Source organism: Heterodontus francisci, chromosome 43 (assembly GCF_036365525.1).
Source record: "Heterodontus francisci isolate sHetFra1 chromosome 43, sHetFra1.hap1, whole genome shotgun sequence".
Taxonomy (NCBI): domain Eukaryota; kingdom Metazoa; phylum Chordata; class Chondrichthyes; order Heterodontiformes; family Heterodontidae; genus Heterodontus; species Heterodontus francisci.
In genome coordinates this window covers 26002243-26146421 of record NC_090413.1, presented here as the reverse complement: position 1 = coordinate 26146421, position 144179 = coordinate 26002243, and the positions used below count along the sequence as shown (strand labels likewise).

At 44.6% G+C, this 144179-nt stretch overlaps 3 protein-coding genes across 6 annotated transcripts in view; 2 read left to right on the top strand and 1 right to left on the bottom strand.

Moving 5' to 3' along the window:
• The window catches only part of LOC137355737 (C-type lectin domain family 10 member A-like), a 29850-nt gene extending 12723 nt beyond the window's left edge, over positions 1–17127 (top strand). For both annotated transcript variants that reach the window (XM_068021212.1, XM_068021211.1), the window contains 7 exons: positions 895–954; positions 1118–1192; positions 3927–3989; positions 5004–5054; positions 7961–8112; positions 9221–9294; positions 13155–17127. In XM_068021212.1, coding sequence (XP_067877313.1) covers positions 895–954; positions 1118–1192; positions 3927–3989; positions 5004–5054; positions 7961–8112; positions 9221–9294; positions 13155–13329 — 650 coding nt within the window. In that variant the 3' untranslated portion in view covers positions 13330–17127. The remainder of the gene's footprint in view (positions 1–894; positions 955–1117; positions 1193–3926; positions 3990–5003; positions 5055–7960; positions 8113–9220; positions 9295–13154) is intronic.
• LOC137355738 (glutamate--cysteine ligase regulatory subunit-like) lies at positions 16151–33151 on the bottom strand. Of its 2 annotated transcripts, XM_068021213.1 has the most exons (7): positions 32867–33151; positions 30584–30655; positions 29794–29878; positions 28241–28297; positions 25890–26092; positions 22005–22119; positions 16159–20973 (listed from the first exon to the last, which is right to left on the bottom strand). In XM_068021213.1, exons 1-7 carry the CDS (start codon positions 32987–32989, stop codon positions 20804–20806), a joined length of 825 nt encoding a protein of 274 aa, XP_067877314.1. In that variant the 5' UTR covers positions 32990–33151; the 3' UTR covers positions 16159–20803. The 2 variants fall into 2 exon arrangements, with proteins under 2 accessions (XP_067877316.1, XP_067877314.1); XM_068021215.1 differs by lacking the exon at positions 22005–22119 and having other exon boundaries at positions 16151–20973.
• Positions 33152–38672: 5521 nt separating this feature from the next.
• LOC137355735 (proto-oncogene vav-like) lies at positions 38673–135236 on the top strand. Of its 2 annotated transcripts, none has more exons than XM_068021208.1 (27): positions 38673–39066; positions 65190–65306; positions 97013–97071; positions 98969–99034; positions 99953–100061; positions 100928–101026; positions 101205–101273; positions 102557–102660; positions 105031–105130; positions 106018–106113; positions 106911–106979; positions 107078–107164; positions 108157–108242; positions 111081–111213; positions 112122–112231; positions 113443–113544; positions 114850–114941; positions 115543–115568; positions 116040–116082; positions 123578–123714; positions 124506–124571; positions 128480–128511; positions 128745–128861; positions 130368–130455; positions 131389–131503; positions 134095–134246; positions 134934–135236. In XM_068021208.1, the coding sequence occupies exons 1-27, from the start codon at positions 38863–38865 to the stop codon at positions 134988–134990; spliced, it is 2535 nt and encodes an 844-aa protein (XP_067877309.1). In that variant the 5' UTR covers positions 38673–38862; the 3' UTR covers positions 134991–135236. The 2 variants fall into 2 exon arrangements, with proteins under 2 accessions (XP_067877309.1, XP_067877310.1); XM_068021209.1 differs by lacking the exon at positions 38673–39066 and adding an exon at positions 41889–41949.
• Positions 135237–144179: the final 8943 nt, after the last annotated feature.

Genomic DNA, 144179 nt, shown 5'->3' with positions numbered 1-144179 from the left:
GACAAAAACTGACCCATCTAAAGTACTCGAACTATAGTATTTCCAGTCAATATTTGGAAAGTTAAAGTCCCCCATCACAACTACCCTGTTACTCTCACCCCTGTCAAGAATCATCTTCGCTATCCTTTCCTCTACATCTCTGGAACTATTCGGAGGTCTAAAAAAGACTCCCAACAGGGTGACCTCACCTCTCCTGTTTCTAACCTCGGCCCATACTACCTCAGTAGACGAGTCCTCAAACGTCCTTTCTGTCGCTGTAATACTCTCCTTGATTAACAATGCCACACCCCCCCCTATTTTACCATCTTCTCTGTTCTTACTGAAACATCTAAATCCCGGAACCTGCAACATCCATTCCTGTCCCTGCTCTACCCATGTCTCCGAAATGGCCACTACATCGAGATCCCAGGTACCAACCCATGCTGCAAGCTCACCCACCTTATTCCGGATGCTCCTGGCGTTGAAGTAGACACACTTTAAACCAGGTTCTTGCTTGCCAGTGCCCTCTTGCGTCCTTGTAACCTTATCCCTGACCTCACTACTCTCAACATCCTGCCGCTTGTCTTCAAAATAGTGCCATAGGATCTTTTATTCCACCTGAGAGGGCAGACGGGGCCTCGGTTTAATTTCTCATACAAAAGACGGCAGCTCTGACAGTGTAGCACTCCTTCAGTCCTGGAATAGAGTGTCAGCTTTGATTTTTTTTTGCGCTCGAGTCCAGGAGTGGGACTTCTCACTCAGAGGCAAGGATACTACCAACTGAGCCTTGGTTTAGCATCCTACCTGAAACACAGCACCTCTGGCAGTGTAGCACTCCCTCATTCCCATACTAAGATGCAAATCCATGTAGTACATTCACAAAGGATAACAACGTAATCTGATGTCATCTTTCAGCATCACAAATCACACATCAAGAGGGAGAAGAAACTAACACCAACAGTACTGTTTATGCCGGTGAGTCATAACCTCTTTCAATATACAATGTACACTTCATGATTAATCTGCTTAATATGACACAGAATTATAGATGGTAATGTTCAATTGTCTGACAGAGTCTTTAAATTTTGATGTTCAGCTGCTACTTACATGTTGACGGAGGCTAATTTCTGTCTTTCAGTCTCAGCACTTCGTACAGAAATGAAAGAGGGGCTGCATAAATTAATGACCAAACTGAACGAGACTCAAACTAGAAGTAAGTTCTTGAAATCATTCTTGCAAGTTGTGCGTCTTGCCGAGCTTTGCACCACTCTCTGGTCAAGGAGAGGAGGCTGTGCAGCAGGGTGCACTGGGTGGTAGGGGAGTGTTAGGATGGGGTGATGGGGTTTCACTCCATAAGCCTCTGCTTCCTCTATTTCTGGGTCTGCCTCACTAAGGATGTTTCTGGGCTGAATTTCTGTTCTGGGGTTGGGACCCCGACCCCGGGTGCATTTCCGAGTCCCGACGCTGCTTTGCGTCGGCACCTGATGCCCAACGTGATTTTTGAAGTGCAGGTCGTGCAACGGCCAGGGTCGCCCTCACCATCTAACGTGGGCTCCTGTGACTGGAGGGCCAATAGGAGGCTAGATGGAGAGCTAGTCCCCTAAGTCTGTCACTGGGAGGCCACTGCTATTTTCAGCTGGGCTTTCAGCCTCAACGGGATGTCTGACTGTCGACTGAATAATTCCAGTCAGTGTCTGCACACTGCCCTTAATAAGTCAGTTAAGTTTTTTAATTAACTTCTTGCCACTTGTGGGCAGGGAGCTGTCACTCCTCGCCCCCGAACTGGTATGTATAAAAATGACCCGGAGGCTGGGAAACCCAGTGGCAGGAAACTGTGGGCCTTTCCGCCTCCAGTCCCGCCTCCAGATCCGCCTCCATGGCCAATTGAAAGTTTAATCCTCTAACTCTGTGTCACAGTGACTCCCTCCCAATGGATTGGCTCCAGCTTCGAATTCATCATTTAGAAATTGGGAGCAAAACACCTTCTTTATAAATTCCCTGAGACATATCTCTCCCACAAAGTTTATACAAGTTACGCCTGTTGCCAAGTTGATCTCTTGAAGAGATGATATGACGGAAACCAGTTTTGAGCACCGGGGTTTCAGTTCACTTTGGGACAGAATTAATTGGCACTTGGAAAAGTCTGGGCTAATAAATGAAAGTCAGTATGGATTTGTTAAAGGCAAATCATGTTTGCCTAAATTGTTTGAGTTCTTTGATGAAGTAATAGAGAGGATTCGTGTTGTGTATTTGGACTTGCAAAAGGTGTTTGACAAAGTACCATATAATAAACTTATCAAAATTAAAGTCCATGAGATTGAAGGGACAGTGACAGTGTGCATACAAAATTGACTCAGGGATGGGAAACAGAAAGGAGTAGCAAAATGTTATCTTTCAGACTACTGGTAAGAATACGGTGATGTTCCCCACTACTCTTTTTGACATATATTAATGACCTGAACTTGGGTATCATTTCAAAGTTTGCAGATGATAAATGATATGAAGCTTGGAAAATACTAAACAATGAGGAGGATAGTAACAGACGACAGACAGTCTGGTGAAATGGGCAGACACAAAGCAAATGGAATGCAACATAGGGAAGTGTGAAGTCATACTTTTCAGTGGGAAGAATGAAGAGAGGCAATATAAATTAAAGGCACAATTTTAAAAGGAACACAGTGACCTGGGGAGTATATTTACATAAATCTTTGAAGCTGACAGGAGAATTTGAGAAGGTTGTTAAAAAAATCATAGGCGCCCCTTGGTTTTATTCGTAGAGCAAAACAGTACAAAAGCAAGGAAGGCCTCAGCTAGAATAATGTGTTTAATTCTGGGCACCACACTTTAGGAAGCCTAGTCAAAGCCTTGGAGAGTGATTTTAACTCATTCAAAACCCATCCACTTATGCAGAGTTAAAATCAGGCCCTACAATGTCATGAAAGTCATATTTATAAGAACACCACACGGAATGGGTGTGGTGAACAGCATAGATACAATTAAAGGGAAGCTAGATGAACACGTGGGGGTGAATGGAATAGAAGGATGTGCTGATAGGGTGAGATGAAGTAGGGTGAGGTGAGGTTCGTGTGGATCATAAACATCAGTATCGGCCAGTTGGGCCGAATGGCCTATTTCTGTGCCGTAAAATTCTATTCAATTGTTTTTTTTTGAAATAGCACTTTGTTTAGATTTTTGACATTTTTTTTATTGTTTGAGGAATTCCATTTCACTTTGTGGATGATTGGATGACCTTCATATGCTGTCAACCTATTTCATTCGTGATATTTATTGTCTTGTGTTTCCTTCTGCACCTAATTTGGAACAAAGTGATTCTTGGCAACGATGCCGGCGGGCACGTCATGCGACTGCGCCAATCTGTGCACATGCGCAAACGGGCTCCTGCTCTCTGCGCGTGCGCTGCGTTCCACATTGCCAGGACCGGTTGGCACATGCGCGGATGACGTCATCAGGTAAATTGCCAGGACTGGTACACGCATGCCCAGATGACGTCATCGCATAACGCGGGAGAGAGAGCAAGCGGAGAAGTGGGGAGAGACCGTGGTGTGGGCGAGAGAGCGGAGTGTGGGGGGGAAGCGGGGAGGGAGCGGCCGAAGACCTTGTTGATGGCGGGTGTGCTCTCCACCTGCGCCCCCCCGACTGCTCTCTCCGACCAATCCCCACCCCCCCCCCCCCCCCACCGCCCACTCTCTCCGGCCATTCCCTAGACAGCCGATCTCTCCGACCATTGTGTGCTGCCATGTGTTTATGTTGCCTTTGTGTGATTATTTGATCAGCGCCATCTTTAGTCCTGGCAGCTGCCTAAACGTCGCTGACTGTGATGTTTTAGTTGAACAGGCTGCATTTGTGCATGTGCCAGTGCAGCGCCACCTAGTGGCTGCGTTGTCAGCAAACGCACCCAATTTGAAATCATCTTTTCCTTTGAACAGCATCAGATGTTAAAACAAACATACCAGAACCAATAATGGCACCTTTTGGACTCAAGCAAAGTGGTAAGTTACTCAACATTTTTCCTGGGCTTATAGTCCCACTCTCTAACCTATCATTTCCACTTGCTCAGTGGGTAGCAATCTCACCTCTGAGTCCAAAGGTTTCAGGTTTAAGTCCTACAGCAGAAACCTGAGGTATCTAGGCTATTGCTCTGAGTGCAGCACTGTCAGAGATGCTATCTTTTGGATGAATTCTTAAACCAAGGAACTGTCTCTCAGGAAGATCTTACAGCACTATTTCAAAGAAGAGCAGGGGATGTTCAACCCGGGATCCTTGCCAATTTTCATCCCTCAATGAAGAGTACAGATGATCTGATCATTATCACATTGCTGTTTGTGGGAGCTTGCTGTGCACAGATTAGTTTAGTTTAGAGATACAGCACTGAAACAGGCCCTTCGGCCCACCGAGTCTGTGCCGACCATCAACCACCCATTTATATTAATCCTACACTAATCCCATATTCCTACCACATCCCCACCAGTCCCTATATATTTCCCTACCACCTACCTATACTAGGGGCAATTTGTAATGGCCAATTAACCTATCAACCTGCAAGTCTTTGGCGTGTGGGAGGAAACCGGAGCACCCGGAGGAAACCCACGCAGACACAGGGAGAACTTGCAAACTCCGCACAGGCAGTACCCAGAATCGAACCCGGGTCCCTGGAGCTGTGAGGCTGCGGTGCTAACCACTGCGCCACTGTGCCGCCACTGTGTAGCTGCTGCATTTCCCACATTACAAGAGTGACTACACTTCATTGGCTGTAAAGCAATTTAGGCATTCTGAGGTCATGCAAGGTGCTATATAAATACAACTTATTCTTTCTTCACTTCTAACCCTACGCCTGGAGTATAAACAGGGCAAACTTGAATTGGATTCCAATGCTCCGTATGCTCCCTTACTCAGTCTGTTTTTAATTAATGTCATTATTGACTTCAACTCTATTGGGACTAAGTGAATGTTTAAGAGAATATTTGTGCATGAATAATATTCTCTAATCTCTTCCTTCCTTTCAGATTCTGAAATTTGTAAAGAAGTGAAAATGATTCTACGGATGAGTATCACTGGTGAGTGATCTAGAATTCTATCCAATAGTTGTTGTGAATGACGTTCTTTACACAATGTTCCTGGCAGGGATGTGTTAATCTTTTGCTGAGGGAATGTTGATGTATGTGAACATTACTGGCATTTTATTTCTCAAATTACTTTAATATTCTACTCTACTTAAATTTGTATGCATTCACAGGTTATCGTGCATTGCAGAGTAACATAATATACCTGTTTCTTTGAGAGTCTTACACAGATGTACAACAACAACTTATATTTATATAGCACCGTTAACATAACAAAATGTCCAAAATGTTCACAGGAGCATTTTGAAAGAAAAGTTGGCACCGAGCACATGCGGAGATATTAGGTCAGGTGACCAAAAGCTTAGTCAAAGAGGTAGGCTTTAAGGAGTGTCTTGTGTCTTAAAGGAGGAAAGTGAGAAGGAGAGGTTTGGGGGAGGGAATTCCATAGCTTGGGGCCCAGGCAACTGAAGGCACAGCCACCAATGAATGATGGAGGGATTAAAATCAGGGATGCTCAAGAGTCCAGAATTAGATGAGTGCAGAGATCTCAGAGGGTTGTGGGGCTGGAGGAGATCACGGAGCCAGGGAGGTGTGAGGCCATGAAGGGATTTGAAAACAAGGATGAGAATTTTAAAATCAAGACGTAGATAATGCAATAAAATATGTCAATAAATTCGGGGGAAGGCATAGAGTATAAGAACAGGGAGGTTATGCTAGAACTGTATAAAACATTTGTTAGGCCACAACTTGAGTACTGTGTGAGGTTCTGGTCACTGCATTACAGGAAGGATGTAACTGTACTGGAGAGGGTAGAGAGGAGATTTATGAGGATGGTGTCAGGACTGGAGAACTTTTGCAATGAGGAGAGATTGGATAGGCTGTGTTTGCTTTTTTTTGGAACAGAGGAGGCTGAGGGAAGAGTTAATTGAGATGTACAAAATTCTGAGGGGCCTAGAGAGAATGGATAGAAAGGACCTATTCCCCTTAGCAGTGAGATTAATAACAGTAATTGGTGGAAGGATTCAAGAGATGTTGAGAAATGTTTACATCCAGAGGGTGGTGGTGGTCAGGAACACGTAAAAAAACACTTGGATAAGCAATTGAAGTGTTGTACAGGGCTACAGACCAAGAGCTGGAAAGTGAGATTAGATTTGATAACTTTTTTCTGGCTGGCACAGACATAATGAGCTAAATGGCCTCCTTCAATGATGTCAATTTCTATGATTCTATGTAACGGGCACGTGACTTCACTGCATTCCCACTAGGGTGGGAGGAGCGGGTGGGGGTATAATTGGGTTAAAATTGGGGTAACACAGTTAGTTGAGGGGGCCAGTCATTGCTTACCAGGAGACCCAAGCTAGGGGAGAGGGAGAAAGAGGGATCTCACCGGGGATCGCACTGAAACAGCAATTGATACTGTGGCAGGAGAAAGGGTCAAAGAGCAGGAGCAGCCCTACAAATCCTGCCAGGTGCAATGCCATCTCTATATGGCCTGCCACCAGTGGGAAAGGGAATCCCAAGGTGGCAACAGATTCTAGTTCAGCTCAGTTGCATCAGAAGGTTGTGTGTTAATGCCCCAGATTGGGATTGAAGTGCATCATTTGGCCTGACACTCCAGTGCAGTCCTGAGAGCACGGAACTGCCTGTTGGATGAAAGAGAAAGAACTTGCATTTCTATAACGCCTTCCATGACCTCAGGGCATCCCAAAGCATTTTGAGGTGTAAACCCTGTTAGAAGATAGGGAAGCATAGCAACTAATTTACAAACAGCAAGGTCCAACAAACGGCAATAAGATAAATGAACAAATAGTCTGTTTTAGTCAGGGGCTGAGGGGTAAATGCTCAGTAGGGACTCAGAAGAACTCCTCTGATCTTCAGATACAGCCAGGGGGCTCTTTAGGTCCACCAGAGAGGGGATTGAGATCTCATCTGGAAGAGATTACTTGAAATGTTAGCCTAGATTATGTGCTCAAGTCTCTAGAGTGGAACTACAAACCACTGAGCCAAGGCTGACGTCTTTAAATTTGACCTGCACAATTTTTCCATTCTTCACGTGTGAGTCATCATCTACTTTGAATGTCACTTGGACTACTGTGCACACAAAAATTAAAAGATTGAATAGAGAGTAAAAAAAACCTACTGCCAATACTACTGAGTGTACCTTGTGTTATCACAGAACTGAGGAAAGCTTTGTCCTCTGCATTCATTCCCTTGTTCTACCATCTTCAGACATGCAGTCTCCTAATTGGTGCTGCCTAATTCACTTTATCTTCCCTTTGACTCTGTCCATCCCTGGCAATCGTCTGCACTGGAAGCTTCAGTTCCTCAACAGTAAAGACAGCAGCAATTGATGAATAGCTCAATCAGTTTGGCAGCATCTGTGGAGAGAGAAAGAGAGAGGTTAACATTGCTGATGTGACACTTTTACCCTGGCCTATAATTATCCCTCAACCAACATCACTAAAACAGAATATCCAGTCATTATCACTTTGCTGTTTGTGGGATCTTGCTGTGTGCAAACTGGTTGCTGCATTTCCTACATTACAACAGCGACTACACTTCAAAGGTACTTCATTGGCTGTAAAGCAGTTTGGGTCATCCAGAGATTATGAAAGGCGCTACGTAAATGCAAGTTCTTTTTGTTTACAGCATTTGTGACTTTTTAGTAAAAACATCCTAGAAAAGTCACAGTTGACTCATTCAATTGTACGTAAACCATTTGCATCTCTGATTATATATGAGGTGTGGAAACAAACCACTTACAGTTTTCCAGTACTATTAGCAATAAGTGATATGCAATAATTCATAATGTACAGTTTCTGAAATTATATTATCTAGTTGTACTCAGCAAACCAATCATCCTTTGAGAAAATTTTCTGACTTCTCATTTTTCTCTGCAGGAGTCTCTGCTGGAAAGTGCCCTGGAAAGGGGCAATTCTTTAATGGAAAATGCTATGACTTTTCGTCAAATCATTTGGACTGGCACAGGGCAAATGAATCCTGCCAGTCAATGGGTTATCAACTTGCAGAGATCAACAATGCGATGGAGCAGGTACAAATGAGTTACAATCTCCTGAGATGGTACACAGTTAAAATAGCAATGCAGCTCAACAGGGGCTGGGGAAGTACTTAACACCTTAGGTTAGGAAATCCAGTCACTGTAACCTTTACAACAGTTAATGCCCACCTCTTTAGGAAGGTGGGGCAGTCCATTCCCCAATTCTACTGAAGATCAGGCATGATGCCATTTTGTTGAGGGCACAGTGCAACATACTTTAGCTCCTTTTAGTCTTCTCCAACAATGGCCTCATAATTAAACCCCTTTGACCCAGGTATCATTCTGATGAATTATACAAGAACTCTGCAATAGGACATGTAGCAGAGGTTTCTGTTCCACCACTCTGCACTAGATTTCAACCCAGTCTCAAAGGTGAAAGTGCAACAAATGCCAAATCATGAGGTTTTTTTGAAGAGTATAAATTTGAATGGCAGCACCTCCTTTTATTGAGACAGCCGAATGACGCAATCTGATGCACCTTCTTCTGAAGACACAGCAAAAATCTATGGTGAGCTAACAAGGCCATTGCAAAAAGTGACAGGATTATTTTTATTGAGTAAAAGGTCAATTAAATTCAAGCAGAATTCGGTGCTCTTAGATTTCAGGATGGGAATTCTCCCACTTGTCTGCTGCGTGTATAGTGGAAATCCCAGGATAAATGAACAAGAACAAAGAACAAAGAACAGTACAGCACAGGAACAGGCCATTCGGCCCTCCAAGCCTGCACCGATCTTGATGCCTGTCTAAACTAAAACCTTCTGCACTTCCGGGGTCCCTATCCCTCTATTCCCATCCTATTCATGTATTTGTCAAGATGCCTCTTAAACGTCGCTATCGTACCTGCTTCCACCACCTCCCCCGGCAGCAAGTACCAGGCACTCACCATCCTCTGTGTAAAGAACTTGCCTCGCACATCCCCTCTAAACTTTGCCCCTCACACCTCAAGTGAAGTTCTTGTTAAGGCCTGGGGTTTCCATGGATGTTACCCTGAGATTCTGGTGTAGGAGCAGGAGAATTGCCTGACAGAAACTCAACCCCTTACCCTTCAGTGGACCAACCTTCCCTGCTCTGCATAGTAACTGTGCACTTATTCCATATACAGGCTTTCATTGAGAAGAATGTTAATAACACGATGCATTGGATTGGAGAGTTGACTAATGGTACTACCAAAGAAAGGTAACTTATCATTCTGGTTCCAGACATCATAGTCCAATCAATAAGCCCTTGCTTTGGATTGTAAGAACCTTCACTGCACACAGACTAGAGAAAATTAGGGCACATTTCCAAAAATGTATACAATGGTCTTTAGAGACAAAGTTACAATTAAACATAGAGGTAAAGAACATACGAATTAGAAGCAGGAGTAGGCCACTCGGCCCTTCGCGCCTGCTCTGCCATTGTATAAATTCATGGCTGAACTGATTACTCCACATTTACACCTACCCCCGATAACCTTCCACCCCCTTGCTTATCAAGAATCTATCTACCTCTGCCTTAAAAATATTCCAAGACTCGCTTCCACCGCCTTTTGAGGAAGAGAATTCCAAAGACTCATGACCCTCTGAGAGAAAAAATTTCTCCTCATCTCTGTCTTAAATGGGTGACCCCTTATTTTTAAACAGTGACCCCTAGTTCGAGATTTTCCCACAAGGGGAAACATCCTTTCCACATCCACCCTGTCAAGACCCCTCAGGAACTTATATGTTTCAATCAAGTTGCCTCTTCCAAATTCCAGTGGATACAAGCCTAGCCTGTCCAATCTTTCCTCATAAGACAGCCCACCCATTCCAGGTATTAGTCTAGTAAACCTTCTCTGTTCTGCCTCCAATGCATTTACATCCTTCCTGAAATAAGGACACCAGTACTGTACACAGTACTCCAGATGTGGTCTCACCAATGCCCTCTATAGCTGAAGCATAACCTCCCTACTTTTGTATTCAATTCCCCTCGCGATGAACAATAGCATTCTACTGGCTTTCCTAATTACATGCTGTACCTGCGTACTACCTTTTGCGATTCATGCACTAGGACGCCCAGATCCCTCTGCATCTCAGAGCTCTGCAATCTCTCACCGTTTAGGTAATATGCTTCTATTTTATTGTTCCTGCCAAGTGGACAATTTCTCACTTTCCCACATTATACTGCATTTGCCAGGTCTTTGCCCACTCACGTAACCTATCAATATCCCTTTGTATCCTCCTTATGTCCTTTTCACAAGTTACTTTCCAACCTATCTTTGTGTCATCAGCAAATTTAGCAACCATACCTTCAGTCCCTTCATCTAAGTCATTTATATATGCTGGATGTGAGATAATTAAAGAAAAATAAATTGCTGGAAAATTCAAAGCAGGTCAATTTGCATCTGTGATGGAACGAGAAGTTAATGTTCTGGATGGAACTTTTTTTAAAAAAGTCTGGTTGTGATAAAGTGTTACTCCCAAACCTCTCCCCTTTCTGTCTCTCAGAGGCTGATCAGTCTCTACACGTGTTTGCAGCATTTTCTGGATTTTTTAAAATATCCCTAACCCTTAGGTAATCTAAAATTGATTTATTGTGTTTTATTTAGAGATACAGCACTGAAACAGGCCCTTCGGCCCACCGAGTCTGTGCCGACCAACAACCACCCATTTATACTAATCCTACATTAACCCCATATTCTCTACCACATCCCCACCATTCTCCTACCACCTATCTACGCTAGGGGCAATTTAAAATGGCCAATTTACCTATCAACCTGCAAGTCTTTGGCTATGGAAACCGGAGCACCCGGCGGAAACACACGCAAACACAGGGAGAACTTGCAAACTCCACACAGGCAGTACCCAGAACTGAACCTGGGTCGCTGGAGCTGTGAGGCTGCGGTGCTAACCACTGCACCACTGTGCCGCCCTGTCCGATTATGCCACTGTGAAAGGCTTCATGAATGCTGTTGGTGTTGGTGTATATTGTGATCTATCTGGATCACTTAGGAGTGTATTTGAACAAAAGCATTATGATGTAACAGTGAACTGGGAAACATAGTGCATGGGATAAAAGCAAAATACTGTGGTGCTGGAAATCTGAATTAGAAACAGAAAGTGCTGGAAAAACACAGCAAGTCTGGCAGCTTCTCAGTTCAGTTTTCAGTCCATTAACACCCTATCTGTACTAATGCTTTGTCTTTCAACACACCATTAACATATTGTTTGCCTTTGCTCCATGACCGTCTGGTCAGCTATTCTGTGACCTTGTCCTATCGATACCTTCTCTTTTGTTATCTCTTGCCCCACCCCCGCTTTACTTGCTTAAAATCTTTCACATTTCTTATCTCTCAGATCTGAAGAAGGGTCACTGCCCTGAAACGTTAACTCTGCTTCTCTTTCCACAGATGCTGCTAGACCTGCTGAGTTTTTCCAGCACTTTCTGTTTTTATTACGTAGTGCATGGGGTTTGCCCATCAGTACAATCCAATTGATGGCGCAACAACACATTTAGCTGAGGGCGGCACAGTGGCGCAGTGGCCGCAGCCTCACAGCTCCAGCGACCCGGGTTCAATTCTGGATACTGCCTGTGCGGAGTTTGCAAGTTCTCCCTGTGTCTGCGTGGGTTTCCTCCCACATGCCAAAGACTTGCAGGTTGGTAGGTAAATTGGCCATTATAAATTGCCCCTAGTATAGGTAGGTGGTAGGGAAATATAGGGACAGGTGGGGATGTGGTAGGAATATAGAATTAGTGTAGGATTAGTATAAAAATGGGTGGTTGATGGTTGGCACAGACTCGGTGGGCCGAAGGGCCTGTTTCAGTGCTGTATCTCTTAAAAAAAAATAAAGTAAGCAGATTAACTTCACCAAAAAACTACAGGAATGCTAGCATCCCATCGTACCATGTTAGGGCTTGAAATTCACTGTGTTCTGAGGGATTTATTTAACACAATTTGATTCCTCAGGCCATTCCAAAGCCTCCTACAGGCAACAAATTACATTTAAATTGCTGTCTCTGTTACTCAGGCAGCTGCAAAAAAATTTTTTAGCCAAGAGAAGACTTAGAGATGACCTGATCGAGGTCTTTAAAATACTGAATGGGTTGGACAGGTGAGACATGGAGAGAGTGTTTCTGCTTGTCAGTAAATCCAAGACATGAATAGAAGACAGTTACTAATAAATCCATAGGTAAATAAGGAGAAATGCCTTTATTCCAAGAATGGATAGAGTGTGGAACTCGCTACCAAGGGAAATGGAGGCAAATAGCTTAGATGCTTTCAAAAGAAACTAGATGAGTACATGAGAGAAAAGGGAATAAGAGAGATTTTCTGAAAGGTTGAGATGGGGGAGATGGAATGGGAGAGACTGGTATGGAGTATAAACACCAGCACAGACTAGTTGGGTCAAATGGCCTGTTTCTCTGCTGTGTATTCTGTGTAATTCTATGTAATGTGTACACAGTAAGATCCCATAAGCAACAAATTAGAGTGAAAAATAGTGGCCAGCACTGCACAACAAGGTGAGAGAATGGTGTGAATGCTGCTGAGCCATATATTTAAGGTCGCGTTTGTTGACAATGCAACCAATAGATGGCACACTGCCCGCATATGTGCAAATGCCGCGTCATTGACTGAAACGTCACTGTCAGCGACGTCTAAAGATGGCGCTGCTCAATCATACACAGAAATGTGAATAAATTCCACTCGATAGTCAGAAAGTCAGTCGATAAAGTGCAACCACCCCCTCCCCCCCCCCTACCCCCAACCAATGGGGGCTTCTTCTCCTGCTCGCTCCTCCCCAGCTCGACTTGTCGCTTCTTCCCCTGCTCCCCCCCTCACTCAATCGCTACTTCTCACCCTCTTCTCGCCCCATCTCTTCCCCCTCCCCAACCCCCCACCTCCCCCTCCCCGGTGCGGGCTGACGTCGGCGCGCGCAGACGCGAGTTGATCCTTGCAAAGTTGCAGACGAGCTCTGATGACTTTGGCGATCGCGTTGCGCGGAGCTTGCACGTGCACTGGCCGGGTTGGCCAGACACACTCTGTACATTTAAAGTGGCTCCATTGATTCTGTTTCCAGGCTCTTGGCATTCCATAAACCAAACAATTCTGAGGTATCAGCGTGCGGTTACCGACTGGAGAATGGAACCTGGTTTAACATGTCGTGTACAGAAGAGCACAAGTGGATCTGCCAGATAACGTTGAAGGAATACCTAACAAGCATCTTAGAGAATATAAAGACCCACTTTTGTTAACCTATGGAACCTACTGGTTGACAGCTGGAGAAGACCCATATCGAATGCTAATCTTCCAGCTGACACTTTATTTTGGCAAAAATGTCTACCCAATGCCTTCGCTTGACCTAAACTTAGCCAAGCTCATTTAAACCCCTGTCCAATTCTATCCAATAGGTGAAGGGCAGGGTAGGAGGTCCTCAATGAACCTCTTTTATAGCCTTCCTATGTTGTAACTGGCTGCATCGAGCCCGAACCAAGAAGGGAATACTTTATTTTCACTTCGGTTGCTCATTCTTTTCCCAGGAGTCTGGAATGGAATGGTGGCCCGGGGGGGTGGGGAGGAGTCAGAGAGGAGTGTGGCAGGTCATGGGGGGGTTGGGGGTCACAGTTCAATTTGCTAAAACTCCACTGAAAAAGCTCTTGTAAGCATAGGCAGCGCGCAGGGATTTTAAAAATCTCCATATAAAGCAGTATAACTCAAGCCAAAATGTCTAATTGTCACCTATATGCCCCGGGGGAGGAAGGGAGGCATAAGATGTTGACCATTTGAATCAACTGTATTCCAAAGCAAAACTCACAACTCAACCATTTTTAAAGTGCCCCTTACAAAGTCCCCGTTTCATCGTTGGTCTGCAGATCTCAGTCTGAAGGGGGAGCGGCAGGAGAGGGGGATGGCCCGACTCTAATTGCCCTCAGTATCCCCAGCTCAGAGGTGGGGATAGAAAAATCAGCTGGGACATCTGCTCCCAGTTGCTATCCAGCTTCCTCCATCCACTGGCACACCTGCATGTGTCAGCGACTAGTGAGGACTGGGTTAGGCTATGCTGCGATGGCACCCATGGTCAAATAGCCTCCCAGCACTCACTGTTTGAGCTCACACATGGAGAATGGCCATTCTGGTCAGGGTATCAAAGCTGCGGAATCATTCTGCAGCACGAGCCTGGTACCTTCAGGGGAAGATGGGAGAAAAGGAGAAAAAAAATGGGAAAAGTAAAATCAAATCCTATTTATAGAATCATACAGAATGAAGCCCATTCGGCCCATCATGTCTGTGCTGGCTCCTTTAAAGAGCTATCCAATTAGTCCCACCTCTTGCTCTTTCCCCACAGCCCTGAAAATTTTTCCTGTTCAAGGATTTCTCCAATTCCCTTTTGAAAGTTACTATTAAATCTGCTTCCACAGCCCTTTCAGGCAGCACATTCCAGATCACAACAACTTGTAAAAAAATTCCCCTCATCTCCCCTCTGGTACTTGTGCCAATTATCTTAAATCTGTGTCCTCAGCTTACTGACCCTCCTGCCAGTTTCTCCCGATCTACTTGGTCAAAATCCTTCATGGTTTTGACAACCTTAATGACATCTCTTCATCTTCCCTGCTCTAATAAGAACAATCAGGCACAATGACAGTTTTGACCTGAGGGGTTGAATGGCCTGCTCCTATTCTAAGTAACAAGGAGTGTAGCTTAAAGCTGGTAAAAGGAAAAATTGGAATTAATTTTTGCCAAGAGCAGTCAACACTTGGAATGTCCTCCCTGCTCAATATTGGAAGTGTTACGACCGACCGCTCAAGTCAAAGCCCCCAATCAAAACATGCGATTCTGATTGTGGTGGGAGAAACGCACTGTTGATTCAGTCCCGTCCCTCCACAGATCACCTCACGTATCATTTTAAACTTTCCAAATTAAAGAAAGACCCAGCCAAATTGTACCATCTATTAACCCCCGAATGAGGCTAACCAAACCAGGTGTCTTTAGATCAACAAATTAACTGTTTAATTAGAAAAAAATAAATTTTTAAACACTACTAAGATATAAACAACATTTAAAATTTAAAAACAATTAGTGTCCTTGCAGATTTACGCTCCTGCCAAAGTGAACTCTTCCAATGTGGAACAGCGTAAGGTTGCTTGACGTTCTCACAGCCGTCCGATGGGGGAAAAAAGGTTCTTCAATAGTAGAACAGTCCGTAGTCTAGTTCAACAGTTGAATTGATGCTCTTCTTTTCTAGCGATGAATTTCAGCAATTACAGTTCAGTAGTTAAAGGAATTTGGTTATTTTCTTTTAAGAAATTAATCTGGCTTGACATCAGAAATCTGAGAGTATAATAAATAGGGTTGAAATAAACTGTGGGGGAGCTCTCTTTTCCTTCAGTATATGCTGGTTCAGCTGTCTGTCTGTGTCTGTTAACTGTGTCTCAAGAGCCAATTTTTCAGCTTCTTTCAAATGCCAATTGGCAACAATAGCTGGAATTTTACGGTGGGCGGATGGGAGCCGGTCTTCAACGTAAAGATCGCTGGCGAACCCGCTTCCCTCTCGCCTGGGGATCCGTTCCGGATTTTACGGGTCCCCGGGCTTTAATTGTTCCGAGACAGGACTTCCACCCGCTTGAAGGAAGAAGTCCCGCCTCATTGAGCTGCTGGCCAATCAGCGGGCCGGCAGCTCTTAGTCCCAGCAGCGCCACTGGGAGCAGTGGCCACTGCTGGGACTGCAGCCCAGTTGAAGATATAAGACGTGGAGCCGGGAGGGAAGGTAAGTTTTGGTTGCCTCACCGGGGGCAATCGTTCGGGCCCCGGCGAGGCAAGGATGGTCGGTTAAGGGGGGATGTATTGGGTGCTGGGTGTGGTTGGGGTAGCAGGGGCGGCCCTCCATCAGGCACCCTGGGCCCGATGAGCAGGACCCACCCGAGACGATCGGAAGCCGCCTGCTTTTCACGGGCGGCTTTTCCAGGCTCCAGGCCGCCTGCTTGCCATGCGCCAAATTCGCACAGAGGAGGGCGAAGACCCTTAAGTGGCCATTTAAGGGCCTTGATTGGCCTGGTGCGGGCGGGCTGTTTTTCGCCCCCACCCTATGTAAAGGGCGGCGGAGGCAGGAGAATGTTGGGAAAGCCTCCCGGAGCCTCTCGCTCCATTTTACACCACACCCCCCCTGCCACCATCCTGCTCATTGGGATGGCATAAAATTCTGGCCAATGTATCTCTCGATCCTCAGTCTCTGAGTGGCTGTATCCTACGGCAACGAGAAGGCACATTCTTTGACTCAGTCTTGCTGCTTTAAAGCAGTATTGATCCTGCTACACAGTATGCTTCCCGGAAAAAAAAACTACAAGATCATAACAGAAGCAAAAACTTGTGACTCCTGCAACTGCTGCCTGGGCCCCAGGCTCTGGAAATCCCTCCCTAAACCTCTCCGCCTCTCTCTCCTTTAAGATGGTCCTTAAAACCTATCTCATTGACGAAGCTTTTTAGTCACCTGTCTTAATATCTCCTTATATGGGTCAGTGTTTAATTTTGTCTGATACGCTCACGTGAAGTGCCTGGAACGCTTTACTATTAAAGGCGCTATATAAATGCAAGTTGTTGTGATGGAGAGCAGGTAAGCCTTTTCTTATTTTGGGTGGCTGAGCTAAGGTGGGTCAAATGACCTCTGTCATCTATATCTATCTTGACACACACACAACCCTGTCTACATTTCTGGTTGTTTTCTGATGTTTATCTTTGTTGTAGATTCTGTTGTTCCTCACTTACTCTCAGAAAATGAAGAATGTGTTTAAATTGATTTTTTTTTAAGCTGACCTGTTGGACTGAATGGTTGTTTTCCTGCTGTAAATACTCTAATACTTTGTAATTAATGTGGTGAAAATTGGTTCAAATTGAATGATGAGGAAGGATAACTGGTCTTTCTCTACAGAGAGATCAGTAAATTGTTGTAAGGTAATCTGATCTAAGCAGAAGAGTATTCAAATGTAATCATGAATACATTAGAAATCTCCTATTAACCTGTGTTTTAATGCTTAATTCATTAAATGATTGAAGAGAAATATCAGTTTTTATTTCAGACTCTTTGTTTACAACACAAAACCTGTCAGCACAGTCATTGCTTCCCAACCCACTCAGTGGCCGATGGTACACACACACAAACAAACATGCACAGACACACGCATGCACACAAACACGCTCAGACATACACAAGCACACGAACATGCACAGACACACGCACACGAACATGCACAGACACACGCAAACATGCACCGACATGCATGCACACAAACACGCTCAGACACGTGCACAGACACATGCATGTGCAGTCGCGCGCACACACACAAAAACACGCACAAACGCAGATACACACATGCACGCAGACACACACAGGCACACATACAGACAGACACACACACACATACACACTACAAAGACATGCACACACAAACACACATTATACAAGGCCACACTTATTGCCCATCCCTAGAAGGCTGGTAGGGCTGCCAGTTCTGGGTAGATGTATTCCTGGAGCTTTCATTGCATGATCTGCTGCCTTCGAACACCCTTCCTGGTCAAACCACCTTTTCCCCAACCAATCCCCAATGTTTTGACAAACAAACACTTCTTCTTTCAAATCACCCCTGTGATTTTTCTTTTGGGTGTTGCTCACAGCAGTGCCCTGGAGACTCCAGTGCAATCCTGGACGGTTGGTAATACTAACTGGTGGATCTCTTCTTGAACTGCTGCAGATTTGTGTGGTGATAATGCTCCAAAAATGATGTTCAGGTGGGAGAATCTGGCCCAGCAATAATGAAGGATTGTTGGCATACGTCCAAGTCACAGTGCTGTGCTATTAATAAAGCTATAGAGGATTTCAAAAATCTTCATCATCAGCAAGGCAAACCACAGAGAGCTGATTTCACAATTTAAGTGTGTCTGACTCTGACCTTCACGCAATGGGGGCCACACAGAGGGAACTCAGGCAATAATTGCACCCCTTTCCCTATTTGACATCTCACCCTCCGAAGCCTACATTAAGCCTTTACCACGCTGAAGGAGCTGGCAGAAGCAAACTACAAAAATCAGCAAGACTTGGTTACCCACTGAGTGAAGAGAGAGAGATGTAAATTATCTTTGTATCTTGCCTCTTTGCTTTGATGAGATAAGGAACGCATTGGAGATACAGCAGATGTTATCTATGCATAACTCTCACACACTGTAATTGGAAAGACCTAGAATGAGTTTATTATTGAACCACAGTGCGTTGTAAAAACAAATAGCAAAACATTTTGGGCCTATTAAAGTTTCAAGTTCTTTCAATTGTTCTGCATAAGAAGGAGATGATTTATTGGCATTTTCTCAACTTGGGACCTGAATTAAAGACATTCACACCAACTACAACTCTGAATTCAGACAGACCACACAGAATATTTAAGAGTCAAACCCTTGCTTGCAGGTTGACAGGCCACATACACTCCTTTGATTATTTATATCTCATCTGCATTTCTTGGTGGTTTCTCCAGGTACGTCGTGACTGTGATACTGTGCTGCAGGGTGTTTTGCTTCCAGTTGCCTTGATGAAAGATGCATCATGGAAGTTGTTGCATTTGGCACTCTGAAATTATGCCATACTTAAGTAACTTCTGTGGTATTGAGTGAAGCCTGGATGGCAATACCCACAGCAACTGCCAGAACACCCGAGCTGGACAAGAAGGTGTGGCAGACAAAGATAGACCAGGCTTCTTTTTACAATTCATTCATGAGATGTGGGCGTCGCTGGCCAGGCCAGCATTTATTGCCCATCCCTAATTGCCCCTGAGAAGGTGGTGGTGAGCTGCCTTCTCAACCTGCTGCTGTGTCAGGGTGTCACAAAAAGACTTGCATTTAGATAGCAACTTTTACGTCCTAAAGCGCTTTGCAGCCAATGAAGTACTTTTTGAAGCGCAGTCACCTTTGTAATGTAGGAAACACGGCAGCCAATTTGCACACAGCAAGATCCCACAAACAGTAATGTGGTAATGACCCAGATAATCTGTTTGTTCGGATGTTGGTTGAGGGATAAATCTTGGCCAGGAAACCAGGGAGAACTCCCCTGCTCTTCTTTGGAATACTGCCATGGGATCCAATAACAACGAGTAAACACCGCACACTGTTATTAATGTGCAAATCAGCATGTTCAGGGGGTTAAGGGATATGGCGCAAGATGCAAAGAAGTTGCTCGTTGATTTTGTGCTGTTTGCTCTCCACCATGTCTCGCCCTTAAGCACCATGTTATTTTTTAAGAGTTTTCTACATTTACACATTAATTCTCCATTAAACTCTCTGCAGTACGTTAGGCCTCATACTAAACTGCATAAATGTCCTTTCAATGATGTGATAATTGTTAATGCAATGCCAATCGATCTCTCTGGCCCAGAAAGGGAGCAATTTAAACAATTCAATCCCATCCCCGCAGGCAGTTAATTCCTCTTAGACATTTAAAACATTTTGAATTTTGAATATTTTAATTTTTTTCTTAACTTTTCCTTGCTGCCTTTTTCCTCTCTTAACCTAATCGCTCTTTCCCTCTTTTTATTTCTGTTTCTGTAACTGATTTGACTTTAATTCACCATAATTCCCAGTGCCCTGGTTAACTTTTATCCCTCAACCAACATTACTGAAAGACGGTTTAATTGGTCATTCATCAAACTGCCATATGTAGTTTATGTTTAGTTTAGAGATACAGCACTGAAACAGGCCCTTCGGCCCACCGAGTCTGTGCCAACCATCAACCACCCATTTATACTAATCCTACATTCCTACCACATCCCCGCCTGTCCCTATATTTCCCTACCAGCTACCTATACTGGGGGCAATTTATAATGGCCAATTTACCTATCAACCTGCAAGTCTTTTGGCTTGTGGGAGGAAACCGGAGCACCCGGAGAAAACCCACGCAGACACAGGGAGAACTTGCAAACTCCACACAGGCAGTACCCAGAATTGAACCCGGGTCCCTGGAGCTGTGAGGCTGCGGTGCTAACCACTGCGCCACTGTGCCGCCCCCAGGATCTGGCTGTGCATAAATTGGCTAGCACATTCCTTACATTGCAAATGTTACTATACCTCAAAAATACCACATTGGATGTGAAGCACTGTGGGAACATCCTGAGGTCATAAAAGGTGCTATAGAAATGCAAATCTTTTTGTAATATCCCACACCAGCCAACATCTGTTTTCTGAGTGTGAATACCAACTTGATGCCAATTAGGGTTGCAGTCGTTGTGGGACCACCTTAAGAGGGGACATCTTAAGAGGCTGTAAGTGAAGATCACCAGAGGAAGTGATGTCATGTCACACATGACCAGGAAGTTGTGGGTGTAGCCCGACAGCGAGAGATGCGTGTAGATGTGATATATATATATATATATATATATATATATTCTAGTTAAGTTATAATAAAAACCCACATATTGTTTGGACATTATTTGTAGTCCTGTGAATCTTACAATCGTTCACATACCAAAGGAACAAACAATATTACAGCAGTGATAAGCTTTATTGGTTGCTACCATGCATCCTTGTGATAAACAAGTCGCATGACACTTTTGTAACTGTATAGGGTAGTTTCAAGACTAACCCTAACCATAGTTTAAATCTCCCCATTGTAAACCTCTCTGAACTCAGGTGAGTCAGAACTAGACAGCAGAAAGAAAGCAACGGCAGTTGTTGCAGCTTGATGTAGACTCAGTAATGTCACTCTACTTGTCTCACTGCATGGAGCATGTAACCTTTCGACTTGATGACTCCTCTGTGCTTAATGATTGCTGAGTATCGAAGGAGCCACTGTGGTGCCCACTCATGGGCATGAGGGTCCTGCAGACTGGTACTGAGGGCTTCCTGGAAAGATCCCACCGGAAGGATATCTGGAAAGGGAAGACCACCTTAATAAAGCGACGGTCACGTTTCAAAATCTTTTGTTCATAGCTTTTCCTGTCCCCAAGCTTCACTATTCTGCTTTCGGGATTTTTGGTCATTTTTTTTAATGTCAACATTCAGCATGACTGTGCAATCTGTTATAATGGGAATTCTCAATGTAAACAGGTCCTGGTTATGGTTGTCAACTCTCCAGGATTGCCCTGGAGTTTCCTGGAATTAAACATTAACTTCCAGAACACTGCTGTGAGCAATCCCAGGATAAAAATCAAAGAGGCAATTAAAAAGTCGTGTTTCCAAAAAATTTCGATGAACGCTTTTGTTTTCTATTTATAAAAATATTGAACATGGGAAAGAAAAGGCACTTGACCAACAATCCTGAATCATCCAATCGGGAAACGGAGAGATTATTCGGTTTCTGATTGGCTGTGGGAAGGCGGGGCACCGCGGGGATGGGCAAGTTGGGTGATCAATGGTGGGAGTGTGGGGGTAAAATGGATGGAGGCGGGAGGTCTTGTGATTAAACCTCCAGGAATATGTTCAAACAACCCAGGTCCTGCCTTGGCACAGGGAAATCTCCAGCTGGCGAGCAGAAACGTGGGAAAACGCCAATCTCAGGTTGATGAATGGCACGGTGAATCTGTTTTTGGTGGTGTTGGCTGAGGGAGGATATTGGTTGGGACAACTCGCTGGTCTTTGAATCATGCCAGATGGTTTTGTACAGCCACTTGAAGCAGCAGTTTCGGAGTCAGTTTAACATCCCATCTCAGAGGCAGCAACCCTGATACTGCACCAATCCCTCAGCGCTGAGATAGCAGGCCTCGGCCATGTGCTGTCAAGTGTGCAATGGGATTTGAGCCCAAGACCTCTGATGCACAGTCAATCGTGCTACCCAGTGTACCAAGCTGACTGGTTATTTGTACCCCTAATGGCAAATCAGCAAACCAGAACATGTCTGACAATTTACAAGGATGCGGCCAGAGGGAATTTACAGAAAATGGGACAGTAAAGGGTAATTTACCTGGGGGGTCATTATGTGTCAGCAGTTGAATGTTGTTCTCATTAGCAAAGGCGGTGAGGTCAGGTGGTATTACACAGCAGGAGGACAGATTCACTTGGTTACTGCTCGGTGGGACCTGTGAGTAAGAGTACATTGGTTCAAACAGGCACAAGAGGCAGCCAAAATCATTTAGCTTCATGTCCTATTTGCTTTCTTTCGCACTTATTTACTCCTTCTCTCCAAATTTCTTCCCTCCTTTCCTGACGGCAAGGAGTGAAGTCAGATTCGATGCAGCTGGTGACTTCAACCCTTTGGAAACTGCTTCGGGCGGCCACTCTTCATGTGGGACTCAAGACAGTGAACATTGCTGCGCTATTCAACTGCAGGGTGCATCGCATTGAATCCCAGTCCCAATTGAACCCCACATCCACCCAAAAGCACCATTCCCAGTGTTCAGGAGCCGAAGCCCAGCTTGATTTTAACCTTGTGTTGGCAATGGAGCCAACATTACAGCTTGATCTGAAGATCAGCTAACTCAGGAATTGATTCTGGAGTACCCTGATCTGCATGGCTCAGTTCCTGATTCTGTAATCCTACTGTTTAATTTAGGAATTGCAGCAAGCTCCCAGAAACAACAAGAACAAAGAACAAAGAACAAAGAAAATTACAGCACAGGAACAGGCCCTTCGGCCCTCCAAGCCTGCGCCGATCCAGATCCTCTATCTAAACATGTCGCCTATTTTCTAAGGGTCTGTATCTCTTTGCTTCCTGCCCATTCATGTATCTGTCTAGATACATCTTAAAAGAAACTATCGTGCCCGCGTCTACCACCTCCGCTGGCAACGCGTTCCAGGCACCCACCACCCTCTGCGTAAAGAACTTTCCACGCATATCCCCCCTAAACTTTTCCCCTCTCACTTTGAACTCGTGACCCCTAGTAATTGAATCCCCCACTCTGGGAAAAAGCTTCTTGCTATCCACCCTGTCTTTTCCTCTCATGACTTTGTATACCTCAATCAGGTCCCCCCTCAACCTCCGTCTTTCTAATGAAAATAATCCTAATCTACTCAACCTCTCTTCATAGCTAGCGCCCTCCATACCAGGCAACATCCTGGTGAACCTCCTCTGCACCCTCTCCAAAGCATCCCCATCCTTTTGGTAATGTGGCGACCAGAACTGCACGCAGTATTCCAAATGTGGCCAAACCAAAGTCTTATACAACTGTAACATGACCTGCCAACTCTTGTACTCAATACCCCGTCCGATGAAGGAAAGCATGCCATATGCCTTCTTGACCACTCTATTGACCTGCGTTGCCACCTTCAGGGAACAATGGACCTGAACACCCAAATCTCTCTGTACATCAATTTTCCCCAGGACTTTTCCATTTACTGTATAGTTCACTCTTGAATTGGATCTTCCAAAATGCATCACCTCGCATTTGCCCTGATTGAACTCCATCTGCCATTTCTCTGGCCAACTCTCCAATCTATCTATATTCTGCTGTATTCTCTGACAGTCCCCTTCACTATCTGCTACTCCACCAATCTTAGTGTCGTCTGCAAACTTGCTAATCAGACCACCTATACTTTCCTCCAAATCATTTATGTATATCACAAACAACAGTGGTCCCAGCACGGAACCCTGTGGAACACCACTGGTCACACGTCTCCATTTTGAGAAACTCCCTTCCACTACTACTCTCCTGTTGCCCAGCCAGTTCTTTATCCATCTAGCTAGTACACCCTGGACCCCATGCGACTTCACTTTCTCCATCAGCCTACCATGGGGAACCTTATCAAACGTCTTACTGAAGTCCATGTATATGACATCTACAGCCCTTCCCTCATCAATCAACTTTGTCAATTCCTCAAAGAATTCTATTAAGTTGGTAAGACATGACCTTCCCTGCACAAAACCATGTTGCCTATCACTGATAAGCTCATTGTCTTCCAAATGGGAATAGATCCTATCCCTCAGTATCTTCTCCAGCAGCTTCCCTACCACTGACGTCAGGCTCACCGGTCTATAATTACCTGGATTTTTCCTGCTACCCTTCTTAAACAAGGGGACAACAAAAGCAATTCTCCAGTCCTCCGGGACCTCACCCGTGTTTAAGGATGCTGCAAAGATATCTGTTAAGGCCCCAGCTATTTCCTCTCTCGCTTCCCTCAGTAACCTGGGATAGATCCCATCCAGACCTGGGGACTTGTCCACCTTAATGCCTTTTAGAATACCCAACACTTCCTCCCTCCTTATGCCGACTTGACCTAGAGTAATCAAACATCTGTCCCTAACCTCAACATCCGTCATGCCCCTCTCCTCGGTGAATACCGATGCAAAGTATTCGTTTAAAATCTCACCCATTTTCTCTGACTCCACGCATAACTTTCCTCCTTTGTCCTTGAGTGGGCCAATCCTTTCTCTAGTTACCCTCTTGCTCCTTATATATGAATAAAAGGCTTTGGGATTTTCCTTAACCCTGTTTGCTAAAGATATTTCATGACCCCTTTTAGCCCTCTTAATTCCTCGTTTCAGATTGGTCCTACATTCCCGATATTCTTTCAAAGCTTCGTCTTTCTTCAGCCTCCTAGACCTTATGTATGCTTCCTTTTTCCTCTTAGCTAGTCTCACAATTTCACCTGTCATCCATGGTTCCCTAATCTTGCCATTTCTATCCCTCATTTTCACAGGAACATGTCTCTCCTGCACGCTAATCAACCTCTCTTTAAAAGCCTCCCACATATCAAATGTGGATTTACCTTCAAAGAGCTGCTCCCAATCTACATTCCCCAGCTCCTGCCGAATTTTGGTATAGTTGGCCTTCCCCCAATTTAGCACTCTTCCTTTAGGACCACTCTCGTCTTTGTCCATGAGTATTCTAAAACTTACGGAATTGTGATCACTATTCCCAAAGTAGTCCCCTACTGAAACTTCAACCGCCTGGCCGGGCTCATTCCCCAACACCAGGTCCAGTATGGCCCCTTCCCGAGTTGGACTATTTACATACTGCTCTAGAAAACCCTCCTGGATGCTCCTTACAAATTCTGCTCCATCTAGACCTCTAACACTAAGTGAATCCCAGTCAATGTTGGGAAAATTAAAATCTCCTATCACCACCACCCTGTTGCTCCTACATCTTTCCATAATCTGTTTACATATTTGTACCTCTATCTCACGCTCGCTGTTGGGAGGCCTGTAGTACAGCCCCAACATTGTTACCGCACCCTTCCTATTTCTGAGTTCTGCCCATATTGCCTCACTGCTCGAGTCCTCCATAGTGCCCTCCTTCAGCACAGCTGTGATATCCTCTTTGACCAGTAATGCAACTCCTCCACCCCTTTTACCTCCCTCTCTATCCCGCCTGAAGCATCGATAACCTGCGATATTTAGTTGCCAATCATGCCCTTCCCTCAACCAAGTCTCAGTAATAGCAATAACATCATACTCCCAGGTACTAATCCAAGCAATGTGATAGTAGCCAGATAATCTGTTTCAATGCTGTTGACTGAGGGATAAATATTGGCCAGGATACTGGGAAGAACTCTCCTGCTCTTCTTTTGATCGTCCCATTGGATATTTCACATCCACCTGAGAGAGCAGATGGGGTCTTGGTTTAATGTCTCATCTGAAAGACCGGACGTCCAATAGTGGAGTACTCCCTCAGTACTGCACTGGGAGTGTCAGTCTACGTTTAGTGCTTAAGTCTCTGGACTGGGACTCGAACCTGCACCCTTTTGAGTCAGAAGGAAAGGGTGCTGCCCAGTGAGCTACAGCTGACACTGTAGGGACAGGAGATACCCATGTGTGATGGAATGCATCCACCTGGGTAAGGAGCCAGATAGCTGCAATACTCAGCAAGATTTCAGGGGAAAGAGTAGCAAAGAGAAGATGGGGAAAGCACACCTGTGCGTGTTGGCAAAGAGCCTCCAGCATTTTCTGGTCCAAGTCTGAAACTCCTATTGATGCAATCTTCTGGTCTTGGACCAATATCTCCAGCTCCTTCCAATAAGGCTTCAGGTCCTCCAGAGTTGGATGTTGTCCCCCTGGCAATGGAGCAACAGCGAGGATTACAGAATCCAGCTGAGTTACCCCAAGATCCACACAGGCTGCAATTGAAAGGAGAAAACATGTCTCTTAAAGCTGTGCTTCCTGACATATGACAGAATGACAGTGGACTGGGATGTGGTTGTCCAACATAGGTACAATGGGAAAGGGATTAACTCTAGGGCAAGTACAGGACAAAGGCTCCCAGTAAAAATTGATCGTACGCAAACTCCAAGTGTCACCACGCGCTGAGGTTCTATCTGTACCCAGTGTTGCGAAGGATGGGTCTGGTCACATTGCCTCAGAACGCTCCATCCAGTTGGTCCGCGCCGTACCACCAATCCTTCGTGGAAAAGTTTCGACGGAAAAACACCTTTGACCATCAAACCATCAGGCAGTGGTCTGCAAGGCCCTACGGGAAAAGGAGATGGTGGATCTGGTCGGATGGTTCCCTGAGCAGACTGCCAAAGTCATTTGGCGGAATGCCACATCACCAGAACTTTCAAACAAGCACCAAGATATAGCTTGGCTGGTGGTGAGAAGGGCCCTCCCCGTCAGATCCTTCCTGCACGCCCGGAGTCTCACACCCTCTGCACAATGCCCTCGAGGTGGCTGTGGTGGGGAAGGGACGGTTGCCCACCTCCTTCCGGAATGTGTCTTTGCAAAGCAGGTGTGGAAAGAGATGCAGCGGTTTTTGTCGAGGTTCATCCCAAGCAGCTCTGTAACACAGGAGTCTGTGCTCTACGGGCTGTTCCCAGGGACGCACACCGAGACAAACATCAACTGCTGCTGGAGGACTATCAATTCGGTGAAAGACGCCCTTTGGTCTGCCCGAATCTTGCTGGTCTTCCAGCGCAAAGAGTTGTCCACGACAAAATGCTGCAGATTGGCACATTCCAAGGTCCAGGACTACGTGCTGAGGGACGCACTAAAGCTTGGGGCAGCCGCAGCAAAGACTCAATGGGGAAAGGCCACAGTGTAAGGTCCTCCACCAAGCTGAACTGAGGGGCTGGACCCATGGAAAACCCCTCGAACTGTATCCAGAAAATATTTGTTTGCTGTAAAATGTACATGGCATGTCAAATGAAATGGAAGGGTGGTGAGGCAACTCACTCCTGTATTGAGGGAAACTGATCTCCTTTGCACTCTTTGTATTGTTTGACTTTGTGCTTTTTGGAACTGTTTTGTAATGTATTTTTTACAGATTTTATGAATAAAGTATATTTTGGAAATTAAAAAAAAATCGTTGATGTACATGAAAAGGTCTATAGATGAGCACCATTCACTGATGGTAGATGAGGATCTCTTCGATTGAATACCTATCATTGATACAGGAGGAGGTCCATGAGTAAGTATCCACCAATGACTGCACAAGACTGAGTTACAGGAGCATCCATCGGAGATGGTGCAGGAGAAGCTTTATGGATGCCTGTCATTTAGCGAGCACACAGCATTGAAGGCACTACAAGGTCATGGGACGAGGGAAAGATTTACGAGTTGCACTCTTCGGCGAGAACCTTGAAAGCTGAGTGATGGCACCCAAAGTTAATGGTTTCAGGAAGAACTCTATAGGTTTACTATTTTGAAAGGAAGAACTTTATGTTGAACCTTTCAAACCCTCAGGCCGATCCACAGCACTTCACAGCCTAGGCAAATGCGGCAACCCATGTGCGCACAGCAAGATCCCACAAACAGCACTGCACTAAATGGCCAGTGAATCCGTTTTTTTGGCAGTTCTGAGGGATGAACACTGGCCAGGGGAACACGGGCAGCTTCTGGCTCGCCTTCAAATGCTGCCACCGGATCTCCCACAGCCACCTGAGGCTCTGGAACATGTGGAGGGGGGGCCTCGAGTTAACACCTCATTGGAAAAGGCAGCAGCCGCAGCACTGCAGCACTCCCTCAGCACTGCACTGGGGTGGCAGCCTGAATGACGTGCTCCAATCCGAAATGAAGCTGAAGAAATATTGCCCTGACCCTGTCGACTCTGTCTGCAGCACCCCAGAGCCAATTTCTGGATGAATCGCAACTGAATCCTGCAGTGTGAGGAAGCAGAATCTGTGGATGGTCTCTCAATATTTCAAGACACCTCAATCTCAAAACAAACTCTGTTGCAATTTCAATAGCATTGAGGGCCCCTGTCTATAAAGTAGTGAGAGAGAAGTTGTTTAATCCCTTGCAGTTCCACCAGTTGGGTAGTCTCTACATACCTCTCGTCACAGCCTCTTTAACGATTGCAGTGTCAAATCTACAGATGAACAGTTTGACTGTGGGAGGGAAGAAAAGGAGGTCAGGAAGAAGGAAGTATGAATTAAAACAGATCCCTATCTCTGAAATATGCTCCAGCTTGAAAACTCTCTCCAACCTCCAATTCCCACCTCTTGTGCATTCCCAATTTTAAGCGCTCCACCACTGGCAGTCGTGCCTTCAGCTGCTTAGGCCCTAAGCTCTAGAATTCTCTCCCTAACCCTCTTCCCCTTTCTCTCTCCTCCTTTAAGACCCTCCTTAAAGCTGACCTCCGTGTCCTAACATCTCCTTATGTGGCTTCGTGCCAAAGTTTGTTTGACATCGCTCCTGCGAAGTGCCTTGAGATGGTTTACTATATTAAAGGTGCTATATAAATGCAAATTATTGTTGAATTATTCCTTGCCTCGTAAACTAAAACACTATACATACAGCGGTGGTATTTTAAAAAAATTCACGGTTTAACTGTTCCCTCCCTATCCCAGTCTGTCCCTGTCTCTCTGTGAAGCTTGACAGGTCATACACACTTATTAAGGAAGCAGCTATTCTTCCCCTAGTTGTACTGATGGGAGACCAGTACCTGCCTTAGAATAGGACCAGCCGGCAGTACAGTGTTATAATAGAGTAACAAATGGGGCTGGAGTTTCCCACTGGAGGCGGGAAACAGTAATCGGAACTGTTTCTGGGTCCCGAGCTCACTCCTGGGAGGGGGGGAACAGCCACTGACCTGGGATTTTCATGGGATGCCTTCTTAATTGACGAGATCTCGAAGCTGGAGGGCCAATCAGAGGCTGTAATGGAAGGTAAGTAACAGAGAGGGTTCTTCAATGTGGAAGCACCCTTCCTCCACTTTTTTGCATCTTCAATTAAAAATAGGTACAGAGCTGGGGTCGGTAGGAGGGAGCCCCTCTACTGGGTGGCCTGTGGTTGCTCCTGCACCCAGGCAGGCAGAGAGGTCCTCCTGCCCTGCCTCCAGGCACCGAAACTGGCCCCCGTGGTGAAGGAAACTGGAGACCGACTGGAAAATCCCAGTTGGCCTCCTTTAATTGGCCTCAATTAGGCTTGGCTACCGACCGTTTGGGGCAAGGACCCAATCCCGCCTCCGCAAGAGTGGCCGGCGCTGGGAATGGTTTTGGGAAACCAGCACACTGGATGCCCCGCCCTCCTCCATTCCGGTAGGGCCCGAAAATTCAACCCTGATTGAATCTCCCAGGTCTGAATGAAGTTAACTGTAAACTGTACAGGAAAATCTGTACTGGCCTATAAATATTTACCCACTCACGCACACATCCAATTGAAAGGAGAGCAGGTTGGTGATGGGGAATGGGGAATCACCAGCTCCACTTCTTGCCTGCTAGTGTCACTCCTCCTGGGAGTACAGGATTGATGACCTTACCTTTTGCCCTCACTCAGTGATTGGCTCAGAGAATGTGGTGTCCATTTCATCCATGACAATAACAGCACTTTATTAACCAACCACTGACTGTATAAAAACATCCCTCCCTAGGAGTTCACCTACCCGATATCCTGATATCCTCTCTTTCATTAGGCCCAATCCTCTCAGTATCCTGAACAAGATTACAAACCAGATGCTGGGGTAATCCCTGGCAGGATTAGTCAGGAGAGAAAAAAAAAAAATTAGCGTTCTTAATTAAACGAATGTTAAGTGGACCAGCAGCCTAATTGGTAAAGAGATGCAAGTGTTTTAGTGGGTAAATCTTTGAATTCCCACCTTCAGCCTCCCCATTCCAACATTACTGGAGATCAGAGACACAATAAAATCCTGCGACCAAGAACAGGTACTCCCGGCTACATGGCCCCACATGCTGCATCGACCCACACTGTAGTTGTAGCTGTCCACAGCTGATGCTGATCTGGGAGTGTTTGATCCTGTGATTCCCCAAAATAGAAGGGTCCAAATTTCCCGAGGTAACGAGCACAAAACATTCAGATATTAATAAAAGAACATTCCTAGAGGGACTATACCATTCAGGGACATATTATGAGACTTCCCCAGAAGAACAGGAGAAGGATTTGGAATTCACTGGTTTTCAGATAGAGTCTGACCGAATTCAATATGTCTGCCGTGTACTTCCGGGATGGGAAGATGGTGGCATGAATTACAAGCACTCCTCCCACCTACATCACAAGCAGATTAAGTGTTTTAGATACAGTTTTTTGTGCTGGTGGATTTAGAAAAAACGTACACAAGGAAACAGTCAAGGACACGGAGGGGAAATGAGCAAGAAGAGATTGATGCTGAGTTGAGACGGATTTCAGTCATACAGCAACCGAGGATAAACACTTACATTCACTTCAGCCTGATCGGGTTGGAACCTGGAAGCCCATTCGACCAAAGCGGCTTTGATGCAATACAGAACCTTAAAACAAATCAGATGGGTTTAATTTCAATGGGCCCCTAGTGCACTGAAGTAACAGTTCATCTACCTGCTAGGGAGATGGGTCAGTAGAGTAGCAACAACAACCTGCATTTATACGGCACCTTTAATGTCCCAGGTTACTTCACAGGAGCGTTATCAGACACAACTGGACACTGAGCCACATCAGGAGTTATTAGGGCAGATGACCAAAGGCTTGGTCAAAGAGGTAGGTTTTAAGGAGAGTCTGAAAGAGAGGTAGAGACTCAGTGAGGTTTAGGGAGGGAATTCCAGAGGTGTGATTGATAACAACAAGGTGGGTAAGATAGCTGAGGAATCTGAGTCCAAGATGATATTTTGGCCATTCCACAAATCTTGGTTCCACCCAGTATATGTCAATTGGTCATTCCATAGAACTAATGGTCAAACCTATATTTCACAGTTTCAATTTATATAGATGGACTATGTAATATATTCACACAGACGTTCTGCATGAACATGTACTATATACTACATATACGCACACACATTTACACTATGGGGCAGTTTTACTGATCTCACCCCAAGTAGGGAACCTCACTCAAAGTGAGTGCAGGTCAGAGCATTGTGGCCTCAGGGGATGTCACTCTAACTCTCACCCCTGTAGTTGAACAAGTGTCGCAGATATCAGCTATCACTGCACCAAACTCCAGTCATCCCATCCTCATAACTGCCTCTTTCTTGCAAAGTTGAATCTTTTAGAAACCTCCAGCTCCATGCTGTTGTGCCTGTGGCTCCAACACATTCACCAGATTTAAGCAGCTGAACCTTTGCTCTATCTTTGGGCCTGTCTTACCCTTCTCTGACAAAAATTCATCCGGCAGCTTTGCTGCAAGTTGTGCAAGAATAGGTTGTCAGCAGCAAACCACACCTTAAGATCAGCCATCCAACATCTGGGGAACTACAAGCCCAAACCTGTGGCTGAGGAGACAAGGATACAATCTCCTTGGCAATGGTTCAGGTCCCCGCCTGTCACGCCCAGAGCTACTTCAACATCTCCCACCATCGTTCATTCACTCATTTATTCATTCCCCTGCAGTGAGTCACTGGCAAGGCTGGCATTTTTTTGTTCATCTGATACAACTGCGGCTTGCTAGGCCACTTCAGAGGGCAGTTAAGAGTCAATCACATAGGTGTGGAGTCAAGTTAAGGTTTCCTGCCCTAAAAAAAGTTGGTGAACAATTTGACTTTCTGCAACAACCTTTCAACTTCATCATCACTGAAACCAGATTTTTATTTCTAGAGTTTTTGGAAAACTAAATTCAAATTTTCAATCTGCCACAATGTGACTTGAACTCATGTTCTCTGGATGTTTAGTTCATGATTACTCATCTAGTAATTTTTTATTTATTTTTATTGGATTTAATGTATTAAAAACCTTGCGATCATTGTACCATACAATTACCCTGCACTGGTAACGACATCCTGACTAAAACATAAAGAATTTCAACATCATTCCTTTACTCTCCAACATTCCTCCACCACTTGTTAGTATCAAAACTAAAGTTTAATTAGTCTCCCGTGACATATATTCATCCAGTTATATAACCACTACACTGCAGCACAGGACAACCCAGCTCACAGCTACAGGGAGTGGTTGAGGTGACTAGCATAGATGCATTTAAGGAAAAGCTTTATCGAGTGGCGCAGTGGTTAGCACCGCAGCCTCTCAGCTCCAGTGACCCGGGTTCAGTTTTGGGTACTGCCTGTGTGGAGTTTGCGAGTTCTCCCTGTGACCGCGTGGGTTTCCACTGGATGCTCTGGTTTCCTCCTACAGCCAAAGACTTGCAGGTTGATAGGTAAATTGGCCATTGTAAATTGCCCCTAGTGCAGGTAGGTGGTAGGAGAATTGAGGCATGGTAGGGAATATGGGATTAATGTAGGATTAGTATAAATGGGTGGTTGATGGTTGGCACAGACTCGGTGGCTGAAGGTCCTGTTTCAGTGTTGTATCTCTCTCTCTCTATGACTCTAGGAAAGGAATAGAAGGGCAGGGTGAGATTGGGAGGAGGGCCAGGTAGAACATAAACACCAGTTGCTTGCACTAAATGACTGTACATTCTATTTAAAAAGGACAATTATGAAATAAAAAGACTCTTCAGCCTATCTAATCTCATCCCTCCAGAACACTAGGTCCAACAGTTTGCATTATGGTGACCACAGGTAACATACTACCTCTTGATCTGTCGACACTGGACATGTCTTCATAGAGGCACACCACTTCACCACATTACCAGTGGACACGCTGATTGTTTTTGTCATGTTGAGATCAAACATCCAGGACTTCAAATCACTCATTCTGGTCGCCAGGGTGTCCTTTTGAAAAATATTGAGCTCGACAATAAATCAAAAATGCCAAGCTCTTGGCTGAATGAGTTCAGCTTTATTTTTCACGCAGTTCTTCAAACACTAACACAGCCACAGTGTTCGTTGGCTGCTTTCAATCATTTATAAACAGGGAATTCCTGCCCTGTGATGTCACTGAGACGCACCCAAGTGAGCATAAATAAAAAGGAATCCAATCAGAAGAAAGCATTGTTTTTAAGGGCTGAACAATCAGCCAACTCGAGATGTAAGGGGTGGGACACAACATTGGGCAATCGGTGAATAAACTAGAAGTGTAAGTGATTCCCAATGTTGTCATTGTGTCAGCACCCAGAGCTGTACATTAAGCAGACACAGACAGCTGAATGCCTCACATAGGTGCTGACTCATGTTGGGCAATCAGTGGATTAATAAGGCATGACTGTGCAGAGTTCCAGCCTTTCCCCCCATGTGTGAGAGATTTACAATATTGCAGAGTTGCTGAGGTGCGGTTGTGCCATACATAAGTCAATGAACCGAGAAATTTAGACTTCGCCCCACACATTAGGACTTTGTCTTTGGCCTACCATTCGGAACTGTAGGTTAGATAATCACGGCTGATCACTCAGCAGCTTCAACAACTGAGTTACAGATTACCTGATAAAGGCCTGATAAAGTCGGACTCATGCTATTTCTGATACTGCTTTTCTTAAGACTGTGAATACTTTCTAGAAGGTTCTCGTTCTTCTGAAAGTTGCTGACCCATACCGGGGCCAGGTTGCACAGTGACCCCATTCTTCAAGCGTGAGCCTAGACATGTCTGACTGTGCCAGCCGTGGCTGGGTGGGTAGCGCTGCCTGAGTCAGAAGGTCATGGGTTCAACTCCTACTTTGTTGAGGTGACGAGGCACTGCCCGAGGTGCCGTCATTTGGCTGCGATGTTGAGCCGAGGCTTCATCTGCCCTCTCAGGTTGATGCGAAAGACCTCAGGACGCTATTTTGAAGAAAATAAACGAAGGACGTGCATTTCTGTAGCACTTTTCATGACTGCAAGATATCCCAAAGCGCTTTACAGCCCATGAAGTATCTTTAAAATGTTGTAATGTAGGAAACGTAGCAGCCAATTTGCACAGCAAGATCCCACAAGCAATAATGTGACAACCTAATTGCCTGTGTTTAGTGATGTTGGTTGAGGGATAAATATTGGCCAGGACACCAGGGCCCCAGGTTAACGTTTCATCCAAAAGACGGAACCTCCGATGGTGCAGCACTCCCTCAGTGTCAGCTTTGAGTTTTATGCTCAAGTCCTGGAGTGGAACTTGCACCTACAATCTTCTGACTTAGAGGCAAGAGTACTAACCACTGATCAACAGCTAAAACCTAAGAGTGGGAGGAGTTCTCCCAAGTGTCCTGGACAACATTTATCCCTCAACCAACCTCACTAAAACATGTTATCTATTCATTGCTGTTTGAGGGAGCTTGCTGTGCGCAAATTGACTCCTGGGTTTCCTACATTACAACAGTGGCTGAACTTTAAGCAGTACTTCACTGGCTGTAAAGCGCTTTGGGATGTCCTGAGGCTGAGAAAGGCGCTATGTAAATGCAAGTTCTTTCTTGAAAAGCTTCCTCTTTGTGACCATGCTTTCGGTCAAATCCTGCAACTCTTCCATCATTCAGTACCCAGCTCTCTTCTGTGTGGCTGTTTTGGGACACTTGCGACACAAAATCTGCCACAAATCATTGTATCTTAACCCCATTTATACTATCTGCCTCAATCACCTTGCCTCGTAACATAGTCTACAACTCTATAACCATTTGGCTGGCAGAGTTCTCGTCTGACTGCTTGCCTGTTAATTTTTAACCTTAGTTCCTGAGGCCATTGTCATAGTGAAGAATTCATCTTGCTCACACAACAACAACTTGCATTTATATAGCGCCTTTAATGTAATAATATATCGCGAAACACTTCACAGGAACATAATAATGCAAAATTTGACATGGAGCCTGGACTTCCCTTAATAAACCTCTCTCTTTCTACTCTTTTAACACTCTTTAAAACCCACTTTTCAGGCTAAGATTTTGGTCAGCTATCTCCTTCTTCAGCTCTGTGTCAATTTTTAAATCTGATACCTTTCTTGTGAAGCCCATTGGGACATCTTACTACATTAAAGAGGCTATAGAAATGCAAGTTTTTGCTAAGACTTCCTTAAATCCCACGAGGGAATTTAACGTTTCCTGTTATTAATAATTCTCTAAGCTTTGTTTTTTGACTCCTGTTGGTGAAGAAGGAACAGGATGTAGCAGGTGTGTAAAATGGTGAAGTTTTGGCTGCTGTCTTTTAGCAGAGCCCATAATACAACTGAGCCGATCGCACAACTGATACATCAGCAGACCTGCGACTGTTTCCTTCTGAATAAATCTTGCTATAAAGTGCAAACACCCCTCTAGATGGCAGTACAGAGCACACCCTTTGGTTTCCCTGCATCAGGCTTTCAGAATAATTATCCTGTGTGACAGTGACAAAGATACATTTCCCCCCCTCGTCCTTCCTAACCTGTCTGCAGCTTTTTTGACACAGTTCACCACACCATCGTCCTCCGACCCCTCTCCACCATCATCCATAACTATCTCACCGTGGCCAGTGAATCACCAGCAATGGCTTCTCTTTCTGTTTCTGCACTGTTACCTCTGATTTTCCACCAAGGATCTTGGCCCCCACTCCTATTTCTCATCCCTTGGCAACATCATCTGAAAGCACAGCGTCAGTTCGCTGATGACACCCGGCTCTACCTCACGATCACTTCTCTCTCGACCCTTCACTCAGTACTGCACTGGAGGTTTTCTGACAAAGTTTATTTCAAGATTACTTTTTGCAAAGCAATAATACCCACCATAATCGAAGACAAAAATAACAAACGTGCGATGTTTCTTTAAGAGCAGCTAAAGTTGTGAAGTACAGTGGTTGGTAACTTTTATTTTGTGTTGATGTGCCTCAATGTACCACGAGAGGGGGCTGCATAGTACACAATCGAGAGAGAGGGAGAGAGGGAGACTTTCATTTACATTTACAGAGTAGGGTAGAGCGATGGTTATGTGGCTGATCTTGTAATCCAGAGGTCTGGATTAATCATCTGATAGAATCCCACCACAGAAATTTGAGAATTTGCATTAAGTTTAAAATAAAAAGCAGGATCAGTTAAAGTGACCAGCTGGCTTTTGTAACATCATTGACTGTGATATTGCCGAAGAGCCGTGTATAGAATGAGAAAGGGGTTTGGAAGACACTCTTTGGTCGGCCCGAAACTTGCTGGTCTTCCAGTGCAAAGAGTTGACCACAGCCGTGTGTTGCAGACTGGCCCATTCCGAGGCCCGGGACGACGTGCCGAGGGACACACTAAAGCTTGGGACAGCTGCCGCAAAGGCTTAGCGGGGAAAGGGCATGGTTTGAGGCCCTCTGCCATAGTATAGCGAGGGGCTGGATCATTATAGAATCACAGAATGGTTACAGCACTGAACGAGGCCATTCGGCCCATCATGTTCATGCCTGCTCTTGGCAAGAGCAACTCAGCCAGTCCCACACTAACACCCCACCCCTGCCTTTTCCCCACAGCCCTGCAAATCTTTTCTCTTCAGATAATTATCCAATTCTCTTTTTGAAAGCCATGATTGAATCTGCCTCCACCACATTCTCAGGCAGCGCATTCAAGATCCTAACCACTCACCAAGTAAAGTTTTTCCTCATGTAGCCATTGGTTCTTTTGCCAATCACCTTAAATCAGTGTCCACTGGTTCTCAACCCTTCCGCCAATGGGAAGAGTATCTTTCCCTTGAGAAGGTGGTGGTGAGCTGCCTTCTTGAACCGCTGCAGTCCATGTGAGGTAGGTACACCCACAGTGCTGTTAGGAAGGGAGTTCCAGGATTTTGACCCAGTGACAGTGAAGTTCCAAAACAGGATGGTGTGTGACTTGGAGGGGAACTTGCAGGTGGTGATGTTCCCATGCATCTGCTGCTCTTGTCCTTCAAGTTGGTAGACATCGCGGGTTTGGAAGGTGCTGTCTAAGGAGTCTTGGTGCGTTGCTGCAGTGCATCTTGTAGATGGTACACACTGCTGCCACTGTGTGTTGGTGGTGGAGGGAGTGAATGTTTGTGGATGGTGTGCCAATCAAATGGGCTGCTATGTTCTGGATGGAGTCGAGCTTCTTGAGTGTTGTTCGGGCTGTACCCATCCAGGCAAGTGGAGAGTATTCCATCACATTCCTGACTTGTGCCTTGTAGATGGTGGACAGGCTTTGGGGAGTCAGGAGGTGAGTTACTCGCCGCAGGATTCCTAGCCTCTGACCTGCTCTTATAGCCACGGTGTTTATATGGCTACTCCAGTTCAGTTTCTGGTCAATGGTAGCCCCTAGGATGTTGATAGTGGGGGATTCAGCGATGGTAATGCCATTGAATGTCATGGGGAGATGGTTAGATTCTCTCTTGTTGGAGATGGTCATTGCCTGGCACTTGTGTGGCGCAAATGTTACTTGCCACTTATCAGCCCAAGCCTGGATATTGTCCAGGTCTTGCTGCATTTCTACACAGACTGTTTCACTGTTTGAGGAGTCGCGAATAGTGCTGAACGTTGTGCAATCAGCAAACATCCCCACTTCTGACCTTATGATTGAAGGAAGGTCATTGATGAAGCAGCTGAAGATGGTTGGGGCCTAGGACACTACCCTGAGGAACTCCTGTAGTGATGTCCTGGAGCTCAGATGATTGACCTCCAACAACCACAGCCATCTTCCTTTGCGCTAGGTATGACTCCAACCAGCGGAGAGTTTTCCCCCTGATTCCCATTGACTTCAGTTTTGCTAGGGCTCCTTGATGCCATACTCGGTCAAATGCTGCCTTGATGTCAAGGGCAGTCACTCTCACCTCACCTCTTGAGTTCAGCTCTTTTGTCCATGTTTGAACCAAGGCTGTAATGAGGTCAGGAGCTGAGTAGCCCTGGTGGAACCCAAACTGAGCATCACTGAGCAGGTTATTGCTAAGCAAGTGCTGCTTTTTGGCACTATTGATGACACCTTCCATCACTTTACTGATGATTGAGAGTAGACTGATGGGGCGGTAATTGGCCGGGTTGGACCTGTCCTGCTTTTTGTGTACAGGACATGCCTGGGCAATTTTCCACACTGCAGGGTAGATGCCAGTGTTGTATCTACAATGTCTCGCCCCCTCGTGATTCAAATACCTTTGTCAACTCTCTTCTCAACCTTCTCTTCTTTAAAGAGAACAACCCCAGCTTAAAAAAAGACATAATTTTTTTACATCGCCTATGGCTTTTTCTCCTGGGTTTGCTCGCAGCAGTGTTCTGGAGATTAATCTTTAATTCCTGGAGACTCCAGGGCAATTCTGGAGAGTTGGCAACCCAATCAGAGTCACAGAGGGTGTTATTTGTTCTTTGGTTAAGGCTGTTTCAGTTCTGTGGGAGGGAGAAGTGAATGGGATGGTTCTGGGAAACTAAATTACATAGGAAGGCTTGAAGCCAAATAGAAACAGCCTCTTGTAATATAAATAGTTAGCCCGATACTGTTTCAAATGAATCAGCCTGGTTAGCTGCAAAGTTCTCTGGGACTTGAAGTCTAGCTCGTGTTGTATGGACTACGACTCCCAGAGTGCTTTAAGCTCTGTAAGTGAGGCTTTTATTAACAGCTTGAAAGAGGAAGGAGCCAGTGGTTTAGAAACAAGCTGCTCTCTGGAGGAAACAGTCAAGACGGGAAATGCAGTGAACAGGTGGCAGGGGCTTTTGTGTTTCAACTTAATTTTGTCCTGTTCTCTTTTTTCTGAAACTCGCACACTTTGTGGCTGATTGTGGGACAGTGTTGGGAGATGGAGCATTGGAGACAATGTGCCAACTGGCTGATTGACTGTAAAGTGTTGCCCCCTAATCACAGAGTGACTTGGGACAATGCTCAGGTCTGTGACTTAGCCTGGGCTCTGCGAGATGGCGTTCTCCTCTGTCAGCTTCTCAACAATCTCCGACCACACTCTATCAACCTTAAGGAGATCAACCTGCGACCTCAGATGTCTCAGGTAAGTGCAAATGTTTCTATCACCTCTCCTGTAGCCGTGTCCAGCCTGGTGAATATTGGTTAAGTAATAGTGAACATCAGTGAAATAGGTATTGAAATATTCTGCCTCACCTCACCCACCCACCCTCCCAAATGGCTCAGAGAGTTTGTCTCAATGAGTAGTTACGATCAGCAGAGTCCCGATTTCAGTCCCTGGTTTGCACTGAGATAACTGATCATAGGAACAAGCAGGGGCCATTCAGCCCCTCCAGCCTGTTCTGCCTTTCAGTTAGATCATGACTGCCTTTGTTCCGTAACCCTTCATACCCTTGCCCAACCAAAATTTATTCATCTTATTTTAGAAATTTTCAGTTGACCGCACCCCCCCCACCGCCTCAATATCTTTATGAAGGGAGAGAGTTGCAGATTCCCACTTCCCTCTGTATGAAGAAGTGCTTCCTGACATCTCCCTTGAACAGCCTGGCTCTAATTTTAAGGTTTTGCCCCCACCAGAGTAAACAGTTTCTCTCTATCTGCCCTGTCAAATCTTTTAGCCATCTTAAACACCTCAATTAGATCACCCCTTAATCAACTTTACTCAAGGGTACGCAAGCCTAATCTAACCAACCTGTGCTCATAACTTAACCCTTTGAGTGCCTGATTACAGCTGGGGGGTTGTTAGGAGTGCTCCAATTGACCTCAGTGCCATAGGGCTAAGGATAGAAAGACCAAATCGGATCTCATTGCCTGAGCTCTGCAGGTAGTCCACAAGTGAGATAGTTCACTCATCACTGTATGGTAAAAGCTGGCGTCCGTCCCGTAGGGTAGTGTGTGACTGAGGAAACTATAGCCCAACTGGAGTCAACGTTTTAGTCTGATTGAAATGGGGAGGGTAACGGGTGATTGTCCACTGACGTGATATTTTCTGTGATGTGATTTACCCCTTTTCTTTGTATGGACGGTCTGACTGACCGTGTCTGTAGCTTCCATTTCAATTCAGATAAGGTGAGGTGGGAGTGGGCCTGTGATCTCACTTAATCAGCTGCTTTATCCATCATTATGTTTCTCCAACGTCTGTCCCCACTGAAGATTTTATTTTTGTCTGACCTTCTCCCCATTTCTTCCCCCGAATGTCCTGACTATCTCCCCAAAATGGCCATTCTTCACGCGCAAGCCCAGACAGCAGGGTATTCCACTGCAGTAGCCATCACCAACGTGCCCTGTCCTGGTCTCGCATGTGCGCTTTCTGGACAAATATCAGAAGCAGCAACTCTGGTAGATTTCTCTTTTTAATTTTCCTGGCTTGGGGCAGTTGAGACTAATTATAGTTCCCCCCCCCCCCCGCCAGCCACTCCCTGACTGAGAACACAGACAAGAACAACTTGCATTTATATAGCGCCTTTAACAGAGTAAAACATCCCAAAGAGCTTTATGAGGGCGTAATCAAACAAAATTTGACACCGAGCCACATAGGAGGTTTTAAGGAGAGACTTAAAGGAGGAGAGAAAGTTGGAGAGGTTTAAGGAGGAATTCCAGAACTTAGGACCTATGTAGCTGAAGGCACTCCAATGATGCAGCGATTAAAATCAGGGATACTCATGAGGCCAGAATCGGATTAGGGATGGAGGGGATTACAGAGATAGGGAGGGGGCGAGGCCATGGAGGGATTTGAAAACGGGGATGAGGATTTAAAATTGAGGCGTTGCCGGACCAGGATCCAATGTGGCAAGTCAACAAGCACAGGGGCAATGGGTGCACGGGACTTGGAGCGAGTTAGGATATAGGTAGCAGAGGTTTGGTTGACTGGGGATTTGAAACTTGGACCCTGTGAATTGTGTGGCTTAATCAGGATTAGAAAAGTGTCTTCATTCTCCAGGCTATTGGAGGAGTTCACAGTAAGACTTGAGAAAAAAATTGAGTTGGGGGATAGCTGGATGGGAGAATTTAGTGAATCAAACCTTAATTGTCTTCTTAATATTCATCTGATAAGGTGACTGCTGACTGGGCTAAGAGCTTGTGTTAATGATTCCCCTTCCCTCATCCTACAACAGTTACAACTTCTGAATGATCTGACTCTCAGAAAAGGAGGGTTGATTACACACTGAGGTGATGGGACAGTTTGCTGGTACAACACACATTTACAGAGCCAAATGGACTTCACCAGAATGATGCCAAAGATGGGAAGCTATCATAAGCAGCGTCTTGAGATACTGGGGCTGATTGCAATGAAGCAGAGAAGGCTAAGAGGGGATTTCGTAGCATTTTCTTTAAATTACAAAAGGGCACTGTTGGAGTAAACGGGGGAAGACTCTGGTTGAGGAGAGAGAGACATTGTGTTTAATTTAACATTGTCACTAGGAGATTCAGGGGAGGTCAAGACCTATCCTTCTTTAAAGGAAAAATTGGATGACCTTTGAAGCTGTGGAGAGAGAGAGAGTGGAATTAGGCTGGTTTGCTTTAAGGCAGGAAATTAACAAGGCATAAGAATGCTAACTGCATGTTCATCTCTGCCTCTCAGCTGCTGTTTGTTACTTTGTCTTAGTGAGGCCAAGAGGTGTCTTGGCCAGGGAGTGAACATTTTGTGTAGAAGTCTCTCGGATAGCAGAACAAATGGTCAGTGCCACTACAACACCCACTGAGCGGCAGATAGAAAGCATAAACATCTGAACCAAACTATTTTATACTTAATAAAAGCCTAATTGTTCTGCTTACAAAACAGTATACTACTTCCTCATAGTCAAAGGCATTGTGTAACAGGGCTCTGAATCTCATTAAAACACAGGCAAGGCTTAAAGTACAGGACTCTGTATCTCATCATGCACAGGGCTTTGTCCCTTTCGAAGGGACAAAAGGGACCAAACTGCAAGACAGCAACACGGTTAAAAAGAGCGAATGTTAAAATGAGGTAAATAATTAGATGATTTAAGTCTTAGAAGTTGTTGACTGTAGGGATAATTGAAGATTGAGGGATTTGAGGAGTTCCCATAGTTTGGAATGAGTTTGAGTGAGAGATGGCATGACCAGTCTTAATTTCGATGCAACGAGGATGCAGAATGCCAAAGATGATGTCACACCAAATCCAACCCTAACACAGTTGTACTGAAGGAACTGTTGCTGTGTGACAATACTGGCATGTAATTCACACCTCAGTATTATCTGGTTTTGTATTCTGTCGTTTCATGGGAGTAAATGAATAACAACAATATCATTTGAATGTGTTTCCACAAACCACAATTTATGGTAGGTGGAGGAAGTGACATAGGGTGGTTAAATTCCTTCCTGGTCATGGATGGAAGAATATTGATTTGAAGATTGTTACAGACATGGAAATAACATCTGAACGACCAATGATTCCTGTAGAGATGATGTGGAATGTCATACATAATATGCATACAATACGCAAAGTATTTCCCCACTTTGATACTATGTGGACAGTGGCACGGTGTAGTGCAAGTGTCAGCTGTAGCTTAGTGGGTACCATTTTTGCCTCAGGGTCAGACGTTCATGGGCTCAAGTTCTACTGTAGAGATTTGAGCAAAAAATCCAGGCTGGCATTCCGAGTGCTGCACTGTCATACGTACAGTGTCACAAATGAGGTAGAACATAGAACAAAATACAGCACAGAGGCTATTCAGCCCATGGTGTCTGTCCCAGCCGAATAAGCTATCCACCCAAACTAATCCCACCTTCCAGCACCTGGTCTATAATCCCGCAGGTTACAACACCTTAGGTTCATGTCCAGGTACCTTTTAAAAAGAACTGAGGGTTTCTGCCTCCACCACTGATCCTGGCAGTGAATTCCAGACAGCCACCACCCTCTGGGTGAAAAAGTTTCTCCTCATGTCCCCTCTAATCCTTCTACCAATCACCTTAAATCTATGTCCCCTGGTAACAGACCTCCCCTGTCCACTCTATCTAGGCCCCTCATAATGTTGTACACCTCAATCAAGTCACCCCTCAGCCTCCTCAATTCCAGGGAAAACAACCTCAACCTATCCAATCATTCCTCATAGCTGCAACCCTCAAGCCCCGGCAACATTCTTGTAAATCTCCTCTGTACTCTCTCCAGAGCAATTATGTCCTTCCTGTAATGTGGTGACCAGAACTGTACGCAATACTCCAGCTGTGGCCTAACCAGCGTTTTATACAGTTCCAGCATTACATCCCCACTTTTGTACTCTATACCTCGGCCAATAAAGGAAAGCATTCCATATGCCTTCTTCACCACTCTATCCACCTGTCCCGCCACCTTCAGGGACCTGTGGACATGCACTCCAAGGTCTCTCACTTCTTCTACCCCTCTCAATATCCTCCCATTTATTGTATGTTCCCTCGCTTTATTTGCCCTCCCCAAATGCAATACCCCACACTTCTCTGGATTGAATTCCATTTGCCACTTTTCCGCCCACTCAACCAAACCATTGATATCATTCTGGAGTCCACGACTCTCCCCTTCACTATTAACTACACGGCCAATTTTTGTTGTCATCAGCAAATTTCCCAATCAGGCCTCCCACATTTAAGTCCAAATCATTAATATACACCACAAACAGCAAGCGACCCAACAAACTGAGACCCCATCTGCCCTTTCAGGTTCATGCAAAGGATGGCACAGCCCTGTTCGAAGAAGATCAGGGGAGCTCTCCCTGGAATCCTGGCCAATATTTAACCCTCAGCCAACAATTAAAATAGATTATCTGGTCATTGATTTCATTAATCTTTGTGGGAGCTTGCTGTGCCCAATTTGTTTCCTACGTTACAACAGTGACTACATGTCATTGGCTGTGATGTGCTTTGGGATGTCCTGGAATTATGAAGTGTTTGAAATAAATGCAAGCCCTTCTTTTCATTTTAAAATCTAGAGGTTGACTTACCAACAATTGGGGAAATGATAGATTTTAAAGATTTAAAAGAGTGATGCAGATCACCAATCCATTTAAACACACGGATGTGCGTTGGATTTCAGGAGGGTGAGGTGTACAAAACTTACATTTTTACAATTTCTAGATGCCCCACTGCATTTATCTCCCAACACAGCTCACCCTCTTCTCCATCTACGTGGGCAGAATGGTAGCATTCCGAACGGTTGCCAGCTTCTTGTGCTTTGGGTACTCTCGGCCTTGGCTGCTAGTGAAACATTGTCCTTTAGAGATAGGAAGAAAATACCACCTTGACCATCTCCCCATCCATTAGCCTGGCTCCTGTTGATGATTTAGGGTGCAGCAATGGAGTAGCCTCAGAGTTTGGCACCTTTACTTTTGCTGGGAAGAGTACAGTGAGGAGCGGATCAATGACAATGTTATGGAGGAGGTCTCCTGGTTACCCATACACTGCCTGAAGGATACTCTGTGAAGAAGAAAAGTCCTATAAGGGGGAACAATTCTCATCCTTGTTTTCAAACCTTTCCATGCCCTCGCCCCTCCCTATCTCTGGAATCTCCTCCAACCCCACAACCCACTGAAATAGAATCATAGAAAGAGGCCACTTGGGTCATTGTGTCTGCGCCGGCCAGAAAACGAGCCACCCAGCCTAATCCCACTTTCCAGCATTTGGTCTGTAGCCCTGCAGGTTACGGCACTTGAGATGCCTATCCAGACACCTTCTGCCTCTACTACCCCTACAGGCAGTGAGTTCCAGACCCCCACCACCCTCTGGGTGAAAAAAAACCTTTCCTCATCCCCTCTCTAATCTTTCTACCAATCACTTTAAATCTATGCCCCCTTTTGTCAGTGGCCTCTCTGCTAAGGCAAATAGGACCTTCCCATCCACTCTATCCAGGCCCCTCACAATTTGGTACAAATCAATCAAATCTCCTCTCAGTCTCCTCTGTTCCAAGGAGAACAATGCCAGCCCGTCCAATCTTTTCTCATAGCTACATTTTTCTAGTTCTTGCAACATCCTCGTAAATCTCTTCTGTGCCTTCTCTCGGCTCCTCCAATTCCGGCCTCTTGATCATCCCTAATTGTAATCATTCCACCATTGGCGGCCGTGCCTTCAGCTGCCTGGGGCCCTAAGCTCTGGAATTCCCTCCCTAAACCTCTCCACCTCTCTCTACTACTTTAAGATGTTCCTTAACACCTACCTCTTTCACCCAAGCTTTTGGTCACCTGTCATAATATCTTCTGATATGGCTCAGTGTCAAATTTTATTTGATTATGCACCTATGAAGTGCCTTTGGGACATTTTCCTAAGTTAAAGGCATCCTATAAATGCAAGTTGTTATTGTTTTCGCCAGCAAAATGCAGGAAGATCTTATGCTCCAGCTCTGGAGGGTTGGTAGAGCTCTAAGCAAATTTTGCTACGATATGTTTTGAGAGAAGGAGTTTGATACAACTTAAAATGGGACCTATTTGAGGATGGGGAAGGGGTACCTCAGGGCAATATATTTTTCCTCGGGCGATGGTTACCGTGTGATTACAGAAGTTGAACCTTGAACTGAAAGTGAAACAGAGAGGAGGTACAATACAGAACAGAGAGATACATCTTATTCTGTGCCACAATTGAGGAACTTCTGTATATTCCAACAACAACAACCAGGGACCCGGGTTCGATTCCGGGTACTGCCTGTGTGGAGTTTGCAAGTTCTCCCTGTGTCTGCGTGGGTTTTCTCCGGGTGCTCCGGTTTCCTCCCACATGCCAAAAGACTTGCAGGTTGATAGGTAAATTGGCCATTATAAATTGTCACTAGTATAGGTAGGTGGTAGGGAAATATAGGGACAGGTGGGGATGTTTGGTAGGATTAGTATAAATGGGTGGTTGATGTTCGGCATAGACTCGGTGGGCCGAAGGGCCTGTTTCAGTGCTGTATCTCTAATCTAATCTAAACAGTACATTTTGCTTGCATGAAAGACCATACCATAGTAATTTTTTTTTAAACGTTCAGAAACTGACATAATCAACTGTGATCTAATTGATCAGAGGCCGGAATAGGATGAAAGGATTGCAAAGTGTCAGGAGAGAAGATAGTATGAATCAAGAAATAATGGTCAGGTTTTAGGAGCCTGTAAAAGTGCTTGGCTTTTAGTAAAACTTAGGATGGAGGAAACAGAGGTGAGAAGGCCTGGGACATATCTCCAATTCTGGCCTCTGGTACATCCCCAATTTTCTTCGCTCCACCATTGCCTTCAGCTGTCTTGGCGCATATCTCAGGAATTCGCTCCCTAAACCTCTCCACCTCTCTCTCCTCCTTTTTAAGATGCTCCTTAAAAGCCTACCTCTGTGACCAAGATCTGTCCTAATAGCTCTTGCATAGCTCAGTGTCAAATTTTGTTTGATAACCGCTCCGGCACAGTGTCTGGGGACGTTTTATTATGTTAAAGGCACCTAACAAATGCAAGTTGTTGTTGTTGTAAGCTGGAGTAGGAAATGCTGTGATGATTTCAACACAGAAAACTTGGGGCATAGGAGGAATTATAAAGGAACGTTCTGAGGAGCAGTGACTATGGCATTAGTGGTAAGTCGGTCAGGCTTGAAACCTTACCACGGAGTGTAAGATGGTGCAAGTTGGAGATGAGATTAGATGCCATCTCGTATCCTGCCTGGAAGGTCGAGAGATAAAGTAGAGGAACCGCCCAAGAAACAGCAGCAGTGATGAAGTCTTGGATGGGCCTAGTCTTTACAGAGACTTAGCAGGAATGAATGAATGAGAGTGTCACGCTCTTAATGGTAATTTTCTAGGTGCAGATTTTATTCATTCAGTTCTAATTCCTCTGAGCAACATTCAAAGCCAAACCCAAAATAGGCCCTGAAAGGGAAACCTAGGGAATGGGGAAAATTGACCAGGTTTTCTCTTCCTGCGTGTTGCTGCCACCTTATGTTATCAGCTATGGTTCAGTGGGCAGTTGTGGGTTGAAGACCCATTACAGAAATTTGAGCTCACACATCTAGGCTGACACTCCCAGTGCAGTAATACTGTTCCTACTGGAAGCCATTTAGGTTGTCATTTGCCCACACGGTCATGCTCAATTGTGACAGGTGCCAATAATGACCGTGTTTTAGGTTAGCACATGGAGACTGGCCGCCCTGAGAGGAACTGAGAACAATTCGCACAATGCGGCATGAACCATCTCCTTCAAGGGGGTGGGGGGGGGGGGGGGGGGGGCAGGGAGCCGAGGCAAAGGTGCAATCTCACCAAAGTATGGGGTTTCTTAGCACATTAGAGTCAAGAAAAAAATCTGCCCTGTAACCTTTGCTGCAAGTCCTCCATTGCACCCTTGGTGTATGTTTTATCTCTGCTGCTGAAAAGGTAATTAAGGGCACATGACTTCCTGTGTGGTCTATAAAACCCCTTTCCCCCTAGACTTAGCCTATCCCTCCCCCATGTCGTGGGAACTTACATTAAGCCTGTTAAGAGCTAGCCTAGGCTCAGCAGTCAAACCACAGCTCTTGGGTCTAACCTTTTCTGCTGGCCAGTGACTCATTTTGGGCAAGCTACTAATAATGAGCCTCCGCTGCACATTGCATTGCGACCAACATTCTCCTCATAACAACTGAAGCACAGCTGACTAGGGCTGCATTTTAATAGCACAGCCTTAACCTGCCTGTGACAACAGGAACATAGGAATTACGAGATGAGATAAAACCAAGTTCACGTTCTACCATTCTGGTAGTCATATGATACAATGATGATGGAGTTATTAACTAATTACAGCGATTAATCTCAATCAATGATAAAGGAAGAGAATTGAAAAGCAGGGAAGTTATGTTAAACTTATATAAAACCTCGGTTAGGTCCTATCAAGGGTACTGATCTCCATATTACAACAAGGAGATAGATGCACTAGAGAAGTTTTAACAAGAATTTACAAGGATGACACCAAAACTCAGGTTATACCCTATCAGAAAAGACTGAATGGGCTGGGGCTCTATTCTTGAGAAGAGAAAACAGAGAGGTGATCTGATAGAGGTCTTTAAAACTATGAAGGGGCTTGGATAGGGTAAACGTAGAGAAGATGTTTCCACTTGTGGGGGAGTCCAAAACTGTGGGTCTTAATTATAAGACAGTCACTCATAAATCTAATAAGGAATTCACAGAAGAAATATCTTTAGTCAGAGAGTGGTTAGAATGTGGAACCTGCTACCATAAGGACTGGTTAAGGCAAATCGCATAGATACGTTTAAGGGGAAGCTGCATAAACACATAAGGGAGAAAGGAATAGAAGGATATGATGATGAAATGAAGTAGCGTGGGAGAAGGCTCATGTCGAGCATAAACACTGGATGACATGTTCCTGTGCTGTAAATCCAATCTAATGCTATATGTAATTAGTCTGCAACAGAACCAGAAATGACAGAGATGAAACCTCCGGTGGTGGAGAGCTTTGGGAACCAGATGTCCAAGGTCATCTTTTCCTCTAAAGCATGCTACACTCACTCCACATCATGTCTCAAATTACTCACATCGTGGACTTGGAAATGATGGGTCTTCCAGATGCTCTGGCTGTGGAAGCCGACACACGTACTGCTCTTGCTTCTTGGCCCATTACAGTACCTCACTTCACAACAGCAACTGGCATTTAGAAAACGCCTTGAACGTGGCAATCGGGGTAGTGCAAAATTGGAGGAGCACAGAGATCTTGGAGGGTTGTAATGTCGCAGGAGGTTACAGTGATAGGGAGGGGCAAGGCAAGGTGGGCTTCCATATCCTTTAATACCCTTCCCTAACAAAAGTCACAATTTTCAATGCAGCCACAGCTTTTGAGGAGAGATTTCCAGATTTCCACTCCCATTGCTGTGAAGAAGTGCTTCCTGACATCACCCCGAATGGCCTATCTCTAATTTTAAGGTTCTGCCCCCTTGTTCTGGACTCGTCTGACCAGAGGAAATAGTTTCTCTCTATCTACCATTCTGGAGCTGCTAAGAGATCACTGGTTGATCCCTGTCCAGATCCTCCAATCACCAAGGGATCAGCTACGATCTCTTGGGGACCCAGTCTCTCTGGTCAATCTTCCTTGAGGCTGGACACATGCAACAATGGCATGGAGACAATCGATTCCCCATCTTCACACTTCCGCATCTTCAGCGGGCAATTTACACGTGCCCTCCGCCTTCCCTCATACATCGCCTGTTCCAAGTGGGAACTTCCTGCCTATGTTGCAGGATACCCAGGAAACATGGGTCCAACTTGAAGTGGTTGGCATGAGTCTCCCCTTTAACATATCCCTCATGGAGCGTATGTCAGAGCAAGGTCAGTCCCACCCATTCACTTTGAACAATTCCTGAGATAGTCCGCCTGTATTAAATAAAACATTTGTAACACCAAAGAAATTGTCAGTTCCACTGCTCTGTTTGAAAGAAAGATTTGCATTTATATAGTGCCTTTCACAACCTTTTTACTGCCCATGAAGTACTTTTTGAAGTGCAGTCACTGTTGTAATGTGGGAAACACAGCAGCAAATTTGTGCACAGCAAGATTTATTGATGTTGGTTGAGGGATAAATACTGGCCAAGACACCTTCTCCAAAATAGTGCAGTGAGATCTTTTACATCCATCTGGGAGAGCAGAAGGGGCCTTGATTTAAAATCCTTAATGAAGGATGGCACCTCCGACAGTGCAGCACTCCCTCAGTACTGCACTGGGAATATCAGCCTAGATTGTGCGTTCAAGTCTCTGAACCCACAACCTTCTGACTCAGAGACAAGAGTGCTACCCACTGAACCAGGCTGATGCAGAATGCCTGACAACACTCCAGGTCTTAGAGATAGTTTGCAAGTTCTCAGTAATTAAATAAACTCTTTACTGTAAACACTGTTCCTTTTAAATGCAGCACAAAAACTTGTTTAATTCAAAACCTTCAGCCATACAGCTAAATAATTCAGTTCCACTTCCTCCATTTCGAGGGCTTCCTCGATCAACACCAGCATGTGTAGGGTTTTGTAGAATAGTCTACAGGCTTCTGCAAGAGATAGTGAGTGAACAAGGGGGCTAAGGGTTCTGCTGCAGCCTGATGACATGTCAAAGTGGAAAACTGGCTTCAAAAGAAGTTCGTAACTCAAAGAGTGCTCTGATTCTCGGCCTGTGATGTGTGAAACACATAGTTATGCAGACGTTAAGGCTGTTAATTCTAGTGCACGTTGGAGAAAGCAAAAACATAAGTAGAAAGAAAGGCTAATGGGAGACTATCCCATAGCCAACTGGAAAGGGAACAGACTCTTTGTTCGGTTGGATTTTCAAATCAAGGTCGGGTACCCGACGCTCGGATGAATTCCCGGTTCCAAACTTGTGCTCTCGCGAAATGATCTTTGAATGCTAATGCCCTTATTGGGCAGGAGGTGAGCTTGGCGCCCAATCAGAGACACCGAGCGCCTCCAGGAGGTGGGATCTGCTCACCTGGTGGCAGTGGCAAAGGCAGGTGGAAGCCATGTTGGGGCTTCCAGCTGCCTTGCCAAAGAGGGTCAGCAGCGTCCCTGGGGGTGGAAGTGCAGGCCAGATGACAGTCGATTGCTCGAACCGGCACAGGCAGGTCCAGGAAAGGTCAGCTTAAATTACATGGAGAACAAGTTTCTGATGTCCCTGCAGCGAATCCAGCAGCTCTGCACTAACCTGCACCAGACTGTTCGGGTTCACCGAATTAAAGTTTGAAAATCCTGATCGTGACTGTACAGGCCCCTTAGAACGGGCTCCTTAAGGAACTTAAGGGGCTGTTAATTGGCAGCGAGTGCGCTTCCCGTTCTCTTGCCCCCACCCTGCCAGTCCTTTGAAAATTCAGACTGTCCCAGAGGCGTCAGGATCCTAAGACGATCTCCGGGACCGCGATTTTGAAATCCTGTCTGCTCCGGGTCAGATCCCCACAGCCCTTTGAAAGTCCAGCCCTTTTGCTTCCCAATTGCATTAATCTGAGTCAAACAGCCTTTCTCCACCTCCAACAATCTCCAATGTTTTTTATAACTAATAAATGAAAGTGTTCAAAGAAAATTAAAATGATTTTAACACCCCTATGATTTTATTCCCGGGTTTTGCTGTCTGATTGTTCTTCAACACATTCCTACAGTCCCAGAGAGTGGCTGTGATTAGAACAAGGAAGGGGCTTTATGGCAAGAGACACTATCTTGAAGGCCACAGCAGTCGTTGAATGAAAACAGCCTTCAACTGCTTGCGTTTTCACTCACTGTTCTTGCTGCAGATGTCACACAGACTGAAAACCAGTCTCATTCCAGTCGCAGCTAAACCGACCCGAGTTCAGCTTCCTCCAACATCAGTGAAGCTTGCAGTTTCTAAACCGCCGATGCTTTCTGACCAGATTTGACAAGAAGAAATAACTAGAAAGGAAGAAAGGCTTGCATTTCTGTAGTGCCTTTCTCAACCTCAGAACATCCCAAAGTGCTTTACAGCCAATGGAGTGCTTTTGAAGTGTAGTCAGGCTTGTAATGCAGGAAGCGCGGCAGCCAATTTTGTGCACAGCAAGCTCCCACAAACAGCGATGCGGCCTGGGGCAGAATTTCTAGCCCCCGATGGAGGAGGGCACAGAGGCGGGTGGCCGAATCATCTAATTAAACGCCAATTGTCAGAGGTCAACTGGGCCTCCAGGTCTCCCCGGAGGCATCGGGGAACAAGGCAGCTGGCCTCCTGGGAGCAGACTGTGGGAAGGGGGCAGGGGGTGGGAGGGGGGGTCAGTGCTCCAAGCAAACTTAGAGACCCTTCCTGCCGGTCCTGCTACAGCTGCAGGCCACCCTGTGGAGGAGCTCCCTCCTCCCCCCTCCCCAGAATGGTGGCACCTCCATCTCGGGGCACCCCTTCCTCCGCTTACCCACAAAGGCATCCTGCTGCTGTTTCCAAGCTGGAGGGTCAGTGCCTCCTATTGGCATCTCCAGCTTTGACAGCCCGCCCATCAACCTTAATTGGACAGCAAGACCGCCCTCTGGCCACTAACCGGTCAATTCAGGAAAAATCACAGATGAGTGTTTCCCACACAATGCTGGCCTCTGACCCCCATTTGAGCCTGACAGTGGGGTCCTGAAGCCCGGGAGTGGAGGGGGGGGGAGGGGGCTGGGGAGGGAATGGGAATATCCAGCCCCTGTTTCAGTGATGTCGATTGACGGATAAATATTGAGTAGGGTCACTGGGGGGGAACTCCCCTGCTCTTCCTTGAAGTAGTGCCATGGGATCTTTCATATCCACCTGAGAGGGCCTCAGTTTAACTTCTCATCTGAAAGACAGCACTTCTGACAGTGCAGCACTCCCTCAGTACTGCACTGGGGATGTCAGTGCAGTTTTTGTGCTCAAGTTTTCTGGAGTAGGCCTTGAACCCATAACCTTCTCACTCAGAGGAGAGACCAAGCTACCAAGCTGAAACTTAAGTCGGTTCGAATGCCAAGGTAGATTGAGTAATGTTTCAGCTCCAATCCCACATTGCCTAGTGCTCTAGTCACTGCTAAAATATGCCTGTAATGTGCTTAGACTTGTGACTCACGAGGGACTTTCCCCATGGAACAGGTCTGATTTTCTGTACATACTGCAAAGGTTTAAGATGTAATTATTCATCTTTCAACCTGTCACAGTTAACATCAGAGTGATTTCTCATCATATCCCTTCACCAGTGCCTCGTTCCAGCACTTTATGGCTGATATTTGCAGCCACAAGAGGTTTCAACACAAACTACTTCCGCTTTACCTCCCCATGTCCTTTCTTTGTCTTGTATAATATTTGGTAATATTTTATTTTAGAAGCAGCAGTGGAAGTTGCAATGCTGAATAAATTCGGAGGGTAGCTGCCAGAGAAATCCGAGTAATCATCTAGTTTGACTGACTCTGATAATGTGAGGAAAGACATGAGGAGTTGTTTGTTTAAAATAAAGTCCTGTACATCTCCTTAGCCACCCAAGGGTCTCAATTGTATCTCTGCTGATCATAGTTTGGCTTCTCACACATTCTCAGGCTTCTGAATTCGCTCAGGCCATTGACCTGGCAATGCTATCAACATAAGGTTGCCAACTCTGGTTGGCTGTATTCCTGGAGCTTTCATCACATGACCAACTGCCTCCAATGTCTCCACCCCCACATTCCCACCATTGGTCACCTGACACATCCATCCTCGTGGTGCCTTGCCTTCCAACGGCCAATGGGAAAGCAAAAAGACTCGTAATTATCCAATTGGATGATTCTTGACTGTCAATCAAACAGCTTTATTCTCACCTCCAATATTTTTATAACTAATAAACAAAATTGTTCAAAGAAAATGAAAAGGCACGATTTTTTCAACGCCCCTATGATTTCTCTCCTGAGTCTGCTCACAGCAGTGTCTCGGAGATTAATCTTCAATCCCAGAGGGCACAGGCTAATCCTGGAGGGTTGGCAACCCTACATCAACACTGATTTTTCAAACAATAATATCCTGCACCGAAAATTAACTTGTGACTTTTAAGAAAGGTGCAAAAAGACAGTATCTGTTGACAATGCAGTGCTCCCTCAGTACTGCACTGGGAGTGTCAGCCAGGACTACAGGCGTAAGTTCTCTCTATCTCAGAGGCAATAGTATCACCAACTGAGGCAAGCTGTACTCAGATAAGAAGGACCCTTTCTGGCCAGCCACATGTGCAGAGCACCCGTATGTGTCAGTGAAGCAGATATCCAACTATTGGGGCATGCACAGCAGATCCCTGCAATCCCTTCGTGAACTCTGCGCTCGTCCAGTTCTGGGCTCTTGCACATCCCCAATTTTCATGGCTCCACCATTGGCGGCTGTGCCTTCAGCTGCCTGGGCCCCAAGCTCTGGAATTCCCTCCCTGCCTCTTTTTTATTCTTTAAGATGCTCCTTAAAACCTACCTCTTTTGACCAAGCTTTTGGCCATGTGTTCTGATATTTCCTTATGAGGCTCAGTCTCAAATTTTTGTCTCATAATGCTACAATGAAGTGCCTTGGGACTTTTTAAACTATGTTAAAGGTGCTATATAAATGCAAATTGTTGTTGTTGTAGTAGCTGGAAAGCAGTTAATAAGACAGATCCTTTATCGCTCCGGTGCTGTGCAATACCCTCTGGTCGGCAAGTATGGCCAAAACAATGTCATCAAATGCCAGGCATGATGTTGCCAACATACTCCCCTTACTGTAAACATGCCACAGGTCCGAATGCAGTCTGCTAAAGCGAGTTAATAATAAAACCAGCTATGTGCATAACCAATCATCAGATTAATATTTGATGTGTTAACAACTGCCCTATTCATTTCCTACACGGATTTGATTCCGCATAAAGGAGACCCTCATTGTTCTCCACTTACTGCATCCAGCGAAATCCATCTGCACTTATAAGAAGTTGTCGATGTCATGGTAAAGTGTCACTGTCTTGGGGAATTTGCAGATTGCTTCAAATCCTGAGGGATATGTTATTTTTAAAAAACCCTGCTGTGATCTTCAGCTTAATTTATCTTTCGTTAATGGAAGATGTAATCACATCGTCGTTGACATCCTGGCATTCCCTGTCATTCCCTCCTGGATAGGGTATTTGGCAAGACACCGAGTGCAATACATTTGAGAATGGGATGTCTTACCAGAAACAATGGTGGAAGTAGAATCCACAGCAGCTTTTAAAAGGGAAGTGGATAAATATTTGCAGTTAATTTAAAAGGGTAATGGGACGGTGGAATGACCTTTCAGGCATGATGGACCGAATGGCCTCCTGCTTTTTTTTAAATTATTCATTCATGGGATGTGGGCGACGCTGGCCAGGCCAGCATTTATTGCCCATCCCTAATAGCCCTTGAGAAGGTGGTGGTGAGCTGCCTTCTTGAACCACTGCAGTCCATTTGGGGAAGGTATATCCGCAGTGCTGTTAGGAAGGGAGTTCCAGGATTTTGACCCAGCGACAGTGAAGGAACGGCGATATAGTTCCAAGTCAGGATGGTGTGTGACTTGGAGGGGAACTTGCAGGTGGTGGTATTCCCATGTATCTGCTACTCTTGTCCTTCTAGTTGGTAGCGGTCGCGGGTTTGGAAGGTGCTGTCTAAGGAGCCTTGGTGCATTGCTGCAGTGCATCTTGTAGATGGTACACACTGCTGCCACTGTGCGTCGGTGGTGGACGGAGTGAATGGTTGTAGATGGGGTGCCAATCAAGCAGGCTGCTTTGTCCTGGGTGGTGTCGAGCTTCTTGAGTGTTGCTGGAGCTGCACCCATCCAGGCAAGTGGAGAGTATTCCATCACACTCCTGACTTGTGCCTTGTAGATGGTGGACAGGCTTTGGGGAGTCAGGAGGTGAGTTACTTTCCTCAGGATTCCAAGCCTCTGACCTGCTCTTGTAGCCATGGTATTTATATGGTGACGGCAGTTCAGTTTCTGGTCAATAGTAACCCCTAGGATGTTGATAGTGGGGGATTCAGCGATGGTAATGCCATTGAATGTCATGGGGAGATGGTTAGATTCTCTCTTGTTGGAGATGGTCATTGCCTGGCACTTGTGGGGCACGAATGTTACTTGCCACTTATCAGCCCAAGCCTGGATATTGTCCAGGTCTTGCTGCATTTCTACACGGACTGCTTCAGTACCTGAGGAGTCACGAGTGGTGCTGAACATTGTGCAATCATCAGCGAACATCCCCACTTCTGACCTTATGATTGAAGGAAGGTCATTGATGAAGCAGCTGAAGATGGTTGGGGCCTAGGACACTACCCTGAGGAATTCCTGCAGTGATGTCCTGGAGCTCAGATGATTGACCTCCAACAACCACAACCATCTTCCTTTTCACTAGGTATGACTCCAGCCAGCGGAGGGTTTTCCCCCTGATTCCCATTGACCTCAGTTTTGCTAGGGCTCCTTGATGCCATACTCGGTCAAATGCTGCCTTGATGTCAAGGGCAGTCACTCTCACCTCACCTCTTGAGTTCAGCTCTTTTGTCCATGTTTGAACCAAGGCTGTAATGAGGTCAGGAGCTGAGTAGCCCTGGCAGAACCCAAAGTGAGCGTCACTGAGCAGGTTATTGCTAAGCAAGTGCTGCTTGATGGCACTGTTGATGACACCTTCCATCACTTTACTGATGATTGAGAGTAGACTGATGGGGCGGTAATTGGCCGGGTTGGACCTGTCCTGCTTTTTGTGTACAGGACATACCTGGGCAATTTTCCACATTGCAGGGTAGATGCCAGTGTTGTAGCTGTACTGGAACAGCTTGGCTAGGGGTGCGGCAGGTTCTGGAGCACAGGTCTTCAGTACTATTGCTGGAATATTGTCAGGGCCCATAGCTTTTGCAGTGTCCAGTGCCTTCAGTTGTTTCTTGGTAACACGCGGAGTGAATCGAATTGGCTGAAGTCTGGCATCCGTGATGATGGGGACTTCAGGAGGAGGCCGAGATGGATCATCAACTCAGCACTTCTGGCTGAAGATTGTTGCAAATGCTTCAGCCTTATCTTTCGCACTGATGTGCTGGGCTCCCCCATCATTGAGGATGGGGATATTTGTGGAGCCACCTCCTCCAGTTAGTTGTTTAATTGTCCACCACCATTCACGGCTAGATGTGACAGGACTGCAGAGCTTAGATCTGATCCGTTGGTTATGGGATCGCTTAGCTCTGTCTATCGCATGCTGCTTACGCAGTTTGGCATGCAGATAGTCCTGTGTTGTAGCTTCACCAGGTTGACACCTCATTTTGAGGTATGCCTGGTGCTGCTCCGGGCATGCCCTCCTGCACTCTTCATTGAACCAGGGTTGGTCTCCTGGCTTGATGGTAATGGTAGAGTGGGGGATATGCCGGGCCATGAAGTTACAGCTTGTGGTTGAGTACAATTCTGCTGCTGCTGATGGCCCACAGCGCCTCATGGATACCCAGTTTTGCATTGCTAGATCTGTTCGAAATCTAACCCATTTAGCACGGTGATAGTGCCACACAACATGATGGACGGTATCCTCAATGTGAAGGCGGGACTTCGTCTCCACAAGGCCTGTGCAATGGTCACTCCTACTAATACAGTCAGGGACAGAAGTATCTGCGGCAGGCGAATTGGTGAGGACGAGGTCAAGTATGTTTTTCCCTCGTGTTGGTTCCCCCACCACCTGCCGCAGACCCAGTCTAGCAGCTATGTCCTTTAGGACTCGGCCAGCTCGGTCAGTAGTGGTGCTACTGAGCCACTCTTGGTGATGGACATTGAAGTCCCCCATCCAGAGTACATTCTGTGCCCTTGCCACCCTCAGTGCTTCCTCCAAGTGGTGTTCAACATGGTGGAGTACTGAGTCATCAGCTGAGGGAGGGCAATAGGTGGTAATCAGTCGGAGGTTACCTTGCCCATGTTTGACCTGATGCCATGAGACTTCATGGGGTCCGGAGTCGATGTTGAGGACTGCCAGGGCAACTCCCTCCCTACTGTAGACCACTGTGCCACTTCCTCTGCTGGGTCTGTCCTGCCGGTGGGACAGGATATACCCAGGGATAGTGATTGCAGTATCTGGGACATTGTCTGTAAGGTTTGATTCCGTGAGTATGACTATGTCAGGCAGTTGCTTGACTAGTCTGTGGGACAGCTCTCCCAACTTTGACACAAGCCCCCAGATGTTAGTAAGGAGGACTTTGCAGGGTCAACAGGGCTGGTTTTGCCATTGTTGTTTCCGGTGCCTAGGTCGATGCCGGGTGGTCCGTCCGGTTTCATTCCTTTTTTTTATTAACTTCGTAGCGGTTCGGTACAACTGAGTGGCTTGCAAGGCCATTTCAGAGGGCATGTAAGAGTTAACCACATTGCTGTGGGTCTGGAGTCACATGTAGGCCAGACCAGGTAAGGACAGCAGATTTCCTTCCCGAAAGGGCATTAGTGAACCAGATGGGTTTTTACAACAATCGACAATGGTTTCATGGCCATCATTAGACTAGCTTTTAATTCCAGATTTATTAATTAAAATCAAATTCCACCTTCTGCTGTGGTGGGATTCGAACCCATGTCCCCAGAGAAATACCCTGGGTCTCTGGGTTACTAGTCCAGTGATAATACCAGTACACCACCGCCTACCCTTTCCTGCTGTGCTGGAAAATCCCACCCTTTTGGGTGGATGTAAAAGATCCCATGGTACTGTTTCGAAGAGCAGGGGAGTTCTCCCCGGTGTCCTGGCCAATATTTATCCCTCAACCAACATCACTAAAGCCGATTATCTGGTCGTAATTATGTTGCTGTTTGTGAGATCATGCTGTGCGCCATCTGGCTGCTGCATTTCCTGCATTACAACAGTGACTACACTTCAAAAGTGCTTCTTTGGCTGTGAAGCGCTGTGGGGCATCCTGAGATTGTGAAAGGCCGCTATATAAATGCAATTCTTTATCGACTATGGAAGCCCTAACAAAACAGGCTGAGTGGGGAGTTCGAGCCCAAAATGGCCAGGGGCACCTGTGGCAGCTATTTAGGTTGTTGCTATGTCTCCGCTGTTGCCAGTGGCAATTGTGAGAAAGACACTGGTTCCAATGCCCACCTGTTTTTCTATTGGTGCCGAGATGAGGGGTGAGGGGCAGTGATGCTCTTTGAGGCACCAATGAAAACCCAGCTCTTTCGGCAGTGAGCACGGGTTCCAGTGCAGGCAGCTAGTGGTGAAGGAACCTGTGCCTGAGTGGGATTGCATGAATGTGAAGCAACTTGCTTCGATATAGGCCGTGCAGTGAGACCAGCTCCCTGCGTAGCTGACACACACAGGAACTGGGGAGATCTTGGGGCTGCTATTGTGGTTGTGCAACCGGCTGGGATGAGCACATCCAGCAAAGCTGCACACAGGCCCTGTACACAGAACAAGGCTGTGTAAATCCAAAACCACTACGACCTTTAGCTGTGGCAAAGCTTTAGGTTCCTGAGCAGAATGCTGCAGTGTACTGTCACTGAAGCCAACACAGCTTGAACCGAGTTGTGGTTCTCCCATTTCCCCAAATCTCAATGGTCGAAGACACTCCCTGTTGGCCTTCTTTGAATTAATTCAAATAGCCCCAATTTCCAGAGACCCAATGACTACAGTGTAGCCTTTTGCTTCAAATGGGAATGTCTTTGTTTGTTTTAAATGGCGTCAGCTTCATTTCCTGTCCATTCGCTTCAGGTCTTTGAAAGTGTTCTTAACCCTAGTTAGGACTGAATTATGACTGTGTGGCCTTTGGTCCAAGATCCAATCTAAGACTGACCCAATACGGTTACTGCCCATCTGCTTTTAGACTGAATAATCTGTTCTTCGAATACTAAAACCTAACAAACCTCTGAAATCTCTACTCTCCTCCAATTCTGGCCTAATTTATATTCATTCCTGACATTTTTTTCCCTCCGCCAGTGCCTTCAGCTGCCGAAGCCCTAAATTCTGGAACTTTCTCCTTAAATCTCTCTGCCTCCCTCTCCTCCTTTTAAGATGCTTCTTAAAACCCAGCTCTTTGACCAAGCTTTTGGTCACCTGCCCTAATATCGTCTCACGTGACTCAGTGCCAAATTTTGCTTGATAACATTCCTGTGAAGAGGCTTGGGACATTTTACTGTTAGCTGACTGCTTCAAGGAAGAAAAGGAAGACTTGCATTTCTATAGCACCTTTCACAACCTCAGGACGCCCCAAAGCGCTTTGCAGCCAATGAAGTACTTTTGAAGTTTAGTCAGCTGTGGCTCAGTGGGTAGCACTCTTGCCTCTGATTCAGAAGGTCACGTGGTCAATACCCATTCTGGAGACCTGAACACAAAATCTTGGTCGACACTCCCCGTGCAGTACTGGGGGAGGTGCAGTACTGTGGGAGGTGCAACAGTGTCAGAGGCGCTGCCTTTCAGATCAGGCTTTCAGCTGAGGCATTGTCTGCCCTTTCAGATGGATGTTAAAGATCCCACTGCACTACTCCAAAGAAAATCTGCAGAGTTCTGCTCAGTGTCCTGGCCAATATCAATCCTTCAACCAATGCCACTAATAAACATTAGCTAGAATGTCATTAGTAACATTATAGTTAATCCACAAGGCTATTCAATAACAGCAACCCCTTTCAAACTTCATAGCTGGAATTTGCATAGATGTAAGGAACTGATTAACAGCAACAGGCTGGAGGGAGTTTCCCCCACAGCACTGCTACATTTTGCATTGTAGGAAGCAGCAGCTGATAGTTATATAGCACACATGCTATAAACAAGGAATGTCTGATGTTAAGAAATATCACCGGCTGTTCTGGAACCCCCATGGTTAACCATTGGCACTGCCATAGTCTTCTTCTTTGGCCTCCTTATCTCGAGAGACAATGGGTAAGCGCCTGGAGGTGGTCAGTGGTGTGTGGAGCAGCGCCTGGAGTGGCTATAAAGGCCAATTCTAGAGTGACAGGCTCTTCCACAGGTGCTGCAGAAAAATTTGTTTGTCGGGGCTGTTACACAGTTGGCTCTCTCCTTGCGCCACTTTTTTTTCCTTCTAACCTATCCGTTCCCCTTAATATCTTGAAAACTTCAGTCAAATCATTCCTTAACCTTCTAAATTTCAGGAATACAATCCTAGTTTGTGTAATCTCTCCTTGTAATTGAATTCTTGAGTTCAGATATCATTCTGGTAAATCTGCACTGCACTCCTTCCAAGAACAATATATTCTTACTAAGGTGTGGTGCCCAGAACTGCTGCCAGTAACTCCAGGTGTGGTCTAACCAGGGCTTTGTATAGCAGAAGCATAATTTCTACCTCCTGTATTCTAGTCCTGTAGATATAAATACCAGAATTCCATTAGCCTTTTTAATTATTTTCTCTACTTGTTCACAACATTTGAATGATCCACATACCTGGACCCCCAAATCACTTCGGATGACCTCACATTTACCTACATTTGCCACAGTTTTGCCCATTCACTTGATCTATCGATATGTTTGTAGTTTTACGCTTCGATCTACACTGCTTTCAATACTACCTACCTTTTAGTCATTGGCAGATTTGGATATGTGGCTTTCTATTCCGTCATCTAAGCCGTTAAATGAATACAGTGAATAGTTGAGGCCCCAACACAGATCCTTGCAGGACACTACTAGTCACATCCTAACAATTACAGTGCTTGCCCATTATCCCTGCTCTTTGTCTCTTGCCACTCAGCCAATTTCCTAACCACGTCAATAATTTGCCTTCAATTCCACGGGATTCAATTTTAACTAACTGAATCTTATAAGGAACTTTATCAAATGTCTTCTGAAAATCCATATAAATAACATTCATAGATATCCATCTGTCTGCTACTATACCTTTTCAAAAACTTCAATCAGATTCATTAGCCTGACCTACCCTTTATAAATCTATCCTGGATCTCCCTGAGCAGCTGAAAATTTTCAAGGTGTTCAGTCACTTTATCCTTAATTATAGATTCTTGTAATTTCCTGACAACAGATATTCATTTAACTGGTCAATACTTCCCTGGTTTTCCTCTCTCACCTTTCTTTAAATAATGGAGTGACACACACAACTTTCCAATCTGAAGGAACAGTTTCGAAATCGAGGGGACTTTGCAAGATTATAGTCGGAGCAGTTGCAATATTCTCACCTACTTCCTTTAAAACTCTGGGATGGAGACCATCTGGTTCTGGGGACTTGTCATTCTTTAGTGCCATTACTTTCTTCATAGCTGTTATTTTATGTTAATTTTGGTAAGTCTCTAAACCTGATTCAATATTAGTTTCCTTGGGATTTCCAGCATGCTAACCTCTTCCTCCACTGTAAATAATGACGTAATGTAATCATTCAACACGTCTGTCTTTTCCTTATTTTCATTGACAATATTACCGTTATCAGTATTCAAAGGGCCCACAATGCTCCTGACATTGCTTCCTAATACAATTGTAAATATGTGTTGATTTTGATATCCTTTGCAAGTTGCTTTTCTTACTCCTTTCAGTAGCTCTTACTATCTGTTTTGTTACACTTTGCTGTTCTTTGTATCTGTCCCATTTACCAGGATCTGTGCTTTGTTTTGCATGTTTAAATGCTTTTTCTTTTAATTTTATGTTACCTCTTACCTCTTTAGATGTCCATGGCTTTTTTGTGACAAGTAGAGTTCTTGCCCCTTAGGGGTGTAAACTGGTTCTATGTCAATTCAAATTATTTTTTAAGCACCTCCCTCTGATCTTCTGTCATTTTACCCATTACAGACTTGCCCAGTTTACTGTAGACAGTCTCTGTCTCATCACATTGAAGTTTGCCTTACCTGGATCGAGAATTTTAGTAGCTGTTTTGTATGTCTCCCTTTCAAACATTATGTTAACTTGATCGTATTATGATTGCTATTAAATAAATATTTTTGCGCCTTTAGGCTCTTACTAAATCTAGTTTATTGTGCTAGTCTGCTTGTTCTAATTTACATGACAGTTAAAATCCTGCATTAAAAATACACTGTCTGTGCTTCATGCTTGTCTAATCTTTGCATTTATGCAATCTACTACTTCAAAGCTGCTACCCGGGAGCTCATACAAAACTCCTACTGACGACAGACTTAAATCCTTTTCTATTTCTTAACTCTACCTATAAAGTCTCCAGTGCCTGCTTATCTCTCGTTATACCCTCACTTAAAATTGAAGTGATTTCATTCTTGATTACTCTTCGCCTTCTATCATTTTCCCTATCTTTCTTGTAGATCTTATAACCTGGTATGTTTAATTCCCAGTCCTGACTGTCTTGCAGCCATGTCTCAGTAATGGCTACCATGTCATACCCTCCAAGTTGAATTAGTGCCTGCTAGTCATTCAATTTATTCCTTATGTTGTGTGTCCCCCCCTCTCTCGCTCTGTGTCCCCCCTCTCTCGCTCTCCCTCACTGATTTCAGTGGGAATAAAAAAATCAAGGAGGTGTGAAATGGGTTGTTGATTTGCTATTGCTCTCTCTAAACTAATTGCACTACCATGATGCCCCATTGTGTACGTGCTGCATTTCCTCATTGTTTGGATGTCTGTTTAAAATGTTTGTTGGACACAGTTGCCAGGATAAATAACTGAGGGAAGTGTGGTGACTGGAAGGAGACAGGGGCAGTTCCCATTTCCCTATTTCAGCTAACTTTGGAATTCCCTGTGTTACCAAGGACAGAACAAGGGAGGACATCATCCATTAAGAATCCAGAAATATCTTGAAAATGAAAGTAGATAGTTAACTTTGGACAAATAAATATTGAATATATTTGAGAGCGAGTAGGAGAGTGTGGCTAGACTCAGTGACTCATGTTGAGAAACGCAATGAGGATAACTTGCTGCAGGAGAGGAAATCCCATTGGATTGGCTGGAATGTCTGTTTACAGTCTGCCCAATATGACTGTAGAGTAAAATCAGACAGGGTGTAAAGTTAGCGTTGGCCCTGATCCTATCCCTTATTCCATAGGTAATTAGGTCAAAATTGCCTCTGCTGGGTCGAGTGGCCTGATCCTGCGATGTAATAATCTACAGTGTGGCTCTTTCTCTTTATCGCTTGCATGGTCATCACAGTCTGGAGTGGGCCGAGGTAAACCTGGTGTGGAGGACTGCTTACGGGTAACAGGAACTCTGAGTCATTCCTACCATTCTATTCAACAGGAGAAAAAGTCTGCCATTGACTGCCATGCTTGGAATGGTGTGTGAACCGCCCCCTCCTCCCCCCACCATTGAGCCTGCCTCGATCGTTAGTCTGGATTGACATAGCCTCAATTTTAAAATTCTCATCCTTGTGTTCAAATCTCTCCATCGCCTCACCCCTGCCTAGCTCTCTACTCCAGTCCCAAAACCCCTCCAAGATATCTGCGCTCCTTCAATTCTGGCCTCTTGTACATCCCCGATTCGCTCCACCATTGGCAGCCTGGGCCCTAAACTCTGAAATTCCCTTCCTAAACCTATTTGCCACTCCACCTCTCTTTCCTCCTTTTAGAATGCTTCCTTAAAAGCTATCTCCTTGAACAAGATTTTAGCACCTGTTTAACATCTCCTCATGTGGCTCAGTGCCAAATTCTGTTTGCTAACACTCTTGTGAAGTATCTTAGGATGTTTAAAGGCACGATTATAAATGCAAGATGTTGTTGTTGGAAGGTCAGTCCAAAGAGTATGTTCCCCATACCCTGGAAAGATCCGGAAACTCAATCCAAACTTTTTCCCTCAATTAATGTAGGAGATTAGAGGGCAGGAAAAGACTATTTAGCCAATCTAAATGTTTTCGAAATTCGATTAATGGCCATTCATTCATTTCCTTCTCTCTGTTCTGAGCACCCAGTTTCTCATTAGTACTTGTTTGAGGATTGAATAGATTTAGTAATTCAGCTTCTCATTTCTTTAAGCTCTTCTTCCTGTTATTACTCATCCTCCTACCAACCCTTTCCTTTGACAGTGGCGTCTGGTTTGCATTTGCAATTAATGTTCTTTATCTGGTGCTTCAGAGGCTGACTCCTTAAGGGCTGATGTTGCTGTTCCAATTGCACCCAACCATCGGGCACTCTTGCCCACTTGCCACTCATGCTGATGAAGCCATTGACACTGCCTGTGAGTTCCCAATGTGACATCCGGTGGGCAAAGGTTCCCACCAATAGCAAACATGCGGAAAAATCAGGCTGCCTAGTTTCAGGGGACTGCGTGTCGAGGAAATTTTGGAAAAACACAATCTCTTTAGCCTTGAGAGGGAAGGAGTGAGAGGGACCTTTCTAGAGGTCTAAGAGCTACTAGGTGGGATCTGGAGCATTAAACCGCAAACATGGGTACGTAGTAGTAAAAGGCAAGTTTGGGACTGGTATCCCTCACACAAAAAATGAACAATTCTTAGAATTATCTTCAGGCCAAGTTCGTGTGCAACAAAAACACTCTTGCATTTACACGGCAAGTAAAAACAGAAAGTGCTGGAAATACTCAACAGGTCTGGCAGCATCTGTGGAGAGAGAAACAGAGTTAACCTTTCAGGTCGGTGACTTTTCAGTCAGAATTTTGCTTTTGCATTTACATAGCACCCTCTAACCATAGTAAACATCCCAAGGTGCTTCGCAGGAGTGTTATTAACCAATAGATTAACTAATCATTATCTCTTGGTAGTTGGCTGAAGAGTACTGAGATATCCTCAAGTTGGTAAAGGCACTATATGAATGCAAATCTTTTCTTTCTCTCTTTCTGTCTGCCTCTGACTGTCTGTCTTTCTGTCAACTCTAAAAGCATGACCAAAAGTGGTGACAACAGGCAGTAAGATTTGAAGGCAGGATTTGCACGCCCTATACAAGGTTTTTAATATTATAATAGATTTTCTGATAATTGATTCTTTTTGATTCTGTCACTTCTTGCTTTACAGTTTCTCTGCCTCAAGAACATCCGGACCTTCTTAAATGCATGCTGTGAGAAATTCAACATGAAGAAGAGTGAGCTCTTTGAAGCCTTTGATCTGTTTGATGTCCGAGATTTTGCCAAGGTACTGCATCTACATTACAAACTAGACTCTCATTCTCGGTGCCTGGTTTCTTTGGGGAATTAAAATCTGCCATGGAAGTCAAATTAATTTTTAAATCCCATTGTTATTGGTGCATTTTAATTTTCCTTTGTGAATATGTGTTTATAGAGTCAATGGAGAATTCCACTGAATTATCTGAAAGGGGTTTAAGTACTCCAGCTGTCAGTTTGATTATCTCAATCAACCGTAATAGGCATTGGACCTTCCAAATTCACTATTTGGAGGGAGCACCTGGGATTAAGAGCTTGAAGGGGTGGCATAATTTAATCGATGCTGGGAGATCCCAAATGGTACCTTCATGGCAAAACAGGGCTGCCTGGGCAATGGGGATCTCACCTGCAAACTTGTCACAGTGGAATAAAGTAAAAAAAGTAAGATTTGCATTTATATAGCCCCTTTCTTGACCTCAGGATGGCCCAAAGCGCTTTGCAGCCAATGAAATACTTCTTAAGTGTAGTCACTGTTGTAATTGATGCATATTAATGTAGGCAGCTAATTTGCACACAGCAAGCTCCTACAAACAGCAATGTGACAATGACCGGATAATCTGTTTAGTCATGCTGTTTGAAGGATAAATATTGGTCAGGACACTGGCAAGAACTCCCCTGCTCTTCTGTGAAATAGTGGCCATGGGATCTTTTACCTCCACCTAAGAGGGCATATGGGGCCTTGGTTTGCTGCCTCATCCAAAAGATGGTGCCTCCAACAGTGCAGCATTCACTCAGTACTGCGCTGGAGTATCAGCCTAGATTTGGTGCTCAGGCGTCTGAAGTGGGGCTTGAAACTCAGTGAGCCAAGGTTTAAAATGTAGTGTTAGATTAGGACCCCGTTGCCAGAAGTCCTGCCCTTGCAGAGCTGCCGGCCAATAAGAGGCCACAGGGGCTTGAAGATAGGTCAGGGTGGGAGGGGTCTCGTGGGGTGGGAATCGCAGGAGTGTCGGCAGCAAGGGCGGGAGGGGAGCGTGGCCCTTAGCAGTCCCCACTTCCCGATGCTGGGTCCCTTTTTCAGGCACTTAAGTGCCTTTGTACGAGCGACATCCACCCCCACCCCCCGCAGCCAGGAAGCCGCCCGTACGGTTTCTCACGTCGTGCTTCCCGTGCGCCAACAGGGCCACCCACCCCACGGGGAATTGCAGATGCAGTGTGAAGAGGCCCTTAATTTGGGATTAATTACCTAGTTAAAGGCCTCAATTGGCAGTGAGGTGGGAAGGCCGATCACAGGCCTTCCTGCTTGCCCCGGAGTCAATTTCAGCGGAGGTGGGATGGTGGTGAGGACCCCAACCCGCCACCCGATTTTATGCTTGCCCGCCCTCCAAACCCACCAGAGGGGACAGCATAAACTTCCACCCGTTCTCTCTGAGATGTTTTCTGGGACTAGTCACCTAGCTTCAAGAGAGGGCTAACTTGGGGCAAGTTGATGACAGAGCCCAACAAAAGGAGAAGGCTCGATGGCCCCAAGTGCTCCTTCCTCATTCCACATATTAAAAGACTGTCTGTCAAGCTCCTGTTACTGTTGTTAAACCGGTATATTAAAGCCCGGCTCGGGTATAAAATTAAAACCTGACCCAGGCCCGATCTGACAACAGCCAACCCGAACCCCAACCAGGCAGCACAGTGGCGCAGTGGTTAGCACCACAGCCTCACAGCTCCAGCGGCCCGGGTTTGGTTCTGGGTACTGCCTGTGCGGAGTTTGCAAGCTCTCCCTGTGATCGCGTGGGTTTCCGCTGGTTGCTCCGGTTTCCTCCCACAGCTAAAGACTTGCAGGTTGATAGGTAAATTGCCCATTGTAAATTGCCCCTAGCGTAGGTAGGTGGTAGGAGAAAGGTTGGGATGTGGTATGGAATATGGGATTAATGTAGGATTAGTATAAATGGGTGGTTGTTGGTCGGCACAGACTCGGTGGGCCGAAGGGCCTGTTTCAGTGCTGTATCTCGAAATAAAATTTAAAAAAAGAACCCGACCTAGGCCTGAGTCCTTTAATTTCTTTAAATCCCGACCTGACCCGAAAATAACAAACACATATTATTGAAACAGACAAAAATCGTAGATTAAAATGAAAACAATACAAAACGAAACAGTACAGTCCCACCCAGCCTAAGCACGAATGCTGGACGCAGAATACAGACCCGGCCCGACCCGAACCCGACACACGTAGTCAGGTTCGGGTCAGGTAGCCAGGGTTTAGGCTATATGTCTGAGTCAGGGAGGTATGTTACTTGGAGAAAACTTAGAGGTGATGATATTCTCATGAACATGCTGGACTTGTCTTTCCATGCGGTGCAGATTGAGGGTTTGGGAGCTGCTGCTATATAATATTGCATAATTTTTGTGAGTGTGTGTGTTAAGATGAGAAATTGTATCTGGGGGATGGAAGTTTTTTCCACTTCCTGTACAAATGTCAGCTTTTACCATCTTGAGGTAACGGATATGAGGGAATTCAGTTATGTAGAGAGGGGCACAGGAGATTAAAGGAAGCTTTAATAGAAGTGCTCAAAGTTATGAGGTTATTTATTAGAGTGGATAGGGAGAAACTGTTCCCACTGGCAGAAGGGTTGGTAACCAGAGGACCCAGCTTTTAAGACAATTGCCAAAAAAGCCAGGGCAGAGATGAGGAGAAATTCTTTTAACGCAGCGAGTTGTTGTGATCTGGAACGCGCTGCCTGAAAGGGCGCTGGAAGCAGATTCAATAGTAACTTTCAAAAGGGAATTGGATAAATATTTGAAAAGGAAAAAAAAAAAAAGCAGGGCTATGGGGAAAGAGTAGGGCAGTGGGACTAATTGGATAGCTCTTTCACAGGTCCAGCACAGGCACAATGGGCTGAACAGCCTCCTTTGGTGCTTATATTATTCTATGATTTCAGGTCAGGTGCAACACGGATGTTGTTGAGGTGGTGATTTAAAGAACATCTGGGGCAAACAAATTGCACAAGCATGCTAAGAAATGGACACAGCAGGTGCTATATTTGGAGTTAATATGCAACATAGGCCCAAACGGTAGGCCCAAAAAAGAATGCCCATTGAAAGCTATTGGAGTTTCATAAAATCCCAGCTGGTGTCCTTCAGGGAAGGGAAGCGATCCCCTTAGCCCATCCGGCCTACACCTGACTGCGGTTACAGAGATAGAATCTACAGTACAGGTAGAGGCGACTCATCGCAACTAGTCCAGAATGGTATTTATGCTCGACATGAACCTGCTCCCACCCCTCTTAATCCAATCCAATCAGCATAACCTTCTAACCCTTTCTCTCTCATGCATTTGTCTAGCTTCCCCTTAAATCTGCAGCTACTCTTCATGCCCTCAGAGCAACTAGGAAGAGCCAATAAGTGGGGACAAGCCCGCATTGGACAGGTCCTAATAACAAATACGTTAACGGTTAACAAACCATATGACTGTCCTTCATTTCAGCGACTAAGTCACTCACTTATTGAGCCAGCACTTAAAATAGAGAATATTGCATTGAGAGGATATTTGGGTTTTCTTTATACAAATACAGCTTGATTGTGAGGCCCTTAGGCTGTCCAATTACCATGAATGAGATTGGGGCTGTCACTAAAAAAGCCTTTGTTGTTTATCTGTGCTCTTCAAACAATTCAAACCATGGGGGTACATCAAGCCTCTTCTTTGGCCTCCTTATCTCGAGAGACAATGGGTAAGCGCCTGGAGGTGGTTAGTGGTTTGTGAAGTAGCGCCTGGAGTGGCTATAAAGGCCAACTCTAGAGTGACAGACTCTTCCACAGGTGCTGCAGAGAAATTTGTTTGTCGGGGCTGTTACACAGTTGGCGCTCCCCTTGCGCCTCTGTCTTTTTTCCTGCCAACTACTAAGTCTCTTCGACTCGCCACACTTTAGCCCCGTCTTTATGGCTGCCCGCCAGCCCTGGCGAACGCTGGCAACTGACTCCCACGACTTGTGGTCAATGTCACAGGATTTCATGTCGCGTTTGCAGACGTCTTTAAAGCGGAGACATGGACGGCCGGTGGGTCTGATACCAGTGGCGAGCTCGCTGTACAATGTGTCTTTGGGGATCCTGCCATCTTCCATGCGGCTCACATGGCCAAGCCATCTCAAGCGCCGCTGACTCAGTAGTGTGTATAAGCTGGGGATGTTGGCCGCCTCGAGGACTTCTGTGTTGGAGATACGGTCCTGCCACCTGATGCCAAGTATTCTCCGGAGGCAGCGAAGATGGAATGAATTGAAACGTCGCTCTTGGCTGACATACGTGTCCAAGCCTCGCTGCCATAGAGCAAGGTACTGAGGACACAGGCCTGATACACTCGGACTTTTGTGTTCCGTGTCAGTGCGCCATTTTCCCACACTCTCTTGGCCAGTCTGGACATAGCAGTGGAAGCCTTTCCCATGCGCTTGTTGATTTCTGCATCTCGAGACAGGTTACTGGTGATAGTTGAGCCTAGGTAGGTGAACTCTTGAACTACTTCCCGAGCATGGTCGCCAATATTGATGGATGGAGCATTTCTGACGTCCTGCCCCATGATGTTCGTTTTCTTGAGGCTGATGGTTAGGCCAAATTCATTGCAGGCAGACGCAAACCTGTCGATGAGACTCTGCAGGCACTCTTCAGTGTGAGATGTTAAAGCAGCATCGTCAGCAAAGAGTTCCCTGATGAGGACTTTCCGTACTTTGGACTTCGCTCTTAGACGGGCAAGGTTGAACAACCTGCCCCCTGATCTTGTGTGGAGGAAAATTCCTTCTTCAGAGGACTTGAACGCATGTGAAAGCAGCAGGGAGAAGAAAATCCCAAAAAGTGCGGGTGCGAGAACACAGCCCTGTTTCGCGCCACTCAGGATAGGAAAGGGCTCTGATGAGGAGCCACCATGTTGAATTGTGCCTTTCATATTGTCATGGAATGAGGTGATGATACTTAGTAGCTTTGCCACAGTCCAGGTAAAGGTAGAACCAGCCAGACTTTGTGGAGCCAAGCTCTCGAAAGAGCTAGAATAGGGCAGGCTTAACTTTCTCAAGTCTGAAACCAAATGCGATCATATTATCACATTCTGGGTTTTGACCAAAGCCACAAGGTTGAGTGGAAGCAGCTCTAGTCAGAAGGAAACCAAACTGCCAACAACTGGTTGAATTTCTATCTGGGGAAGCATTGAGACAGGGGTGATACAGGCCAGGGTACGATGCAGGAGATTCAGATAGTATTGGCAACAGAAAAATGGAAGATTCACTCTTGGTTTCACTTCAGATATGTTTTGTTTTACCCCCATCTCTCCTCATGTAAGTGATTCACACTTGGGTATGTTCCATCTTTTGTGGGTTCTCCTGAGAACTGTGCTGACACAATGATATCATGCAGCCTCCGACAACAGATTTCACAGGATCTTGGCAGCTGCTGGCATCCAGTTTACACTTGTCTTTGGGCAATAGTGTGAAGCCTGCAAGCTGATTCAGCCTTGTGCTATACGCCTCTCCCAGCTACAATTGGCCTCAGTGCCCCAGTCCATGGTGAGAGGAATCAGCCAGCCATTCCCAGTCCTCCACTGCCCATTGATCTCTGCCCAGGTACAGACTAGAGATGAGGAGAGGCTCACACTTCGCTGTACTGCCTCGGGCAATCAAATAAGCTGCCAAAACACATCTGTCTGGGCTATGGATTATGCACGGTAATTAAAAAGACAATGAAATGAAACACAGAACCATCTTTTGATACACCAGGTTAGCAGGGTATCTGTTAATGTTTGTAAAGGACAACTCCAGTGAGATTTTTTTAAATTCACTCTCGGGACTTCGCTGGCAAGCCCAGCATTTATTGCCCATCCCTAGTTGCTCTTGAGAAGGTGGCGGTGAGCTGCATTCTTGAACTGCCAAGTGAAGGTGCTCCCACAGTGCTGTTAGGATAGGGAGTTCTAGAGTTTTGACCCAGTAATGATGAAGGAACGGCTCATACATGCCCAAGTCGGGAGGGGAGAGGGGAGGAGGGGTGAATTGAGGGGGAACTTGCAGGGGATTCTCTTAACATGTGCCTGCTGTCCTCCTTCCATCTGGTAGCGGTTGGGAGTTACCAGGAAGCATTTCCTCACACTGATGAAGCACAAATGGACAGACTGCAAAGAAAGCTGGACAACACCAGGATGTAGGGTCTACTTAACAAAACAGCTAGATGCTGCAAAGAGATGATGGTAGGGTTGGTATCCTGGAAGGGAGAGATTAAATGGACCAAAGAGTCACCTTTATCCGAGCTGGTTTTGTAATGTGGAAAGATTAGAGAGAGGCTTGAGAGTCTGGACAGAGGGAGGGAACTTCGTCAAAGCTCAGAAATATTAAATGATATAGATCAGACGAAGCCACATTATTGCCGTGTTATTATATGCTTTGGAATAGCTGTACTGTGGCAAATTACAGAAAAACTGGAAGGATGTTATTGCAAAGTCTCGGTCGTATTTTTGCTACGGAAAATGAAAAGACATTTGTGTCGCATAGCATGAGCCAAATTAAACCGCAAATCCTCCCTCACTAACATTGATGTTACATCCCAATAAACCAAGGCAAGACAGGAGACAGTATCAGTTCAGAGCCAGTTAATTTAGGTCAACTCGCCCAGCCACCACATCACACACACAGTCGTGTAGACCCTCCATTTTCACCCACAGAGGTACTGACCTTACATGGCTATAATTTCTACCTCTGATGCCTCACCCAAGAAACACATGAATGCCCAGACAGATGTGTTTTGGCAGCTTATTTGATTGCCCGAGGCAGTACAGCGAAGTGTGAGCCTCTCCTCATCTCTAGTCTGTACCTGGGCAGGGATCAATGGGCAGTGGAGGACTGGGAATGGCTGGCTGATTCCTCCCACCATGGACTGGGGCACTGAGGCCAATTGTAGCTGAGAGAGGCGTATAGCACAAGGCTGAATCAGCTTGCAGGCTTCACACTATTGCCCAAAGACAAGTGTAAACTGGATGCCCTCTGGGATGTCTCTTTCTGAGTGTGAAGGCTCTTGCTTTAGCTAATCCTGAGTACAGTGGTATAGTGGCGGTGGTATTGAACTGGCAACCCAGGCGTGGTGGGTTCAATGCAAGGCAAGTTAGGAAATTGAACTCAATGGGCTGGATTCTATATGTCCGCCACCGAAATGGGCGGTGGGCGAAAAAAATGGCGGGCCGCCTATGTGGGCGGCCAAACAGCCGCTGCAATTTCAAGCGCAGTGGGTCATTTAAATAGCCGGGGCAGGCCGCCCTCTCCCCAATCAGGTGGAGGGGGTAGGCTGTCCCTCCCCAATCAGGTGGAGGGGGTAGGCTGTCCCTCCCCAATCAGGTGGAGGGGGTAGGCTGTCCCTCCCCAATCAGGTGGAGGGGGTAGGCTGTCCCTCCCCAATCAGGTGGAGGGGGTAGGCTGTCCCTCCCCAATCAGGTGGAGGGGGTAGGCTGTCCCTCCCCAATCAGGTGGAGGGGGTAGGCTGTCCCTCCCCAATCAGGTGGAGGGGGTAGGCTGTCCCTCCCCAATCAGGTGGAGGGGGTAGGCTGTCCCTCCCCAGCAATGGAATCAACTGCCTGTGCGTAGGCACTGGCTCCATATTCAAAGGTCTGTTGGCCCTACCAGCAAATTTAAATATTTGAAGATAGATTAGAGGAAATAAAATAAATACATCTCTTTTGTCTCTCTCCCACCACCCCCCCCCCCCAATAACAATTAAATTCATTTGCCCCTCCTCCCCCCCAACTGCACAAACTTTAAACTATAACCCTTCCCACCATCCCCTACACCCATGATGCTAATTTGACCCCGTCCCCCTACTCCTGCACTGATAAACTTCCCTCCTCCCCCCCTCCCCACTCATGTTGTGCCTCGTTTCCCCAGACGGGAATCCGAAGGCATGGCAGTGCCAGCCCTCGGGGTGAAGATCACGGCTTGCGGGCTTCATTCGAGGCCATCGTCATTCTCGCCCTGCCATGGATCCTGACGTTGAGGGCTCTGTAGAATCCAGCCCAATATTTCTGGAATTATGTGCACTAGAACCAGAAGAGGTTATTGTGAAAGCTGTCAAATTGGAATTAAAATCCCAAATGGTACACCAATGGCCTTCAGAGGAGGGAGTCTACCCTACCCTGCCCAGCTTACTTGTGACTTCAGGATCCACTCACTTGGTTGCCTCTTGATATCCTTTGAAGTGACCTACCTCACCTATCAGGACAGCTAGCAACAGGCAATCAATGGGGTTTTGCCAGCATCACCCATTTCCTGAAGGTAATGTAAAAAAGAAACCTCATTGCTCATTCCACAAGCATGGTAGGGGAGAGCAGGGGAACGTAAATTTGCTGCTCTTCGCTGGTACCTTTGTATTGCAGAGGCAAAATCTGTATGTAGTACTCCAAGTGGGAGTGGACCAAGATAGCTGGAAATGCTCAGCAGGTCTGGCAGTATCTGTGGAGAGAGAAACAGAATTAACGTTTCAGGCCGATGACAGAATTCTAATGAAAAGTCATCGACCTGAAACGTTAACTCTGTTTCTCTCCCCACAGATGCTGCCAAACCTGCTAAGTATTTCCATCATTTTCAGTTTTTATTTCCAATTTCCAGCATCCACAGTATTTTGCTTAAATATTATACAGACATTGTTGGTCTCTCATTCAGACTGGGAGTTCGACGTGCAATTCAGCTAACATTGCAATGTGAAGCCTGGAAGAAATCTTGCAACACACTTCCCTGCTAAGTTCCCAATGACTGTATGATTTTTGAGTCAAGTAGTTCCCCACTTTCCCCGAATCGAGTTGGTTTACAGTAAAGACCCTCGCACCAGCACTGGTATGGGCGTTATGCCACAATCTGTTTTCTTACCACAAAATCTAAAATGTGTTGCTTTTGAGCTAACGCTGGAGAGTGTAAAGAGTATGTTTTTGGCTTGCTAGCTCTATCAGGATGCAGCTAGGGTGCATGTGTAAAATGTGTAACTTTTAAATGCTGTTGGCGGTTTCTGATGGGAAATGGATCGGAGGAGTGTATGAAGTTGCTTTGGTGTGGTGTTCCTGTGCAGCACAGTAACCTTTGAACTACCGAAGGAAGACTGCAACAACGCAAGGTGCTCGCTGAGGAACTTCAGTTCATGCCTAATATGGTCCTTCCTCTTTGAAAGGCATTACTGTTAATCAAGGGCCCTATTTTCACTGAACCAATCTTTGACCGGTTTGAATACAGTTTTAAAGATAAAGAATAAATTATTCTCACCCAGGCTTGCACACAGTTTTGTGTTGGGGAAAGGTTTATTGACCCCTGTGGATATATTTTAGTATAACTTCTGATTAATCAATTTTGGATTCTCTTAGAACCAAGAAAAGCTACTGGCAAATGCTTGATCTCACACACTATCTTCCTATCTGAATTATCTGTTTTTCCAGCATGAATATAGCTTTCAGGGGACTTTCAGTTTATCACTCTGAGTTGGGCTTGAATGCTATTTATACCAGCGACAGCACAAAAAAGATCACAAGCCCTTTCATCACCAACTCCACTGTTCTTATATGTATTTGCTTTACGGCCGGGTGCGATATGTTTTACACTTACAGATGGGAGCTAATTACTGATTTACCCCCGTGGGTATCTGACAGGGCCAAATATTTCCTCTGTACAGTCCAGTCTAAGCATAAACCTTTGAGCTTGCCATGGGACCTTTCTTTCTTTGTTGTCTATCTTAGATGCCAATTGAGACATGGTTGGATACAAATGTAAAGCCTCTAGTCAAAAATATGAAGAACTAGTGTATTTTCCAGTGCTGTAAAGACCCAGACAGGCCAGGCCACACCCTTAGTCTGTGCAGAGTTAGTTGCTTTTTGCCAGACGAATTGGGATTTGCAATTGGGCTGCGAAGGACAAGTTCAACAAGTGTAGCTGCCATCACAGTACCAGCTCCAGTAAATGCAACCATACGGCAAAAACTCACAATTCATTTTCATCTGCCTGTGTATGACTTGTGTTCATCTCAGTGTCAGCTCCGATGGAAAAGTGTCACTCAATACACAAATCTGAGATTGATATATTATTGTTGGGTAAGGGTGTAAAGAGTTATGAAACCAAGGCAGGTTAATGGAGTTAAGGTATAGATTAGCCATGATCTAGTTGAATGGTGAAACAGGCTCAAGGGGCCGATTGGCCTCCTCTTGTTCCCATGTTTCTTCCTCTCTCATACAAAATTATTTCTGTTGGTGGGACTTTCAATCTTGGATCAGAAAGGTTGTGGGTTCAAGCCCCATTACAGGACATAATCTAGTCTGACAGTCCAGTGCATTACTGAGAGAGTGCTGCTAAAGCACTGCAATGCCCCGTTGGATCGCCTTATATGGGAAATTCCCGACCAGAACCTGACACATGTCGTCGGGTCCAGTCGGGGTTGGGTCGGGTAGCAGGCCTTTACCCACGTACTGATGTAAAGGCCCGATAGCCGACCCGACCCCGACGGGAGCCGACGACATGTGTCGGGTCTGGGTCGGGTCGCACTTCCGGGTCCGGCATTCGGGCTCGGTCGGGTTTCGTTGGCAGACATTTAAGTGCCGCGTTGTTAGAGCAGCCGTCTTTCGGATGAGACCTTAAATCTGCTGCCTGTTTGGTGGCTCAGGGAGAGTGGGAGGTTCTCCTCGTGACTTCACACACTGAGTGAGACAGTGCAATCTTTGAGAATGTTTTCTCCAGAAGACATCAGGTTATTATTGAGGAGAAACGGAGATATGTTGGTGAGAGAAAAGAGTAAAAGCATCTGTTTGACATGATGTTAAACTGGACAGAATCATGCATGCAGATACTGCACACTGACCACAACATCTCAGACGTACATACTCAGCACTAGTTACCTTGAGTCCAGTCAAACTCATAATCTTGGCCAGGTTCCTTTAACTTTAACCACAGCTACATATGACCTAACCTCACACGCACTCAATCTCCTCGCTGTGGCTCAAGGCTGAGGGAAACACCTCTCACCAGAACATATAGGACAAGTCATCGAGGCTTTTCCCCTGCAGCTCTTAGCTCAACATGCTCTTTGTACAAAACCACACAGGGCTGTGTTGAATGCCCGGCCAATCTGACTGATTATATGCATGGAAGTTATGCCAGGTTTACAGACTTGTAATTTCATTTCAGCTCTCCAGTCTCAGATACTGGACTGAACACGCGTGCACTTAGTGTTATCACAAATCTATCAAAGAACTTACATGCAAACATACAAACGTACAAATTAGGAGCAGGAGTAGGCCACTCGGCCCTTCGAGCCTGCTCCGCCATTCAATAAGTTCATGGCTGAACTGATTACTCCACATTTCCACCTACCCCCCGATAAGCTTCCACACCCCCTTGCTTATCAAGAATCTATCTACCTCTGCCTTAAAAATATTCAAAGACTCACTTCCACCGCCTTTTAAGGAAGAGAATTCCCAAGACTCATGACCCTCTGAGAGAAAAAATTTCTCCTCATCTCTGTCTTAAATGGGCGACCCCTTATTTTTAAACAGTGACCCCTAGTTCTAGATTCTCCCACAAGGGGCAACATCCTTTCCACATCCATCCTGTCAAGACCCCTCAGGATCTTATATGTTTCAATCAAGTCGTCTTTTACTCTTCTAAATTCCAGTGGATACAAGCCTAGCCTGTCAAATATTTCTTCATAAGACAGGCCACCCATTCCAGGTATTAGTTCAGTAAACTTTCTCTGTACTGCCTCCAACGCATTTACATCCTTCCTTAAATTAGACCAGTACTGTACACAGTACTCCAGATGTGGTCTCACCAAAGCCCTGTATAGCTGAAGCTCTTTGGCACCTTTCACATCCTCAGGCCATCCCAAAGCACTTTACAGCCAATGAAGCACTTTTGTACAGCGAGCTCGCCACTGGTATCAGACCCACCGGCCGTCCATGTCTCTTTAAAGACGTCTGCAAACGCGACATGAAGTCCTGTGACATTGATCACAAGTCGTGGGAGTCAGTTGCCAGTGATCGCTCGAGCTGGCGGGCAGCCATAAAGGCGGGGGCTAAAGAGTAACGAGTCGAAGAGACTTAGCAGTTGGCAGGAAAAAAGACAGAGGCGCAAAGGGGAGAGCCAACTGTGTAACAGCCCCCGACAACCAATTTTACCTGCGTCACCTGTGGAAGAGCCTGTCACTCTAGAATTGGCCTTTATAGCCACTCCAGGCGCTGCTTCACACACCACTGACCACCTCCAGGCGCTTACCCATTGTCTCTCGAGATAAGGAGGCCAAAGAATAGAAGAAAGAAGAAGTGCTTTTGAAGTGCAGTCACTGTTGTTAGTATAGGAAACACAGCAGACAATTTGTACACAGCAAGCTCCCACAAACAGCATATGTGATATTGAGCAGACAATCTGTTTCTTTAATGATGTTGGTTGAGGGATAGCTATTGGAGCAAATTGAGGCCCAATTGGCTAATAAGCCCCGATTTTTTCTGGAATACATCATCTAAGAACTGAGCTTGACACATTCCTACACAGGGACGTGGATGAGCTGCACAGCATGAACCAGACTCTGTTCTTCAGTCTGCAAGGCAAAGAGAGCTGATTGGGTAGAAGACAGGAATTAAGTATTAGTTTTTTACCTGGTGGGCATTGTACTGAAGCTGACACAGACATTTAAAAGCTTATAGAACCAAATGCAAATGGATTATTGGTTAATAACTGCTTGTGTAACAGCAACAACACTAACTTGCATTTATGTAGCACATAGTATAATATGCCAAGGCACTTCACACAAGGGTTATCAAACAAACTTTGACACTGAGCCACATAAGGAGCCATTGTGACAGGTGACCAAAAGCTTGGTCAAAGAGGTAGTTTTTAAATGAGTGTTCTTAAGGAGGAGGGAAAGACAGGGAGCTGGAAAGGTTTAGGGAGGGTATCCCAGAGCTTCAGCTCTCGGCAGAAAAGGAAATCGAGGCTGTGCAAGAAGGCCATTTATGGAGTACAGTAATGTACAGGCACTGACACCAAGACAGGGGCATTCCAGATGGGAATAAATTGTGTGCAATCAATTCTGCGTTAATTCAGAAGTTGCTTCATTCATATTATCTGCTGATTTACCTTATTTGTCATGCTCTGTGTTGGTATATCCGGGATGAAATGTACAGTAACTGGTTTCAACAAAACCGAAAGAAGCAGTTAACAACTCTTTCTGTGTGGAGCAGGAATGAATCAAAAGGTTTTTGATTCCTGCAATAAATTCGATGACTGTGGTTAACCAGTCAGACTTGTAACCATTTGATTTCCAGTTACCAGGCTTCAGATTTGCTTGCTGCTGTCTTCAACTGACCCACCATCTTGCCCATTGCCTTGGTAACATTTCTCGTATTTCTTGTCCTGCACGTGCACTATTTTGCAATGAAGCCAGGTCACTTCCCATAACGGAAGTCTTATTTTAAAAGCAGGGACTGACAATTACAGAAATACACCCGATCACATATTTGTCTCTGCCCCTTTTGCAAAAGCAGGAACAGGTTACTGAGCTGGATGATCAGCCACGATCATAATGAATGGTGGAGCAGGCTCGAAGGGCCGAATAGCCTACTCCTATTTTCTATGTTCAATGCATTATAAAGGCCCAATTGTTAATTATACGATAAATGCAGGAGTGTTATTATAATGGATCTTGCTTTAACAAACAATTAAGTGAAAGTTGGTATCATGTGATCCAGGAGTACTTCAGTTTAAATCTTGTACTTTAATCAATGAAAGCCTACCATCCATCAGTAACCATTAGTCAGGGCCACTAGTGAGAAACAAGCTTGGTAAAAACTGAGTAGAACGATAGGAATGGGAGTGGACCATTCAGCCCCTTGAGCCTGCTCTGCCATTCAGTGAGATCATGGCGGATCAGCACCACAATTCCACTTCGCCGCCTTTGCTCCATATCACCCGATACTCTCACCCAATAAAAGTCTATCGACCTCAGCCTTCAAAGCTCCAACTGTGCCCCGGCATTCTAGTCCCACACCAGTGGCTTGAGCCTGTCACCTGGGCTGAGGGAGTGCAGCACTGTCAAAGGTGCAATCTTTTGGATGAGACGTTATTCTGAGGCTCCTCTCAGGCGTGCGCAAAAGATCCCACGGCACTACTTCGAAGATGAGAAGGGGAGTTTTCTCTGGTGTGCTGGGCAATATTTATCCCTCAACCACAACAATCTCCGTGCCCCCCCCCCCCCCATCTCTCCTCCATCTGTTTCCACTAACAAGGGTTGACTGGGGTGTGGGTTAGTTAAAATCAAGACTTATGGCTATTACCCACTAAATAGAGGCATTGGGAAACTAAATTCTTAAAATTATTTTTTTTTGCCCACTTACTGCTTCCTCTTGATGCAGCTGATTTGAGTCAATTGACTCCCTCAAAGACGGAGACACTTGGCAAAAAGATAAGCAGCTGGAGGTTATCGCCTATGCCGCAGGACACATCCGAGTGGCGGGAAAGAGTTTTGGGCAGAATGCAAAGCTGATGTGTTTTGCGATGCTGTCTAAGGGGGTATTTGTACCCCAAAGGTTCACATGCCGGGGAGTTTGTTTTTGGGGAAGAGACAGTAAGTCAGAGATGGGAGAATGGATGGGTATTTCAGAATCTTTAGCTGAGAACCTTGTGGTGTTGGGGAGTACTTGCGCACAACCTTCTCTCACAAATAAGTGAATGCAGCCGCTGATGGTACAAGGAATGCGGATATAGCAGGGCTGATGTACCCAAATAAAGAAAGAAGGAGCATGCATTTATATAGTGCCTTTCAGTCCCTCAGGACATCCCAAGGTGCTTTACAGCCAATGAAGTATTTCTGAAGTATAGTCAGTGTTATGATGTAGGAAATGTGGCAGCCAATCTGCACACAGCAAGATCCCACAAACAGCTGTGTGATAATCTCCAGATGTTTTATTGATGTTGGTTGAGGGATAAATATTGGCCAGGCCAATGGGAGAACCCTCATACTCTTCTTCAAAATATTGCCATTGGGGTCTTATATGTCCACCTGAGAGGGCAGACAAGGCCTTGGCTTAATGTTTCATCCGAAGGGTGGCACCTCCGACAGTGCAGCACTCTTTCGGTACCGCACTGGAGTGCCAGCCTGGATTTTGTGCTTAAGGAAAGGAAATTGTAATTTCTCAGTCCGCGCATTCTTTGCGTCCTTCTGTTGAATATGGCTCAGTAATTGATGAAAGAAGTCAGGAGTCAGACATTGTTGCCTTATATGGGCTGCCTACATAACAGCAGTGAGTGCACTTCAAAAGTACTTCATTGACTGTAAACCACTTTGGGCTGTCCTGAGGTCATGAAAGGTTCTATAGAAATTCACGTTCCTTCTTAGCGGGACGTGCAGGAGATTGCTGTGTTCATTCTCATCCTGTTTATTGATTTCAGATCCCCAAACAACCAGTTAAATGTGAAAGAAAAGCTTTGCTATTGATTGTGTTGCAGAGTCTAGACCAGCCAATAGAAAGGCTTCCTGTTTCTGCAGATGAAACCCTCTTCCTGTTTGATCTGAGGTTGTGTTTCCTGTTCCGCACCCTTTGCTGTCACCCAGCAGCAGCTCGGAGCCAGATGAAGTGTAGCCCAGACACTAGTCTGCCCTTGCACTGTGTTAAACTGTTATAGGGAATCAAATCACACTCAGCACAAAGTTCTAACTGAAAGGAGAAGCGGAAACAATGGCAACAGCCAGATTATAGCCCACACTGCAAATATGTTGCTCCCTTGCAAAGAAAAACTTGCATTTATATCACACCTTTCACAACCTCGGGGTGTCCCAAAGCACTTTACAGCCAATGAGGTACTTTTGAAGTGTAGTTACTGTTGTAATGTAGGAAACATGGCTGCCAACATGTGCACAGAAAGCTCCCACAAACAGCAATGAGATAATTCGGGGGAGGTGGTGGCGTAGTGGGAATGTCACTGCACTCATAATCCAGAGGCCCATGCTAATGCCCTAAGGACACATGTTCAAATCCCACCATGATGGAATTTAAATTCAATTAATTAACAACAAAAAAAATCTGGAATTGAAAGCTGGTCTCAGTAATGGTGCCATTGAAACGATCATCAACTGTCATTATAAACCCATCTGGTTCACTAATGTCCTCTAGGGAAGGAAATCTGCCTTCTTTACCTGGTCTGGCCTACATGTGAATCCAGACCCACAGAAATGTGGTTGATTCTTAACTGCCTTCTGAAATGGCCTAGCAAGCCACTCAGTTGTTAAGGTAAATTAGGGATCGGCAACAAATGCTGGCCTTGCCAGCGACGCCCACATAGAGAGATACAGCACTGAAACAGGCCCTTCGGCCCACCGAGTCTGTGCTGACCAACAACCACCCATCTATACTAATCCTACATTGATCCCATATTCCTTACCACATCCCCACCACCTACCTACACTAGGGGCAATTTACAATGGCCAATTTACCTATCAACGTCTTTGGCTGTGGGAGGAAACTGGAGCACCTGGCGGAAACCCACGCAGTCACAGGGAGAACTTGCAAACCCTGCACAGGCAGTACCCAGAACTGAACCCGGGTTGCCGGAGCTGTGAGGCTGCGGTGCTAACTACTGCACCACTGTGCCGCCCCAAAATCAATTAATTGAATTTAAACTCCACCAGCTGCCATGGTGGGATTTGAACCTGTGTCTCCAGGGAATTAGCCTGGGCCTCTAGATTACTAGCCCAGTGACATTACCACTACACTACCATCTCCCCCTATCACATCCTGTGAAAGAATAAATTTTGTAAAAATCATTTTTTTTTGTGATGTTTGTTGAGGGTTAAATAATGGGCAGGACACCAGGGAGAACTCCCCCGCTCTTTTCTCAAACAGTGCCCCTGGGAGGATGCTAAATATCCGAAGGTACTATTAAAAGAAGAGGAAGCAGTTCTCCTGGTGTCCTAACTAACGTTCCTCTTTCAGCCTTCACCACCAGTGGGTGCAAAAATGGCAGCCCATTTACACTTATGGCAACAGTCACAGGATTTATTGAGTGTGGTATTTTGAGGTGTCTCTGAGAGAATTGATAAGACGGCAATGAGTAGAAGTTTTTTATCATTTGGGGAAATAGCAGAGATCGGGATTTTTTTAGGTGTGCGTTGGAGAGAGCCAGCGCTGGATGCGCTGCACCTTGCTTGAAGGCATGGTGCAAATTGTATGTTGAGGTTTCTATTAAGGAGGGCGTGCAGATCAAAGAAGATAACATTAGATTCTTTGAGCAGAATTCTTGCAATAAAGAACAGGCGGTAGTTGTTTGCAATGCGATGTGCATTGCAGGGCCTGCGTGTCTGATTTAGGAATATGTAAATAGCAAAGGTGGCAGAATATCCGGTATGCTTGTGGCAAGACCAGCGGAGCCACTTGGGCCTCCGAGACCCAGGCATCATTTTTGGTCTTTGCGCAAGAGACTCGGCTATGACCATATTAGGTAGGGTTATCCTTCCCTGCCAGAAACTTCCAAATTATTTCCTTTAACCATTTTTTATCCATGAGTAATTTGCTATTTCTTGGAGGAAGGTGTATAGTGTGCCAACAGAGGAGGCCACATATTAGGAGAACCTAGTTTGCAAATAAAATGCCAGACTACTGAGAGTTACGTGAGGCCTTTCTGCTTTGCCAGGGCTGATCTGCTTTTATATTGCTTTGTTGCAGATTCTACTAAAGCATTTTAAAGAAATGTTACGTGTTCATTTTCCAATTTGCGGCAGATTTAGCTCACACCGCATCGGAAAATAAGGGCAGCAGATGCATGGGAACGCCATCACCTGCAAGTTCCCCTCCAAGTCACACACCATCCTGACTTGGAACTATATTGCCGTTCCTTCACTGTCGCTGGGTCAGGAACTCCCTTCCTAACAGCACTGTGGGTGTACCTACCCCACATGGACTGCAGCGGTTCGAGAAGGCGGCTCACCACCACCTTCTCACTTTGTCCTCCAGTCCCTTCAGTTTCCAGAAACTCATTTCTACTGTCTATTCCAAATAAAGCAGGAAATACTGGAAATTGCACAACAGCTCAGACAACACGTGGAAAGAGAAAACAGAGGTTAGTATTTCATGAGCAGGCCCTTCCTCGGGATTAAAATATAAAACAGAAGCGGGAAAATTTGACAAATCCTGGAAAAATTTGAGAAAAAAGGGAAACCCGCCTGACTTCCTTTCTTACTTCTAATTTCCTCACTTGTAGCCTGATGGCTTTGTGCGTTGTCATGTAAACTATCTCTGCATGTCCCTTGGTATCCACTTCTGTACAAATTGCTTGCCGCATTTCCCTACATTACCAGAGCCAATGACGAACCTTTGAAGTGTAGCCACTTCACATTTCTCCCCATCTCAAATGTTTTGATAACGAACAACAGGCGCTTTTACAGAAAATTAAAAAAAAAATACACAACTCTTTTAACATCCTGGTGATATTCCTCCTGGGCGTTGCTTGCAGCAACGTCCAGGAAATTAATCTTTCATTCCAGGAGACTCACGGGCGGTTCTGGATGGATGGCAATTTTATTTTCTAAGGTCAGAGTTAAGGGACATTAACAGCAGAGTAGAAGGAATTACATCGAATATTCAGCACAGAAACAGGCCATTCGGCCCAACCAATCCCTGCCAGTGTTTATGCTCATGAGCCTCATCCCATCCTACCTCATTCAACCCTCTCAGCATAACCCTCTATTCCATTCTCCAGTATACGTTTTTCTAACCTCTCCTTAAATGCATCTATACTATTCACCTCAACTTCTCTGTATGGTAACGAGTTCCACATTCTCACCACTCTCTGGGTAAAGAAGCTCCTTCTGAATTCCCTATTGGATTTTTGGTGACTATCTTATATTGATGGCCTACAGTTTTGCTCTTTCCCACAAGTGGAAACATTCCCTTTATATCTACTCTATCAAAAGCTTTCATAATTTTATAAGACCTCTATTAGGTCACCTTTGAGCCTTCTCTTTTCAAGAGAAAAGACCTCAGCCTAGTCATAGCTAGCTATAAACTGTGGAATCATCCTTGTAAATCTTTTCTGCACCCTCTCCAATGCCTCTATATCCTGTTTATTAATATGGCACCCAGTTCTTAGCCATGTCTGAGGTGTGCTACACTTGACTTGGGAGTTCTTGATGCCACATTATGTGCCAAAGGTGGAAATCATTCAAATCAGTGTTCTCGACCCTTACTTCAATAAGCCCATATTTACTTTTCCAAAATTAATAATAATGGATATCATTTTAGATGCGTAGCAGTATGTAATGATTATAGTTGAAAATGGCTGTTGATTTTTTCCCCCTGATTATTGTTTCTAAAACCTTACCCACCACTGATGTTAACGGACTGGCCTGTAGTTACTAGGAATATCCTTACATCCTTTCTTGAATGAGGGTGTCGCATTTGCCACTCTCCAATCCTCTAGCACCTCCCCCCATTTCTAGGGAAGATTGGATGATTATGGCGAGCCCTTCAGCTATCTCCGCTCCCACTTCCTTTAGCAATCCGGGATGCAAGCCATCTGGATCAGGTGGCTTATCCATTCTAAGCATAGCCAGCTTTTGCAGTACATCCTTCCTATCAATTTTCACCCCATCCATTACCTCTACCATCTCTGCTTCTACCGATATTTTGTCAGCATCCTCTTCCTCAGCAAACACTGATACAAATTGTTCCATCACCAGTACAATGGGCACATAAATAACCAAATTAAAAAATTATATTTATATTTTATATATCATAAATAATGCAGCACTTCTCATACAATATGTACATAAGGAGAGCAGCCAGGGCTAGCAATTTGAATCTGGTTGGATGATAATAATAGCCAAGCAGGATTGAACTGCAGGCTGGCATCCAGTTGAGCAGTTCAGGTGATTTAAGGGTCTAATAATAGAAAGTTGGGTATGGGTTACAATCTGGAAGTGAATTGGAGATAAGATCAATTTACCCCAATCCTTAAATCCATCACAGATTTGCTTGGGAGATCCCTGCATCTCTGCAATTGGATTAGTTGCATATGCTGCTCCTAAATTTATTTGTGGAATAATGGATATCTGAGACTGAGCTAAAGGCTGAAATCGACTTTAGAGATTCAGGTAATTGATGAATGGAATAACAGAGAGCCAGGAATGAATTACAAGACAGAATCTAATTGAGGAGTTTGCATCGTTTATATTTAGCATAATTGATACCAGGAGTGAGTTGTAAGGCAGCATCAAATCAAGGGCTATGGACAATTTACCAAGAGGAATGAATTACAGGCTGGAATCTAATTGAGATAGTTCAAATAGAGAATAATTAATACCTAAGATTTAGCTACAGCCTCAAATTTCAAGTGCTTTTAATAAATACATAACAGAGCTATCATAAGTAGCACAGCCCACTCTTATCGAGTGATATTTACACTAGCCCAGTGATTATACAGTAAAATCCATGGTGATTTAATTTCCTCTGTAAAGCTGCTTCTTGCTTACTAAATAACATATTTAAATTACAATCTGTGCCATTTTTATACAGTTGCTAACCATTGCTTTTAAACCCAAAGTAATTAACTAGAGGGGACAAAATTTAATTCACTGGGACGATAATAAAAGCTTGAGTCTGTTTCCTTTCCCCAACCTTTAATAGTCAGTGTGCTACTATGTGGGCCCTTTATTCTAGAATATTCCATTGGAGACAAGTTTTGCATGAGATGAGGGGTGAGTCTGGTCATTGTTGTTTAGATTGTAATTACGATAAACTCAAAATGCACTTTGGGAAGGCAGAATAAAGGAGAGATTGTCTAGTGTCAAAGAATCCCACTGTTGTTGAAATATATGCACACTCAGTTTGTTTCATGGTGAAACATTGTTTGGTAACCATACAAAAAGCATATTATAGCATGGAGGTGTTAAAGTATTTCTGTTTATATGCATACTGCCTCATAATCCTGGTTAAGCAACATCTTGATTTTAAAATTCTCATCCTTGTTATCAAATCCTTCTATGATCTCATCCCTCCTTATCTCTGCAACGTCCACCAGCCCTACAACTCTCCGAGATCTCTGTGTTCCTATGATTCTGGCCTTTTCAGCGACCCTGATTTTCATCACTCCAACATTGGCCCTGTTTTCAGCTGCTGCGGTCCCAAGTTCTGAAATTCCCTCCCCAAACCTCTCTCCCATTCTACCCCTCTAATTTTACTACACTGTTGGTTTCTCAATCACCCAAGTTCATTAAATTGGTATACCATATGGCAGCACCCACGAAATCCACTAACATTTTAGCTGGAATAGTTATTTATTATTGAACTTTTATTTGGTACGTTTGTTCCTATCAATCGGAGGAATATTGTCACGTTAGAATGGAACAGTTTCCAAATCCAGGTAGGACAGAGGTAATCCCTCAATATGCCTCAATCTCATAGGAGTATACCTCAGTGCACCAGTGTGATGTTTTTCCAATTCCTTTACTAGCATTGCTGTAGCCTCACAGAATTGATATTAAAGAATACAAAGGGCTTGCATTTCTATAGCACCTTTCATGTCCTCAGGATGTCTCAAAACACTTTACCATTAATGACGTACCTTTCGAAGTGTAATCGCTGTTGTAGGAAATGTAGCAGCCAATTTGCATAAAGAGCAAGGAGATAAATGGCCAGATAGTCTGTTTATTAGTGATATTAGCTAATGGATGAATACTGTCCAGGGCACCAGGGACGATATCCCCACTCTTCTTCAAATCGTGCTGTGGGATCCTTCACAGCCAGCTGAGTAGGCAGATGGATCCTTAGTCGAATGTATTATCTGAAAGTTGACACCTCCCTCAATAATGTACCGAAGAGTCAGCCTAGGTTTGGACCTTAAGTCTCAGGAGTGGGGTATGATCCCATGACCTACTGACTTAGAGTGAGAGGGCTACCAACCGAACCAAGTTCAAAACAGCACCACATCACTGACAGAAGCAATGAGAGAAGCCTTTGGTTGATTATTGTTAAAGGAAGTCAAGGTGAAAAGGTGTGAGCATCTCAGACAAAGGGAACAATGCCTAGACAACTAGCCCTTCAATGACTGCGATGTTAGTTTAAGATTCTTTCTCTTAAAGCCAAACTTTGAGCAGACTATCCACATGTACAAGACGGGGCACCACACTTTTAGGGAAGATGCCAAGGCCTTGGATAGAGGGTACTGAGGAGGTTTACCAGGATCATACCAGGGATATGGGATGTCAGTTATGTGGAGAGATTGGTGAATCTGGGATTGTTCTCCTTATAGTAGAGAAGACCAAGGGGAGACATGATAGAGGTATTCAAAATTATGAAGTGTTTTGATAGAGCAAGTAGGGAGAAACTATTCCCTATGTCTAATGAGTCAGTAACCAGCGGTCATAAATTTAAAATAATTAACCGCAGAACTAGAGGGAGGAAATAAGGGGTAATTGAGGAGGGTGGTGGAATCAGATTCCTTAGGGACTTTCCAAAGGCAACTGGATATGAACTCGAACAGGACTCATTTGCTGGGGTTATGAGGAAACAGCTGGTGTATGGGACTAAATTGGATAGTTCTTTCAAAGAGCAAAGACATGATGGGCCGAATGGCCTCCTTCTGCACTGTACGATGCTATGATTCAATGGTACATGGCCAGTGAGTCGAGGCCAGAAGCTGGCTGTGGTGACTGTTGGCCTCTCTGGTGAGAGGGCCACCTCTCCCTCTCTCTCTCTTGTCTGGTACAGTGCCACTTCGTGTTGTGTCAGCTCCCACAATGTATAGAATTATACAGTACAAAAGGAGGCCATTCACAGAATCACACAGAATCACAGAATAATACAGTGCAGAAGAGGCCCTTCGGCCCATTGAGTCTGTACCGATGCATTAAAACACCTGACCTGTCTACCTAATCCCACTTGCTAGCACTTGGCCCATAGCCTTGAATGTTATGACGTGCCAAGTGCTCATCCAGGTACTTTTAAAAGGATGTGAGGCAACCCGCCTCTGCCACCCTCCCAGGCAGTGCATTCCAGACCGTCACCACCCTCTGGGTAAAAAAGCTCTTCCTCAAATCCCCCTTAAACCTCCTGCCCCTCACCTTAAACTTGTGTCCCCTCGTAACTGACCCTTCAACTAAAAGGGGAACAGCTGCACCCTGTCCATGCCCCTCATAATCTTGCACACCTCGATCAGGTCACTCCTCAGTCTTCTCTGCTCCAGCGAAAACAACCCAAGCCTATCCAACCTGTTTTCATAGCTTAAGTGTTCCATCGCAGGCAACATCCTGGTGAATCGCCTCTGCACCCCCTCCAGTGCAATCACATCCTTCCTATAATGTGGCGACCAGAGTTGCACACGGTACTCCAGCTGTGGCCTTACCAAAGTTCTATACAACTCCAACATGACCTCCCTGCTTTTGTAATCTGTGTCCATTCGGCCCATTGTGTCTGTGCCAGCTCTTTGAAAGAGCTCTCATTGAGTCTCACTCCCCTGCCCTTTCCTCATTGCCATGGGATGGAAGAAGGAAAGGCTAAGAAACACGGGAGGAAGCCTAACCAAGACCCCATTGGTTTTTGAGGCCCTGTGCTCAACTTCAAAACTTCAAACAATGAGAAAAGTTTAAAAATACAATTTTTTTTAGAAATTCTTAAATCAGTTTAAAAATAATGTAAAAATATTTCCAGAAAACTTTTGCAAAAACCTTCTGGGAAGTTACTAAACACTTAAAACCAATGCTACAAAAAAAAAATTAATGGGTTTTTTGTGGTCATGAGATTGGCTGCAGGCCTGTTTTCTCTGAAGTTCTCTCTGATAATGATGGCCACAGAAAGAAAAGGAAGAACTTGTATTTGTCTAGCATTCATCATAATTTCGGGATATCCCAAAGCGCTTTACAGCCTAGGGAATATAGTGTCACGGAATCTTTTAGGTCCAACCGAGAAGGCAGACGGGCCCTCAGTTTAACATCTCATCCAAAAGACGGCACCCCCCACAATGCAGCACTCCCTCAGGACTATACTGGAAGTTTTAGCCTGGATTGTGTATTCAGGTTTCTGGGGTAGGAATTAAACCCACAACAATCTGACTTGGAGAGGAGGCCGTGTCCCCCCATCCAAGTGCCATCAGTCACATACAGCCTCCTGCGTTGGTGGGGTGGGGGGTGTAAATGTCATTTTTTGTGGGGTGGACAACTTGTTTTGGGCCTCTACCACCCCCACCTGACTGAGGGTGGTAGGATCTTTCTGCAGCTGTTGGGATTGGGGTGGGTGAGTAATGGGTGGACATGTGCTGGAGATCCTCCCAAAGTGACATTAGTGCCCGTCCCAAACCAGCGAGGTCAGATTGCCCAGACAACCTGGCAAACCCCAAAGCCACCCAAGGAATTTTTCTGGGGAGGGGTTTGGGGCAAAATACAAAAATGGCACAGCAAAGGCCTCTGCTGCATTGTTCCATTTTTTGGCAATTTGTTCCTATTTTGCAAACTCCCTACTCAGCACTGAGTCAGCAATGGAAGGGCATGAGAAAATTGTGCAAAAAGAAAATAAAAATACAGTAAGATAAAAATAACCCTTTTTTCAGCTGCCTAAGACTTCTCTTAAAATGTTATGCTACTTTGCATAGTTCCTCCCCTTCACTAAATGTGGTTTTCCAACTGCTTACGTCAGATGCAGTAGCCATGTGAACACACGACAGAGTGGTAGATTAGGCGAAGGTGATCTTGTAATCAGCTAGAAGGTCATGGAAGCTCTCAGCCTTATGAACTTATGGAGAAACTAATGCAATAAGCTGCAGTGTGTACCATCTAAAGGATGCACTGCAGCAACTCACCAGGGCTTTTTCGATAGCACTTCCCAAACCCATGGCCTCTACTGACTCAAAGGACAAGAGCAGCAGATGCATGGGAACACCACCACCTGCAAATTCCCCTCCAAGCCACACACCATCCTGACTTGGAACTATATCGGCCGTTCCTTCACCGTCGCTGGGTCAAAATCCTGGAACTCCCTTCCTAACAGCACTGTGGGTGTACCTACCCCACATGGACTGCAGCGGTTCAAGAAGGCAGCTCACCACCACCTTCTCAAGAGCAATTAGTGATGGGAAATAAATGCTGGCCTGGCCAGTGACGCCCACATCCCAAGAATGAATTAGAATAAAAAGCTCGACGAGAGAATTTACAGATGAGAAGTATTGCCTGTGTTTATGTTATGTTGTCAGGTGCCAGACTGAAAATGTGAAGGTAGTCAAGGCTAAAGTTGATAAATTTATGGATTAAGGTCTTGGCAATAGAGTGGGAGAGGAATGGGACAGAGCAGAAGTTGGAAAAAGGCTGGTGTGGTAACAGTGGCCGGGATTTTTATCTGGGTGATGGGGGTCTCAACCACTGGCTAAAGCGCCTGTGATATCCCTGCGTCTGGGGAAGGCCCGCCAGCACTTAAGTGGACAGTGGTGGACCTTCCCCAGGATCAAGGACCCCAGCGACAGAAGTCCCGCCCTCTGAGAGCTGCCGGTCAATCAGAGGCCAGCAGCTCTTTAACAGCAGTGCTGCTGCCGGTACTGGACCCACCAGAGGTGAGGGATCTAGGCCACAGATAAGTCAAAGCAGGAGGGGTTTTGTGGGGTGCGGGTCATGGGGGAGGAGGGTGTTAGGGGGTAGGGGGCGGGCAGCAAGGGCAGGTGGGTGGCTCTCAGCGGGACCTCCCCTTCCCAATGCCAGCTCCCGCGTTCAGTCATTAAGTGTCTTTTAACAAGGGATGTCCCCTACTCCACCACTCCCAGAGCCAGCAAGAAATCCACAAGGATTTGCTTGGCGTGCTTCTCGTGTGGCGACAGGCACGCCTGCCGCTGGGCTAATTCTGTCAGGTGGCAGGATGGGGCCCTTAATGGGGCATTAATTGCCCACAAGGGCCACAATTAACGGCATGGCAGAAAGGCCTGTGAGCAGCCTTCCCACCCTGAACTTTATTTGGGTGGAGGCGGGAAGGTGGCGGGATCCCCCATCTCCCTGGCCTCCAAAGTCGCCACGGGGGAGAGCATAAAATTGCCCCCAATGTGTGGAAGCTTGATGCTGGGTGTGTCATGGATGTAACTGTTCAAAAGGCAGATATCCATTCTCCAAAATCAGGAAGCAGGAGACAGTCTGTGATCCACAACTGTTTTATTCTCAATCCACAGTTCAGCACAAATACCAATTCCCACTATTTCATTCTGGACTAACTCCCTATCCATATTCAAAGTCTCTGCTTCCACCGCCTTTTGAGGAAGAGAGTTCCAAAGACTCACGACCCTCTGAGAGAAAGAATTTCTCCTCATCTCTGACTTAAATGGGTGACCCTCATTTTTAAACAGTGACCCCTGGTTCGAGATTCTCCCACAAGGGGAAACATCCTTTCTACATCCATCCTGTCAAGACCCCTCAGGGTCTTATATGTTTCAATCAAGTCTTCTCTTACTCTTCTAAATTCCAGTGGATACAAGCCTCGCCTGTCCAATCTTTCCTCATAAAATAGCCTGCCATTCCAGGTATCAGTCTAGTAAACCTTCTTTGAACTGCTAACAACACATTTACATCCTTCCTTAAATAAGAAGACCAATACTATACACAGTATTCCAGATGTGGTCTCACCAATGCCCTGTATAGCTGAAACATAACCTCCCTACTTTTGTATTCAATTCCCCTCGTGATAAACAATAACATTCTATTAGCTTTCCTAATTACTTGCTGTACCTGCATGCTAACCTTTTGTGATTCATGCACTAGGACACCCAGATCCCTCTGCATCTCAGAGCTCTGCAATCTCTCACCATTTAGATAATATGCCTCATTGTTATTCATCCTGCCAAAATGGACAACTTCGCAGTTTCCCACATTATACTCCATTTGCAGGTCTTTGCCCACTCACTTAACCTATCTATATCCCTTTGTATCCTCCTTATGTCCTCTTCACAACCTACCTTCCTACCTATCTTTGTGTCATCAGCAAATTTAGCAACCATACCTTCGGTCCCTTCATCCAAGTCATTTATATAAATTGTAAAAAGTTGAGGCCCCAGCACAGATCCTTGAGGTACACCACTTGTTACCTCTTGCCAACCAGAAAATGACCCATTTATGCCTACCCTCTGTTTCCTGTTAGCTAGCCAATCTTCTATCCATGCCAATATGTTATCCCCTATAGCACGAGCTTTTACTTTTTGCAATAACCTTTGATGCGGCAGCTTATCAAATGCCTTCTGGAAATCTAAGTACAGTACATCCACTGGTTCCCCTTTATCCACAGCACATGTAACTCCCTCAAAGAACTCCAATAAATTGGTTAAACATGATTTCCCTTTCACAAAACCATGTTGACTCTGCCTGATTACCTTCAATTTTTCTAAGTGCCCTGCTATAACGTCTTTAATATTAGCTTCTAACATTTTCCCTAAGACAGATGTTAAGCTAACTGGCCTATAGTTTCCTGCTTTCTGTCTCACTCCCTTTTTGAATAAAGGAGTTACATTCGCTATTTTCCAGTCTAGCGGAACCTTCCCTGAATCTAGGGAATTTTGGAAAATTAAAACTAACGCATCAACTATCTCACTAGCCACTTCTTTTAACACCCTAGAATGAAGTCCATCAGCACCTGGGAACTTGTCAGCCCGCAGCTCCAACAATTTGTTCAGTACCACTTCCCTGGTGATTGTAATTTTCTTGAGTTTCTCCCTCCCTTCCATTTCCTGATTTTCAGCTAATTCTGGGATGTTACTTGTAAAAAGTAACTGATGCAAAATATCTGTTCAATTCATCTGCCATCTCCTTATTATCCACTATTATTTCCCAGACTCACTTTCTATAGGACTAACGTTCACTTTGTTAACTCTTTTCTTTTTAATAGCTATCGAAACTCTTACTGTCTTTATATTTCTAGCTAGCTTTCTCTCGTACTCTAATTTTGCCTTCCTTCTCAATCTTTCAGTCAATCTTTGCTGTTTTTTATATTCTGTCCAATCTTCTGACCTGGCACCCATCTTTGTGCAATTATAGGCTTTTTCTTTAAGTTTGATACTATCTTTAACTGTTTTAGTTAACCACGGATGGCAAGTCCCACCCTTAGAATTATTCTTTCTCAATGAAATGTATCTATTCTATGTATTCTGAAGTATCCCCTTAAATGTCTGCCACTGCATTATATTAACTTATCCCGCAACCTAATTTGCCAGTTTACTTTAGCTAGCTCTGCTTTCATGCCTTCCCTTATTTAAGTTTAAAATACTGGGCTTGGACCCACTCTTCTCTCCCTCAAACGGAATTGAATCATATTATGGCTTGTATATTAGACAAGTAGTTGGAGTGTAGTGAAATTTACGGTGTTACTGCGCATGTTGGCCAGAATAATTTGTGCACAGATCTTACTGTGCTACCACTGAAATCTTTGCATGGCTGAAACCTCATTCTGTTATCCACTCGGAAAGTTGTAATATTGCACATTCAGCAGGGAATCTCCAGTGTTCCAGGCTGTAATTCCCAGTGTTTCACTTCCTGGGGATGCAGATTGACCACATTCTTCTGTTTGGTGTTGGATTGTGACATTGGGGAAGATTTGGGGTGGTGTTTAAAAGGTTGGTTTGAATAAATGAACAAATGGTATCGCTGAGATAATGTGGTAACTTTGTAAGCCCCCCTGCTATCCTCGCTATCCAGAAGAGAGGTGGCAGAGATAGGGGCTACGACAATACCATTGATTTTCTAACCCATGGCCTGCCAACGATATGGCACCGTGCTGGGAGAAGAAGCTTCCAGAATTAACCCGTGTATTTGCGGGATGAGAGGGAGAGGCTGGGACGCGTATTAAATTTGTGGGAAAACTTCTGATTTGCTGCTTCCAATTTGGTGCTAATCATTGACACGGTAACTTTGCTGGGAGAAGTGTTGAGAAACAAGGAAATGTTATGAACGGGTTTCAGCTGTGAGTTAAAGTGTGGAGTAATTATTAACTTTCTGCATATTAGGAATCAGAACTCAAACCACAGAGAGAAGTTTTCTGTGGTTTGAGTTCAGTCACAATTTTTGCTATTTTTACTGGGTGAATTTTGTGTTCATAATACTTACAGAAATTCCCAGTAGAGAAGGGGACATCTCCTATTTTGGGCACCAGTGTCAGCATCAAACATTCCCCGAACCACTCGATTAGATTCCAGCCTGTAACTCACTCTTTAGTTTAGTTTAGTTTAGAGATACAGCACTGAGACAGGCCCTTCGGCCCACCGAGTCAGTGCCGACCATCAACCACCCACTTATACTAATCCTACACTAATCCCATATTCCTACCAAACATCCCCACCTGTCCCTATATTTCCCTACCACCTACCTATACTCGTGGCAATTTATAATGGCCAATTTACCTACCAACCTGCAAGTCTTTTGGCTTGTGGAAGGAAACCGGAGCACCCGGAGAAAACCCACACAGACACAGGGAGAACTTGCAAACTCCACACAGGCAGTACCCAGAATTGAACCCGGGTCCTGGAGCTGTGAGGCTGCGGTGCAAACCACTGCGCCACTGTGCAGCCCATATCAGTTATTCTATCTATAACCACCGCCACCCCCAGAACCCCTTGGTTAGATTCCAGTTTGTAACTCATTCCCGAGTATCTGTTATTCTATATATAAACCCCCTGAACCCCTCGATTAGATTCCAGTTTGTAATTCACTCCCGAATATCTGTTATTCTATATATAAACCCCCTGAACCCCTCGATTAGATTCCAGTTTGTAACTCATTCCCGGGTATCTGTTATTCTATATATAAACCCCCTGAACCCCTCGATTAGATTCCAGTTTGTAATTCACTCCCGAATATCTGTTATTCTATATATAAACCCCCTGAACCCCTCGATTAGATTCCAGTTTGTAACTCATTCCCGGGTATCTGTTATTCTATATATAAACCCTCTGAACCTCTCGATTAGATTCCAGTTTGTAATTCACTCCCGAATATCTGTTATTCTATATATAAACCCCCCTGAACCTCTCGATTAGATTCCAGCCTTTTGCTGACTCCCGGGTGTCTATTATCCTATATATAAACCTCCTGAGCCCTTCAATTAGATTCTAGCCTTTAAGTCACTCCTGGATATAGATTATTCTATAAATTAACCCCATCAAATCCCTCAATTAAACCAAGTTCTTAAACCTCTTTCTCCTTACCCTCACCTCCAACAATAAGTGCAAGGAGCTCATGGGCCTCTTTGTCACTAAGATCGAGACCATCCGATCAGCTTCCTCTGCTGTGTCCCTCCCTCCCACTAGGCCACAGGGCCAAACTTCCTCAAATGCTCCCCTCTGCCCTAGCCCTGAACTCGCATCTTTCTCGAGTTTCTCTCCTCTCTCCCCTCATGCCCTCTCTGAGCTCAGCATTAGTTTTCACATATACGCTGATGATACTCGGCTCTACTTCACTACAGCCTCTCTTGACTCCTCCACTGTTGCTACTTATCCGACATCCAGTACCTGGATGAACAGAAACTTCCTCCAATTAAATATTGGGAAGACTGAAGCCAGTGTTTTCGGTCCCCGCTCCAAACTCCTTTCCCCAGCTACCAACTCCATCTTTCTCCCTGGCAACAGTCTGAGATTAAATCAGTCTGTTTGCAACCTTAACAGCCATTTGACCCCGAGATGAGCTTCTGACCTCATATTTGTGCCGTCACTAAGATCACCTATTTCCACCTCTGTAACATTACCTGACTTTGCCCCTGTCTCAGCTCATCTGCTGCTGAAACCCTCATTCCTGCCATCATTACCTCTGGACTTGACTTCTCCAACACGGTCGCCCACATTCCACCCTCCATAACTTGAGGTCATCCAAAACTCTGCTGCCCGTATTTTAACTCTCACCAAGTTCCGTTCACTTATCACCCCTGTCCTCATCATCCTACATTGGCTCCTGGTCAAGGCCATGTCTTGATTTTAAAATTCTCATCCTTGTTTTCCAATCCCTCCAGGGACTCACCCTCCTCCAGCCACACAACCCTCCAAGATACTTCCACTCCTCTAATTCTGGTCTCTTCAGCATTCCTTATTTTAGTTGTTTCACTATTGGTTGCTGTGCCTTAAGTTCTTCTTTCTTGTCAATTTTCTCCCTTCTCCTCCCCTCCTCTCCTGAAAGTGTTTAACGTTTGCTTTGGTGCAGCTCCAAGGGCCTAAGCTGTCCCCCACTGAGTGGCCATTAATCATGGGTATCCCCCACAGATAGCCATTATACATGGGTGAGACTTAACTACGTCATCAGGCTATTTGATCAACATCACAAATGAGCCTGATCCCTGACCTCACACAACTGCCACACGCTCACAAGTCCAGTTGGTGGATCACTGTGCTGTGACTGAGAAACTGCCAACATTGAAGATTCGATCGGAGAGGTGGGTGAAGAACAGACTATTTGCTCACCTGGTGGGTAGATGCCAACAGGGACTGGTTGGGCCAAAGGGCCTGTTTCCATGTTGTAACGATAAAGTATTTTCCGTACATGAACGTGTGTCTTTTCACTTTCTGACAGGCATGTAATATACGACTTCACACTTTTTTTTAATCTTTTCTTCTTACCTGTGGTATTTGGTCAGTGTTTCTTCTGACCTTATGTAGGTCAATCACATCATTGATCTTCTCGTCACTTGGTTAAATTGGTCAGGATTACTTGTTAATGTATGGTACCACATCCTCCTTGTCGATGACAGTTCAAGGCAACTTATTTATTTCTTTCCTTCTCTTTCAGGTCATTGACACTTTGTCTTTTTTATCATACACTTCCATAGCACAAAGAAAAGGGATCTGGTAAGTGGAACCACTATGTTACACACCCTATGCCATCATCTAATTAATTTCAGTCTCCTCCTGAAGGAGTGTATATACTGCTGAGGCGTGTTTCTGGGGATCCCTTGTCAGCCTTTATACGGTTTGTCAGGCTAGCCATGGAATCATAGGCTAATTGACCATTTTTTAGCTTTAATATCTATCGACCATCAATGAAAGAGCTATCTCATACTATATTTATTTATGCTTGTGCAGGCTAAATACCGGTATATACTAGTTGGGACAAACGACCTGTTTCTGTGCTGCAAATTTCAATTATTCATCCACTTCCCTTTTAAAATTTATTATCGATTCTGGTTAAAAAAAAAACAAAGAACTTGCATTTCTGTAGCACCTTTCATGACTACAGGGTGTCCCAAAGTGCTTTATAGTCAATGTAGCGCTTTTTGAAGTGCGGTCACTGTTGTAATATAGGAAATGGGACAGTCAATTTGCACACAGCAAATTCCCAAAAAATAGTCTGTTTTAATTATGTTGGTTGATGGATGAATATTGTCCAAGACACTGGGGAAAACTGCCCCGCTCTTCTTCCCAATAGTGCTGAGATCTTTTAAGTCAACCTGAGAGGGCAGATGGGGCCTCGGTTTAATGTCTCAGCTGAAAGCGCACCTACGACAGTGCAGCACTCCCTCAGCACTGTACTGGGAGTGTCAGCCTAGATTGCATGCTCAAGTCTCTGGAGTGGGACTTGAGCCCACAACCTTCTGACCCAGAGACAAGGCCCCATCTCCCTGATCGCGTAGGTGTGAAAGATCACATGGCACTATTCGAAGAGGAATCCCTGCAGAATGTGCATCCCTCGAACAACATCACTAGGACAGTTTACTGGTCAAATAGTTCATTGCTGTTTGTGGGATCTTGCTGTGCTCAAATCAGCTGGCATGTTTCCCTACATTACAACAGTGACTACATTTCAGAAATCCCATTGATTGGTTGAAAATGTCTTTGAGACAGCCTGAGATTATTAGAGGTGCTACAGAAATGCAAGTCATTTATATTACCTTCAGAAGCAAAAGGCTTAATCAGCTCCTACTCTCCCATCATTGGTCACCCAAAATGTCCATCCTCTCCTTCCCATGGCCAATTGGAAAGCGAATGGACTCCTCATTACCCGATTGGACGAATCTTGATTTTTCAGTCACATGTTCTTTTCCCCAATGTCCACTAGCTCTATAAATATCAACAAAAGTGTTCAATGATTTAATTTTTTTACAGATACAATTTTTTTAATATCCCTATGATTTTTCTCATGGGTTTGCTCATAGCAGTGTCCTAGAGATTAATCTTTAATTTCTGGAGACCCCAGGGAAACTCTGGAGGGTTGGCAACCCTCAATGAGAGAGGGGACAATCAGCTGTTAAAACTACCCCACATGAGGGTTACAAGATTTTTTTTAAAATAGGGTTGGGGAGAAGTGTGGCCAGAAAAAAAAAGACGCATGTCCACCACAGACTGAAGTTCCTCTGTACCTGGGTTGAAACTGTTACACCAGCCTCTACCTTCATCCAACTTTACTTGAACCCTTGGTGAAGTTACGAGAATTGAAGCAAACCATTTCCCCTCTTAACAAAGATTTTGATACAACTCTGAATTTGCAAGCTGCAATGGGCTGTGCAGGTCCAGTTGTTTTAAAAATCTATTTTCCTCGGAACCGTGCACAGTCAACTCTTTACTAGAGTAGAATTTAAACCCATTATTTGTTCTCCCTTTCATTGGTCCTGTATCTTCATTTGCATCATTTATGTTGGTTGCTATCACCCAAAAGAGGTGCTCGAGTGACTTAGTGATATTTATGAGAGAAAAATGGTTGTGATACATGTGATATGAAGGAAGTGAACAAAATATATCTGTTTTTCAGCTCCTTTCCGACAGAAGACAGCTTGGCCGATGATGATATCTACAGTGGGCTTTCTGATGTCATTGAGTAAGTTACAGACAGCTATATTTCCCTGACTTTGTACCCTCGGCAAACTTGAGCTGATGTGAAACTCTGTTGCCCATATCCTAACTTGCCTTGTCCCGTTAACCCATCACCCCTGTGCTCACTGACTTACATTGGTTCCCTGGGAGGACAGTGCCTCAATTTTAAAATGCTCATCTTTGTGTTTCAAATTCCTCCAAGACCTATCTCTGTAGCCTCCTCCAGCCCCATGACGCTGAGAGATCTCTGCGCTCCTCCAATTCTGGCCTCTTGTGCACCCCCAATTTTCACCAATATTAGCAGCAGTGTCTCAGGTGCTGAGGCCCTAAACTTTGGAGTTCCCTCCACCTCTCTTTTCTCTTTTAAGACGCTGCTTAAAACCTACCTATTTCACCAAGCATCTGTTCTAATATTTCCTTGTGGCTTGGCATCAAATTTTGTCTGATAATTCTCCTATGAAGCAACTTCGGACATTAAATTATTGTGAACGGTGCTATATAAATGCAAGTTGGTGTTGTTTACTATGGCTGGTTGATTCAGCCTGGCGCGTTGTAGCCCGTCACACAGAGGCTGTGACCTGGCACAAATCAGTTGTGTCCCACTAGGGCTATAGCCATCACACTGAGGGAGTTGTAGCTTTCTACACAGAAGGAATTTCCTCTGCACTCCTGTACTGTACTGGAGGGTTTGAAATTAGACAGGTTAATAGACAAACTCGACTGGAATTTCCCACCCCATCAATTGACCTATTTATCTTCCATATCCCATTAAATAGCTAATACTCTCACAACACTGATCCATGGTTGAGCTTTACTTGCTGCATATGGTTAGATATTGAGATGGATCATTGTTGAAGTTCATTCTAGAGTTCACTGCAGCTGCCACTTTCTGCACCTGATCCCATAATCTTTATCTCAACAGTGATACCGGAGAGGAAGATGACGACCTTTATGATTGCGTGGAAAATGAAGATGATGAAGGAGGCGAAATCTATGAAGACCTGATGAGGACCGAGTTTGTGATGGCACCGGTACGAGATCCATATTGACAACTTTGACATCTCTAATTCCCTCTTCCTCTTCTCTTGAATTCATGCAAAGCACTGTTGCTGATACGGAGGTCTGGATTGTGATGGTTGGGTAGAATAATCATGCACGGACAACATCACAGATCGTGCCCTGAACTAGGGTCAACAATTTGCATGTTCTAGAAGAAGGCACTGGATGGCAATTGGGAGCTGGAACCGCAGATCCAATTTTGGTGCTTTCCTCTATTATATGCCAATTCTTAGCCAACAGAACCAGAATAGCTATCTACTCTCAGGCTACTGGCATGGACATCTAAAAGACGATTATTTCAAGGTGCTTGAGAGCAACACTGAGTGAATTACCCTGTGTAGAATCCCCGTGACAGTCAGGTTAAAATAGCAAACTCATTGTGTGGGAGCTGATGGAAACTCAATTGTTACCACTCTCGGGTGGAGTGCAGCTGGAATCCCACTGACCGACCGTGAGGTGCTCCCTGAAGACGGTTCTCATACTGGTGTGTGGTTTGATTTTAGTGCTGATTTGCACTGTAATTTTCTCACTGTCTCAGTGACTATTGATAAGCTGCTCTAGCACTGAAAGTGCTGAATGATATACATGTCCAGTGCCAATTATGCCATGATCTTCATGTGATGAACCAAAAACTTCTCACCCTCTCTGCAGCCGACCCGCTGCACCATTCAATTGGCATCTCCCAAACTAGCCTGATGTCCCAACAACTGTTGGGTAAGGGGGGTGCAGAATGAGAGTTGGGTTTTGAGTTTTTAAAAAAATAGTTTTTGGGGAAGGGGAGCATGTTACAAAAGTGCTGCTGTCTCACTGCCGTGTTTAATCGGGATCTATATTTCAGCCACAGAGAATGACTGACTTTGACAAGCGGAATTGCTGTCTTCAGGAGATCAGACAGACGGAGGAGAAGTACACGGAAACATTAGAATCCATACATCAGGTAGGATCAGGGCCAGGGACCCTTTGCATAAGGAACTGACTGTGTCAGTTTCTTCAGCTGTCATTCAGTTGATATCATGGAGCAGGTGTTGTAGGGGTTGTCTTGCCTTCCGGACAATGAGAAGGCTGGCAAAATAGTGATCACTGATTTTACAGGAACGTCTGTTTCTATTTTACAGCATTTTTTTAAGCCATTGCATCGATTTCTCAATGTCCACGACTTAGAGAACATATTCCTCAACATTGAGGTAGGTGATTCATTACCGTAAAGTTGATCATCATTGATTCTGAGTATTCTGAATCTATGTATCCTATTGCAAGTTGAGAAGAGCAGCAGATAACCTGCTCCCAAACTCCTGCCAGTGCTGCCCCAATCCAGGTCATTGGAGATTGCACAGATGTGGCTTGACACGATTCAGCCTCTGACTCTCACAATGGAGGGACTGGCCTGTGCAGTGGATTAAACATAGGGCCTTTTCTGAGACCTGAATTCAAACCAGTACAGCCTGGATAGGATGAAAGTCTCCTCCATCTGTGGTACAGTGAGGAAGTCTTCAGAGAATGAGTTTGGGCAGTCCCAACCCTTTTCCTGCGATAGTGCAGATCTGCCTCCCAACAAGCCATGAACTGGCTCAGAGAGGTTTCAGGCTGGCTGTTTTGGGACTGTGAGAGGTGAAATAGGGGGTGTTCTCTGCATCTAACAGTGCTATGGGTGACTTGGGAAAGCTTGATGCTAACACTGGCTGCTTGAAATGAAATAGTGTTCCAAGGCCCAGTGTTTCCTTTCCTTTAACCTGAATGAGTACACAATTCACCAAAGAAGAATGAATCAAAGCTGCCTCGGTTAGAGATTGCCTGTTGATGGTGGTCCATACATGACTCGGCCTAATAGAACCCTCTGGTTGGGGGTGAAATTGGTGAATGTCAACAGGGTCACAGTGAATTGGCAGCCCATTTCACCCTGCACTTCAATGGAAAAGAGGACGCAATGTAAACCAGGTAGATGAATTACTGTGAGCTCATTTCGTGCTATTGACGTAGACCAATTTCACCCAGTTACATCTGAAGCAGTAACTTACATGGCTGAGGACCAGACTGAACTCGTGAGTTGTATCAAAATGGATAGGAGGCATGTTCATCCCAAGGCAAGCACCTCAATTGCACCTGGGTCAATTGTGGGATGGAGGGGAAGAAAGAGCAAAGGAAGGGTATCCTCTGCAGGGCAGCAGGAGGGGAAAAAAGTAGTAATGTGTTACCTTCACAAGTGGTAATCGAACAGCCTTGGGAGCTTCATAGTAGTCGATGGAGACTTCATTCTATTGGCTTGGGTTGGATCGGAACTGAGGTCCTAAAAGTTCATATTGTCAGTCAAGAGCCTCATCCAAGTCCTGCATTTATCAGGATATTGAGGGCAAGCTGCCTTTGTCTCCCTGACCCCTTCTCTCCAGTATTCCTCATTTATCTGTGTAGTCTACATGTGCAATAAGCACACTGCAGTCGCATTGCTTTATACCCTGTGTCGCTTCCACAGGAACTACTGAATGTGCACAGAAGTTTACTAGAAGAAATCCAAACCTCTATCAAAATTAACAACGCCCAGAACCTCTATGAAATCTTCAATAATTACAAGAAAAGGTGAGTGTGTGGCTGCCTCGCTATATTCAGATGAATTCCTTTGTTCTTTCCACATGAAGGTTTATTGTTGTTAGTCAACTGAATTCAAGGTACTTGGTCATTTCCATTGAAAGGGCTCCTCATACATTTAATTTCTCCTTTAAGTCTTCTGGTTTCTTTTTCTGTCCTTCTCGTTTCCCCCCTTGTCTTCTGAAGGGTTTTCATTTAGGCTAAGTTATGTTCCAGATATACAGCCTGGTACCTCATCCCATTCTTCATATGTGAGCCTAGACTTTGAGTGTCAGCAGGCTGTTTAATCCTCTCGGAGTCACCGATCAGCTCAAAATATTCCTGACACAATGTCTACACATGCACAGCAGAGGAAATCTTGATTAGTTTTCCCTTCTTTATATACAGGGAAACTCAGAGCAGCCAACGGTAAAGACCGCGGATGAAACTGGAATCATCCCAGTCTACATGGCTCAGTAACACATTGGGCAAGTGAATACCAAATGTACTATAGATGAGGGAGCTGGAAGAAGGGAGAGTTAATGACTTAAGATTCAATGGGAGGATGTAATAATAGGAAAAATGTTTATGCTCTACCCTGCAATAGAAACGTTCAAGAAGAATTGGCAAAAGAACCAGGGAGAAGATAGGGAGCTTTTTTTTTTACTCAGTGAGTTGTTATGATCTGGATTGCGCTGCAGATTCAATAGTAACTTTCAAAAAGGAATTGGATAAATAGTTGAAGGGAAAAATTTGCAGGGCTGTGGGGAAAGAGCAGGGTAGTGCGACTAATTGGATAGCTCGTTCAAAGAGCCAACACAGACACAATGGGCCGAATGGCCTCCTTGTGTGCTGGAAGATTCTATGAACGTACAATTACTGTGAAGAAGCCCCCATTGACAGAATCAAAAGAGGCTTACTAAACTGAAACCTAGCAGATTCAATTCAAATTGTCGCTGTCATGAATAACTACATCTGGAGTCAATGTAGGGAAGGCATTGAGTTATGAGGAAAGAGCTGCAGAACCTGGGCTGTTCAGTCTTCAAATGGAGGGCACGTAATAGAAGCCAATAAGCTGGTAAACATAGGAAAGGTAAATCCAGAAGTAGAAGAGTAAGGAAGTTCCCACTGGTGTCCTGGCCAATTTTATTCCTCAAACAACATCTAAACACATATTATGTAGTCATTATCGCATTGATGTTTGTGGGAGCTTGCTGTGTTGGGCTGTCACATTTCCTACATTACAATAGTGACTACACTTCAAAATTACTTCATTGGGTGCAAAGCACTTTGGAACATCCTGACATCATGAAAGGTACGATCTAAACAAAAGCCTTTTTTTAAACCTGGACAATCAAACAAGGAGATCACAGGTTGAAAACTGGTGAAAGCCAATCTTAACAGCAGATCGGGAGGTCTTTCATGCAAAGAGCAATCAGGACTCAGAATGGATTTACAGAGCAGCACAGTGCAGGTAAAAACCTCGGGACTATTAAGAGACAGTTGTGATGCTGGGACTGTAGACTTGGGTTAAATGAATGAGCTACATTGGGCCAAATAGACTCCCTCTTTGTTTACCTTGCGATGTTGAGACTAATTCAAAAATATCATAGCTGATCCCATTTTTTAATGGTGCAGCTGAGTGAGGTTTCTGTCTTATCAGAATCAATTACAAAACAATAGCCCTTTAACCAATAGAGCCCCTTTAAGCAATGGTTCAAATTACCTTAGCTGCTGGTGGCTCCTTTATTCAACAACAACTTACATTTATATAGCACCTTTAAAATAATAACGCATCCCAAAGTGCTTCACAGGAACATTTCAAAACAATATTTGACACCAAGCTGCCTAAGGAGATATTGAGTCAGATGACAAAAGGCTTGGTCAAAGAGGTAGGTTATAAGGAGTGTCTTGAAGGATGAAAGCAAGGTAGAGAGGCGGTGAGGTGTAGGGAGGGTATTCCAAGAGAATTCAGGTGCTTCCTGTTATGTATTCGCAGGTTTTCTATATATTTAATATATATGATTTATCTCAGAGCAATGCAGAGATGATACTAGCTCTAAGGCAACAACTAGTTTATTTACAGTACTTTAAAATATCTCAGCACTTACAAGATTTCAGTACAATTTCTTTCAGAACACAGTCTCTGTTTTTAGATTCAGTTTCAAACTCTAGGCTTAAGCAATTAAGCAAAGTGAACACTGTTCAGTGAACAGACTAAGAAAATCAAACACAGATCAATCAAACCATTGACCACTACACTCCCACCTTCTATCTCTGACAGCAGTGACTTGTGGAGAAATGGCCAATGATTGGCAGTGACCAAGGTGTGGTGGGCCCAGGGCTCACTAAAAGTCTTCCTTTGTCTTTTGTTTCCCAAAGGTTGTTACTGTATGGAAGGTACTGTAGTCAGGTGGAGGCAGCCACGAAACACCTGGACAAGGTCGCTAGCCTAAGGGAAGATGTTCGGATGAAGCTGGAGGTAGGAGCCTTTTGAAGTGGCTGTACTGCATCCACAATATTTTCCCAAAGTTGCCTTCCTGTTTCAGCTGCTGACTGACCTTCGGTGTGTTTCCGGAATTTCCAGAATTCCAGCGTTAATAACTTGGGGACTCTCCAGTTTGCAAAACACCTTCAAAAGCTGAAGCAAGATGAACTCCTACAAGTGCACAGCAATCAGAAGTAGCTCTAAAATTGTCCAGCCATAGCTTAGGACGAGATTGGCCTTTTTCTTTAAGCTTTTCTGGCTTTGCATCATTGCTTGCATCTTTGAACTAGGCGTTTATTTGGTTTCATTTGTTTGGTTTCAACTTTACTCCTGACTCCCACCACTCAAAATACTTTACCTGCAATAGGCCATTCTCCTTGCCACCATGGACAGCAGCGGTCTCCTCCCGCAACACCGCAAGGAACACAACCAATTTCAAACTTTGCCGCCAACAGGGAGCGCAGGTACCACTTGAAGAAGCCCTGCCAACACATTTCTGCTCCTGCCATGGAAACTCTGACCTCCACGCTCTACGCACATTGCATCGGAGGGTTGCACTCAGTGAGGGCACCATGAAATTCCAAGATGGTCTATGCTAGAGATTTACAAATAGTTAAGAAACTGGCTTTACTTGAGGTATGTTAGGAGGGGTGGGGTTTCCATTGGTGAGAATGCTCTATTAGAAGGGATTAGATAGGATTGTATTTTGTAAGAAGGGGTCCCATTGATGAGATAGTATTCTGTAAGAGAATGTATCTCAATGATCAGCCTCGCTTTGTACTTTCCATAAAACCACATCATGCTCTTATTCAAGCAGCAAAAACAAAGTCTATCAAACCTTTATGATTGCAGAGTGTACTTACCGGGTGTTCTTTTTTCAGGAATGCTCCAACAGAGCAAACAATGGAAGATTCACCCTACGAGATCTCTTGATGGTGCCCATGCAGAGAGTCCTCAAGTATCACCTTCTTCTTCAGGTAAAGAATTGCAAGGAGCCAAACTAGAAATATTGGAAATATTTCACAACTCAGTTATGGAAATATTTCTTATTGCCACTATTGACTGCAGAGGTTCACAGTTCTGGCTCATAAGCAATCTCTCTTCTCTTCAATTATTAGCTCTCTGTGGATCTCAAGGGGATAAAATTGTTCTTTGTCAGTAGCGCTAAACGGGATCATTGTGATCCGGCAGGCTGTTTCATACCATGCTCGATTTCTCTTACATTGATGTCATTAGATACCAGGAAGGTCACAGGTTCAATCTGCATCTGCTGATCTCAGCCAATGAGTTGGTAGGGTTGCAGCAAATTATGACCAGTGCCTCTGGGCTAGAGAGGGGAAATGCAACCAGGCTTCCTACTTCTGATTTTTTTACTGAAAGATGTGGACATTATAAGAGGTTTACAGTGCTCATTGTGCCTAGGTTCATAGATGAAAAATGATCACGCGGACTATGCTCCTACTATACCTAGAATCCCAAGATGAGTCAATATCTTCAGGGAGTGGAGAGAAACCTTCAAAAAATAATTATTGGGAATTGGGCACTGTTAGCCAGTCTTGGATTTATTTTCCATTCCTAATAGCCCTTGAGAAGGTGGTCCATGAAATGCTGCCACAGTGCTGTTAGGTAGGGAGTTCCAGGATTTTGACCCAGCAATTATGAAGGAACGGCGATATATTTCCAAATTGGACTGGTGTGTGTGATCCGGAGGAGAAACATTAACAGCCATATATTAATGATCATGTTCTCATGACCCACTGATGTGTTTCTACAGGAATTAGTTAAGCACACCACTGACCCAAAGGAAAAGGACAACTTGCGAATGGCCTTGGATTCCATGAGGGTGAGTGAAAGTTGCCTTGTGGCTTTATATGTAATACCGCGAGAATTTAAGTATGGGAACATGATTATATCTATCTTAATTGTTTCCTTTTTCTTTAGGATTTGGCCCAATGTGTAAATGAAGTGAAAAGAGATAGTGAAACTCTCAAACAGATCACAAGCTTCCAATTATCAATAGAGAATTTGGTGAGTCAGGAGTCAATAAAACTGCATGAAGTGTCAAACAGTGTTCAACCAGTTGTTGTATAAGATTTAACAGAGAGAGTGAGAAAAAGAGAGAGAGAATAATTAGAGACATTCACCAATCACACACTGCCAGCATAGAGGCATGTCTCAAAAGGCTCACTGGAGCACGTTCTACGATGCGTACTCCTACTGAGCTCGCTCAACACCGGAAGTCAAGGATCCCTAAAGTACCTCATAAGCAATCTTATTAAAAGGGTGCAGAGCTATGGGTGAAGAGCAGGACTAATTGGTTAGCTCTTTCAAACAGCTAGCACAAGCACAATGGGTTGAATGGCCTCTTTCTGTGCTGGATGATTATTTATGGTTTCCCAGATGGACTTAGGATGTCGGCTCCCCATATGGCTTAGTGCCTGAACACACTGCCTTCTGAGGCATTGAGTCAGCCACACCCCGGTTTGATCCCATATCCAACGACCATCTTCAATTTTGTTGCCTAGTCCAGCAAAATAATTGTTAAAATACAAAAGTGAGTCAATATACATTCTCCCTGCACATTTACGTGTGGTTTTTGCAGAAGGCGAGGGCAGTTATTGATAAAGCTACAGATGGGAATGTTTACTAACTAATACAGATAAGGAAGGGGGTCAGGCACAACCTCCATACCTGTATCAAATTAGCTGATCTCACTCACGTACGGATAGGGATTCTCTAATTGGACGAAGCAGCCCCTGGCTGGGGCTTGGAGTAGTCAACCATTCAACTGGGATCATCAGACTCTTGCTAGGGAGTGGGGCAGTCCACTGTGCAGCTGGCATCACCAACCCCTACCCAGTGGAACAGTCCACCGTGCAATTGGAAACAGCAGCCTCGAGCAAGAGAGTAGGCCAAACAGCCAGCATATAGAAGAGATATCTCCTCACTTGAGAAATTACATTTCATCTAAATGAGACATCAGTCTATCATTCAGTATTAACTACTTTGTTACATCCTAGAACCAATCGTTAGCTAATTATGGACGACCCAAGATAGATGGAGAGCTACGCTTAACGACTGTGGACAAACGCTCCAAACAGGAAAGGTAAATGGATGTCCTCTCTGATGATACAGTCAAAGAATGTAGAATGTTCTGGATGATTTTGCCCACCTCAGTCACCCACTGGCTGGATTCTGCAACCTGTCGGGCACAATGCAGCCAGTTGATAGAAAACAGGGTGCAAAGAACTCACTTATAGTTTTTCAGCCCTGGCTTGGTGGGTCACCAACCTTAGAATTCAGTACTACAACCAACATTTTTCTCCTTGTTCATCGTTAAATTATCTTATAATTGAACAACAACAGTGTGCTATTATATAGTGCCTTTCACTGAGACGCAAGGATAAAATGTCGCCAAACCAAAAGCATGGTCAAAGAGGTTGGTTTTAAGGAGGGAGTTGAACATAAGAAGATAAGAAATAGGAGCAGGAGTAGGCCATTCAGCTCCTCGAGCCTGCTCCGCCATTCACTACGATCATGGCTGATCATCTACCTTAACTCCACCTTCCCACCCTATCTCTTGATTCCCTTAGTGTCCAAAAACCTACTGATTTCAGTCTTGAATATACTCAATGACTGAGCATCTACAGCTCTCTGGGTTAGAGAATTCCAAAGATTCATAAGGAGTAGAGAGAGATAGAGAAGTTTATGGAGGGAATTCAAGAGCATAGGTCCTAGTTGACTGAAGGCATGGCTGGGGCAAGCAACCAATAAATTAACTCCCAATATCACACCTGATCCAGAACCATGGACCAGGTTAGCAGCAGAAAGCTTTAAGCTTTTTTGAATGGTATGAATTAATTCTTAGTAACACAGGGGATAGTGCGCTGCAGTTCTAGAATTAGTAAGGAACATGATAGGGGTTTGGAAGGGCAGGCTCGATGGGGGCAATGATCTCCTGCCCAAAACATTACAATATCATAAAGTTGGAAGTTAGTATTATTGCTATCCTCTGTGGCAACCAGTAGAAAACGGTAAACACAAAGGAAAAAAATGGCAAGCTTAATATTATAATAAAGAATAACATGGGCCTTGATTTTAACCTCAACCCTGACATGCAGCAAAGAGTCAGGCGAGGGATTAAAATCTTGAAATCGAAGTTCTCAGTTCCTTTGTGTTTCTGGCTGCCATAATATTCAGGCTATTGATGAGGGTTCCACTAACAGCAGGTGGGGCTTATTATAGATACAAATATTATCAAGCCAGAGGACATCTCACATTGTCGGGATGAGCCAACCAGACAGAAGAAGCCAAGGTAAGTCTTCAAACATATCCTTGGGTTTGACCTCCTTGTAGCCAGGATGAGCAGGAGTGCTTCCCACCAAGCCCCTCATCTAGTGCTTGGGCCACCCCCCCAATTGTGAGGGAATCCCTAGCCCCAACTGCCCTGGAACTACTCCTCCCACTGTGCCGGGGACTGTTCCCATGGGCTGCGGATATCTGTCACCAAGTTTCAGCTCCCGCCCACTGGCCCAGAAGTGAATCTGCCCCCGGAGCCAGGCAGGAATCTGGCGACTTTTATTTAAAAGAGGCTCTGCCATAAAGAATAAACTGGTGCACGTCCATAGATACATCAGAATGAATTAGCTCCTTTTGAAAAAGAGCTGGATAAATACCTGTTTGGGAATGGGACAGAGTTGAGGTGATCACATTTTCTATGGGTCAGATTGTGTGTACCAAAGCTGAATAATGGAGTTAGGAGGATGATTGAAGATTGTGACGTTTTGGTTGGTTAACTTTGGGAATCAATTAGACTTTTCCTCACTATGGGCAGAAGGCTAAAAAGGGTTAAATTATCAGGACTGGTTGTAAAGACTAGGCTTGTATTCCCTTGAGTATAGAAGGTTAAGGGGTGATCTAATGAATTGGGCATAGGATAGCACAATAGTTATGTTGCTTGTCTAGTAGTTCAGGGAACTGGATTAATAATATGGAGACATGAGTTCAAATCCCACCCTGGTAGCTGGGGAAGTCAAATTCAATTAATTAAATAAATCTGAAATTAAAAAGCTACTATCAGTCAGGGTGACCATGAAACTACTGGATTGTTGTAAACACTCATCTTGTTTGCTAATACCCTTTATGGGGGGAAATCTGGCCTACACGTGACTCCAGACCCACAGCAATGTGGCTAACTCTTGACCACCCTCTAAAATGGCCTAGCAAGCCACTCAGTTGTATTCAAGAAGGCAGCTCACCACCACCTTCTAAAGGGCAAATAGGGATGGGCAATAAATGTTGGTCTTGCCAGAAACATTCATGTTCTGTGAGTGAATGAATTAAAAACAAAAGATGATTGGGTAGATAGAGAGAAACTATTTCCTTTGGCAGGATGAGTGCAGAACAAAGGGGGCAGAACCTTAAACTTAGAGCAAGGCTGTTCAGGGGTGATGTCTGGAAGCACTTCTTTACAGGGTAGTGGAAATCTGGAACTCTCTCCCTCAAAAAGCTGTTGAGGTTGTGAGTCGATTGATAGATTTATGCTTGGTAAGGGTGTCAAGACATATGGAACCAAGGTGGGACGGTGAAGATACAGATCAGTCATGATCTAATTGAATGGTGGTACAGGCTCCTCATCCTGTTCCTATGATCATAGATACAAAAACAATATGCATTTATATAGCACCTTTATTGAAGAAAGGTTTCCTAAGGTGCTTCACAAGCATATGGAAGGGTTAGCTGGTTGGGGCTGAATGGCCTTTTGTTTCATTCCATTCTTTATTATATTGTAATATACCGCAGTCTATGTACTGCCCTGCATTAAATATACTGATGTTAATTGTATGTTAACTATAAGATATCAATACTATTGTACGTTGAGAGTAGCTGCTTTGACAGTGTATGCTGTACAGCCACTAATGGTGCTGTATTGTTTTGTAAACAGATATGTATTCTTATTCGATAAAGCTGTTATTATCTGCAAACGCAAAGGAGAGAACTATGAAATGAAAGAAATAATTGACCTGCAGTATTACCAGATAAAGGACGACCCAACGGGAAGCAGAGAAGCCAAAAAGGTGCAAGCATGCATATAAATTCTCAGAAACTATGCTCTTCCTGTCCACTGATCTTTCACCCTTCTCACTGTAACCCTGGAATAGCACCAATGTTCTTCCAATTCTATGGCACTGGCAGTGTGGTAAACCTGGCAACTCCATGTGTGGTATTTGTTATACTCCAGAAAACTAGTTGGTGAAGGATAGAAGTGGAGCCAATCTTTACATACTTTTATAGGCATTTATTTACAGAGTTACAGATTGCAAACATGCATCTCCTAACCCAACAGCCACAGTTTCTGTTTGTTCCTATTTATCGCACAAATGAATCCCCAGTTAATGCCCACCATATATATATTATATATATAGATATATATACACACAAATAAACACAATTAATATACAATTTACAGCACTGTATGGCAAAACTCCCAAAAAACAGTTTCTTCAGTGTTCCCACCCTGGAGGTCTGTGGATTCTCAGTCATTGCATATATTGAAGACTGAGATGGATATATTTTTGGACTCTAAGGGAATCAATGGATATGGGGATTGGACAGGGAAAGTGGAGTAGAGGGAGAAGATCAGCCATGATTGTATTGAATGATGGAGCAGGCTCAAGAGCAGTGTAACCTGCTCCTGCTCCTAGTTCTTATTTTCTTCATAACTGAGCCCTGTTTCAGTGCACTGTTTGAAGAAAGACAGGGAATTATCCCATCATCCTGGCCAACATTCCTCCCTCATCCAATGCCACCAAAAAGTAACCACCAATAATCTCACTACACGCTGGACAGAGAATTTGGCCACCAAATTAGTTTACAGAATAGCAGTCGTTGCACTCTGAAACAATTCCTTGCAACTCTTTGATATGATAGAGCTCTCTGTAAGTGTGAGAAGTACTAATATTCTGCTTTCTCTGCTTCTTCCTAGTGGAGCCACATGTTCCTTCTAATTGAGGGTCATGGACAACATGGCTATGAGCTCTTCTTCAAGACCAGGGAGCTGAAAAAAAAATGGCTGGAACAGTTTGAAATGGCCTTGTAAGTTTAACCTCGAGGTGCATAATTAGCGAGATGCGGCAACAATTCCCTCTTGGAGTACTGTGTCATATCTGATGTGTTGCAAGGAGGGGTAGTCACTGACTGCCATGCAACATCTCAATAACTGTGCCAAAATCAAGCAAGAGGGCTGGAATACAAAGGGGAGGAAGTTATACTTCAGTAGTATGGGACAATGGGCCATCTGGACTTCTGCCTGGGTTCAGTCTTGGGACAATGGGCCATCTGGACTTCTGCCTGGGTTCAGTCTGGGTACTGCACCTCAGGAAGGATATATTGACCTTGTTCAGTGCAGATTCACCAGAATGATATAAGGCGTAGAGAGCTAAATTATGAGGACAGGTTTCATGAAGTTGACTGGAAATCCCTTGAGTGTAGAAGATTGAGTGAGGAGGATTTGATAGGGTAGATACTTTGTAACTATTTCCTCTTGTGGGAGAATTGTGAACAAGGGGACACATTCGTAAGGTTAGAGCCAGGCCATTGAAAGCTGAATCAACAAGCACGGTTACCTCACACGAAGGGTAGGAGAAATTTGGAATTCTGTTCCAAGATGCTGTGGGTGCTCGGGGACAATTAGAACTTTCAAGACTGACATTGATAGAATTTTAGTGAATGAGGATAGCGAGGGATAAAGAGCAATGGCAGATAAGTAAAGTTAAGATTCAATATAGCCATGAAGGCAGAACAGGTTTGAGGGGCTGAATAGCCATATCCTGTTCCTTAATGTTACTTAGGTTGTCGGTATGCAGAAGAAAGCCAAGGTTTCTTCAAACCTTGATCAAAGAGGTAGACATTAAAGGAGTGTCTTAAAGGAGAAAAGAGAAGTAGAGAAGCAAAGAGGTTTAGGGAGGAATGCCAGAGCTTAGATGGAAATTTTAATCACGTCGCTATTGATGGCCGTGCCTTCAGTTGCCTAGGCCCTAAACTGTGGAATTTTTCTCCCTAAACTCCTCCACCTCTCCCCCTTCTTTTAAGACGTTTCTTAAAACATACCTCTTTGACCAACCTTTCGGTCGTCTTCCCTAATTTTGCTTTACGTGTCGAGTTTTTCTTTATAATGCACCTGCATTATAACATTTTAACAGGTTAAAGGTGCTATATAAATATTAAGTTGTTGTTGTTGTAGATTAAAATTGGAAGGATTCCACTACAGTTTTGAGTTTCCCTCCTAATTGTGAACTGTCTCTTAGGTCGAATATCTTCCCAGACAACGGAAACTCGAGTAACCATGATTTTCAGATGTATTCGTTTGCGGAGTCTGCAACGTGCAAGGCCTGCCAGATGTTGCTTAGGTACAGTTTCTGTTCTTTGGCGACACATGCTATCATCTGCTGCAGTAACAGGCAGTCACTCAAGAGCTGCCTCAATTCAAAATTCCTCTTCATTTTCCTCATGGACACAGATCTTTCACTCCTACCTTCCTGGGGTTTGCTATCGAGCTGTGGGTATTGGAGTACATGCTCCTTCAACTATGAGCCACCACCTCCCAGCAGGAGTCACTGGGTAGTGATTGGGAGCAAGGGGGGGGGGGGCGTGTATTTTCTCCTCGAGCAGTTGGGGAGGGTCAATGATCTAGCAATTTTCATTTTGATTTCTGACCTCTGGGCTGTGCCTTAGATGCATCGGTGCAGTTTATTTCAGAATACGGCACAGCAGTGGCCTTGGATTGCACAGTTTGTCTTTAATGCCATGGAAACAATGATTATTGCACGCATTTCATAACAATATCAACACAGTAGGTGCGATTTGTTTTAAAGAAAGATGTGATTTCTTTAAAAAGGGAACTAAGATGTTTGTGTACCCAATGGCTCTGGTGAATCCTGAAATACTCATATGGTGCAAATGTTTATATTACAATCACAGGGGAAAAAAATTTAAAAATCAACATAATGTAAATACCATTGAGAAAATTGTGGGTTTGAATCACTGAACTTGTGAATTGAGCCTGATTCCTGCAGATGGTGCTACAGGAGATGGTGAGAGATATTGCTCAGTCTTGCCACCTGCGGTAACTACAAGTATTACAACGTATTTACAGCACAGAATCAGGCCATTCGGCCCAAATGGTCCGTGCTGGTGTTTATGCTCCACATGAGCATCCTCCCATCCCTCTTCATCTCACCCTACCAGCATGCCTTTCCATTTCATTCACCCTCATGTTATCTAGTTTGCCCTTGATGCCTCAACTACTCCATATGGTAACCAATCTCTGGGTAAAGAAGTTCCTCCTGAATTCCCTATTGGATTTATTAGTGACTATCTTATAATTATGGCCCCTGGTTCTGGTCTCTCATGCGAGTGGAAACATCTCCTTTATGTCAACCATTACAAACTCTTTCATAATTTTAAAGACCTTTATCAGGTCACCTCAGTCTCCTTTTTACAGAAGAGAGCCCCAGTCTGTGTAATCTTTCCTGTTATGGTATCATTCTAGGTAATCTTTTTGTACTTGCTCCAGTACCTCTATATCTTTTTTATAATATGCAGAGCAAAACTATTTACGGTACTCCAAGCATGGTCTAATTAAGGTCCTATACAAGTTTACCATCACACCTGTCCAAAATCACTTAATGTCATTCTGTTCTGTCGCTCAACAGGGGCACCTTCTTCCAGGGTTATCGCTGTAGCAAGTGCAAGTCTGCAGCCCACAAGGAATGTTTAGGAAGGGTAGCTCCATGTGGCAGGCAAGGTAAGACTTATCCTGTATTACAAACACTGGCACAATCCTGTGCAGATCATCTCATTAGTATAGCGTTCAAAGGCTTAGCCAGTCTCGTCGCACTTGGACCTATTCAGGAGACCTGTGATAATGAGTGTGCTGATGGAGAGACAGTGAACAGTCCATTAATATTGTCAGACTTGCAGACTGGCTGATGCCCACTTCCATCATCTTGTGTCAGCCGTGAGCAGCACTCTTGCCTCTGAGTTAGTAGGTTGTGTGTTCAAGACCCACTCCAGAGACTAAAGCATGACATCTATACTACTGATACTCCAGTGCAAGACTGAGGGAGTGCTGCACTGTTAGAGGTGCTGCCTTTTGAATGACATTAAACCAAGGCCCTGTCTGCCCTCTCAGCTGGATGTAAAAGATCCCATGGCACTATTTTGAAGAGAAGGGGAGTTCTCCCCAGTGCCCTGGCCAATATTCATCCCTCAACCAACCATTAAGAGAAAAGATTATCTGGTTTGTAGAATGCTCACTGAGTGAAACCTGAATAATGGTCAGTGGTACTAGAGGCCGTCTGTTCCCTCTTCCTGTTTTAAATCTTATACATGTCATTTATTTACAGATAGTGGATCATCAACTTTGACCAAGGTACTTGTGAATTTCTAACCTACCCTTTGCTACTTCTAAAACCACATTATGTCTTTTACTATAACTATCATAAAGCCCTCAAAAACCTGGTGAAATTAAACAGATTATCTGGTCATTTAAGAGGAGAGCACCAGTAAATAGGGGAAGCTCCAGTAAATAGGAGAATTGGGGGAGGCGCCAGTAAATAGGGGAATTGGGGGAGGCTCCAGTAAATAGGAGAATTGGGTGAAGCTCCAGTAAATAGGGGAATTGGGGGAGGCCTAGAGTAAAAAGGAGAATTGGGGGAGGGCTCCAGTAAATAGGGGAATTGGGGGAGGGCTCCAGTAAATAGAAGATTGGCGTTGCGTGGAGAAACTATGAAATAAATTGTGTGATACTGATGAAGGGAGCCATTAAACCCTTCCTGTGTTACTGATAATGTTAGACTTGTCACTTCCTAATAAATCAAAAGCAAAATGTTCTCCTCTGCAGAGTAAAAGCAACAGAATTCCCCCAAGCCGAGCACTCAAAACAGGTAAGCACCTTGTTCGGTTTAAGCTGCGTTCATGCATTATGCGATTAGAGTAAAATTTTTATTGTGTGAATTAGATTAAATCTCTAAGTGGATGGACAGGGGCAGCTGAAATTAAGTGTAAGGTAATTATATGTTTGAAGAAAACTGGCAGATGCACCATCTGAATGGCGATAAGCTAGCTAGGGTTGCTGAGGAAAGAGGCAACGAGTTTTTGTAGGCCAGATACTGAACGTGTCCAGTCACTGGGAACAGTAAAACAAAGACTTGCATTTATATAGTGCCTTTCACGACCACCGGATGTCTCAAAGCACTTTACAGCTAATGAAGTATTTTTGAAGTGTAGTCACTGTTGTAATGTAGGAATAGTAGTATTAAACAGAGCAGACAGAATGTTGGCCTGTGCTGTGTAATCAGTAAAGTATACGGTGGAGGAAGCCTTGTTACAGCTTGACAGTGCTCTGGTGGGACACACCTTGAGTGTTGCGCCCAGTTTCAGTCATTGAGACTCAAAGGAAGCTTAGGGTTGTCTCCGGTAATTAAAGGTTAATTTCCAGGGTCCTTCTGCAGAGATCCCAGGATAACAATCATAGCAGCATTAAAAAAAAAAGTTTGATCACTTTTGTTTATTAGTTATAAAAATATTGGAGATGGGAAAAGGCTGGTAGACTGACAATCAAGAATCATCCAATCGGGTAACAAAAGTTTGTTAACTTTCCAATTGGCTGTGGGAGGGGGGGGCAAGAAATGATTTTAAAAACTGGGCAACACCATGGGTGATTGAAAATCTCCAGCTCAGTATTATACGGTGGCAGATGAGACAGTTGCTTCACTATCTATGATGCAGCCTTGAGTTGTGGCATTGGCAATCCAATCCTCCAGCCAAGGTGCACCAACTTGTAGCTGTTCTCAAACAAACTCTAGTGGAACACTTAAAATTCCATCCTGTCTCTAAGACAGACAGCCTTCAGTTTGTCCAATGTTGGCTTTGGAGGAGCCTGTTTCAATTATAGAATAATAGTTTGATTGCTTTTGCTGGGATAAGCAAACTGGAATTTGAATCAAGTTCACATGGTCCAGATGAAAGTCCTCTATGTGAGTTGTCTCACTGCACTGGCTGCATTAAACATTTCATGCCATGCTGTTTCTCAAGTCAGTAAACATGTTTGAGACCCGTTCGCCAGGTGATCTTATCAAAAGATCAAAAATGGCCAGACTTTCAAACGTGGCTCTCCTAAAAAATCATATCTCCAAGAGAAAATTAAAAATTGCCAGTCTTATCTACACTTTCCTGACTTTCACTGTAAAATTCTAGACTTCTTGGAAATTTCACACTATATTAATTTAGCTGTTTGAATTCTAATTTCACCATTTGTTTATACCCAGAATTCCTTTATTAGCTCTTGCATCAGCCAGATCTGATTGCCAATTCCTATTAATTATAATTCTATTTCATTTTGAGCCCTGGAGAACCTTTATAATCAATATTCATAATTCCTTAAAACAGAAATCAAACATTTCCATTTGATTCCAGGCATTACTATATATTGGTTTTTTTTACCTTAGATGACATTTTAATTCCTTAAATAACTTGTCAAATTAAACTGGATTTTCGACATCTCAGATTATTCCAAATTCAAATAACAGTAAATTTCCCTTTGAATGCTTTAAATAACCACTCATATCAATTTAATTTTGTTTATCGATTCCAATTTCTTAAGCCCAGACTTGGTGATATTGCATTTTTTTAGTAAAGACAGAAGTGCTTGCAACTATTTCTCCTTCTCAAGCACTTTGTCTCATTGATAAAGATAGTTGCAGCAAGGTTAATTTCTTGCTTGTCTCCAAATGGGCGGAGCAAAGCATTCTCCGCTGCGTCGCTTGACGTAACCCTTTTTTTTAATGGAAAAGAACTAAACTCCATTTTAAATGTTTTTTGGTATCCTTAGGATTTTCAAACAACAAAATCTTTAGTAACATTATCAACTTCAAAGGAAACCATCTCCATCAGGAAAGACAGCATTTTAGATTAAACTCCAATTGTTTCCAAACTTTTAGCATCTTTTGTAAGAGGTTTCTAATCCAAGGATTTTTTATAACAAAGATGATTCCAAATTCCAATTCACTGCAATAAATATTTAAAAATCAAAACTGCCGATGTTATATGAGTGAGTGAGTCTTATGTCTGGAACTTAAGACTCCCCCAAAACTCAACACGCTAAACTTGAAAGTTCATTGTGGTTGCAAATGACATTTCCAGTTTTTTTTTTCAATTTAACATGTCAATTAACCTTAACAGTATTAATTTAATTCAGACTTATTAACTTATAATACTTATTAACTACACACAGAACAGAATAGCACGTGCTTTTTTTTAAAAGATAGGTAAATTACGTCATTTTTCTTGTTCTTTCTTCAGGCGCCTTTTCAAATGACTGTAATAAAACCAAAAACTAAAGAAAAAGTTATTTAACATTCTTATAACAAAAGACTTAACACCAGCTCCTTACACAAACTTTAATCTTTCCCATTATCTCCTTTGCTTATCCTTCTCTCCCTTAAAACCAATATCCAATTCCTGACATTTGCTACTTAAAACAGTCGGTAAAACATGTCTTTAATTTAAACTCCAAAAAAAACTAGAACAGATTTTAAACTGGAACTCCAATTAAAGCAGGAGTTGTAAACTTCAAATTGGATTTCTGCCAAACATCTTCAGACCTTCAAGGCTGAAGCTTATCTCTTAGAAAATTGTTCATTGCCTTTTCACAGTTGCAAAACCAACTTTAAAATAATAAAACTTTAATTTAAAATAAAATTCAAGTTTATATCCCATTCCTGGGTGCACAATCTTAAATCGAAATGAACACACTCAACAATCACTTTTCACACTCATTCAATTCCAAACAACTTAATAGACTCATGCTTTCAACATTAAAGCCAGACAACAAAGAGTTAATGACAGTCAGTTCTATAGAACACAAGCTGTACATCCCAGACATTCAATTCATTCGTGGATGCTTCCAACAATCACACATTCGAATCAAAGACACAGTAACTTGTTTTTACTCTAAAACATAGTCTTTTGTATCACTCTGCCATAAACTTAGTGAATGCTTTTTTTTCTTTTTGTTTCTCTGCCAGCTGGCAGGTAATGGACCCCTCCGGTCCCCACTCGAGCTTCATCTTTTCACTGGCCATACTTGGGTAGGATTAGAACCGTTAGAATCTACTCTCAGAGGTCCGCTTTTAACCTAGCGCAACTTGTAGTAGACCGTCTCCTGGCTAACTGTCGGGTCACAAGTCTGTCCGTATTTCATACAACAAGCTTATGATATATATACGCATACATATATTCCAAACCCTCCTTGACAGTGCCTACGTCTCTTAACGAACTACCTACCACCGTTTGACCATTGTTCAGATCCTGTTCACAAACTTGGCATTCGTCGGTCGCGAAACACCACCCGGCCCCGGGATAAGTTTCTGTTAGATACTCACCCGGTATTCCTGATGGCATCAAGCGACCGCCGAATCCAGTTCTCAAGTTCGGGATCAGGCTCCAGCCAACTCCCCCTTGGCCCCTTCGGGGTTACAGAAGAGCTGACTTACACCTGATCCTGCCGACTACGCCAATTGTTAGCGGGAATGAATCTGGAAGAATCACTCGACACTCAGGTCTGCTCCAATGTCAAACAGTTTATTACGCCAGCGGGGAGCAGGTCCAGATGCCTCTCCACCGAACAAAGGAAAATCATCAATACTTATACATTTTTCAAACAGTTACTCAGCCCATCCTGGCTGGACATGATCCAATCATAACGGTTATTGATTACATACATTACACATATTACCAATTAGATTACTCATTAGGCATCATGTGGCTATGTGATCAGCTCATAGCAAGCCCCCTGATCATCTTGTGATGTTTCCCAGACCCCCTGATCAACGATCCTTGAGTCTTCACAATGAATCCTTCTACCTTTATCAAGCTTGCATTCCTGATTGCTTCGTGCAGTCTGCAGTTACACAAAGCAGCTGTCTTATACACTGATATGAGGGGCCCTCCTTGGTCAGGCTAATTGCCTGTGCTAAGCAGTACCATGCTCAAGGCTGCAAGCTAACTAACTTGTCCCACAATGCCTTGGGTAAATACTCCATTTTGTATGGATACAAATACTCCATATGTGGCTATACTTTCATTATATTTATTTATTTATTTAGCTGCATCGGCCACAATTTTTTTCCTTCTACATCCTCCATAACTGTCGAAGTTTCAAGGTGGAAACCACTAAACAGTTTCAAATCACATCAATTCCTTGGGTTAGTTACATTGCGTGCTCACTGCAATTAAAGTTCTCCCTCCTTTATAGAAGGCAATCACACTAGCGCAGCACTATTTAAGTAACATACCCAGATATGCTGCTTCGAAGCCCTGATACCCCAAATGTCCCAAATTCCATAGGAGCATAGCAAAAGAATGAAATAAAGTAGGAAATAGTGTGATGAATTTTTGATTTCCTAGGATCATAGGATAGCAGCAGGAGTAGGCCATTCGGCCCATTGAGCCTGCTCTGCCATTCAAACAGATCATGGCTGATCAATTACCTCTACGCCATTTTTCCCCACTATCCACATATCCTTTGATGTCATTAGTGTCCAGATATCTATCGATTTCTGTCTTGAGCATGCTCAATGATTGAGCTTCCACAGCCCTCTGGGGTAGAGAATTCACCAACCGCTGAGTAAAGAAATTCTTCCTCATTTCAGTCTTAAATGGCCTGCCCTTTATTCTGAGACTGGGTCCCCTGGTTCTAGACTCACAAGCCAGAGGAAACATCCTATCCACATCTACCCTGTCAAGTCCTGTAAGAATTTTGTAAGTTTCAATGAGATCACGTCTCATTCTTCGAAACTCTAGAGAATACAGGCCCAGTTTCTGCAATCTCTCCTTTTAAGACAATTCTGCCATCCCAGGGATTAGTCTGGTGAACCTCCGTCGCACTCCCTCCAAGGCAAATATATCCTTCCTTAGATAAGGAGACCAAAACTGTACACAATACTCCAGGTGCGGTCTCACCAAGGCTCCAAACAATTGCAGCAAGACATCTTCACTCCTGTACTCAAATCTCATTGTAATGAAGGCCAACATACCATTTGCCTTCTTAACTGCTTGCTGCACCTGCATACTAGCTTTTAGTAACTCATGAATGAGGACACCCAGGTCTCTTTGGACATCAACACTTCCCAACCTCTGTCTTTCTGTTTTTCCCACCAAAATGGATCACCACACTTATTCACAATATATTCCATCTGCCATGTCCTTGCCCATTCATTTAGCCTGTCCAAATCCCCTTGAAATCTCCTTGCATTCTCCTCGCAACTTACATTCCCTCCTAGTTTTATGTCATCAGCAAATTTGGAACTATTACAATTTGTTCCCATATCCAAGTCATTTATATAGATTGTGAACAGCTGTGGTCCAAGCACTGATCATTGTGGTACCCCACTAGTAACAGCCTGCCATCCTGAGAATAACCCATTTATTCCCATTCCCCCCTTTCTGTTCACCAATTCTCAATCCATTGCAGTATATTACCCCCAATCCCATGTGCTCTAATTTTGTTTACTAACCTCCTGTGTGGGACCTTATCAAAAGCCTTCTGAAAATCAAAATACACCACATCCACTGGTTCTCCTTTATCTATGCTACAAGTAACATCCTCAAAAAACTCCAACAGGTTTTGTCAAACAGGATTTCTCTTTCACAAATCCATGTTGACTCTGCCCAATCATATCATTATTTTCTAAGTGTCCAGTTATCACATCCTTTATAATAGATTCTAACATTTCCCCTACCACTGATATCAAACTAACAGGTCTGTAGTTCTCCGTTTTCTCTCTTGGTTCCTTCTTAAATAATGAGGTTACATTTGCTACTTTCCAGTCTGCAGGAACCCTTCCAGAATCTATAGAATTTTGAAAGATAACCACCAATGCATCTACTATCTCTATAGCCACTTCCTTCAATACTCTGGGATGTAGCTCATCTGGTCCAGGGGATTTATCAACTTTCAATCCAATTAATTTTTCGAGTACTGTCTCTTCATTGATACTAATTACTTTCAGTTCCTCATTTTTACAAGTTCCTTGGTTCCCTAGTATTTCGGGGAGATTTTCTGTGTCTTCCTCTGTGATGACAGACAAAGTAATGTTTTAGTCTCTCCACCACTTCCTCATTCTCCACCACAAACTCTCCTGTCTCCGCCTGCATTGGACCCACATTCGTCCTCGCTAATCATTTCCTTTTCACATACCTAAAGAAGTTTTTTACAGTCAGCCTTTATGTTTCTAGCTAGCTTACATTATAAACTCTTTTCCCTTTCTTTATCAGTTTCTTGGTCCTCCTTTGTTGGACTCAAAATTCCTCCCATTCCTCAGGCTTACTACTTCTTTTGGTGACCTTTATAAGCCACTTTCTTTGACCTAATGCAATCCTTAACTTTTTTTGTTAGCCATGGTTGATTCACCTTTCCTGTTGTGTTTTTGTGTCTTAGAGGAATGTATATTTGTTGTAAACCATGTAATACTTCTTTAAATACTAGCCATTACCTGTCTACTGTCAAATCTTTCAATGTATTTTCTCATCATAGCCAACTTTGCCCTCAAACCTTCATAGTTCCTTTGCTCAGATTTAAGACCCTAGTTTCAGAATGAACTATATCTCTTTCAAACTTAATGTAGAATTCTATCATATTGTGGTCACTATTTCCTAATGGCTCCTTTACAGCAAGGTTATTAATTAGCCCTTTATCATTGCATAATACTAAATCTAAAATAGCCCCATCCCTAGTTGGCTCTTCAACATACTGCTCCAGAAACCCACCTCGTACACACTCCAGGAATTCATTCTCCACAGGTGATTAGGTTTACCCAATCTATATGTAAATTGAATCGCCCATTATTACTGTATTGTCCATGCTACAAGCAGCTCTAATTTTCTGATTTATACAATGCCCAACATTACCACTACAGTTTGGTGGCCTATAAACAACTCCCACCAATGTTTACTGCCCTTTGCTGTTTCTTAGCTCCAATGCACCTTGGACTCGAACTCAGTGTGGGATGGGATATTTGCATTTTGCAAAGACCAAGAAAGGGAAGCCAGAAGAATGATGACTGCAGCAGTGATAAAACAGAGAGACAAGAGTAATTCATAAGTAATACTACAACTGAATATATTTAAGTTACAAAGTGCTTACGTTTCGTACACGAGAATAACATTCAGCCCTCCAAATACCTGGTCTACGTGGGTTAGATGTTAATGGAGAGTTGGGGTATGGCCATTTTCTGCTTTGATCAACAAGGACATTGGTGGACAATGTAAACAGGAGGAGAATGATTGAGGAGAGGACAAAATTGTACAAATCATGTAGTTGACAATCTACTGACAACTTCAAAGGCTCTCATCCCCTCTCCCTTTCTTGGTCTCTCTCAGGTTTGCCCAAAACGGAAGTCTGCCAAGACTATTATGGGATGCCTCCTCCACCTGTGGCCTTTGGACCTGCTCTGAAGCTGCTTTTAGGAGATATAATCGAACTCACCAAAGCAGAGGTGGAACAGCAGTGGTGGGAGGTAAGCACAGACTGAAATAACCACAATGTCGCCCTGGCATTAGGCTCCCTTTATTGTTTTTTTAATATTCTTGCTAATTTTCAAAGAGCTGGCACAGCTATGATGGGCTGACTGGCCTTCTTCTGTGCTGTATGATTGTATATCCTTTAATACTATATCAGTTAGTGCTTTTACCCATTAGATCATCAAACAGCAATGTTTTTATTACACTTTGAGCAGGGAACACAATGTAACCAGGAGCAGACACCCTGGCCAATATTCCCAACCCTAGCATTGAGACCAATTGTAGCACCCCACTCCTACCCTGAATGACGTAAGATGCCTCAGTTAAAGACCAGAGCTTAGATCGCAGACTGCCCTATCCTGTGTGACTCAGCAACTCACTACGTGTATTCACTTGAGCTCAGCTCAGAGCAGTTGAGGTAAGGAATGGGCTCCCATTATGATCAATGATGACAGCCTTCAACCAATAAATGGACCAACTCCCACTCATCGGGGAGTTTTTGAGTAGGACACCGAAGGCAAACATCCCAATAGCTGTGTATGATGCAGCAGACAATCGGGAAATACGAGTATAAAATTGGAAGTTGATGTCGATTATCTGGATGATTTATAAGCCACCAGCTCTGGGATCTGTGATTGTAGTAAGGTCGCTAACTGGCAGAGGAATTTGCCGATGGCCAAGTTTCCTGCTTTTTGTTGTTATCCATTGTAATATCCAAGTATCAAATAGTGGTCAGTTAACACAGAAGTTAAAGATATTTAATGAGTGTTTTTTTTAATGGCTTTAGGGAAGGAATACATCCACGAATGATATTGGCTGGTTCCCCTGTTCTAAAGTAAAACCCTTTGTATGCGTAAGTAAAACAAACTTGATTTTTTTACCAGATTCTTATTCGACATAGTTTCACTGGGCAGGGATCACTGGTGTAGAGAGACCAACTGCTGAAATGCCACAGCTCAGAGGGTAGGACGTGCACCAAGTCCCGTTCACTACAAAACACAGTTTAAATCAGGAAGACATCCAAGCTTTTGTCTTTGTTGGCTTCAACATACACTCCGACCATCACTGCATCCTCATCCTACTACCCAACATACACTCCGTCCATCACTGCATCCTCATCCTACTACCCAACATACACTCCGTCCATCACTGCATCCTCATCCTACTACCCAACACACACTCCGTCCATCACTGCACCCTCATCCGACTACCCAACACACACTCCGTCCATCACTGCACCCTCATCCTACTACCCAACACACACTCCGACCATCACTGCATCCTCATCCTACTACCCAACACACACTCCGTCCATCACTGCATCCTCATCCGACTGCCCAACACACACTCCGTCCATCACTGCATCCTCATCCGACTACCCAACACACACTCCGACCATCACTGCATCCTCATCCTACTACCCAACATACACTCCGACCATCACTGCATCCTCATCCTACTACCCAACACACACTCCGTCCAACACTGCATCCTCATCCTACTACCCAACACACACTCCGTCCATCACTGCATCCTCATCCTACTACCCAACACACACTCCGTCCATCACTGAATCCTCATCCTACTACCCAACACACACTCCGTCCATCACTGCATCCTCATCCTACTACCCAACACACACTCCGTCCATCACTGCACCCTCATCCTACTACCCAACATACACTCCGACCATCACTGCATCCTCATCCTACTACCCAACACACACTCCATCCATCACTGCATCCTCATCCTACTACCCAACACACACTCCGTCCATCACTGCACCCTCATCCTACTACCCAACATACACTCCGACCATCACTGCATCCTCATCCTACTACCCAACACACACTCCGTCCATCACTGCATCCTCATCCTACTACCCAACACACACTCCGTCCATCACTGCATCCTCATCCTACTACCCAACACACACTCCGTCCATCACTGCACCCTCATCCTACTACCCAACATACACTCCGACCATCACTGCATCCTCATCCTACTACCCAACACACACTCCGTCCATCACTGCATCCTCATCCTACTACCCAACACACACTCCGTCCATCACTGCATCCTCATCCTACTACCCAACACACACTCCGTCCATCACTGCACCCTCATCCTACTACCCAACACACACTCCGTCCATCACTGCACCCTCATCCTACTACCCAACATACACTCCGACCATCACTGCATCCTCATCTTACTACCCAACACACACTCCATCCATCACTGCATCCTCATCCTACTACCCAACACACACTCCATCCATCACTGCATCCTCATCCTACTACCCAACACACACTCCGTCCATCACTGCATCCTCATCCTACTACCCAACATACACTCCGACCATCACTGCATCCTCATCCTACTACCCAACATACACTCCGACCATCACTGCACCCTCATCCTACTACCCAACACACACTCCGTCCATCACTGCATCCTCATCCTACTACCCAACACACACTCCGACCATCACTGCATCCTCATCCTACTACCCAACATACACTCCGACCATCACTGCACCCTCATCCTACTACCCAACACACACTCCGTCCATCACTGCACCCTCATCCTACTACCCAACATACACTCCGACCATCACTGCACCCTCATCCTACTACCCAACACACACTCCGTCCATCACTGCATCCTCATCCTACTACCCAACACACACTCCGTCCATCACTGCACCCTCATCCTACTACCCAACACACACTCCGTCCATCACTGCACCCTCATCCTACTACCCAACACACACTCCGTCCATCACTGCACCCTCATCCTACTACCCAACATACACTCCGACCATCACTGCATCCTCATCCTACTACCCAACACACACTCCATCCATCACTGCATCCTCATCCTACTACCCAACACACACTCCATCCATCACTGCATCCTCATCCTACTACCCAACACACACTCCGACCATCACTGCATCCTCATCCTACTACCCAACACACACTCCGTCCATCACTGCACCCTCATCCTACTACCCAACACACACTCCGACCATCACTGCATCCTCATCCTACTACCCAACACACACTCCGTCCATCACTGCATCCTCATCCTACTACCCAACACACACTCCGTCCATCACTGCATCCTCATCCTACTACCCAACACACACTCCGACCATCACTGCATCCTCATCCTACTACCCAACATACACTCCGACCATCACTGCACCCTCATCCTACTACCCAACATACACTCCGACCATCACTGCACCCTCATCCTACTACCCAACACACACTCCGTCCATCACTGCATCCTCATCCTACTACCCAACACACACTCCGACCATCACTGCATCCTCATCCTACTACCCAACATACACTCCGACCATCACTGCACCCTCATCCTACTACCCAACACACACTCCGTCCATCACTGCATCCTCATCCTACTACCCAACACACACTCCGTCCATCACTGCATCCTCATCCTACTACCCAACACACACTCCATCCATCACTGCATCCTCATCCTACCACCCAACACACACTCCGACCATCACTGCATCCTCATCCTACTACCCAACATACACTCCATCCATCACTGCATCCTCATCCTACAACCCAACACACACTCCGACCATCACTGCATCCTCATCCTACTACCCAACACACACTCCGTCCATCACTGCATCCTCATCCTACTACCCAACATACACTCCGTCCATCACTGCATCCTCATCCTACTACCCAACACACACTCCGACCATCACTGCACCCTCATCCGACTACCCAACACACACTCCATCACTGCATCCTCATCCGACTACCCAACACACACTCCGTCCAACACTGCACCCTCATCCTACTACCCAAAACACACTCCGTCCAACACTGCACCCTCATCCTACTACCCAACACACACTCCGTCCAACACTGCACCCTCATCCTACTACCCAACACACACTCCGTCCAACATTGCACCCTCATCCTACTACCCAACACACACTCCGTCCAACACTGCACCCTCATCCTACTACCCAACACACACTCCGTCCATCACTGCACCCTCATCCTACTACCCAACACACTCTGTCCATCACTGCACCCTCATCCTACTACCGAACACACACTCCGACCATCACTGCACCCTCATCCTACTACCCAACACACACTCCATCACTGCATCCTCATCCTACTACCCAACACACTCTGTCCATCACTGCACCCTCATCCTACTACCCAACACACACTCCGTCCATCACTGCACCCTCATCCTACTACCCAACACACACTCCGTCCAACATTGCACCCTCATCCTACTACCCAACACACACTCCGTCCATCACTGCACCCTCATCCTACTACCCAACACACACTCCGTCCAACATTGCACCCTCATCCTACTACCCAACACACACTCCGTCCATCACTGCATCCTCATCCTACTACCCAACACACATTCTGTCCATCACTGCACCCTCATCCTACTACCCAACACACACTCCGACCATCACTGCACCCTCATCCTACTACCCAACACACACTCCGACCATCACTGCACCCTCATCCTACTACCCAACACACACTCCATCACTGCATCCTCAACGTACTAGCCATCCCCAGGAGCATGTCAGTATCTGCAGGATGTCTTTGGGAGTGTGTCTATATTTACAGGGTGTCCCCTCCAACAAAAAGTTGGAAAACTACTGGAATAGATGCCATTAGACAATTAAAATAGGCAATCTTTAATATGGTTTTATGTACTTGTATCTTGCAGGCACTTCAAACAGACTATTCCACCTATTCCTGGTAAGCACAGTAGTCAGATTATAAATACTTTCACTGTGAATATATTTTTCTCCCAATGAAAACACTTCTGAATATTTCCTCAGGCTCGCAATTCGTAATTTAGTGCAGGGTAAATTGTGGTGGTACATATCACAGTAGAAACTGGAGCATTTGCTGCTGACTTTCAGCACACATCCTTACAAAGAAGGGCAAAGTTTTATACCAAAGTAATCTTGAGACTTGTCTCTTTGCAGGTACAGTGGACCCATGGAACGCAGCCAAGCAGAAACGCTTCTCGGCAATCGTTCAGATGGCACCTATCTAGTGAGGCAAAGAGTGAAGGATGTTGGAGAATATGCCATCAGCATCAAGTAATGAGGGATAATTACGCACGCCGTACAAATATGTCAATTTTCATTTCTTTCTTGCTGGGCCTGTGAAGATAGTTGCAGTGTAATTAGATTCACTGGTATAGTAGGTGTGTAGCACGATTCGCTCGTGCAGTGCCTGTGCGCACGTATATCTGAGAGAGATGAGATTGCCAATGTATTTATATCTATGACCAGTGTATCATTGACATGGATAAAATTCAGTTAAGTATCCATTTAACCAGAAAAGCCATCAAGAGAGGTCATCTTGGCTCATTCTAACTGCAGAGGTAAAAATTTAGTGGTTCTTTATTAGGGACATAGGAACTGAGGAGGCCATTTAGCCCCTCGAGCCTGTTCCGCCATTCAATAAGGTCATGGTTGATCCATGACCTAATTCCATCTACCTGCTTTTGCCCCATATCCCTGAATATCTTTGGATAACAAAAACCTAATCATTCTCAGTTTGAAATTAACTGCTGATCTACCATCAACTGCCTGCCATTTGCAGAAGAGCTCCAAACTTCTACTGCCATATTTGTGTAGGAGCGTTTCCTAATTTCACTCCTGAAAGTTTTTGCTTTAATCTTTACACTATGCTCCCTAGTCCTAAAATCTCCAACCAGCAGAGACTGCCTCCATTGGCCCTATCTGTGACTCTGAACATCTTGAAAGCTTCAATCAAATCACCCCCTTAAATTTCTAAATTCCTGGGAATGTAACCCTAGTTCATGTGATCACTCCTCGTAATTTAACTCTTGAAGCCCAGGTATCATTCTGGTAAGTCTACACTGCATTCCCTCAGTACTGCACTGGGAGTGTCAGCCTAGATTTTGTGCTTAAGTCTCTCGAGTGCGACTTGAATCCATAAACTCTGACTTAATAATGAGTGTGCTACCCACTGAGCCACAGCTGAAACTGATCATTCCATTTATCCAACTCGGAGTAAAGTTACACTTTGAGATAGTTGGGTATAAACAGAAAATTCTTTTGTTCTATTTCAATGGGGTTGTTTACCCATTTATTGCGCAAGTGTTAACGCAATGTTAAAATAGGATCAAATTTATCAAATGTTCATGGGCTATAATTACAAAGCACAATTTCTCAGAATTCAGTAGACATTCCAAAAGATTTGGTGCAGTGGTTAGCACCGCAGCCTCACAGCTCCAGCCACCCGGGTTCAGTTCTGGGTACTGCCTGCGCAGAGTTTGCAAGTTCTCCCTGTGACTGTGTGGGTTTCCGCGAGGTGCTCCAGCTTCCTCCCACAGCAAAAGACTTACAGATTGATAGGTAAATTGGCCATTGTAAATTGCCCCTAGTGTAGGTAGGTGGTAGGAGAATGGTGGGGATGTTGTAGGGAATATGGGATTAACGTAGGATTAGTATATGAATGGTTGTTGGTCAGCACAGACACAGTGGGCCGAAGGGCCTGTTTCAGTGCTCTCTCTGTGACTCTATTTTCAGACCATGGGTTGCAGAATGTTAATATTTTACGGTGTTTTGCGACAGGTTCAATGCAGAAGTAAAGCACATCAAGGTGACAACAACAGATAGTTTATTTCGTGTGACAGAGAAGAGGGCCTTCAAATCATTATTGGTGAGTATAAACTGTAAATTCAAATGGTGGTAAATTTAAGCCAGTACCTTGACAGGACAAGCACACACACTTTAACCAGTAACAGAGAGATCACTGCCACCGTGATCCATAGGATTTGATACTGTTTTCTAGTTTCATACACACTTTGTGGTGCTTTCTTCTCTAGGCCTGTTCTGGTAGTTACTGTCTAACAAAACAAGGTTTTGGAGAAGGATGTCAAGGTTTTGGACAGGGTGCAGAGGAGTTTTATTAGAATTGCACCAAGGATGAGGGACTTCAGTTAGGTGGAGAGCCTAGAGAAGCTGAGGTTGTTCTCTTTAGCGAAGAGAAGGTTCCAGGATGATTTAAAATTATAGAGTTTTGATATAGAGTAGGTAAAGAGAAACTGTTTCCACTGGCAGGATAACCAGAAGACACAGATTTAAGATAACTGGCAAAGGAACTAAAGGTTGATGAGGAAGTGAGTTGTTATGAACTGCAAGGTGCTGCCTGGAAGGGCGGTGGAAGAAAATTCAATGGTAATTTTCAAAGAGGAATTGAATAAATACTTTTGAGATAGAAATTTTTTCAGCGTTATGGGGAAGAACAAGGAAGGTGTGACAAATTGGATAGCCCTTTTAGCCCTTTCAAAGGGCTGACACAGGTACGATGGGCTGAATGGCCTTCTTGTGTGTTGTCTCATTCTATGGTGGCATCTCCAGTTCCTTTGAGTCTGTTCAGTTTTTGAGTCACTTACAAAGTTTTCCCCTCCGCTGTTCATATTGATGACACAAGTACCTTGAGTTCATTCCCATTAACACTCAGACCACTGTATTACTGTATATTGGACATGTGAATCAACTTGCTCTAATTATTCTCTGTTGAAAGAGCAAGTTATTCAGGAAAAATACTCAGCACCAAACAAAGTTAACACAATTATTTGTTTCACTGCAGGATTTGGTGGACTTTTACCAACATAATTCTCTAAAGGAATGCTTTAAAACAATGGATACAATTTTGCAATATCCTTTCAAAGAACCTGAGAGCAGAGCACTTCCTAAATTTTCAGGTGAGATAACAAGGAGATGAATGAACTTAAAAAAGACTTGCATTTCTGTAGCGCCTTTCAACACCATGGGATGTCTCAAAAAGCTTTACAGACAATAAGTATTTTTGAAGTGTAGCCACTGTTGTAATGCAGGAAACATGGCAGCCAATTTGCACACAGCAAGATCCCACAAACAGTGATGAGATAATGTTATTGTGATCTTGAAAAATATTGGTCAGGACAGCAGGGAGAACTCCCCTTCTCCTCACTGAAATTGTCCACGGGATCTTTTGTGCCCACCTGTGAAAGTAGTCAGGGCCTCGGTTTAATGTCTCATTGAAAAGACAGCACCTCCAACAGTGAAGCACTCCCTCAATACCGCACTTGAGTGGCAGCCTAGTTTTTGTGCTCAAATCACTGGATTGGGACTTAAACCCACAATCTGACTCAGAGGCAAGAATACTACCCACTGGGCCAAGGGAATTAACCTATCCTACGTAAAATAGAAAAGACTTGTCAGTATGGAAGTGTAGTAGGTATGTTAATGGAATAATAATCCAGATAATAGGAACATGGGAGCATGGCTATTCAGCCCATCGAGCCTACCCCGCCATTCAATACGATCATGGCTGATCATCCACTTCACTGCCTTTTTTCCCACACTATCCCCATATCCCTTTATGTCATTGGTATTTAGAAATCCGTCAGTCTCTGCTTTAAACATACTCAATGACTGAGCTTCCACACCCTCTGGGGTAGAGAATTCTAAAGATTCACAACCCCCTGAGGAAAGAAATTTCTCCTCATTTCGGTCCTAAGTGACCTCCCTCTTATTTTTGAAATTGTGTCCCCTGGTTCTAGATTCCCCAACCAGGGGAAACATCTTACCTGCATCTACCCTGCTAATCCCTTTAAATATTTGTAGGTTTCAATGAGATCACCTATCATTTGTCGAAACCCTAGAGAATACAGGCCCAGTTTCCCCAATCTCTCTTCATAGGACAGTCCTGCCATCCCGGGAACAAGTCTAGTGATCCTTCATTGCACTCCCTCTATAGCAATAATATCCTTCCTAAGGTTAGGGGACCAAAACTGCACACAATACTCCAGGTGTGGTCTAACCAAGGTTCTATACATTTGAAGCAAAACTTCACTACTCCTGTACTCAAATCCTCTTGTGATAAAGACTAATAATATGAGTTCAAATCCCACCATGGCAGTTTAAGAAATTGAATTCAGTTTAAAAATATAATAATCTGGAAATTAAAAGCAGTAAAAATTATTAGATTTGAACATAAAGTTTTTTTTTAAATTCACTCACGGATGTGGGCATCGCTGGTAAGGCCAACATTTATTACCCATCCCTAACTGCCCTCGAGAAGGTGGTGGTAAGCCACCCTCTTGAACACAACTGAATGGCTTGATAGGCAATTTCAGAGGGCAGTTAAGAGTCAACCACATTGCTGTGGGTCTGGAGTCACATGTAGGCCAGACCAGGTAAGGACAGCAGATTTCCTTCCCCAAAGGACATTATTCACTAGATTTTTTTTAAATGTAACAATCAGGCAGTTTCATGGTCACCATTACTGATCCTAGTTTTTTTTAAATTTCAGATTTATTTAATTAACTGCATTTAAATTCCCTAGCTGCCATGGTGGGATTTGAACTCATGTCTTTGGATCCTCTAGATTATTACTCTGGGAACATAACCACTATGCTACCTTACCCAGATTGGAAGCAAAACAGTTCAGTCATATTGCAGATACAAGGCAATTAGCTACCCCAAAAGCTCAGAGTAAATATGCCACATGATGTGGTCCCAGGACTTACCGATCAGGAAAATTCAGGCGTAATCCCTAATCCGTGTTAGGGCAGCAGTGGAGGGAAGTGGGCCTATAATTGTCTTCTGTGTCTCCATGATAATGATGAGAACATTCAGCCGAAATCCCTGCTCCTGATCACTACGCAGCAACACTTAACCTCCCCTCTCATTAATTCCTGGGATTATTGATCTGTTGATGTTGGCTAAAGAACAGGGTGGGATTTGACATGGCAATCCCACCAACAGTCACCGTCAAGGCTCCCATAGGTGGATGAGATGATGAGACACCAGAGGCTCACCATAGCACGAGTCACAACTTTCAGAAGAGACTGGTGGGGGGAGGGGGGTGGAGTGGAGGGGGTGAAATAGGATTGCCAGCCCTCCAGGATTGGCCTGGAGTCTCCAAGAATTAAAGGATTATCTCCAGGACATTGTTGCGAGCAAACCCGGGGGAAAAAAAAACCAGAGGAGCATTTTTTTTTTTAAAAAGTGCTTTGTTGAAATTTTTTTTTATGAAAGACCACTTGACTGACAGGCCAGAATCATCCAATCGGTTAATGAAGGGACTATTTGCTTTCCAATTGGCCATGGGCTGCTGTGAGAATGACACCTTGGGAGACCAATGGCGGGTATGCGGGGGCGGGGCGATGGAGGGAGGCGGTGCCTCCAGACCTAACAGCTCCAATGAGAAATGAGCTCAAATTCACAGAGTTGTTATGTAACAGAGGGAGGAATTGCAAAGGCACAATTATCACCAACTGATGATGACTTTTAATTTTGATGTTGGCAGGGGCGAGTTTGAAGTGCTACGGGACAGCAAAGGCCCGATATGACTTCTCAGCCAGGGACCGGTCAGAGTTGAGCTTGAAAGAAGGAGACGTGGTTAAAATCATCAATAAGAAAGGGTCGCCTGGCTGGTGGAAAGGAGAAGTATACGGCAGGGTCTGTGTAAAAACCTCTCACCTTCCATCTTTATTTACTTCAACTTTCCCGTCTGATCTGTGTTTATAATGATCCCTCGCTGCAGACATTGTACAATTCTAATGCTTAAAACACCCCTATTTGTCAATGTTTAACTAGAGAAGGAAAGAAAGAATTGCATTTATATAGCGCCTTTCACGACCTCGGGATGTCCCAAAGCACTTTTGAAATGTAGTCGCTGTTGTAATATAGAAAATCTGCGCACAGCAAGCTCCCACAAACAATGAGACAATGACCAGGTAATCTGTTTTAGTGATGTTGGTTGAGGGATAAATATTGGCCCAGGACACTGGGGAGAACTCCCCTGCTCTTCAAACTAGCGCCCTGGAATTGTTTATGTCCCGTAGGGCAGACGGGGCCGCTGTTTAATGTTTCATCTGAAACTCAACACTGCTGCACTCCGTCAGTACTGCAACAAAGCATCAGCCTAGATTTTGTGCTGCAGACTCTGGCGTGGGACTTAACCTCGTGACCTTCTGACTCGGAGGTGAGAGTGTTACCCACTGAGCCAAGGCTGACATAGAAAAATCAATGAATAGAATATTAGGTAGGGCTGTCTTCCTGAGCCGCTGCAGTCTGTGTTGCTGATTTATAAGCTGGTGTGTGAACGTGGCCAGTCTGTAACCTCTCCTACTCTCTGTTTTTTAGGTTGGTTTTTTCCCAGCCAACTATGTGGAGGAGGATTATTCAGATTACTGCTACTGAGCTCCCATGCTCTCATGGCCCTGCATGGAAAACACAAAGAAGATTCTGCTTTCAGGGCAGAGGCTGCTTCTGTGCAGCTCTCTGCATCCAGGGCCTTGTGTCCTAATAATCTCAAATGTATTAACCTTCTGAGTTCTACAGTTCCACTATTGTTTGTAGTCTTTTATATAAACAAGAATCTTTCTTATATAAACAAGAATCGAACTTTCTGTATTTATCAATACAGTATAAAAATATCCTCAAGAACACTTTGTCTGTGCCTTTCTTTGGAAATCGGTAATCAGGAGGTCAATGAACTGAACTCCTTGCATCTGTCAGCATTTTGAGTAAAAGATAAATACTTGCATTTCTATAGTGACTTTTATAGCCCCAGGACATCTCAAACTGCCTTACCGCCAATGAAATACTTTTGAAGTGTAGTTGCTATTGTAATGTAGGAAACATCGGAGCAATCTGCACAGCTAGCTCCCACAAACAGAAATGTATTAATAACCAGATCATCCATTTTTGTGATGTTGATTGAGGGATAAATATTGCTATGGGATCTTTTACATCCACCTGAGAGCACAGACAGTACCTTGGTTTAATGTCTCATCCAAACTTCTCATCCGAAAGACAACACCTCTGACAGTGCAGCACTCCCTCAGTACTGCATTGGAAGAATCAGCCTAGGCTTCTGGAGTGGGACACAAACTCACTGCCCTCTGACTCAGAGAGGAGCGTGTTATCAACAAGCTGGCACTTGGTAGGTCTGTTGAGAACAGCAAATGGTCTTCGAGGCTATTCCAGGCTTTGATCTGTGCAGCTGGGTTGCCGCCATCAGGCTTGGGGTCCTGGGCGAAGGACGGAAGAAATTAGCAGGGGTCTCTGCTCCTAATTGGTATGGAGTGATGCCTCTCACAGCCAAGTAGTTTTCCAACTGTCCAGCCTCAAAAGAGGATAGCCACAGGAGGGACAGTACTGAATGCCATCCCCATAACGTGCACAACAGTCTGCTTCAATATGCAGTAGCACACTTTAACAAATAGCTAAATCCGCTGCAGCAAGAGCAATTCAATATGAGGGCTAGCAATGCATCACAACCTTCATGTGCAAATTTAGATAACTGTCAGGCCAGTTAGCCACATAGGGCATCACAGTCAAGGCTGATCCTTTGCTGCCCTGATGCAGATTTGCCAGCAGAGGTCAGTGATTAGAAATCGAGATCGATCACGGGGTGTGGGCAACTTCGAGTTTATCCGCCACGGTCTCCATTGTTCAACAGTGTGCCGCCACTGGCTCCCGAGATGCACATTTGGAAAATAAACGTTTGGTTGAGGATTCTGTGGAACCATGCCCCAGTCGGGCATTAGGCCTCTAATTAACATATTTAAAGAGGCTAATGCCTATTTTGGTTGCTTAACAAATGGCCCCACGAATTTAGCAGTGCGACCAATCTTTGTGCAGATCGGACACAGACCTTTCAATGCTATATTGGACTGCATTGCGCCCGTTTTACACCCGAGAAAGCAGGCGTGACGCACACCAATTTCTACCTCTCGCTGAGTGTCAGCTCAAACAGGACAACAGCAACAACTTGTGCTAATGCAGTACCCGCATGGCAGTGAAACAGACACCCAAGCAGGAATTTGGGAGGCGAGCCAGGGTAAGTAATCAAAGGCACAGCTAACGAGGCTGGGTTCATGGGGGCTTCGGAAAGTGGGCAGAGCAAGGCTTTGGGAAGGGTGTGCTGAAGCATTGTGGCATGTTGATTGGAGCCTGGGTCACTGATGGTAGAGTCTGTGCTGTGAGGCAGTTCCTCTGAGATACACTCTCCTAAACACAAGTACACTTCATTCTTTTTAAAATGTATTCTTTCATGGGATGGGGGCATTACAAGCAAGTCCAGCATTTATAAATGCTGGCCTGGCCAGCGATGCCCACATCCCATGAACAATAAAAAAAATTATTGTCCATCTCTAATTACCCTTAAGAAGGTGATAGTGGGCCATCTTCTTGAATCATTGCAGTCTGTGTGGTGAAGGTACTCTTTACATTGGGTGCAAAGTATGTCATGCAGGCCCCCACCTGCCAGGAATGAGGCACATTACTTTCGCCACATAGACATTAAATTTCAAATTGTAGCTGGGAAGAAGAGAAGGCCTGTTACAAGGAATTGCCAGACCCCTGGCCACAAAGACATTTTTGCATATTAGCAGACAGTGTTGGAACAAAGGAGCTATCCCCTGCTCCCATACAATACACAGAAAAGGCCTGGTCAAACCAGTTTGGTCACATGACCACCCTGCTGGCCAACTTGGGGAGTTTTAAATTGTAGAGACAGTGTTTGAACTGGCAGAAAGCTCTTTGCTCCTGGAGTGAAAAGACCCCTCGTCACTAGCTCACCACAGCCTTTCCTGTCTGCTCCCATCACTTTCTCATGAAACTCCAAAAAAACGACTGAAGACACATGAACCCCAAGAGAGAAAAGTCTCTTACAGTGAACAAGGTTTAAGTATACTGAGCCCCAACGAAAAGCAAGAACTACCTACAATCGAGGACTATACAGTAAGCTCAAAGACCCGTAACAAACTCTTCGGATATTGCCTCAAACTTTTCCACTTTATTTTTCTTCTGCTCTTTCTGTCCCTATCTGCATGTGCATATCGCATACGCCTGCTAGCATGGGCGCATCGTGCATCCGTAGGCGTTAACCGAAGTAGAGCTTAAGTTTAATAAAATTTCACCTTTCTTCTTTAAACCCAAGAAAGCCTGTTTGTGCTGGTTTCTTTACCTTATAATTGGAAAGCAGTGAACAAGGATTCATCAAGGGGCAGCTCAAAACACAGTGCTTAAAATTAAACAAATGAGAGAAATTGGAAGTGGGAAGCCAAATTGTCCCCGATCAAAAAAGAGATCGTTTTCAATACAGGTTTTCTTGTGGTTGTGTGTGATTGAATACTAACATGTCTGCAACTGAAGCTGGTAGCTTCCCATGCCAGGGTGAAGTAACTTGGGATAAGTTAAAAGCATTGTCTATAGAGGAGTTGAGGAAAATGGCTGAGCAGAGTGGGATCACTGTACGTGGCAAGGCTAGGAAGTCTGAACTCCTAAGGCTAGTGGCCATTTTTCCCTTGAATCTGAAGAAGCAGAAACAGGGTTAGAAGCAGACCCAGACAGGGTATTGCTAGCAAAGATACAATTGGAACAGAGGAAACTGGAATTACAGGAGAGGGAGAAAGAGACAGCCTTCCAGAAGGAACATGAAGAAAATGAAAGGCAGGAGAGGGAGACAGAAAGAATATTCCGCAAAGAATGCAAAGAGAGTTGAAGTGGCTTGAGTTAACTAGGGGTCGACAGAGTAACCCCAGTGAAAGTATGGCCAATATGGAGGAGCATAATTCAGGATTGTGTACAAAATTGCTACAACTCACTCAATTAATTCCAAAATTCAGTGAGGAAGATGTGGAGGCATTTTTGTGTCTTTTGAGAAACTGGCAAGGCAGCTAAAATGGCCAGCTGTGATCTGGTCTTTTTTACAAAGCAAGCTAACTGGAAAAGCCCATGAGGTTTATTTCCTGTTGCCAGATGAGAGTTCATCAAATTATGAACTGACCAAAAATGCTATCCTCGGGGCATATGAATTAGTACCCGAAGCCTATCATCAAAAGTTTAGAACCCTCAAGAAGCAAGCTAATCAAACTTATCTGAAGTTTGAAAGAGTAAGCAGCTGGCTTTTTACTAGTGAATGAGGGCTCTTAAAGTATAGCTCAGCTATGAGAATCACAGGGAAGTAGTTCTGTTGGACGAATTTAAGGACTCTCTCCCACTCTCCATAAAGACCCATGTAGAGGAGCAGCGGGTTCAGGGAGCCCGGCAAGCAGTCCATTCTGGCTGATGAGTTTGCTTTAATTTATAAGTCGGTTTCCCAGGGGAGAATCTTTCCTAGTCACCCTTACAAATCCGAAAAGGACAAAGGGTGGGAAGGTGATAGAAGCCCAGGCAGTCCTGGGAAAGGAAAACAGGAGACACAGGGGGCCCCTCTCCAGCCAAAAAGGAAGGTGCTGTGAGCAAGAGTGAGACCCGGAGACCTGTGTGCTTTCATTGTAATTTAAAAGCTGACTGCTGAAAACTAAAGGGAAAACCAGTAGGGTTGATCAGGGCACAACCGCTCAGTGAAGAAGCGAACTTGATGGAAAGCACAGCAGAACAAGCTGTGGCCTTAACTGCACTAAGAGTGAGACCCAAGTAAGTTACAGGTGCAAGTGCAGGAAAACTCAATAGGATTCCTGAGGGTTATCAAGGTTTTGTGTCTGATGGGAAAGTAACCTCAGACCCCTCGAGTGGGGCAAGCAAGCCCATAGTAATTCTCAGGGACACAGGGACCACTAGATCCCTTTTACTGGGAAAAGGCCTGACCTTTCCCCCAGAGAGTGCAGTGAACACCAGAATGGTGGTGAATGGTATTGGTGGGCAGTGTATGCCTGTACCTGTACACTGGGTGCACCTGGAGTGCGACCTAGTTTCGGGACCGGTGACCGTAGGGATTGTCCCTAATTTGCCTGTGGATGGGTTTGGCCTGCTCCTAGGTAATGATCTGGCGGTGGTAAAGGTGGTGGCACCCCCCACCCCCTCCCCAGTAGTGAAAGAAAGACTGCAGGAGGTCAGAGACACAGGGCCGTGGCAGGAGACGGACCCCTGCAGTTTCCCTGAATGTGTAGTGGATCAGGCCATGATCAAACCAGCTCCCCCAGAGGAGACTGCATTGGCACTGCAGGCAGATGACCATGAGGTCTGCCCGTCCAAGACTTTCTTTGGAAAGTTAGGAGACCCAGGGACTGAATTAAATGGATTTTCCCTAGCTGAGGCTCAGCGAGCCGACCCAGTATTGCGAGAGTTAGCACAGGCTGCCCAGTCTGACAGTGAAGCAAAGGGAGTCCCTGATTGCTACTATTTAAAGAATGGGGTACTGATGAGGAAATGGAGTTCTCCTCACAGACCTAAGAGCAAGGAGTGGACAGTAGTTCACCAGTTAGTGGTGCTGCAGAGGTACTGGGGAGAAATATTAAGAAGGGCCCACGAGACTACAGTAGCTGTACATGCCGGTATACAAAAGACCAAAGCCCACATAAGACAGCAGTTTGGCTGGCCAAAACGACACAAAGAGGTGGTGGAGTACTGCAGGAGTTGCCACATGTGCCAGGTTGAGGGGAAATCCCAACCTACAGTGAAACCTGTGCCCCTACGTCCTGTACCAGTGTTAGGAGGACCCTCCAGCAGAGGGCTGGTGAACTGTAAGGGACCCCTGCAGAGAACAAAAGGGGATAGGCAGGCACACGGCTGGCAAAAGTTTAGAAAGAGGAGAAAAAGTGACCAAGAGGGCAGGTTAAAGGAAGTCCGGGAGCAATCCCAGATGAAAACCCCAAAAATGTGAAAGGTTAAGGCCCACATTCTGCTATGTAAATGCAGACACAGAAGCACCCCGCCAGAGTTGCTAACAGCATTTACAGGAACCTGCAGAGACAAAGGAAAACCTCTAGGGGGCACAGTAAACTTGAGAGTGATGCCTCACCTAGTCGAAGTGCCACAGGGGAGTGCAGTAGAATCTACCCCAATACCTGCAGGCAGGAGTGTCCCAGAGAACAAAGGGGAGATTAACAAAGAATCCTCCCCACAGTCAGAGAAAAAGGGAACCGCCCATGCCCTGAAGTCAAGACCCTTTGAATGACTCCGCAAATCACTGAAAGAGTATTCAGGATAGATCCGCCCACTACTGACTCTCCTGGAAAAAAAATGACCTCAGCAGGAACAAAGACCCTAGGCAGTCATGGCAATGGGCAAAATGAAGAAAAATTTCCCCAAAGAACCACATGTTTACTGGGATGCCAAAAAGGGGACAGTTAAAGTAGCACCAGCAGAAGAAAAGACAGTTTTAGTAAGTTTTAGGATTCATGAATGAATGAGAGAAATGCATGGTTTTCTGTATCTTATGTTTCTCTGAACCTTTTTAATGAAATGTGCCTTTCCTCAAATTGCATTTCATTCCCCTGGGTGTGGAGATGTCATGCAGGCCCCCACCTGCCAGGAATGAGGCACATTACTTTCGCCACATGGACATTAAATTTCAAATTGTTGTTGGGAAGAAGAGAAGGCCTGTTACAAGGAATTGCCAGACCCCTGGCCGCAAAGACATTTTTGCACATTAGCAGACAGTGTTGAAACAAAGGAGCTATCCCCTGCTCCCATACAATACACAGAAAAGGCCTGGTCAAACCAGTTCGGTCACGTGACCATCCTGCTGGCCAACTTGGAGAGTTTTAAATTGTAGAGACAGTGTTTGAACTGGCAGAAAGCTGTGCTCCTGGAGTGAAAGGCTCACCACAGCCTTTCCTGTCTGCTCCCATCACTTTCTCACGGTACTCCAAAAAAACGACTGAAGACACATGAACCCCAAGAGAGAAAAGTCTCTTACAGTGAACAAGGTTTAAGAAGAATACTGGGCACCAACGAAAAGCAAGAACTACCTACAATCGAGGACGATACAGTGAGCTCGAAGACCCGTAACAAACTCTTCAGATATTGCCTCAAACTTTTCCACTTTATTTTTCTTCTGCTCTTTCTGTCCCTATCTGCATGTGTGTATCGCCTATGCATGCCAGTGTGGGCGTATCGTGTAGCCATAGGCGTTAACCGAATTAGAGTTCAAGTTTAATAAAACTTCACTTTTCTTCTTTAAACCTAAAAAAGCCTGTTTATGCTGGTTTCTTTACCTTCTAATTGGAAAGCGGTGAACAAGGATTCACCAAGGGGGAGCTAAAAACACGGTGTGTTTAAAATTAAACCCTGTTATGGTAAGACCTGGTGAAGGCTGAAAGGGACCCCTAGACCCCTTTCTCACTTGGCCATAACAAGTAGTTTGTAATGTCTTGATATTGTGAAAGGAACCCTATAAATGCAATTCTTTATATGATAATAATTGCAAGTCTTTCTTTCCATAAACCGTGTTATTCTTTCTCTACTGCACTTTTCATCAAGCTACGGAAGAAAAATAGATGTTAAATCCTGAGTCAGGGAGGAAGGTGATAACAAGGAGCCCATCGTGCTCATGCTTCATTTGATAATGACCTTTCTTTTAGTGCCTCATCCCCTTAGCTCTCCTACTGTGTGTTCTGTAACTAAGGAACAGAGGTGTTGCCAGGGAGATGAACCGTGACTCATATTGATCGGAGACCCAAAGCTAAATGGGAAGGCTGTGACGCAGTCAATTTAAAAAAAAAACTAGCAACATTAAAAACAGACAGTAAGAGGAATGGGTAATTGAACAATGAAATGAGCAAAGCGAGGGTCAGGTTGATATTGAGGCAGGTTTTCTCTCAGGTTTTGTGGGGAGGTAAAAAGCTAACATCAGCATGACTCTCTCACTGACAAGACAGTTAACACCATTTCTTGCTCAATTTAATTTTTTTTTATAAAAAAGTGACTATTCAACCTGGGATCTATTTTAATAACTCACATACTTTAAATTAAAGGAAACCTGACAATCCTTTTTTCTACTTATCTCCCAGATGTAGAACTCTTGAACGAGTATTGAGTTTGTTACAAATCCAACTTGAATGAGAATTGAATCAGAACTCGATTTATTAACCTTTACCTTCACTTTCTGCAATTTTTGACAGCTTACAACCCTATCTTTCATAGTGCTGGTCAATGGCCAATATTTATCCCTCAACCAACTTCACTAAAAGATTATTTATTCATTATCTGATTGTGGTTTGTGGGACCTTGCTCTGTACAAATTGGTCTCCAACTTTATACATTACAACAGTAACTACACTTCAAGAGTAAGTGGCATGTTCTTAGCCCCTTCACTAAATAGCACTCAAAAGGGGAGAATATCGGAAAGGGGTCGCTTTCTAACTATGGGTGACAAGGCCTGCAGGACCATCACAAGAGGAGCTGCTACAAAAATAACTCCAAGAATAACGCTGCCCCTTTAAATACTTCTGGCCACATTCTTTAAAAGTGGAACAATTTTGCCAAAAGCAACACTGCTAATTTTTCATGGCCTTCACTCGATGACTCACTATCAGGATGTCCTATAAATCATTGCAATATATTAGCACAGAGTCTCATTCTTTCTCTGGGTTGGAACAGCCAAAGCCATTGAACATTAAATGAGTAACGCTCTTCAATATTCTTCCTTCCAATCCCCTCTTTGAAGGTTGCAAGTCCTAATTTGGATACTATTCACAGGCTCCCCAGCACTGTGTCCAAATCATTAATCTTGCTGTATGAACAGAGGCAGAGGCTGGCAGTGGGCTATTCGACTACGGGAGAACAACACAACAGAACATCAACCCAACCTCATCTGAGCTGCAAATTCTGCTAGGGTCAGAGATCCCTTCCTCATGCTAACATCAAGAGTAGGGCTTCTGCTATCACCACAGCTGTGATCAGCTTACTGGGCATAGAACAGCAATCAAAGCTGTAACCTCCTGGTTGGTACGTCTCATGCTCTGAATTCACCAACTGGCCCATTGCAGTTAGGGAATGTGCTGCATTTGGTGAAAAGAAAATCAACCTAGCCCAAAAGAACAGTCAAGAGCAATAAGCCATAGGCAAGATCACCATTGAGGTGCCTGTTAGAATTAAAAAATGTATTGAATTTCCTGTTACTTATCCAATGCACATAATCCCTCAGTGTGGTACTGAGGGAATGCTGCACTGTTGGAGGTGGCGCCTTTCGGATGAGATGTTAAACCAAAGTCCCGTCTGCCCTCTCAGGTGGATGTAAAAGATCCCATTGGCACTATGTTGAAGAAGAGCAGGGGAGTTCTCCCCGGTGTCCTGGTCAATATTTATCCCTCAATCAACATTACTAGAACAGATTATCTGGCCATCATCACATTGCTGTAAGTGGAATACTGCTGTGCACAAATTTGCTGCTGCGTTTCCAACATTACAACAGTGGCTACACTTCAAAAAGTACTTCATTGGATGTGAAACACTTTCAAACATCCTGAAGTTGTGAAAGGCGCTATAGAAATGCAGGTCACACACAATTTAAAAAAAATCAATTGAGCATGGCCAGGGAGGAGCACACAGGGATGTATGGGAGCTGCTGGCCAAAATAAGGCCACCCTTGGTCCCAGATAGAGCTACAAGCACAAGTTCCTAACTGTAGAATAAGGGTAGCGCTTTCTAGAAAGT

What these genes read in the sequence shown, in the direction of transcription:
- LOC137355738 (XM_068021213.1), bottom strand. Translation starts at nt 32,989, where the DNA reads ATGAGTGATTTGAAGTCCTGGATGTTTGATCTCAACATGACAAAAACA. An exon ending in CAGTGTCGACAGATCAAGAG is followed by an intron (nt 30,656 to 32,866) that starts GTAGTATGTTAC and finishes ATTTGTTTTAAG; the next exon opens with GTTCTGTATTGCATCAAAGC. An exon ending in GACACATAATGACCCCCCAG is followed by an intron (nt 20,974 to 22,004) that starts GTAAATTACCCT and finishes TTCCCTTTCCAG; the next exon opens with ATATCCTTCCGGTGGGATCT.
- LOC137355735 (XM_068021208.1), top strand. Translation starts at nt 38,863, where the DNA reads ATGGAGCATTGGAGACAATGTGCCAACTGGCTGATTGACTGTAAAGTG. An exon ending in TTCAATAATTACAAGAAAAG is followed by an intron (nt 102,661 to 105,030) that starts GTGAGTGTGTGG and finishes TGTTTCCCAAAG; the next exon opens with GTTGTTACTGTATGGAAGGT. An exon ending in TGGCCTTGGATTCCATGAGG is followed by an intron (nt 106,980 to 107,077) that starts GTGAGTGAAAGT and finishes CTTTTTCTTTAG; the next exon opens with GATTTGGCCCAATGTGTAAA.